This window comes from Enoplosus armatus, chromosome 14 (genome assembly GCF_043641665.1).
Source record: "Enoplosus armatus isolate fEnoArm2 chromosome 14, fEnoArm2.hap1, whole genome shotgun sequence".
Lineage (NCBI taxonomy): Eukaryota > Metazoa > Chordata > Actinopteri > Centrarchiformes > Enoplosidae > Enoplosus > Enoplosus armatus.
In genome coordinates, this window is record NC_092193.1 from 16454643 (window position 1) to 16582402 (window position 127760).

Consider the following 127760-nt stretch of genomic DNA (forward strand, 5'->3'; position numbering starts at 1 on the left):
ATAAGGAAAAACTCCACGCACAAAGACATTGTAGAAAAATAGGCACACAAGGTAATAACTTTGAGTCAGATTATGGATGACTCTTGTCTTTGTTGTTCTTAAATTAACTTTATTTCAAGCACCCCTATATTTAGCATTTGTCAGCACTATATGGTTTATAATACACTGTAGTGTTGTTGTCAACAGATACAAGGACATTTTTAAGTGTTTATTCATGCCTTTGTTAACAGCGATAAACTGTTCTATAAACAATTAATGCATACTTGATAACACAGTATTACACATTTGTAATAATATATAATGATATTCAGTAGTTTTAAATCACATACACAAATAGTTTTAAGCCTACATGTGTACAAACTGTTGATATATGATAATTATCAGATTATTATCAGAATGATAATTGAACATGCAGCACACAAGTTGTTTGAGACCCAAATCATCCACCCAATAATGGTCCAGGGGTTCCAGGGGGGAAATGAGCTGCTGTGCCCCTAAAAGCACCAGTTCCTCCCTGTTTATGCGCAATGTATATTTTGTCTGTGCTTTTACTGCTGGAATATTTCCTGGGGAAATGAGGAATACAGTAGAAGCCGAGCACAAGCTTCGCAAACACAGCGAACAGCAAGGCCAGTTGTGTGAAAGTTGAGGATTGACTTTGCTGAACAGTTGTCGCTGCAGTATAATTGGGAGGCCACTGCTTCAGATGGCATTTAATGGAGCTTTAAAAGACAAGCAAGTACAGATTAATGAGCAAAGAACTGATTTAACAGACAGAAGGCAGGTTGTGATGTGATGTGAGTTGAGAATGTGCACCACAGGAAGAAGAAACAAGAAAGTTGTGAAATGTAAACTGAGAATTAATCAGCATTCATTAGCCCACAGGGCCTTTCCTCCAAGTCTCTCCACCTCGCCATCTTTCTATCGCTTAATGTTCCCTCTCTCATCGCGGCATCATGGGTAGCCCGCTCACTGCTCACCCAAGCGTTGCCCATTCGCCTGCTGTCTCGCCAGCTCGCTCTCTAACCAAACTTTACCTCCTACCTGACTCTCTCCCCCTCCCTCCCTCCCTCCCTCTGCTCATTAGCATCACATTAGCATTTCATTTGCATGCCTCCAATCTGATTCAATTCAATCTGCTCTGTTTCTCACGTCCTTTTGTGGGGTTTTTTAATCACTTTTCGGGCCTCAGAAGACCTTGTGTTGTGGATTGTGTTTTTCAACTTGTACCTTTGTGAGTTTTGATTTGGGACATTGCGGATATATTCAGAGAGAATGACTCCTCTTCTGCTGGCATTCCTTCAAGCCAAAAGTTTAAAGGACCATATAAGTGACATGTCTTTTATCACCAGCATTTGTTAGCCAGACAGCGATGAAACTCTCGTAGTAAAATATCACTGGAAGGACAAACCTGCTGTACTATACTGTATTATGACAATGTCAGTAACCTCACTTTTCATGCCAATGAAGCTTGAATGGAGTCGATTTCATTTCAATCTCTTGGCTGGAAAGACACAGTAATTAGTCAGGTGAGCAGAGCAGGGCGGGGTCACGCTCAGGCAATTAAGAAAGTGACAGCCCATCCAGCACAGTGACAGGCTGAGGCCTCACACTCTCAGACACACACACACACACACACATGCATTCACAGAAATACAAATGTATGCACACAACCAACATGTAATAACCAGCTTTTATGAAAAGTCGCCCACGAGCAGACTAGTTAACATAAAGCACTGGATCTCTGTCATCCACTCTCGTCTTTGTCTTACGTCCTCATCCCGCTCAAAAGTGGAAACAAGAAATTCACCTGCACTTTTCCAAGTCATGAAAACTGCCTTAAGACTTTAACTGTGTCCACACTACATAATGATTCTGAACAGGTTTTGTAGTTTGTTCACACTGGAAAAGTGACTGACGTACACTCAAAACAGCATATTGTATTGTGCATATTAAATAACACAAATGTCAAATGTGCTCAAACCTTTCAACTGATTCCATGTCATAACTCTGTAAACCAATCAGAAGAGTTGTGCGCAAAGGAAATTGCAAAGCCAGAACTTTTGCTAATACCTAACAAAATAAAACTTTCACTTTTCACTTCAGACCAAATTTCAGCATTTTCTACCTTCGCCCTGTGCTCTGAATAAAAAATGTCCAACCTTGAAAGTAATCAATGTCTTTGAGATAACATATGAGGGCTTCCAGAGAACAGCAAGAAGTTTCTTTTGCCGCTGTCATACCGGTGAAACACACTCTTGGTTGAAACCACAATAAATTAAGCAAAGAATCATCATTTAAGAGTAGCACAGTTAGGAAACAAGGGATATTTTTGCATTTTTGCATAATTTTAACATTATATATATATATATATATATATATACCCATGCTTACTACTTTCCAAAACACAGAGACTTCATAATATTTATAATGTGGCAAGTGATGTCAATGTTTCTCAAGGAAAGTTAAATGTTATTCCAAACTTTAATCCAGTTAAATTAAACATTTAAAGGTATTGTACCCGTACTCCAAACTATTTATCTAAACTAAGTGTTAATTGTTTGAAATTAGATTTTATGTACTGAATGACTGAGTCATTAAATCTGCCATGGGAGATCATATGCATGGAGCAAAGTTATTATTATGTGATAAAGGCAAATAAAAAAATCTGTCTGTGTTGGACACACAGATGCGTGTGTGTGTGTGTGTGTGTGTGTGTGTGTGTGTGTGTGTCAAAGTGAGTCTGATGAGCTCACCTCACTCGTCACCGCTGAGCACCTTAATAAACTGCTGACATTTGAACAGTGACATGATATTTGTTTCCTGTTATCAAATCAAATCACTCCCTCATTCTGCGTACACACACATGCTCCTGCATGCTGTCACACAGACACACACACACACACACACACACACACACACACACACACCCCACAGTTTTCTAAGAAACACACCGTTTGGATGAAGTGCATCACTTTTGCACAGTGCTCGTCTGTGCGGTTAAGTGTTAATGTGTTTGTGACATTAGCCAGGAGAAGGGTGCGTTCTCCCTTTGTCTCCCATCTCTCCGTTGCCACCCCAGCACTAAACTCTCAGTGTGTGTGTGTGTGTGTGATAGTGTGAGGTGGTGGGATACGGCGTCAGGCAGTTATAAATGGCCATCATTTCCCAAACCACTCTGTTCTCCATTGTGGAGCGCATGTCGCCGCGGGGCGGGAGGGAGGTGATGTGCGTGTGAGTGTGTGTAGGAGGATGTAAAAGTGTGTGAGGGGGTAATAGAGGAAGTGAAGGGGCTGATAGTCCCAGAGGAAAACTGTGACGGTCGAGAGTAGCAGAGACGCACCACTAGATAGTCTGGAAAGCTGTACTGAAATCAGTGAGTGTAGAGGAGGAGACAATTGTCTGATTATAAAGACATAAGAAACATACACATATTGTACCGACTTGTGTGATTCATACCCTAGAAATGACATTAGAAATACTGAGGTCATGGGATCAGATGTCCCTATTGCAAACCCCACCCCACCTCTAAGAAATGATTTAAACTACTACCACTTGGCAGCAGTTGGACACATCAGCCTCACTTGCTAACTAGTTTTCATGTACTCTCAATCACAGTGTGGTGTTTAGGTGTTATCACTGACTCAGATTGGTGTTGTTATCTGATAGTTTAATGGTGATTGTGAAAATAGATAGACTCTAGATCAGCCTCACACCAATTATAATCAAATTTGTGTTTATTTTCCTCATTTTTTTTCCTCAAATATAAAGATTTTGTTTTACCAAATTATGGATTTTGTTGTTGTTTTTCAAATGAGCTGACTGCTACATTTTTCTCTATATCTGCTCGCTGTGCCGCAGTGTTGAGTGTTGATTTTCTCGACGAGTGTCAGGGGTTCATTTAAAGTGTTACTCTCATAATACTGTGGAGGCTATTTTTGGTGCCAGCTAAACCTTACATTAAAATTGTCTTTTGTTTTATTCTTATATCCCACTTTTCCATCTCGCATGGAACTCTCTCCTGGCACTTTATTCACTGTACATCTGCACTCAGTCTTATAACTTAAGAATCTTTTGTTAATGGTATTGTGTTTTCTTTTGGCAGTCATAAAGTTTGGGATTTAAAATTGTTAATGACGTCTGGCTGTGCTTGCCCACTATGAGCTTATATTATCCTCTTTTCTCTCAGGGTGTTAAAGCAGTTTGGTTACACTGCGAGTCCAACCATTGAGATTAAATTGGTCTATCAAAAGCAACTGTTTGAAAGATAAACACGCGTGGCCAGGTTCATCCAGTGATTTGGACTGACGTCAGTGGATATAATACAGCAGATTCCAAGAGTTATTGTCTTCTTCTGCGTAAAAAGAAATAAAGCAGTTCTATGAAATCTCTTGATTTCTTTTTCCTCGATGCTGCACTTTGCTTTTGTTCCATAAAACAGGACTTCCTAAGTAACAACTTTCCTCAGTGGTGCTGTATGTTGAATTCCATCATTAAAACACATTCACAAACATTGACAACACGCTGAGATTCCTGCTAATGATCTCATTCTCCGAGTGTGACTCTGACCCAGTGTCACTCAGCGTATAATGTGACCACTACACCTTTCCTCTTGTTCTCAGAAATGTTATAAACCACAAACACTCCATCTTTCCCTCTCCCCTCAAAAAGAGGTTAGAAATTAAATGGCAAAAAACAGCAGGGGACACTGTGAGTGTATGTGTGCCCCCACTTCAATATATTACAAATGTCTTCCACTTAGGCCTATTTCGACCAGGGGCCTGATATGGTTTTGATACAAGAGACAAGTGAGGAAAAAGAGAGGGCCAGTAAAGGAGGGGAAACGGCCGGTGTTTGACAGGAGGCCTTTCTAAATCCCACACTCATCCATCATAAGTGGCGTTTGTGCACTCTGAAGGCCTGATAATAGCCTTTTGCATTTTCACACTGCGCTTTGCCTTCTGGATTTGATCGGAGAGAGAGAACGATGGGGGGGGGGGCACACATATACTGTGGTTTCATTCATTCTCTCTTTTTTCCCAACTCCTCATCATCCCACCCTCGCTCCTTCAAGGCTGCTTCTCTTCTCTTCCCTATATTTTGGGAAAATCACTCTCTGAATTGGAAAAGGGACCCTGGGGCCACAGGCACAGGGTCCATGTTTCGTTTTTTTTTTTTTTTCCCTTTGGATAATTGACTCTCGTTGCCTGGTAATTCATCGCTTGCATATGCCAGCTAATTCATCAGGAGGAGAGAAGCTGCCGACCTCACAACCTTGCGTGCCCCGCCGTCCCAAACACACACACACACATTTCATATCTTAACACTTCCCACATCTCAACCTCGCATATATGCATGCACACATATACAAACACACACTCACACACACACACACCATTCAGGGTTGAGTTTAGCCCTCTCCATCACCACCATCACCACCACCACCCCCCACCCGCCCCAAAAGAGCCAGGAGCTTGGAATGAGAGGAGGGAGCAAGCGGCAAGTTAGCGGATGAAAAACCTGAGATGATAGATGGGGCGCATTGTGGCATTATGAATGAATTATACCTCCCAAATACCTTGAGCAGCGCAGACTGTCAGCCTGTATCTATACTAATCTGGGAGAAAATATAGCCGTTTCCACATTAAAGGGGGCCGGCAAAGAACGGGCCGCAGAATTAATTGAGCAATCAGGCCATTAGAGAGAAACATCATACTGAGCCTCGTTTCTGATGTAGCAACATTTATCACTGCTGACCAGGAATCTGCTTCCATTCCTGTATGTGTGGGGCTTTTTTTTCCTTCCTTTCTCTCCCGTTCTCTCTAATGTGGCCCCATCTTCAAACAGATTAGGATTATTGTGACAAGACAAAGGTATCTTTTGTCTTTCTCCATAGCCGTGTCAGTGCCTGCTGCATTTATCACGGTTGTCACACAGTCTTAAGGCTTTCAGCTTGCACACCTTGTCCCATTTTTCTCCCAGCGGTGGGTCCGTGTTACATTTACAAAGAAAAGTACATTATTGGAAAATGTCCCCTGATAAATTGTAGGCCCATCAGATACATGAGCATCTGTTTGCATTTTCTTTTCCCCCTGTCGAGTTCAGTTTTATGTTTATCAGGTGGATCTTGACAAAATATGATTCAGATTTTTCGTTCCTCAAAGTCATGGTGGCATTTTGGGAGACATCAGTACTGTAGGTGCGTAGTGATATTTGAAATATGACATCAAGGTCAACAAATGGACAAAGAAAATAAACAGTGTGTACTGCTTCAAATATTTTTAACAAATACAATAATATCAACTTTGTGTATTAAATGCCACAGATTCATTGATAGTGTCAGTGACTGAAAAAGACAAAAGTCAATGCAATTCTTTTTTTATGCCTAAATGAGAAATTCACATTTCAGATTAATGATACAGGATGACGCTGTATATTACCAAAATGTTTTCCCTTCATCATGAATAATTTGATTAATGGAAGCTAAATTTAGGTGAAATACATCAGTTGTTACTCTATTATTATTATTAGTAGTAGTAGTAGTATTAACCCATTACCTCTTATTCTCAAATAGCATTACTAAGTTGATCAATGCCAGATGTTGGCCATATGCGGTAGATGCAGGTATTTGAATCTGTACATAGCAACACTGGCTGAAGCAGGAGCCTCCTGGCAGCTGTTACTGACGACATGATATCATTATTGTTTCATGCATGCTGTGGTGCTTAAAAGTACTGAAAAGCCCTAGAATTTGTTTTTTAAATGCCGTTTCTTTTGTCCCTCTGGCACAGTGAAGGCAAAGCTCCAATAGTCTGTTAATGTCTGTATCTAGAGGTGATGCGTGTCACTCTGGGTGTCTCTCTGTGTATTTGTGTGCTACAGGTGCGTGTTCACAAAGTAGATCCTTCGAGAGGAATTAAATCAAAATATAAGCAAAGTGAGACGTTCCAGGGCTTTTGGCATTTTTCAGTAAGCACTATGTAAACACTAAGACACTGTATATCTTTCCACTGTTTACAGTAACATGGCCTTTGTTTTAACCCTCTAACATATCTAAATATTGCTCCGTGTGCCAGAAAAAGTCTGAGAACTACAGTCAATGAATCCAGCAGCATGTCTAGTCAGCATGCACCTTCCATCAAAATACTAATAAACACACTCGATAATAATGCACATAATAAGACGTGTCCCCTTACAGCTACTGACTGGACGGGACAGTTGCCTTGGTGATCTAATATCTAACATCTATCTCCCTCTGCTGGACAGATCAGAGAACTGTGCCAAGCTCAGTACAGGCTGCAGACCTGATTGTTCATAATGTTAAATAAAAAAGATCAAATGTTCACAAACGGCTCCACATTGTCTTGAGCACTATCTGTTAAACGAAGTACTCCTCAACTGATTTTCCTCTGTTAAAAGAGTATTTGATTATTATTATTATTATTATTTGTTACTATTTGATTATGTCAGTTGTCTCCCTTTTTTATCTCAGTGACAAATCAGTACACTCACACCCACAGTGAACATGAAGTTAATACGTTACTGACTTTAATTACTTTTTTTATTTATCCATTTATTTGCTAAAAGTTAAATAAAACACAGATTTCTATACAGACCTTCTCTTTCCTGCATATGTGTGATATTCAGAGTACCTGTCTCGATGTTCCTGAAGTTACAGCCAGACTGTAGAGAAACCACAGTGACGCCATGAGGACTGAAGAGAAAGCAAGAAATAGTCCGAGGGCATGGCCCCACCATGGGTACTGGTAGGTGTTGTTGTATCTCAGCAAGAGCAATATGCCCTGTTAAAAACATACACAACTGTTAAATAGAGCTGAAGCCGTGGGAATGGAAGTAACAAAGAAGCCAAATAGTTTACACCTTCATGTATTTATACATATAGATATACACTCTCAAAAAAAATAAATTTGACCAACTCAAAGAAATCAAATTATTTCAACTCAAAATTGAAATATTAAATTGAGTCAACTCAAACAATTTAGATTATATCAACTCAAGAAATTAAATTGAGTCTTTGTGAACGTGGTGACCTTTTGAGGACACCATATCTGCTAGTTAGATAAACAACACAGATAAACACACATATTCACTGTATTCCAAGCCTGTATTTCCTGTGGCTTAAGTACCACTCATCCGGCTGCACCCTAAACAGGATATGCATAGCATGTAGCTGACATTTTTTGCTTCTTCAACAGTGTCTTAACTGTTTAATCTGGAAAGTTTTGGGGTGTTTGTTTTAAAAGGCTCATCTAAAATGGCTGTCACAGTCATCTCAATTCAGTTATATTTCTCAGCAAGTGTAAATTGTGTTCACAGTTGTTTACAGTTCACAGGAAGAGGCTGACTTGATGTAATCTTCCATCTCCACATGTCCCGCCTATGTCTGGCATGACACTTAATATTCACTTTCCTGCACAACATGAGATGATCTTCACGCACTTGCCTTGACCAGTATCCAACCATATCTGCAATTTGGTTTTTGTTCGTAACAATCATAATGAGCAATGACCGCAGTCCGCAGCATCAGAAGAGAGGGCAGTGGGCCAACAAACGAGAGTTCATTTTAGCAGTTGCTGGACAAATCATTGGACTGAGCAATGTTTGGAGATTTCCCTATCTGTGCTTCAAAAATGGTGGAGGTAAGTGCGTGATGGAGATAGTATTCACAGGAAAACTATACTGGCTGATCTATTAATGACGTGTTGTATGAAATATTTCTCAATAGGGGTTTTCCTGGTCCCGTATATTATGTTCTTGTTTACCTGTGGGATCCCTCTCTTCTTTGCGGAGACGTCTTTGGGGCAGTTCAGTCGTGAGGGTGGAATCACATGTTGGAAGAATATATGTCTTCTTGCTAAAGGTTGTTATATTGAAAGTTATTTTTCAGATGTGTAACATTACAACTCAAATGCATTTATTCATGCAATATTTGTAAACCCATGCAGTTTCATGGGAAATCTAACTCAAAATATATTTTTACCATTAGGTTTGGGCTATGGCACCCAAGTGGCTGTTTTTTACTCTTTAGTTCATTACATTGTCATCCTGGCTTGGGCCTTCCTATACCTCTTCTCTTCCTTCAACGTTGAACTCCCATGGGGCAACTGTAACAACACCTGGAACACAGGTACACACAAACAATCTGCAGTAGTTTTCTTCCCACAGAACATAGACAGTCTACATAAAGTAATGGTACAACCTGTGTTTTCAATTACTTCTATAATGGATACATTTGAGATTTTTTTCCAAATATGAATATAGTAGGCTGCGTCGAGCAATACAGACATTTAAATGCAAATGATTTTTCTGTTGTGTTTTTCTCTTTTTAAGATGACTGTTTCGAATATGGGCAGAATTATACCTCAGCTGGCCATGTTGGTAATGCAACATCTTCAGTCAAAGAATTTTGGCAGTAAGTTATGACAAGTAGTCTACAAACAAATCAACACATTGACCAAAGAAAATGCATGTGCAATGTTTTGCAAAACACCACACTATGTTTAATGGCAATGTTTTAAGCCAAACTAGCTGCGTGGCTCGAGAGATGGCAATGTTTGGGTTCATCCATGCACCTTTCAGCCTGTCTGTCCGCCCAACACCTAACGCCCTCTTTTGTAAATAATCATTTGATGGATTGCGAAACACTCTGTTTCCCAGAGAGCACCAGCAAATAGGCAACTGTAAACATGCTGTGTTAACTTGATAATGCACCATGTTAGCAAGTTAATCATCATAGAACATTCCTAATCTTACCATCCTGTGTTCAGGAGAAGAATCTTGGGTTTGTCTAGAGGAATTGAGGAGGTGGGTAGTATCCGCTGGGACCTGGCAGGGTGTCTTCTGCTGAGCTGGATCATCTGTTACTTCTGTGTCTTCAAGGGAATCAAGTGTTCAGGAAAGGTTGGTCAGGCAGCCTGCACTGTAATTTGTTCTTATGCATACACTGTTTCAAGTATTTCAAGGCAAACCTACTTTCCTTCTTGTTGCCAGGTGGTGTATTTCACTGCCACTTTCCCCTACGTGATGATGACTGTGCTGCTGGTCCGAGGACTCACTTTGCCTGGAGCTTTAGATGGTATTATATTTTACCTCTACCCCGACCCAGCACGGCTCACTGATACTCAGGTACAACTGTATTGTCAGCATATACAGCAAATACATTCTTCAGAATAAACGGGAAAACAATATAGATGAACTAAACAAAAAGAGCACAAAATGAACAGCAAAACGGAAATAAAATATATCGGCTATTAACAATTATTTTGTGGATATTTTAGGTGTGGATGGATGCTGGCAGTCAGATTTTAGCCTCATATTCCCTTTGTGCAGGATGTTTACAAGTTTTAGGAAGCTACAACACATATAACAACAACTGCTACAAGTATGGACAACATTTTCTCTATTCTTTATTTGCCATATACATGCATATGTATCTTGTGTTTTCCGCATGGCTTTTAATACAGTGGCCATCCTTGTGTTCGCAGAGACACTTTCTTCCTATGTCTGTTGAACAGTTTAACCAGCTTCGTGGCCGGCTTTGCAGTCTTCTCTGTACTTGGCTTCATGGCAAACAAGCTGAGTGTGGATATTTCTGTAGTGGCTGAGTCAGGTATTGGATTTTTTATTAATCTTTTGGACTGAATTTGTCACTTTAAATTATGGATTTTATTATTTAAGGCATATTATTATTTCTTCAGAATTTTGAGGTGAGATGGTATAAGACAAAGACAGGATGTGGCAAAATGATAAAGGTTGAAGCTTGCCACGCAACAATATAACAAACCTATCATACCAAACAACTTAAATATGCTAAAGAACATGCAGTGGTTTTAAATTCAGTGCAAACACCTGCACATAGGTGAATCAGCTGCGACATAAGAGCCGATCCTATAAGAAGCAGCACAGCCTACAACCTCTATTGTCCAAATATTAAACCTGAGGATTTTACTGCCCTGTGAAATTGCAGGTCCAGGTCTGGCGTTCATTGCCTATCCTAGCGCCATAGCCTTGATGCCTATTCCCCAGCTGTGGGCTTCATTCTTCTTCATCATGATCATCTTGCTTGGAGTTGACAGTCAGGTCAGATTTAGCTCCAAAATTATCTTTAATAGATGGGACTTACAATCTAGGGGCAGAGTAAATATATATTATGTGTTCTGTATATTATATTTCATTTTATTATCCATTTACTAATGTATGTTTGATACAATAACTCTGATGAGTATATTACTTATACTACTTATACAACTACTATAGAACAACGTTTTCTGAAAATGTAATTAAGCTGCGATTTGAACATGACACCATCATGAGAGAAAATTATCTGTGTTATAGTTTGTGTATCTGGAGAGCCTGGTCACATCCATATCAGATATGTTTCCATTCTTCCACACTGGACATAGACGTAAAGTCCTTCTGCTTGCCATCTGTGTTGGATGTTTCCTTGTTGGCCTTCTGATGGTCACTAAGGTGAGGCATTTGTGTATTACTGTATTATTAGTGTGTATAATTAGGCCAGTAAACTAACACAGTGATTTTTCTCATTGTACAGACGATGCTTTTTGTACATCTTTCAATTAATATTTGTTTCCTCTCTCTGTAGGGTGGACTTTATGTATTTCTGCTATTTGACTATTATGCCTCCAACGGAATGCCCCTAATGTTTTTTGCCATTGTTGAGTCTGTCTGTATAGGATGGGTGTATGGTAAGGACATAAATTCTTTAAAATCAAGAATCCCATCAAAGGTTGACACAAAGTTAGTATTTGTTGCACGGCTTTGTACTGTATTGAATTAGATATATATATATATAGTTATTCATGATATTAATACCCAGTGTGGCACCTCTAAGAAGACAGGAAAGACATGACCTAAAACAAATGTCTGTGTCCAAGGTGCTGATCGTTACTATGACAACATTAAGGACATGATTGGCTACCGTCCTCCACCTTATATGAAATATTGCTGGAAATTCATCACACCGGCCGTCTGCACAGTGAGTAAACTATTTGAAATTCCATATTCCAGATAATACGTGAGGAGATGTTAAATGTTTTTTAATTCAAAAGATGTTTTTAACATAATATTTTTGTGGGAATAACACTTAACATACAGATATACTGTAGATAACATTGGTTGCATATTATGCCTCTTCACAGTCCATACTGCTCCTCTCTCTGATCAAGTTTACACCACTCAAGTACAACACCTACCAGTACCCCTGGTGGGGTTATGCGCTTGGGATATTCTTTGCTATCTCCTCAACTCTCTTCATTCCTCTGTGGGTGCTTTACATTGTGGCTGTAACACCCGGCACTCTGAGACAGGTAATGTCTTCGCAAACGTTTAGTCTTCCTCATTCCTGATATAGAATAGTCACATAGAATCGTCACAGTGTGCACGCTGTATTAATGCCTAAGAAAATATGAGTCTGATGAATAAATCACAATTTCTGTTTCCCTCCCCTCCTCACAGAGGCTGAGAGTGTTGTGTTCTCCAACAAACCAGATCAGTGCATCACCAAACAAGACTCACAGTCATGAAGCACACGCAGAGTTGTGTGCTTTGAAAGTGAATGACGGTCCAGCTTTGACGGAGCAGTGCCCGAATGAAAACACTGAGATGTGACGACACAGACGAGACCATGTGAGGCAGCGTGGCAGAAGCCAACAACTACATACAATTGGTGTTATATCTTTATATTTTGTACATATGTCTTTTGTTTGTGTTGCATGACTGTAACTGGAGAAAGGATCCCCTAAATCTACAGAGAGCCGTGTATGAATATAAGTGCACTTATGACATTTTGAGTAAATTGCTAAAATCTCCAGTGATTCATGGGAGGTGTGTATGTTCGTCATTTTTGCAATAAGAATACTTACTTACTTTCACAAAATATCTACACATAAAGGTTTTCATTTATCAAATGTAGATTTTTAAATGTCTAGGTAACATCTGATATTGGTAGAGATGCATACACAATCACCATGGTCTATTTTATAAAAAATGAAAGTGAAAGTGAAAGCATTTTTCAGCACATTCACACGCACTTATTGGCATCTGTATATTTTTGTAAAGGCCCACATATTTTTCATGGGAGTTCCCCACCGATGTCCGTGGCCTCAGTCATAGCCATGTTGACTTTGTCTTGGAATATAAATAAACTGTCCTTTCTGGTATAAATGTCAGGAGGTGTCTTAACTACATCAAACATTTGTCACATCGATGTTTTGTGTTTACTGTAGTTGGAGTTGTGATGATAAGTATTATCCACTGTATTAATTGTATTGTATATTGTATGGAAATGTACTGGTGGTGGCGCTTTAACGCATATGACAATAAATTACTTGAATCCTTGAATCATTACACTGTCCCCTGTTCTTGTTATTTTGTCTAGTCCCTGTACAGTACACGATTATTTGTTGCTCATATGCAGCCTCATGTACATTTGCATATACATATTTATCTATGTATGTGTGCATTAACCTCAATGTTTGTATTGATGGTTGTTCAGAGACTGAATGTGGGTTTACATGTGGTGAAGTAGCAAATGATGAGTTAATAATCAACAAGACTTTAAGGGTGCAATAAGTAGGCAGAGAGAGGAAATAGGTCTTGTGGTTCATGAGTGTGTGTGGACTAGTGCTGCCTCCTACTGGTGGGTCTTGGAACAGATGGGACAATCCTCTGCCACCATGAGGTAAATATATAAATTAAATCAGGTTTAAAAAGTATAAATAATTTACACAACCACAAAGTAAAAATCATATTAAAGTAGTTAATTATATGTAATGGGATAATATGTAATTAAAGTCATGTTAAGCGTCTGTAACAGTGAGTTTTGCAAAGTGATTTGAAGGATTACAAAGAGTCGACTTGGGCCGGTTGTATGTATGTATGAGTCCCAAACAGCAAACTAACAAAGTCTGTGCACAAACAGAGAGTTTTTGTCATGTTTGATGCTCCGTACAATACATTACTGTTACACTGTGTTTGAGTGTGCAGCCATGTCTTTTCTTAGTGAGTTCTGACTGCAGCCACCAAGTGGCAGCAAAACATCCCCTAACATCCACAGCATGGCGTCCTTTCCCTTCCCTGTGACATTTCTTTGTATGAGAGTGGTATGAATGGGACCCTGGAGGGGAAAAAGTGATGTACACATGAATGCATCAATAATTATAATCCAATAATATATACTATTCTGCATAATTAGTACTAAGTATATTTTGATGCTAATACTTATACAAGAATTTTACACTGTGGTATTGCTACTTTTACTTAAATAAAAGATCTAAAGAGTGCTTTATATATCATTTTAAACTGAGTATCTTTGAGCTGTTAAATCCTTGTGATTTCCTAAAAAAGAGCTGCAACAAAACTACCTGAAGAGAAATATAGACTTGTTCACCAGTTACTGAAAAAACAGAGTTCAAACTACTTTATAAATCTGCGATGCCACAATGCAAAATCGCATAAAACTGATTTAAATGTTAATTGTATAAGGGCTCTGTCCGTCATAATATGCTTGTCAGAAACTAGCTGTCTTGATACAGACAGGACAAATAAGTGTATTTAATCTGCTAACATGGCTTTGTCACAAGACACTTTAACCTCCCCCTGATTTCATTCCCTCAAGTGAAACTTGATTTGTGAAACTGTGTTTGTATTAAAGATTGTATTGAGTCCTTACTTTATTTGTGACTGTATTTGTCTCAACACACTTTATAGTTACTGTTTATGGTTGATTCTTCATGCTTATATACATTATAATATATATAGTATAGTATATAGTGTATATATAGTATCATATTTTAAGTTATTTAAAACGTATCTATGCATCTGTAAAGTTGACCCCATCCTATGTTATCTTATATTATTCATGTTCATCATTGTTATGATTAAGTGGTATTCAAATGTAAACCTGAATTAAAACAGCATAAAAAGGGGTGTTTAGTGGAAAAAGAGGCAGCCAGGAAAGATACTGACCTAGTGTTGAACAGAGCCAGCCAGCAGTAGGTGTGTTACAGCAGTTTGGTTACCTTGGATCCATGCTCCCTGTCTTACCCGCGCCAGTCCTTTGGATCTCGCGCGCGGTTTCGGTGGGCTTTCGCACGCTACACAGCGGACCAATCAGAGGGCAGTTCCCCCCAGAAGCGTCCCGTTGCCATGCAGTTGTCCTGAAACCTGCCCCGTCCTGTCCGGCAGCGAGGGTGAGTTCTGCAACAAGCTGTTCATTCATCACTTTATTTGACGCTCTGTGTAAACAGAGATTCATTCACTTGGAGCGACATATTTCAAATGTAGGTTCCTGTTTATTGTCAGGCTGTTTACATTGCCAGAAAACATTATGGCAGTCAAATTAGTTGTGTCTTTGTGCAAGGTTTGTGGATATTTAGATGTTCACTAGTAGAATCAACGTTACAGCTGAGCACAAGTTATTATAACATGGCATAACAAGGATACACTTATTTTAGTCTAAATGTTAGGGGCCAGCAGGCAGCTGCAGTTACGGTAGTAACCCGGTTGGAGACAGACACGCCTGTTGCTGTGTGTCTCTCCAATCCCACTTGAGAGCACACCCGAAAAATTAGCATACGACCAATGATCACAGCTATGCAAATATTCGCCTGACTTTCATTGTCCCGGACAGTTTTAATGTGAAGTTGCCAGATTTATCTCTCAGTTGCAGCATAGTGGACCGAAGATAAAGTGTGCGTGTAGTCGAGAAGATACCAGGATAACTCGCCACTACTATACTCTTTGCTCTAAAAGTGGATTTGGATTTTATGTACAACATGACATTTGAGGAACTAAGCGGGGATTATTCTCAAGAAAGGTAATTAATATGGATTATGACTACATTTATTCTAATGTAAAGTCGACGCATATGTAATGTTACCGGCGTCAACCTGCTACGCTGGTTATCGCCAGCATATAATTGTTTGTGTGCAGCAACATTACATGCAATAAATAGAGTAATGCACGTTAAAGGTCATTTCAAAAGCTATTCCTATTCTAACAACTAACTCACAGCTGGTGGCAGATGTTAATATACAATATTTGACCGGCTAACTGTTCGGCTGTTGAGACCATGTCGCGAGACGGTCTCCACTTTTCATAAACTAGCTAACACGACGCTGGTTAAAGGTGAACAAAGCTTATCAAAATAATTGACATGGCAGTCTTAAATATGCCGTTTCACTTTCTCGCAGCTGTCAAAACGATTTCAACCGCAAAATTGATAACAGTTAACTTTTTACGGGGCGAAAAACCAACTTGTGCACATCTGCTTGATACGACGCCGGGTGGTTAGCTAGCAGTCCAGCTAACGGTAGCCAGAAGAAGGACGTAACGTTAGGAAAGTTTTTGTGGTGCTGTTGTAACCATGTTAACGTCAAATGATTTGTCTCTGTGTTGCAGAATGGATTCAGTGGCGAAAGCTTTGGAAGAAGTCCTCACCTCTGCGTTACCACAGGGCTGCATTACAGTCGGAGTGTACGAGGCTGCCAAATCACTCAATGTGTAAGTACAAGGTTATGTGGCTGACACAAAGTCACTGACCTACTGACAGCAGTTGGAGAGCACTCACACATCCTCTAACACACATATACACTGCAGGACATACGCTTTGTTGAAATATAAATAGACTAAGAGCATGCATTTTCTCTTCCTCCCCTCCTCAGAGACCCTGATAATGTGGTTTTGTGCATCCTGGCCACGGATGACGAAGATGTGATAGATGTGGCCCTGCAGATCCACTTTACCCTCATTCAGGCTTTCTGCTGCGAGAATGACATCAACATCCTGCGAGTCAACAACACCCGGCGCCTGGCAGAAATACTGGGTGGAGGAGCAAGTGGGAAACAGAGCGGGGGTGAACCTATGGACCTACACTGTGTCCTGGTCACTGTAAGTATCATTTTATCGTCGGTCTACATGTTTTGTACCTATTGCATGAATCTTGTAATGTTGTGAGTTTATACCAGATGTTGTGACATGCGCATGAGTGAAACTCATATTCAAGGGAGAACTTGCCAGAACTTGTTCTTGTGCATTTGGTAAACATGCGTTATGACTCCTTCCTCATACGACTTCTTGGGAATTTCAGTAGAGGGAAATGCCTTGTTTTTGCACATACGCAGGGACTATTTGCAACTTACTGCAATGTAAATCATATATATGCATTAATGTCATTATTCTGTTTTTATTCATATTTTCAGAGCCCACATTCTACATCATGGAAGGACCCTGCTTTGAGCAAAGTGAACCGATTCTGCAGAGAGAGCCGCTGTATGGACCAGTGGGTACCCATCATCAACCTGCCTGAACGATGAACTTTTACCTGCAAAAACCTGTGAAAAGGACTCTTATCTGCACAGGAGGAGTGGTGTGAACCCTGATGGACACATTACCACCCGATCAAATTCCAAAGCACTGCTGACAGGGGGGAAAGAAAAATTCGGAGGAAAAAACCCCCCCTGCTGTCTACATGGGGTGTATTTAAAAGAGAATAAAAGAGCTGGGGAATGGATTTCCACTTTGGACAGGACTGTTTGGAGTTGCGTCTGTCAGCCTCGGCAGCCAAGAAGAGATGGCGAGGCACTTGTATCGTCATGGGGTGGAAATTCAAAAAAGCATGTGTGTGCTTTTTAATGTGAAGCCGGACACTGTACAGAAGGATTATATCATGTATGTTTGGTAAAGCCTCTGTGACGAGACAGAGAAGTGGGGAGGAACCAGAAAATGGAGCTGTTGAGTGGACCAAGGCCTCGGCCTCTCTCTGCAGAAACAAAGCACTTGTTGAAACACTGGACCTTTTTGCAATTTCACTTATTTGATTTAAATTGTTAATGTTGGCGTTGCTATTGTCAAAATTTAAAAAGGGAAGGGCTACACATCCAGTGAAGACATTCTGTGTATTTAGTGTTTCCTATGCCAGCTGGTTTTTTGCCACAAGTAAAATAATTCATTTGTTACAATTTAAGTTATTTCTAATGATATTTAAGTGTATTTATGTTTCATTTTTTACCTTAACTATTTGCAAAATCTGAATACATATGTATTGCTGTCAATAAAAAAAAAAAGTATTTTTTTGGAGCCAGAACTGCACGTGTTTTTCTTTTTTCATTTCTGGAAAATTTAGCAAAGCCGAGCTGAATTCTGACCTTTAGCGGTTGTAAAGAGGAGTCACGTGCAGATCACAGGGGTCATGTCGGCCTCTGTGGCCTCAGTGCCATCTCTGAGCTGAAGAGAACAATAATCCTCAGCGCTCTCTCTGCACAGGCTTCTGCCTCGGTCAGCAGGACCATGTTCATTCATCCAAACAGGTCCCCTTTTCACCGATTTCCCAGTGATTTGTTGGACGGTTTAGTTTTCGTTTTCACCAGGTGACTTCCTAGAGTCATGTGACAGCTTGGAGCATGTGACAACTGCACACATGCTGCACAGTTAAAGAGGGAATATGGATACAATACCTGTATTTAACATGTTGCATTAGACAAAATATTCATAATAGAAGTGTATCATCGAGGCAGCGAGGTTACATCAGGTGTTTTCATGCAATTTGCATCGCTGTCATACTACTCATATGTGGTGCAGCTCGCTGAAGAGCACATGAGTGGAGCTGCTTGGAAAATTTTGTAAAGGAGGCATTGGCATGCAATCTGTTGTGCAAGCCGGTCTGAGCTCCTCCCTCCACTCCCCCGCTCCTTTCCTTTTCCAACTGTGTCACACACACACACACACACGCAGGTGATCTCTCTGGAGCTGAATGTCGGTGATGTCACTGGGTTGATGTCAGGCGGGCAATCCCCTCTGAAAACTGCAGTGTCATGATCACGAGAAGACAGAAGACAGAGGCTGTCCTTGAGTTGCATAACCCAGTTCATCTTTTCATGTGAGAGATATCATGTGACGGTATCTAATATTGCTAAATTACATGCTTTATAAAATCTGGCAGATGACATCAGTAATAGAAGCAGTTGTACAACATAGCACCATTTATTTTTACTGTGCCCTCCGTCGTTATTTAATGTAGTTGTTTCATTGTCATCATTATCATTTTGTGTTACTCTAGCCACAGTACATTTGCATTTGGGGTTTCTTTAGGGGCTCAGGTTTCCTCCAAAGACATGCAGGTGAGGTGAAGCCGAAACTTAAAACCCTGAACAGTTAAAGCAAGACTAAAAAATGGATGGACGGAGGGTCACAGCAACGTGCTGGCTACAAAGCAGCACCCCAGGACCTGGTAAAGATTCGGTGTCTTACTCGGTGACACTTGAGCAGGCTGGTCTCCCTACTCACTACATTACCCAGACGCCTCAGACATTACTATTAATGAAAGTTAAAGTTAAAGTGAACTTAAAGGCAAACAAAATATATTTGCTGTCTATTTCTCTGCCATAACTATATTAAACATAGGTTTATTAGGTATACTGTATGAGGTCCACATGCATGCCTTCATGTAGCACACAGGCTGTACTAATGAAGTCTAATTAAGGATGCACAGTAGTTAAAACACATATGAATACATTATGATGTAAAAATGTTGAAACAGCTAATGCCTGGTACCTGAATCAAGGTGTTCCCCTGCCCTACAAAAAGCTTCCAGGCTCCGGTGGTTTCAGTTGGCACTGTGTGAAAGGTTGTCTGGCGCGTGACTGCAGGGAGTGACGCCGACTGATGTAATGTGGCATTGTTGTGATCACAGGGAAAAGGTTATTTTAAGATCGGAGCGGTGGATGGCTGATGTAAGTGTTATAATGCAACTTTGGCCTTCCAGAGAAGCCAGTCCACAAAAGGTTGAGGTTTGCACGCCGTCATTGGTGCCTGCTGTGTGGGCCAAAGTTCAGGGGCAGCTTTATCTATGTGTTTCTAAAATAGAGCAGGATTTTATGATCTGATAAGTCACGGTGCACTTTGAATTGTTATATACAGTGCAACCTGGGGAACATATTGAACAACATGAGCCTGTGGTATAATGTATCTACTATTGTATTATACTCACTCATTGTGCCAAAGATTAAGAACATACAGAAATCAATGCACTAATCTTGGTGTAAGGGAACAGGTAACGTCAGCTTAAGATAACAGTATTGGGGAATAAAGAGGAAATCCACCGTAAAATAGAAGTTATACTGTGCGTAACAATTTTGATATTCAACAAGGAGACATCTCTCTGACTAAGCTGCAAACCAAAGATAGACGATAGATAGATGATTTATTTTCCTCCATTAGAGGAAATTTGTTTCTACAACCTGTACACACATATGAACAATAACTAACAGCAGCCATACTACAACGTAAAAATACTCTATAAATGTTAAGTAAAAGTACATAAGTATTAGCACCTTTCACAGTGTTACACCACGGAGCGGCCAAGGCCACAAAAGTTGATATTTTATCGCTGATGCTAACATAAACTATAAGTTACTAACGTAAAATTCTTAAATCCCAGCATAGCTTTGCACAACTCTAACCTGAATACATCTAATCAGCCCAATCAAAAGCATAATCTTACTGCATACCTTAGTGGGTATGCAGCCGAGCCTTTCATGTAGACAGTAATGCATCATGTTTTATAAGTTGATCATGTCTTTTAAATGTAAAATCTAAGTAACTGGTCGCTATGGCCTTAAAATACATGTAGTGAAGTAAAGAGTGCAATATTTGCCTCTGAAATGTGAAGTAGACGTATAAAGTAGCATGAATGGGAAAGACAAGTACAGTATAAGTACAATACTTGAGTAAATTGTGTCCTGTTTGGATGATATAAATTAGATGTGCGATTGGGAATCTGTGGGATTGTCAAACAGAGTTAAAATGGGCTCACCAACCTACCAGAGGAAAAGAGGTGCCACTGCAGTCCGCTCTGTCAGCCCACACCCTCCACCCTCACCGTCACCCTCGCCCCCCCCTCCTCCCTCCCCTTCCTCTCCCCCACATCAGCACATTCCTACACACTGACACTGTAACTGCCAGGGCAGATTTTCACAGAGAGGCACATGGTCAGTGAGCCGGCCTGCCAGCCGCTGGCCATATGCCCCCCTGTGATTCTCACATTGCTGCACAATGACAAACTGGGATTACTGCAGAGGCTGTGCGCCGGTGGGGGGACATGCTTCAGGCCTTCAGGGGCATTCATGCTTACAGAGAATATCCAGGCAGTCTGTGTCATATTCGTGCATAACAGGAATACCTCTACAGGGTTCTTTTTGGTTATAAAGTCAGCTAAAAAGCATGCATTATAATTTATATTCACTGTGTGTTGTATATTTGGCACCCAATGAAGGTGTTCTTCAGTCTACACAATACTAATGCACCTGGCTTTCCCTGCAGTGACATTTTATCTCTCTGGGAAAACGACACAATCTGTGAGAAAACGACGAGAGGGAAACAAAGTCTATTCATCTTGTAGGCAGCCCCATAACAATAAATAATAGGTGACAATGTTATTTCTTCATTTGTCAGTTTTTAGTGTGAGAGCTGTCATATCCAACCCAGGTTTTTCAGCAGTTGTTACAATAGGTGACGATGAGTATTATTCCTGCGTGATCTTCCTATTGTGTGTAGGAGAAAATTAAACAAGCCGTTTATCCACCAGATGGCCAGAAACAAGGTCAGAGGACCCGAGTGGCCACCAACGGAGAAAGAAAGCAGACTCCCAGACTACGCAGACATTTTCCCAAAATAGTTACTCTACTCTCCAAGAGCGGAAATCAGGGTTTGGTACTTTCTATATTTAGCCCTCTTGTGTTCTCTGGTTTCTGACATCCACAGTGAGAGGCCCGAGGTCTCTCCTAGCCCGAGTAAGATATAAATAAAGTACTAATGAGAGGAAGTGGCCCCAGACACACTGTGGGCAGATCTCTCTGGCCAGGCTCCATCTGAACATTAAATAAAATAAATACTGTAAATGTGAGGATGGATAAAGACAGCAGTGGTCATCACAAGTTCTTCTGACAGTGCAGCACAACACATCTTTATTGAGATATTAGTACAGTACTGTACTGTAGGAATGCTTCACTTTATTAATTTTAGTTAAGTCTTCATACAAAGGTTGGTATATTAATAAAGACATTTATCAAAATGCAGATTTTGACAGTTAAATTAATCTATCAATGGTACAATAAGGCAGTTACGGAGTTGCTGAATGGACAGAAATCATGACATGGCAGTGGTAATCTGAAGTTTTCCATAAAGAGGCATACAGGAATGATTTATTGCAAGTAAGAAGAACTGATTGTTAGAGACAATCATAAAGAATAAAAAAAAATACAATTGGATAATAACACCAGATCTTGCTGATTTGAAGACCTGATGGTACCCTTTGGAGAAGGCAACAATACCAAAACTGCTGAAAAGCGGAGCACCAGGTAAGTGAAACACAATTGAACATGTTCTACTAGTGACGTGAAGACAAAAACAGATGGCACGATATTGTTACAAATCACTTTCATCCCACAGATATTTGATAGAAACATCTTTTCTAGAAACAAAGTACTCCCATCAGAGTGTTCTTCATGATACAAGGCAAACACAAGTAAGGCTTTAGAGTGTAAGAACATTTTCATTTACGCTATCTATTCTGTCTTTTTGTTAGATTTACCATAGCAGATATGTTCCCCCACAGAATCACATGTTAAGATTGAAGACCCCCCACCGACACAAATGTTATAACTGAAAAACATGAAAAATATGACAGCAGTGTGGGGAGAGTGGTTTTATCACCGATGCACACTACCACTTGCACCTGTACCTACAATACTTGTGCCAAAAACACTTTAAGACAACGAACGCTGTGCACATTCGCTCCACTAAGACACTTGTTGTGACGAGCAAGTAGGCGTGGCTCACAGTGTTGCGCAACACTCATCCTAAAAATAGCCTAGCACAGAAAGTTTTCAGAAGGAACGGCTAAAATAGCTTCGTTCAGATGCATATTTCGATGTTTTGAAATGCAGAATCATTGGTTTGGCTTGGTCCCAAGTTCTTCATCACACAGTGTTATACTTTCAGTAAAAAAAAAAAAAAAAAAATACAATTTCTGTACTGCATTAACTTGATAAAGCATTACAGCACTGGGGTCATGTTATCCCAAAGGCTTGAATCTGAGCGAAGATGATCTTGGATGTTTCTATGGAACTTATCTCAGCATGATGGGTCATTAAAAGACAACACTGTATTATGGTACTGGTATCATACTGCAAGTGCCAGACAGGAAATCTATGGATTAGATGGCATCAGATCAGAATCAGAAATACTTTATTGATCCCCGGGGGGAAACTGTACTGTGGATTGTCGTGGACCAGTCAGAGCTGTGACGTTACTGCCCCAATCAAAGACACATCATGGTAACATAGAAGTTCAAGGTAATCCCTGATCGCTGAATTCATTGATCTAAACTACACAAAACCTGTAAAATACTGGTGGGAACGACGTCTGCAGCCACATGATAACAGCCATTATTATCCATCTTAAGACTAATGTGCTTTTAAATGACTGAAGGGAAACTTTGGCTGCATGAATCCACTTAAGGCAAACCAGAGAGACAATAACAGTCACAGCCCAATGGAGATGAGACTGTTTACATAGGAAGGACCAAACCATCACTGAGGAGTACCAGAAAATAATATCCGCTGTTGATTATTATTTAAACAACATTATGTACCTGATGCCATCACAACTCATGCAGCCAAAGTCTTGTTAGTGGTACTGAACAGTGGCGCTGCCAGGGTCAATAGTTTCAGTGAAAAGTAAAGGCTAGTGGGGCTTTCTTTGACATAATGGGTGGTTGAGTTGCTGCATTGTTAACAGGTGAACACATGGTAATGATAACGATCACAGTCCACCCCTCACCTCCTTGCAACAAAAAGAATACAGCAACATTAATAAGCAAAAAAATAAACACATGAAGGCTAAGTGGCATCCACTACAATATAGTGCAGGGTTTTTTGTCCTTGAAGGGATTGTCTGAAGCGGGGATGCCCATAAGGAGAGGGTCGTTTCTGGCGTGTTCACTGCAGTAGTTCATAAGGTCAGCAGAGGCCTTGGAGACCTACAGAAACAATGGAAGACAAAGGCACAGTCCGATGGTGAACAGTTTGATGGTGTTTATCAAACGTCCAAGAATTTGATGCTCTAAAGAACCAACTTTAGTTATAAAGAAGTAAGAAGTAACTTTTTAAAGCAGGGCCGCAGGCAGCACTGACAAAGCACAGCAAAATGTTTACTTAGATGGAAACGGTCAGGTGTTGACCAACCTGCTGCAGCTATGGCAGCTAAGGCATGTCGCTGCTGATTGGCTAACACCTCTGACACACCCAGCAAACGAGGGAAAACGTACTTCAAAGTCTGTTGCACACCGTTTCGAGGAAACATGCCTTTCAACCTGGAAACTATAGCGAAATGGTGCACACCACTCTCAAGTGATCACATGATTAGTCACATGTACACTGTGCAGGAGCAGCCAATCAGACGCAAAGAAATCCTTATATTTTCTCAGTTATTCTGCAAAAGCATAAATTACTTTATCTCTTTCAAATGTTATTTTTATTTGTATGCTAATATCTCCAGTTGCATTTAACATGTGAAATTTACAACAATTTCATAAATATATACGATATCAGAAGGGATTAAATTGGCTCAAATGGAAACAAAAAACCTGGAGCAGGGATGAAACTCTGCTGCTGGTCGACGAGGTACGTCACAAAACAGATAAAATGTGGAATTTAGCGCCACAATGACAAGACAAGTTGATGAAGATGGAAAGTGGTTGCACCACATGGTTTATTGTTGCACTGTACCTTTATCCTCTCAATGCTCGCCTCTATTCTCAGCTGCTGCACCGTCCGCTGAGCATGGGCGATGCTATTGGAACTGTGAGCCTTCGAAGACATCCTGAGCGACACAACACTGCAAAGAAGACAGAACAAAGACAAATTGAGAATGACACAAATATAGTTTTTCTTAAGAACAGATAAAACATGGGTGTAAGGTTATTAACATCAAGAGCTTGGTTGTGATGATGACCGCTGCTTGGCAGATCACAGAGCAGATATGTGCAAACACCGTCTTGTGCAGGGAAGAGTGTCATATTAATGTTCAGTCAGTAAATTGTTTAACTACATGTGCGTCAGGGGAGGGTGTTGTAAACCATACAGCTGCTTGTTTAATAAGATTCAACGACTCCTCTTCCATACTTCCTCTTGCTCTGCAGGGTTGTTCCCAAAAGTGACATCACCAACAAGGTTTCATCAATAAGTACACTCAAAGCTGAGGCACACCCATGCACATGCAAATCATTTATTTCAGTTTTAATGCAAACATGTAGTGAAAAGATCCAATGGATATTGTTTTCTTTGGAGTCCCTTTTGCAGGCCTTTAGTGCAGCGCAGTGCCCCGGCTGCCAGACACGGCACAATGATGGCACATTGTTTCAGTGTGTACACTCTGAGCTCAGCTGATAGGTGCTCAACTACAACAATGACTGAAAATCTGACACTGCGGGATATCTAGATTTAAAGAAAAAGCTACAACAATGTAAAGATTTCAGTGTTGAAAAGTGTGTGTGACTGAGGGGCCGATGTGTGGGAGAGAAGAGTTTGAGCGCTGCAGTGGGTCGGAGTCGTGATTCCACTTCCTGTTAATCATTTACAGAGTGGATGGGAACAAGCCCGGACACATCCTTCAGTCCATGTGGGAGCTCGGCTCTAGCGCCTCTCGCCTGCGCTCTTACTTCCGTTTATTGCCACTTGTCTGTGTTTCTCATACAAACACACACACAGATTTCCTTTAACATTTTTGCAACACTCATGTGACTTCTTGTGAAACACCTCACTTTCACCAAAACTTTTCTCAGCAGGGAACAGGATGCTTCAAGTACAGCTTCTCAGAAGTTTATTGTGAAATTTACAAGAAAAAGCTCTTCCAGGCTCAAGGTTTATTTCTTTTAAAACATGAAAACAATTGAAGTTGTCTGTTACCTTAGCAATTAAATACACTTTTTGCTCCATCTGCATATTGTCATAATGTTTCCTGGGATTTTAAATATGTTTAACGTCAATATTTTGGTGCATAAATGCTCCAAATACTTTATCGAGTTATAAGTGTACAGTGTTGTGCAATCAGGCCTCAGTCATAGTAACCGTAGATAAAAAGGATAATGCCGGAAGGCGCAATAAACGCCACAGTTGAGAGTAACATACATTCACCTTGTATGGCAAACCACAACATATTCGACTTTATGTTTGTTTGTTTGCCCTGCAGGATGTAGTCCCTCCAGACAGCCACTGATGCTGCAGCTTTTCATTTGTTTCAGGAACAAAGAGGGAGGGAGGAATGAAGACAAAAATACGGGAAAGGGAAATGGGAAGGAAGTTTTTCCATTTTCTGACTTCTGCTATGGGAGTGCCTGATTAGAGAGTTTTATTTCCATCTACAAGATAAGTAATCACTCCAAAAGAAACACAGCCAGACGTGACTCAATGAGCTCAAATGTGAGACATGAAAGGGGGCATGCATTACAACTCAAAGTGAACAATCCTCCGAAGGAAGCATTCTCAGCTTAGTCATAAAGGCGAGGCACCTCAGATGAAGAGGGCAAAAAACTCCTTTTATCCATACATGATGAGTGAGGGCATTCACTTCTGCAGTCTGGAGGTCTTTAGATGGAACTAATGCAGGCTGAGCGCCTCATGTTTGCTTCTCTGACAAACACCAGGCATGACTACATTTTCATTACACTACAAGGGGAGTTTAAGATGTTGCTTTAGACATTTTCAACCATAAAAATGTCACTTCTGGTGTCTCTATAGGGAGTGATGTGAATCCAAGCTGATCACAGGCTCCTTTCTCTGTGAAGAAGCAAATAAACAACCACCTGTCAGGAGTTGTGTTTCAGGCTCAGGAGATAGATTTCTGATGGTGTCACTTCAAGTGATCATTTCAGTGGCAAGGTCAGTCATTTGTAACAATAATGAACTCAACTCAATTTCTTGGCAGCACAACAAATCTTTTGTGCCAATCCTTCAACTGCAGCACCGCTGCTCCGCTTCAAACACTTTTCTGAGCAGATAATTTACTGCTGCAAGGTAAAAACTTGGACCTCCTGGTGCTACCAAGCACCACGTAGTTTAAACATTGTGCTGTATGCAAACACAGTACAGAAGATGCTGATCGGGAGATAACAGGAGAAGTGCAAACAGCCGTCGCACAGCAGGGCTGCAGTGAAAATTACACTCCTTCCTCTTGGAAACCATCCCTGCTAATAATCCATAACACTGCTATCTCAGCTGACAGTGTAAACGTTTGGGAAGACTGGAGAAACTGAAGTGCCCTTGAGCAAGACATTGATTACAATGGATGCTCTTCTGTAGCCAACTGGGAGACTCTCCCACTACAACCTGCAAGACGAGAGTCACGACGGGAGTAGCCGAGCTACAGTAGCACTACTACTAGCGAGCAGTATTTTTACAGTACAGATCGACAAGCTAGTAGGCAGCAAAGTAGCCTTCTGATGCCTTTGGCCAACTACGTCTGTCCCGTGGTAGATTGTGACATGCAGGGGAAAAAAAGAGACCTCCACAGCTGCAATGTAAGACCGAATTAATAGTCTACTACTCTCTAGCACCAAAATATCAGTTGAACTGGCATGTGGAGTAGAAGGAAGAGGCAGGTAAATCAGGAAGGAAGAGGCACTGAAACCTCAAAGGCACTCAGAAGTGGATTTTGCAGGCGAACCATCCAAACTGAGTCACCTCGGTCAAACTGTGCAGCCCCTGTGATGTGATGCCAGCTACTACCAGCAGCACCAGTCTGACTGAAACTCCACGGGAGGGCACCGAGAGTGTGTGGCATGAAGTACCACCATGTACATATAGGAGCCTTAAAAAGTTACCTCCAAGGATCAGAGAAAGACCACCTCCTTCACAGCCCACCCTATCACAACACACACACACACAGAGCAGCCAGGACCACCCACTGCACAGAGCAGCCCCCCCCCCCACCCACCCTGCTCTGCTCTACCTTACACACAAAAAAATCCACCCACACACATGAGATTCATTAGCACGGTGTTCAAAGTGCCAAGAACAGGGAACCATTATGACTCAATGCCATTAACACCAACACTCAGAGATGAAAAAGTGTTTGTGTGTGTGTCTTACACGGCTACTTCACTGCAGCTCAGACCCAAAGAAAACTCTTAAATTTGCTGCTGATGAACACAAACGACATCCATCAAAGGCTGAGAGAAGAGTCAGTCCTGTCAGCTGTACAGTATGTGTGGTCCCTTCAGCGAGTATCTGGGGCTTTTCAGACCGGAGTAGCTTTTGTAATAAAGTTACACTGCTGGAAATAATCTGTTTTAGGGCTTATTGCGGGCTGCACTTAAGACTTGACGTGATGTGATGAGAAGTAGGCAAAGATTGTGCTTTTTCCACGTCCAAAGCCTTCCATTTAGTTCACCCCAAGTCAGTCATTTTCTACCGTCTCTTTTGTGGTTGTGACTACAAAATCACAGTAAGTTAGCACCCATATGTGACAAAAAATGATAATAGACATAGTATTTTGCTGCTGATGTAACAGCTGGGTTCATTAACTTAAATAACTCGGAGAGGTCTTGGGTAGAACGTATGTAGTAAAACTGGAATATGTACTTTCTGGCGCCTGTCTGATTTCATATACCAGCTGAGAAGTGAAGAACAGTGAGTTGTGGAAAGGCGATATTTGGAGTCTAGACAGATGTCTGCTGCTTTGAACAAAAGAGAGTTCAAAGACTTGGGCCCCAGCCACAAGCCAGTATATTGGTTGTTCTTCCTAGTGCACCCGCACACACACAACTCTGTAATTTCACCCCCCCCACCCCCCCACCACCCCCCCGCTCTCTGCAAGCAGGAGTTTCCTAGTCTGCAGGCGAAGCTATAAGTAGCCTTCTCATTCTCTCTGCCAGTCAGCACTTTTGCGGCTGAATGAAAAACCGTCTCTTGCTACACCTAAAACATGACCCCGCACTGGAGGTCGTCGCCGATCAGATCAGTGCTTGTGCGCAGCCCCCTCCTGCTTCACCATAACCACCGGCCTGTTCTCACTCGGTCACCGTGCTTATCAAACTCAATAACACTCAGTCATCAGTCCTGCTGCTGAGTTAAGTGGGATTGTGTTTATGAGCCGGAGGGAGAGACTCTGGCTGCTGAGTGTGTTGGTCTGTGAAAGAGAAAGGGTGAGGCAGGGAGGAGACGGTGTGGGCTCTCACTTCTTCACACTGTGAGAACCACCAGTGACATCACTACTTTCCCACCAGAAAAGAGTCGCTGCCCTGGTTTCTCTGGCAGCCACTGTCATGCAGTTGAAAAATATCATGATGTTGTTGTTTACCAGGATAAACAGAAACCATAGAGACTGGAGGACACCGGAGAAAAGGGATCACAAGCCACCTGCATCCTTAAAACAAACAAAGAAAAACACTACTCAATGTTTGCTAGACCTGATCCCCCAAAACACCTTTTTAACATCCATTAAGAAGGGCCGTGTTGTAACAGGCAAACAACTCTTTATTCTGACACGTCTCTAATCTCTCCACAAAACAAATGCAGTTTAAAGTGGAACTGAAACAACAATTTGTTTAATCAATGAGTCATTCAACAGAAAATTAACAACAACAACGGCAACTATTATGATAATCGATTAGTCATTCGTTTAGTTAGTTGTTTAATCAAGGTACAAAGTCAAATATTTGCTGGTTGCAGCTTCTCCAATGTGAGGATTTGTGAACTGAATATCTTTGGGTATTGGACTGTCGGCTGGACAAATCAAGACATTTGAAGATGTCACCTTGGACTCTCAGAACTTGTAAAGGGCATTTTCCACTATTTACACAGACTCAATGACTCAACAATTCATCAAAAGAAAAATCCACATAATCCGTTTACTGTAAGAGTAGTAAAGACAATATATACACAACATTAGGTTTATCAGCTGCATGCAAGTTCAGCCCACAGTGAAGAATATACAGCTGGGAGAAGCACAAAACTAGATTGTGTGCTTTAAAGGGGAACTATGACACAGAGCTGCAGCACCACCCCAGAGCTGCAGGTATGGCCGCTGAGATAAGTGAGGCTGACAGGACCCCACCCAGGCCACTGGCTGTACACTCAGTACAAAGGGAATACTGGGAAATTCAGTGCTCTCTGTGCCGGTCTGCAAGACATGCGTGATTGTGATTGGCTGAAGGGTATCCATTATTCCTGTGTAAGCAGATGTTTCCAGGAAAAGCTGCAGGACTGTGCAAAGGTCAATGGAAAGTTGTCTAGATTAAACATGTGGCGCTACAAACAACACACAATAACATTTACTGTATGGCCGTGAAAACATTTCAGTTAAACTTAAACCACCATACAGTAGCTCCTCAGAATCAGACAAACTGCACAATCCTGTAAATTCTGCAGCTTGACAGGATAAAAAAAAAAACAATCCAACATACTGTAACACAGTCACTCAGTGTCTAGACAGAAGACTAGACTGGACTCATTTCTGCAGGATTTCTAAATCCTAAATTCGTGCGCAATTACTTGAGGCTCATTCCTGTCCAAATAAACCATGAATGATTCCTTGTTTCAAGCACAGACTAGATGGCTGACAAGCTACGCTGCGGGAATTACAAGTCAACCCAGTTTATTATAAACTCAATTCAAAAACACTTAGCTACAAAACAAAAAGCTGTGCATGTCAAGTAAGATAAGGTGAGCACATCCAGGAGATAGCAAGCCACGGCAGCTAATCAGTGTCCTTAAACATGATGATATTAAGAACAGGATTGTGTGAACACAACTGACTGTACATACAGCGTTGCTGAAGAGGAGCAGCATGTGTGTCAGGGACGCTGGCTGCCTGACATAATGGCAGATAACAGTGATAACAGGGGCGGACAAGTAACACTCTGGTATGTAAGGATTAAGCAGAATTCACATGGTGGAAAAAGACAATCTCTAATCAGGCAACCTCTAATTAGACTCCACTGTACACAGGGCACAACTCACACACTCATCTACTTGACTAATGTTGTCTAATTTACACTTGCAGAGTAATGGTGCAGCAGAGATTCATCGCACTTCATAAAAAACATAATAATTTGTTTGATTTATGGATGAGCACACACACTTGCTTTTGCAGAGGAATGATGGGACGCATTTTCACGCCATTAAAACAATGGCCAAAATTCTGTCCTTGACTTATTTCACCTCTCTCTCTGCACACCAGCGAGTCAGGTGGTAAAATATGTCTCCTGAACTGCTGAGTAACGCATTTTAAGCTAGCAGGGTCAGCCATCCTGTTAGCCTACTGTTGAGATTGCAAATTATCAGTTGTGTAATCCTAAATGTGGGTGCAGTGCGGTTTAAATGTTATGGGGAATATAGTGTAAGTGTAGTGCAAGCCTAATGGATACCTGCAGCAGGTGTAGAGGGGGGTCGGTTTGGGAAGACCAGGATCGAACCCTGAATACCTTCAGCTATATATTTTCAAAAACATATGCGAGGCATCCACTTAATATTAAAAGCAGATTTACCTACATCCTTTTCTTCCAGGCGCTGAGGCCACATAACCGCCATGTCCCCAGTTCAAATCCAGCAGGTGACCTTTGCTGCATGTAATTCTCTCTCCTCATTTCCTGTCTGCCCTCTAATAAAGGCATTACACTTCACCAAAATGTAATTACATTGCATTACATTATACACTATGTCTTGGGAAGGGATTTCAGCATTATTAACAGTGTGAAGACATGGACAAAATGATTGAGAGGAATCCAGCTAAAAATGCACAACACCACAAGGGGCTAATTCACACTACTAACACAAAGAGACATCAAGAGAGAGAAGACAAGGAGAAACCACAAGAGGCACAAAGAAAGAATCACTGAAATTGAGAGCAAAGAGTAACAACAATGACGGTGAGATGTTCCTCCTTTCCGTTGAGGTAACTGTCAACTGATCTCCTTGCATTCCTTCCACATGAAGGTCCAGAGGTAATGAGTCTATTACGCTCAACAAGTATTCAGACAAACCTCCTGGCTTTACACACAGGACGCCAAACGTCTGGGAGCAGCACAAAAACAGACACAAAGGGCAGCCAGCGCCTCAGTGATATCATTAGCAGCTACAGTACACACTAAAAATAGCCAACATGTCTGTGTTGTTGCTGGCTACAGTGGAGCTGGTTTCAGCTAAAAACTACTCCAGCTGTAGCTAAGTATTACCAAGCTAAATGCCAGCTGGGTATCATCCAGATTAGCAAGGTCTCTGCAGTTTCCACTGAGGTGCCTATGAGCCTCTGGTTCCCCAGTAATGGGCCATTATCAGGTCCAGAGCAGCCCAAAACAAACAGAGGCCTATGGCAGATAATGCCCTTCAGACGTCACTGCAGACGCACAGAGGGTGACATGCAGGAGACACGGGCGACCTAGGCAGAGAGGCAGGGAGGCAGAGAGGCTGCCAGGCAGCGTCTCTCTGCTCTGCCCCTCGGAAAACAAACAGCATTGTTGTCAAAAAAAAAACTGCACAAAAGAAAGCTTAGTGCAAGCCGAGTGGAGTTTGCTGGAAATGGATGCAGGGAAGGAATGAATGGTGGGGCAGAGGGCTGTAGAAAGACGTGTGCTTGCGACTGAGAGAGAGAGATAAGAGTTTGTGTGTGAGAGGGAGAGAGAGAGTTCAGCTGGAGAAAGCAAGCTGTGCAGCTGTGTGTATGTTGCATTTGGTCGCATGCCAAAAATCTGCTGCCGGCGACAGGAACGCTATAAAACTTAAAGCTATTGTGAGTGCTTTGCCTTTCGTCTCAGCCCCTCTTGCCTCTGAAAGCTACTATTCATGACGAAGGCAGGGAGATACCACACAATGGATCTCCATCTCTCACCCAACACTGCCCTGCCTATATGGAACAATAAACAAACGTATTCAGTCTTTCCAGCCTCCACCCCCGAGCTGGTCCGACCACATGTACGTTACTGCTGCAGCGAAGGTGGAATACAGAAGGCCAAAGGTCTGTGATGTTGCTAGTTGGCCACCATACAACCCCTCCTCCTCCCTGCTGCAGCTGTAGTAGGAAGGGTTAAACGACAGTGTATGGATGGAATAATTGATAACGGCCTGGACGTCACACAGCTCATTAGAAAACAACGTAAAAGGTCGTAAAGGATAGTTTGTTTTTCAAGTAAAGAGGAAATGGGATTAGTCAGAGGGTGACATAAACGGGGATGGGGTGTGTGTGCATGTGTGAGACAAAGACTGCGTATGTGTGTGTGTGTCAGAGGGTGCAAAGTTCATTTTTGTGAGTGGATATTTGCATACGCCTTTTATGATATTTAGTTTTACACACATTGCTCAAAGCTAATGATGAAGATAATGACAACGTTTCACAAGCATTGTCTGAATTAGCTCATTGTGTTTAATGTTATGGAATCAATAGATACGATCTTGTCAGGCTTGCACTGCAACACTAGTGAGGTAAAGGACAATATTAGGATAAGACCTCTGAAATCAATAGCAGCTACCAACCCTGTTAAACAGGACAAAGGGATTAGTGGTGGAAAAATGCAGGCTGCATGATTTCCTCTGTCAGAAGGGGGGGGGGCAAACAGAGAGTCAGAAAAGTTCAACAAAAATTCCCTTTTAATTTCACGTAGTGGTGAAACTCCACATTGAATTCACTGAAATTCCTGCCTGGGACATCCACAGGAATGCAGATCTGAATAAGAAGGATCCCCGACACAAAGCTGTGGAGTCCCTTCGCTCATTGTGAGACAGACTCACGCCATCATAAAGCATTTCTATCAAAACAGCTGAATATTATGAACTACCCCGCAGCAGAATGCCCTTAAAATGGATTTATAGTTCTGCGTTAAGGGATTACAGCATAGCTTTGGAGCCTACGTGGAGCCACTGGAGCTGACGTGTGTCTCTAAATCTAAATACATGTCAGGCCTGCAGCGGCTACAGAGACACCATGTGGAAACCACAAGAACTGTGATTGGTCTGCTTGGCCTGCTTGTGTTTTCTCCTACGAGCCTCGGATGCCAGTGGAGACTGTTGAGAATGAAAACGACATTGGGCGCGCTGAAGAAAGGCTCAGTCGTTTTCTCCTTTTCAGCAGCACACGGTTCACGTATCGTTCATCCATTCAATGTCGCCTACACAAACCTACGTAGGTATGGATCTTCACCTGATTGGACAAAACAAGCATTTTGAAGATGTCTCTTTAGATGGGCTCTGGGGATTTTTCTGGGACATTTAAATGATTCATTAAGAAAATAATCAATAATGACTCAGAAGAAGTAGTCTGTTTCCTGCTAGGCGAAAACACAAAAACAGCCTAAATAAATTGAGACTACGTGCTCATCTGCCATCAGTTCAGGAAGAACACAGCTCTCTCATGACAGCCTTATAAAACCTTGTATGTAGAATAATAAAGGGAGCTGAATGTATAAGTGCAAGTGCACATATATTCTGTTTTATGACTGTGTTATGTTTACAGTTTGCCAGATGTTTGCTATTGCAGCAACTAATTCAACTAATTGAAACTGCATCCACATTCCAGAGCACTCATATCTCTCCGTTGTACGAGACGTTAGTCAGTGTTTTACATCAGGGGATATTTGAGAAGCTATGCTTACTCTAACGTGTCGCTCTGAGGCTGAAATGTATTTGCCTACAAACCGCTGACCTTCGTCCTCACAGGTCAGAGTTCAAACGGCCGGCTGGAACATATCGTTTTCTTCCCCAGGTCTGAGCAGTTTCCCTTACTCGTGAGACATCTCTGTGCTGAACTTAGATGAGATAGAGGGATCGCAGCACAGAGGATATGAGAGAGGTGAAACCCGAAACACCTTCCATTTAATTTAAACACAGTAATAAAAGAGCCATAAATTACCCGAGACAGAGACATTTAGAACAATAGGACACTCAACACAATGCTGAAAAGAAACTGTAAAACACCTGAACCTTCCTTCAGCCTACAGGAGACGCGTGACAACTTCAGGAGTGATGAACAATAAGTCACGTGGTCTCATAGTGCCTTTATCTATAGCAACGACTAGTTTAGTTCAGGACCCGACGACCAACATTATCTGCAAGCAAGAAGGGACATTTCTGAACAAACACGGACAGGAATGACAGGCATGAGATTACTGCATGTGACAACTCGGGACAAGTTGCACAAGCAGTCACCCAGACGTGCGCACGCACACACACACACACACAAACAAACAGGAACAAGTTGGTGTGAAGTGTCTATAGAAGAGAGTGAATAATGCTGATGCCTAATTCCTCGAGTTACAGACACAAAACAGCAACAGTCACGGTGACACATGCACATTCAGGACATCAATGAAGTACTGACTACTGATGAATTCCAGGATACCACTTAGCTGATTCCAGTTAGCACTATCAGGTCATGACTAGAATCTCGCAATAAACTCTGCAAGCATTTACTGTGCCACTGTTTTCAAGGCCAGGTGATGATTTATGAACACTTTATGAGAGCTGCAGGCCTTCAGTGCTGAGCGGGAAGAGGGACGAGGTCAGGACAAAGGGCTGAGACCAGAAAGACTTGAATGTGTTCAGAGACAAAAAAAAAGTTGTAAATAAGTCTTGAAATTGACTTTCCTGTTATTGTTAAAACTTTCAAGCACTCATTGTATTGTCCTGTGTGGAAAATCCCCACTACCTGACAGCTGTGTAAACTGGAGGAGGACTGATTTTCAGGTACTATTAGTCATTCATTGATTAATTTATATTTACACAATTAAAGGAGTGCTCAAGTGATTTAGTGTTAGACTTCCATATAGTTGGGAGACTCACAAGAGACACATTTCAAGGCAATCCATCCAGCGGCTGTAGAGATATTTCTTGACCGAAGCGGGGGACTGAACTTGATGTGTAAAATCACCTCTTTAAAAAAGGGGAAGTGCATAAAAGGTTGAATGCACGAAAGAATGTCCTCACTGCATAAACTCCCATGAAACGAAAAAACAACTCAATGACGTCATTCACGATGTTGCATGATGGGGAATTCAATGTGACAACAGGACAAAGAATTATCAGTCATGCTACTTATGGTGAAGAAAAAAGTACCTTTGGTTTTGTTTTTTGAACATGCAGAGAGGGAAAGTGGAGATGAACTGAAAACTAATTCAGTACAGCAAGTCCGATTCATTAAGTGGATTCAGTGTCACAAGACATTTAAGGCAGCAAGGCATGAAAGTTAAAATACATCAAGAATAGAGGCAGACTGACTCTCAGACAGACGCATTAACTTATAAACCCCCACCCCTACAGAGACACACACACACACACACACACACACACACACACACACACACACACACAAAGGGGTCTGAGTTACTATTAATCAGAAACCACATGAATGGCTGCTCCTCCCTCCAACCACTGCGACTCCGTTCATCTAGCAGTTTCAAAGACATGTCGGCTGGAGGAAGAGGCTCACACTGTGGGTCACACTGAGGCCACTTCCTCTGCAGCCCACCCCGAATCCCTTCAAAAACGACGTCTGCCTCCTCCTCATCCTCCCTTCCTCTCCCTTTACTTCCTCTCCCTTCATGCTCGATTCATTTCTCAGCACCAGCAGGTCAGCTGTGAGGTCACTAGGTCCACCTGTCTCATTCATGTCAAGTAGTTTTGTCTACTGTGGAAAAGTTCTCAACATATAGGGACGTGTGTACACAGAGATGTAATCATTTTGTCCAAAAGGAGTCAGTATGAAATGTCTGAACTGAAAAAAAGGTTCCACACAATCAGATAAATGTCTCGTTGTCCAATAAGACGGCCATGGAGAGGGGACATTGCCTATTTGTTACAGTTCAGAGAGGTAACTGCACAAGGAGCCACTGTAGGAGAACCACTCCTGGACAAAATGTGAGGCCTTGTTCCGCCCTGCACCCGAACAGAGTGACTCCATAAATCATAGTCAAACAAAGCCTTGGAGCTCTCTAAACTTGAGTGTGAATGAGGCACCTGATTTCAGCGACCGAGGAGACACTGCGACTGTGGACAACGAGACAGGCGGTGATTGTACGTCTCTCGGACACCTGCTTCTGCTTGTTTTAAAACAGAGAAACGTAGTGTGGCGTCGGACAAAAACTTTGGGGGGCCTCCCGAGGACTTTAAGGCAACAAAAAGGGGTGTAGTTTCTCCTCTCAAACACACGTGTGGATGCAAACCCCCTGTGCCACAGGTGTCGGGCTCCTATCCCGAGTCCCGACTGGGCCTCAGTGAGGAAGCACACACACTGGCCTTTGTTTGGGATGCCAACAAACTTCCCCATAGACTCATAAAGGGCGCTAAAGAAATGAAAGAATCCATTAAAGTGACAGCTTCTCCAGCCCGCTCTCACACACGCTGATTCCACTTTAAGCGTTATGAATGATTCATTTGTCATTGGAGCTTGAAATGCATGCGTCTGCTGCATCTTAAACTTTCCTCAAAGCACACGCTGCTGAAACATGTCAACATGTTCATATTCAGAACTTGTCGTTAACACACAAAGGGAGTCACATCCATTCTTATTCTTCCTTACCTGTCTGACAGGAAGCGTGTTCAAAGGACATGCCCATATTTGGGCTGAGGTCTTATGAAATGCCGTGTATGTCTGAGGAAACAACATAAGTGAGGAGAGCTTGTGTCCTCACAGAAAGGTGTGTCTTCCTGTGAGTGGGAGAACTTCAAAGCACTTTGAATTGGCTTTACATAACATTCCTACAAATGTGACTATTCAGGAAACGGTACAAACTTTAACATTATCACGTGCAACGATTACAATATTTGTTAAAGGGAGCAAAGTCTTTGATGGAAATTAGGTTTCATTTATTCTGAAGTGCATGCATGGAGAAAAGTGTACATGCAGAATGCATTATATCACAAAATTAAGAGGCCATTTGGAAGACAAAAATAATAATTTTGAGAAGTGTATTGATTTATTTAAATACTGTAACTACAGGCAGGTTACCAACAAACAGCAGCAACATGCGGCGAGTGAACCTCACCTGTCGGCCCCGTGTGTTAGTGACACTCTGCTTGTGTTGGTTACTATAGAGTCCTTACAGTAAATAATCCAGACGGTAACATGATCTACACACACACACACACACACACACACAATCACACATCTGAGGCGTATGACAGGACAAATAACTGACTCACATCACAGGTGCAACATACACAACACACACAACATGCTCTCTTTCTCTCTCTCTCTGCAGGAAAAGGCCTCTTTCACACACACACACACACACACACACACACACGCACACACACACACACACACACACACACACGTGTTCTATCTTGCTCATCAGAATAAACAGAAAGTGCAATGGGTAAGTTTAATAAAAGCTTACAGTATGTTTGGGGCACAAAGTGACAGATGGTGTGTGTATGTGTGAGAGAGAGAGAGAGAGAGAGAGACAGAGAGACAGAGAGACAGATGAAGGGGTTAATTGGTGGTCACTGGATCGTTGGCTTTAAAGTTGGCATCATGTGGGCACAGGAACTAATGCAAACACTTCCACTTGGCACATTTTTGCCGTTGTCAAAGCAGGACCACTGAACCTTTTCTAAGCAGCCAGCAACTAGAGGAAGAAAGAAGCAGTCAGAGTGCGCCACCATGTGGCAGGAATGAGGTACTGTAGATTTGTGGAATATAATTACCATGTCATTTAACTTCAAGATCCAAAGCAGCCTGAACCCAATGTGCTTTGTTTCAGAGTCGAAGGCGCTAGAACAGTATTCAGTATTTTGCTTTCGTCTACTTGAACCTTCCTTTTGAGCTCACTAACACCAAATAAGGTTTCAGGCTGAATATATTGAAAACGTATCACACAGAGTGTTTCCTCTTGTTCAACACTACTCAAGGGGCTGACTTCAAATTAAGTGAAGTATTTAACAACACACACACACACACACACACACACACACACACACACACAGAGCTCTCAAAGCAGAACCCACAAAATGTGCTTTGAGGCCTGATGTTCTGTGAGAGAGACACTATTCGTTTGTTCCTGTCAGCAGGAGATGTATCCTCCTGCTGATCACTGTTAGGACTTTCCAAAGTTTTGCATACTGGTGTTTTTGTTCTTGAGAAGTTGGCAACAATCCCGTTATGATTTGGTAGGAATGCGAGGCAACTTAGAAAAACATCTCTTTCCTTTAAATCCTAACCTGTCAGCAAATCCTCACATTTAAGCAGCTGGAACCAGCTAAGGTTTAGCACCTTGCCTGATAAACGACAAACAATCAGTTGATTATAGAAAATGTTGGAGATTCATCAGCATTTTTTTCTGTTTCTGAACTGATCAAGCCTGAAAATACGGGACTGTTTTACTGTTAACAAACCTTATTAATGTTGGATGATTCAATGTTGGGTTTAGATTTTTGTCGGCAGAGAAAACACAGATTGTGCCTTTAAAAAGCAGTTGGTTTCAAGTTGATGTTTCTTAAAATAAAATACGGACTAATACTTTTTGTTGTGTAAACGTTGCTGAGGACTGAGTCACCTGTAAAAGTTATTCTACATAAACATTATAAGTTAACAGTAAACATATAAATCAGATACTTGCATATTTGTAATTGTCTGAAACACATGTCACAGGTCTATAACTGAATACTAAGATACCCTTATTAACCAATTATTAATAAAGTCTACTTTATTTCCTCATCTCTGCTAAGTTTCACTCTTTTATTTTGCCTGGTCCCAGACGTCTGAATGTTCAGCGATTCATATGTTGAAACCAAATGACGATTGAGTCTAATTATCAGGCTTAGTTATCAAGTTATTAAACACTTCCTGATCCCGCCTGTAAATGTTGCACCGTTTAAGTTCTCCACTCAGCTCAGTTACTAACCTCAGATCAGTGTCTACGGGGACCGTCAACCTTGGACACAGTTTACACTCTAAACACACCTATCTTATCTGCTTCCTTCTCTCCGTCCAATCAGAGTTGAACAGCTGTGGCAGCAGACTGAGGCCCCCTGAACAACCATAGGATTCCATTGGGTTTGTAATTATGTAATTACGGTATCATTCTGCAATGAATGGGGTACTTTTACACCAATTACATTTTTCTTTACAATTAATGTTTGTTTGATATGTTTTGTAAAGACACTGCTAGACTCTTTTTATTCATTATTTCATGTGTTAAATGTAGTTATTTTATTAAAAAAAGGTCACTCAAATCATGCAATCTAATGGCTGAGAGTCATGGTATAATAAAGGTGTACAACAGCTAAAGTATATTATATAAATAATGTATAACGCTTGTGCACAGTCCAGTATCACTCCACACCTAAGAAAAAAAGCAACTTCAACCTAAAGACAAAAAACAGACAGACTCAAGATGGCGTCGTTGAGTAGACTTGTTAGCTCATTCCCACCATAATCTGTTGTTTTGTACATGCAAGATGCATGCTGGAAAAAAGCACCGGCTCAGAATCCACTCACTGGATTCATTCTGTAGAAATACTCCCGCAAAAGCATGTTTTCCTTTAGAGATGCATTTTGGATTTCTGTGTTAGATCCCAACATGCTATCACAGGCCCCCAGCGCCTGGTAGGCGACGGCAAGTCACAACATACCACAGGCTGTCATGAGTTACAACTTAAACAACTTAAATGTCCTTTTTTTCTCCAAAAAATCCAGTCAACACATCTCAACTGGAATTGATCTTCGATTGTTTCTATCCTGAGCCACAGTACATTGACTCGAGAATAAAATCATGAAACTTGAGTGAGCTTTAAGGTGAGCTCTGTAGCTGTGAGGAGGAAGCTGCTCCTGTTTCTCCTCCCACGTGGATCTTTGGTGCTCCTTGTTTGGGTGGAGACGCCAGTCCTACCTTTGTGTCTGTCTACTGCCTCCTCGACTGTAGAAGCTCTGCACAGTTACAGCTTCGGTGCAACGGCAGAGAGAAAAACTAAGAGCTATGACGTTGAATCACAATCAAAACATCTTGAAACATTTAGGGGAATTAGGGGAAATTAGGTCTGTTGCGCTACCTTTCTTACCTATCTGAGATGGTTGCTATGACAACACTTCCTGCTTGGCCTGACGAATGTGTGCATCTGAGTTTGATGTTGACCTGATTAGTACTTGAGCACTAACACCGCTTTACTTCCTGGAGCCAGCAGTGACAAAATATACCATCTATTCATACCTTCATGCTGTAACATTTCATCCCTTGTAGTTTCTAATTAATATGCAAATAAGAACAAATAATATCTTGGAAAATATTTCTGCTTTAAAGTAGATTTGGTCTATTTTGAGCCAATAAAATCAAGATCCAGTAACACTTGGTATTTCATGAAAGCAAGTAATTCTGCTGCCAAACCGACAGATGGGTGTGACTGTATATCCGCAATGTCACCACCACTCCTCTCAGTACATCTGCTCCTGGGTAGGGTGGAATTCAAGCAAACCACTGTAAGCTAGGCCTTGTGACTACCAACATGCACAATGCAGAGCATACACACACACACACACACCACAAATACCAACTCCAGTGAGCCCTAAGGGCTGCAGTACATCTTTACACACCTCTGAACTACAGAGGTGTGTAAAGATGTTCTGTTTATCGATAATAATAATGTCTGTTTTTGTCTAACACAGCAAATGAAGTGTCTGATAAAATACTAATAATAATCCCATGAAAGAATTCTGCAATAATCATAGGAAAAAAATCCAGTACAGTCATGATGCATTCCTGATTATTGACGGCCCAAAACGACCAGAGACATTAACCATCACACCACCGTCAATTCAGATGTCTTGCTTTGACCGAGCAACAGTTTACTAAATATATATAAAGCAGAGAAAAGATGAAAATATTCACAGTTGAGAAGCTGGAACCAGAGAATATTTGGCATTTTTTTCTTAATCTCTTCAGCTCTAAACATGTTTACAAATAGCTTGTTTTATCCAACCAACTGTCCAAACTTCTAAAATATTAATTTGACTATCATTTGTGACCAAACAAAAAAGCATCAAATTGTCTCCTTTAAGAAGCTGGAAGCTGCAAATGTTTTATAATTTTTGCTTTCTAAATTACTACAGAGATTCATTTATAAAGTTGCTGATAAACTTTCTGTTAATCCACTAACATGATTAATGAACTAATTGCTTCTGCTCTAAACAGATTCAAACAATAGCCAGCAATATACCTACAGAAAAATCTGTGTTTCACTGAGCATGTAGTTACAAGAGAGAGAAGAAAGAGTGTGAATGTGCTTTTTGATGAGGTAGAAATATATATTTTGGAACATATACTTCAGTTCTGTGTGTGTGTGTGTGTGTGTGTGTGTGTTTGTGTGTGTGTGTGTATGTATGTGTGTGTTCACATTTCGAGAAAATCTGTGAATCACTCAGCCCAGTAAGGAAGTACTAAGATACACGCACAGGCACGCACACACAGCGACTCCAACTTCAACAAACTCTGTACAATGAAAGACCTGCGGGGGAGTCCAGAGCCAGCACTATGAGGAAACAGATCCTGGCTGATGAGAGGCTCAGACGGCGGCCACCACTGCGTCTTCCTCCACCACCAGACTGGCCGTCTGTCAAGAAGAGTCTCCAACAGAGCTGCCGATCGAGTCGGGCAGCATTCTGTGTCAGAGGAGATGCACGCCGCTTCCAGAGCAGCCTGTTAGCCCGAAAAAAGGTTTTACAGCATTGGTTACAGCTGCGTGTGCCACTTCCCACATGATCCCAACAGTCCATCCATTGTTCTGCAAGTTAAACTCATATGGAGACAGAGGAAGAAGATTAAAATCGATCCTCTCCTCGATCCCAACATGTACAGGGAGTTCCCTTTTTTAATCTAATCCTTGCATTAGGCAAGACGTTGATCCCATCTCGACCACCTAGCCCCCCCCCCCTTCCTGTTACTGATCAATTTACATGCATCACACATCACGTTAAGTCCTGCCAGCAATCCGGACTAACCTACTCACACTCAACTCCAAATGCAGCCCACGCCACCAAAGCTGGTAGAGAGAGGTAATGAGTCTTTCGTGTCAAAGGTCACACACATCTCAATAAGCATTATTTGAGGAATTGGACTGGTTCTATCCATTCAAGTGAAGGAAGTGGCAAACTCTTGTGATTGTACATATTTTGCCAATACAGGGGGGCTCGTGTTTGTTCAGCCTTATGACCAGACCTGACAGCATTAGACAAGGCAGCTGTTCATGGACGTCACCATCTTCATTTCTAATAACAACAACACACAAGGCTGCATATTACTTGTGATACCAGCATATGTAGATCGTGAGCACACAAAATATAAATAACACAGCGAGTACCGGGAGATGTACAGATGTTGTTGAATGTGTTCATATCTGCATGTTTGTCACTTCATCTCTGAATTCTGAGGCACTTCCTGTCGGCTAGCGCCTGTCCCAAAGCTGTTCACGCCATCATAATTAAACAAAATGCATGTTACTCCGAAAACCAAACCCCTGTCATCAGCGTGAAGGCAGGAAGTGTGTGATCCTCAGCCTCCAGTGTGTGGTGCGACCCACTCATGTCGATGGGCGTTGAGAGGAGGCTTTGATGGCGGTGAATGGGGTACTAATGAGTTGGCCTTATCAATGGCCGGCCTGTATTCTGCCCTCCTAATGGCCAGGGGACATCAACAGAGCTGTTGATGCTCCATGTAAACATCTCGGCCACTTCCCCGTGTGGGGCCTCCACTTCAACCATCACACCCGGGTTCATAATCTAATTGGTCCATGTTAGACTGCACAGGCAATGTTGCAAGCCATTACCTATTGCATAATCGACCAATGTGAAGGAAGTGGCTGCTTCAGATGTCTAGAAAAAGTGCTTTTCTGTTCTGGAAGAATCTATTTGCTTTCCAAAATAAGTCATTATGTGGCAAACACAGTAGGTGGGGCCTGTGGGGAATAATCAGGGCAGAAGGCCCAGACAGCACAGTGCAGAGTAAACCTTGAGCTCAAGCTATCACCTGTTGAAGATTACATTCATGAAGCAGTGAATCCCGTATTTACGTGTGTGTGGTCACTGGAGTCACAGACAAGGAAAATGAAACACAGTTAGGTATAAATTCGCTGTTGTGCCACCTGAGTGTTGCATAAACGGATGAAGAAACTGTGAACGCTGGCAGCAATGACAGTAAATATGTAGCACAGAATGAGACCAACTGTTGCTTCAGGTAAAAAGCTGTTATGTGACACATTTATCGACACATGGCAGTCTTACCTGGCCGGGGTAATGTACAGTCAGGTCTAGCCGTGTCTCCTTTCACTGAAGCCAAACTGTATCCGTCAACAGACTGGGAGGAGACCTTTCCCTCTGCTCTGTCGCTCACGGCGCAATGTCACAACTACACTTGTGTGTGTTGACACCACAGACTGTGGAGAAGCAGCTCTACATGGACCTCACTGGCGACTTCCAGGCTGCCGATTCGTACCGCTTTCACTTTCCGCTGACGGTCGGTGTTAATATTTAAATGTCGTTTACTTTTTTTTTTCTCCTTCCCAGTACGACCGGTCTCCCCCCTCTCCTTTCCTTTTCCTCCGCCACTGGGACGCTTCGCGACGAGAACAGCCGAATTCAGTCGGGAGGAGAGAGGCGGACCAACCGAAACACTGGCGGATGTTCACCAGCGTCAAGCAGCCTGCTATTAATATACTACTTCCGGGGGAGATTTTCAAAATAACACCATTGTTGAGTTTCATTAAACTTCATTAAACTAGGGAAAAAGAAGCAGATGATCTACTGAAAAGAATCGAACTTTAAAGTTGTTGAAAGTCTATAAAAAGTACCAAATTATTAAGAATGCATCCTGCTAGCGTTTTGAATTTACATAGACCTCTACAAGTTGAGTAAACTAGCTTAAGGTCTTCAACATATAAGAATAATTTAGTATGCATTGTATTGTCAAACTGAAACATGTCAGAAAGAGACAAGGTGAAACAAGGAGAGTTTGTGAAAAGTTGACATTTGAGGGTTTTTTTACCTCACAACAGCAATACTACATGTATAATACTATCCGAATTAATTTCATATTTAAAAAAGTAAAAGCTTAATATGCAGATTAACTGGTAACTTGTCAGAAATATGCAGTGGAGTTAACATTTCCCTCTGCAATGTAGTAAAGTAAAAGCAAAGTCTTCCAAACAGGAAATACTAGTAACCAACACTACATGAAAACTGTATTAATACTTTCTACCTTTTGATGAAGCACTATAAGTGCCAACAAAAGTCAACTTTATCTCCCAAATATCCCTCATTCAGAACGTACATAAAATCTACAACACAAAAACACAACTTCCTGTTTCACACTAGCCCTTCGCTGGCTAACTTGACTGGTGAGAAAAGTGAAAGCAGGTTTGTTGTTCTGCTGTGAGCCTTGTGGAGGCGCACTCTCTCTACATGAATACATGTTCATATTCAGGCACCCCACAAATGTCAGTTTACTTCAAAAAGTTTCAACTGTGAATTATGCCAAAACACTCAAGTCCCGATTTTATGATTAGTATATTCAGTATGGTATAAAACAGAACTGTAATTTAGGCTCACTATAAAACATATACAGGACACAAGACACACTGAAGACTGAGATATTAGAGACATTCCCTTTTCATGGTTTAATTAGTCTTTAAATTACTGTCAAATAAGGACTTTTATATAAAACATATGACTAAATCATTCCAGGCAAACACTATGACAATACACAAGGGTGTTAAGTAAAATGGTTTTTTTATTTAAATTAGCATAAAAAGCAAAAACAAAACTAAGAACCATGTATTATAAGCTACAGTCAACTTCAAAAACATTGATAGAACTTGATGCATATATTTTGTGAAGTTGAAAATGAGCACTTTATAAAAAATAGATATCTACATTGTAACATAATGAACGTACAGTATGCATTTCCCAAAGTGGCTATGTGGTCTGTACATTTCCCCCAATGATATAAAAAAAGATTTCCACCACTTGAACAGACTGAACATTGACAGCAGTACTCAACATGATCTACTTTCTATGGAAGAATATGTATTTGTGAGAGGCTCTAAGGCCTTGACTGAGTATATAACAGGTAATTAAGCAGAAAAATCCAACAGAGTGGCTAAAATGTATCTACAAAACCTTGCTGTCCACCTTTGTTAAACGCTCGGGTCTTTACAAACGATTTAGTTTCACCACACTGAACTTTAAAATCAGGAGTGTGACGGCTGCCAAATGCAACTTCTGACCACCAAGAAATGGTTTTCTTTACACTTGAACCTCCTTTTTAGTGTCAAAAGTGTTGTGCAACATTTACAAACACAACATAGTTTACATAAAGTATGAAATGTAATAAAGAAAAAAGAAATTCCACCATGAAATGAAAAGGACTGATAGGAGTGTTGATAATATTCAGTCTTTAGAGATACAACTGGGAACAGTGGCACGTAAAAAGTCACACAGCTGAGGGTTTGGTGCTGGAAGAGGACAGTAACTGTGGGACTGGCAGGTACATGCAAGGTGGACTGTTGATGGTGTTTTAGGGCCAGGAGATTAAAGAGAAAAGCCCGTTTGATTAGAGATACGAGGGAGGGGGATCATTGGAGCAGTAGGTAGTAGAGGGGAGTCTTAAAGTCTTACAGTGTGAAATCTACTCGTGGGCCTCTTTGCCAGTCATCTTGTAGATCTCAGTGGGGCCATCAACATGGGTGATGGTAGTAGTCAGCTGGATGTCCTCTCCACTGTTTGCTCCGGCATCTCCTGCACACAGGACACATCAACACCAAAAGGACCAATAATATAAATACTTTGAAAATATATTTTGTTTGGGTTCTCGTTGTGCATATTTCTTCATATGAAATCCATTGCACTTCAGGTTGGTTTAGCTGAATTTCATTAACATAAATACTTTCAGCTTGTTTGAAACAGAAGTGAAACTCAAGAGCTGATGAAGTAAAAAGCAACACAGAGACTGAAACTTGGAGAGAGGCGCCCCTCCCATGAGACTGGTTGACGCATTTCAGGGAAAGCTTCCAGAATTTCAAACCCTCTTTTTCTCTCTCTGCGTCACTGACGTCAGGAGATGGATGGATGGTTTTCATTACTTCTCTGCTCTTCACCCCTCCCCATCCCCCATCCTCTCTTCACTGCTCCCTTCCTTTCTGTCTGGAAGGAAGCCTGGTGTCCATTAGAATCACCCTCTCGGGCCAAAGAGACCCTTCTTTCCCCTGGGAATCTGGGTCCTTCTGAATCACCCCCCCGTCCCTTCCTCCAAAAACAAACTTCGGATGAATAGGCAGCTTTACAGCAGAGGACAGACACTTGCTGGGACACTAATGAGGTTCAACCAATAATTTTAATACAATGAGAAGGTTTATGTATGCAGCACTTAGAAGAAAGTAATGCAAACTAACTGTAATAATTATCAAAATATTTATATAATAATTATAGCACCATTGATCCTATAGATGCAACCCCAAAATTTAAGTAAACAACAAACAAACAGGGTTAAACTTGACTGAATTGAACTGAGTGACCTATCTATGAACAGACCTATCTAACCAACTCATATAACTACTATAAAGCAACACAGGGCATCAACAACCAACACTGTATCCATCTTATTTCTTTAGAAGGAGAAAGCTGTAGTTACCGGTGATGCACTGGCCACTTGACTGCTCGTCTCCATAGCGTTTGTGAGACGGTGCGTAGAGGAACATGATGGCAAAGACATACAGGTTCCACATGCCGTAGATGCCGGTGAAGAAGGCGCTGTTCACCTGCACTGTGTGCTCTCCCCAGTGCCAGTGGCCCTCATTCACCTGGACACGGACAAAAGACATACACACTTGTTATGTTACTGTTTTTAGGACGAAGGGGTTGCATGGCAGGCTGTATGTATGTTTTGGGACAGGAGCAAAATAGCTTTGATAGTAACTGAAATAAAATACAAATTCACCAATTATCACCTAAATAGTACTAACTGTGGAGGGCATTACTTCTGATTTCATAACATTATGGCACTCACCTGACTGATGATGAAGAAGATGACAGTCATGGCAGCACAGGTCAGAGTGACCAGCATGAGGAACTTGAACCTGAAAATCAGACCCTACAGGGTGATAAAGAGGATGAGGTTAAAAACATCTGTACGGCAGAGAAATCACTTAATACCATCATGACCAAATTGTTTGGTTTTTATTGGTGACAAAGAACAATTACAATACCAGATGAAAACACACCTCATAGTGCAGGCGTCTGGCCTTGGACATGGCAGGCAGGGACGTCCTCTTACCGCTGATGTTGCGGAAGACTTGAAAAACCATGAAGCAGAGGAAGAGGAAGTAGAGACAGGCACAGATCCCTGCCACAATTATGAATGCCATCTGAGGCAACGGCAGTCAAGGAAATAACCAAATAACACTCGTCTGTCAGCAGAGTGGTGGTGCATACTGTAGATATATGGAAGATCTAATTATTTAAAAAATGTTTCTACACAAATACATACTCATCATTCTCAAGTAAGTAGACTTTATGTACTGGTTTGCAGGTTTAGCCTTATATGCACCTGAATGTAACATTACATATATATTGCAGACTGAAAAAAGGGCTAATAAGCGGAGAGACAATTTGCTTGTCTGCACACTTTAAAATCAATAACTATAAATCATGAAAAAATGGTTTTAAATTCTGGGAGGTTATGTGTCTCATTAATAAAACTTTAATAAACTGTACTGCATTAGAGGGCAAGCAGAAACATGTCAGCGGTGGGCCTTATAAAGATTTGATGACATTGGTTATAGACACTTTACCAAATGTCTTCAAACTGCTGAGAGTCAGGAACACTAAACAAGCTTTTACTTTTGATGGGGCTCAGAGAAAAAGAGGAGAAAAGACTGAAAAAAGCACAGGCGTTTGGCAGTTGTTTTTGAAGGTGTGCTGATGAATCCTGCAATGCTCAGAAACCACTACACACGTAAACACATCATCCCAAGACCCTGGGCAATGCTTTCACATATGGCATTACTGAATTATTTCTCTTCTTATTAGCCAAGAGATCAGTTTCCAGTCCATGCTAAAGCCAACTAGAAGAATTTCTCATACATGTACTGCAAGAACCAGAGGCAAGTCATGGTACCTTGAGCCTGAAGATAAGACTAACAACAGTACAGTGTTGGTAAACGTAAATAGAAGAAACCTTTACACCCTGGGGGGGTTTATTAGCATCCTACCTGTCAGACAAGCTGTTTGCAAGTATAAAAAAGGATACAGCAAGCTCAGTTCCTACATCAGACGCCCAGATGCTGTAGAAGGGGTTTGTCAGCTGGACCCCTCTGGTGACACAAAACAAAAACAACACCAACATTTATATGTTGCCTCTTTTGAGTGTGTCACAGCATTTCATTACAAAAAGCAGATGATATACATAGCATGTGGAGATTGAGCATAAAAATAGAAATGAAAAATACAACAGAATCTCAAGATTCCTTATCATAACGTATTTCATACTGATATTTACCACGTTTGTCAAACAAGTCTGTTGTTCTAAATAGAGAGGAAAATAAGACGTAGTCTCACCTCTCACACATGTCAAAGATAAAGAGGCAGAAGGAGCCGAACACGATGGGCCCGACCTGCTTCCAGTAGACTGAGAAACGGTTCCTCTCTGTCTGGTCCTGAGAGAAAAGGAAAAAACAGACTTAAAGATGGGATATACTGTATTACATTTCATAGATCATATATGGTACAAGAAGTCCATTATCACCAAAATTCTTCTTGATCAAGGTCACACTATAGATAACATCATTAGCCTACCCATGCTGAGATCCCAGGCCAGGCAGAGTCAGCTAAGCTAATAGGGCCGCCAACTGCACGGCTAACTGAGCTAACTAGCTAATGGCAGCTCCTGTTAGCGGTTACTTTAAAGCTATCTGTCCATCGGGAAACTCTGTAAATCACCTAGAGTTGAGGCAGAGCACCTGTAGGACATCAGAGAGAATACCGGAAAAATATTTTCCCCATAAAATGTCCCCAGTTTCACCAAAATCAGTGAATAAAGTTGTGTTTTTGTACAGTAATCAGTAAGGCCTGTCCCCCAGAAACATCTATAATTTTTACTACTACTTCTTGTCTTATTTGTGGTCTGATAAACATAAACATGTCTTATGACTGACAGCTTGCAAATTGATAAGTATTGAGATGCAAAGTGTATCTGCAGATGTACCCTCAAGCACCTGCTTGTCAAGCTGATAGTGCTCTACACTTTTTATATAAACCTGGATTCAGGAAGAGGACAAGATGCAGAAGCGCTGAAGCATTCCTCTAAGCAAGCACTCGGCCTTGTTTTTATCATCTTTTTTACAACACCATTAAGTAATCAGAGAATGGCTGTGATGGGACTTACCTCACACTAAATGGCTATAAGTGAGATTGCAGTTAGCAAGCAAGCAAGTCTGCAGGTCAGTCCAAAAAACATCAAACATTAAAAATTAAATGGTGTCATGCACAGTACCATGAGGTGCTCCCCACAGAAGATGATCCAGAAGGAGAGCAGCATGGAGTAGAAGATGCCCTGCCTGATGTCTCCGAAAAGCAGCATCCAGGTCCAGTTGAAACCCACAGAGAACCACTCCACTGGGATGTTGATGAATGTCATGGAGATGCCCAGAGCAAGGATTACCCTGAGGAGCAAATTTATAATTTTTCAACATCAAACATCTGAGGGTCGCAGGATTATACAATTTTTGTATAATCATAATCAAATTATCTATTGATGCTTGTTGATAATGAATGTTACATTTTAAATGAATATAGCAGTATAACTCCTGTAGCTACAGGTTCAAGGAAGATACATGAATGAGACCAAACAAGCTACAACCCTTGAGGAAAGAGAAAATGTAGAGTTAAACATTGTTGGCAGATGAAAATGTAGGGTCACTTTAATTGACACGCTTTACACCTGAATCTGGACTACATATTTTACACAGACACAATCAATGTTTTAGAGCAAGGCGTCTGCTGAAGCAGGCTCATTAGATCTTGGGACATTATTGATTATCCATTCAGCTACAAGCACAGTGTGTCCCCACTGACCTATCCAATTCTACATAATTCACTGCCTCTTCGAATAAGCCTCATCATTACAGCCAACCTCCCTCAACCTTGAAATCCAGACATTTAGAGAGAAACAAGGGTGGATTACTCAAGAACAACCAGCCTACAGACAGACAGCATAGAGCTAGTCTTCCAAGCGTCTGCAGCAGGTCCCTGCATGCCGCCAGCAGATGAAAGAATGATCGTAAATAGACAGTTAAAAGGGCAAAACAGAGCTACAGTGTTTGTGTGCGTGTGTGTGTGCCGAGGGGGGGCAGCAGATAAAGGTGACCTGAAAACATTTGGGTACAAACATTTTTTGCAAACGCTTTGGGTAATGTAACACAGGTTCTAAGCAATTCCACTCTAGACAGCTCGTCAGCGATGTTCTACGGAGCGTACAGAGTGAAACCACATTTGACTGGTATGCAGGGAATGTGTCCTGAGGACCACCAACACAGACAGGAGAGCTGAGGCCGGTATCTATCTGTGAATGTGTGTGTGTGTGGAAAAAGACAAAGGGCTTGGTATCCTACATAGGCTTTTTATACAAGACCTTTTGACATGTGATAGCAGGAAAGGCACAGGTGTAACTAATAACATTAATTATGTCTGCGTTCCATTTGGGTGAGCCACTTCCTGGGTGCTGATTCACCGTCACATTTAACTTAACAAGGCAATCCTTAATGTTATTAATCCCACCAGTGCTTTTCCTGCTTTGACAAGTCACAATGACAATTCACCGTCTCTGCTTTTGTTGAGCACAGAACATTTTTTAGTTTACAATTTTAAGTTTCTAAAGTCTCAAAATGAAGATGGTCATTTTATGAATTATATCATCCTAGGTTATTTTCCACATTGAGAGTTCCCACTCACATCTGTCCTCTACGTTTAGACGAAGTCTCGACACCTCTGTGGACTAGCATGACAGGAGACTCTGGTGAAGCTTTTACAGCATGAAAAAATCATCCGCCGTCCACAAATAGGGTACGAGTCGCACTTCCTGAGACCCTGCTGGTCATTTGGGAATAAGAGCCTTGAGCCGGAAAATACAGAGGGAAGGAGAGAGACACTGACTCTGTGTGTGTGTGTGTGTGTGTGTGTGTGTGTGTGTGTGTGTGTGTGTGTGTGTGTGTGTGTGAGCGAGCTGGTGTGTATGTCCTGTATGCTAGTGTCGGCTGAGTGCTAGCTTGCAGATTTTGTAACGCGTTTCACGCTTCGCCAGGCACTTCCTGTGGCGCAGAACGCTGCCTCTTACTGATCTGTCTTCCCAGCACAGCAGGGGGTTAGACAAACACTGGGCTCTGAGCATAGCTGCAACTTTCCACAGCATGGCAGTCAAACTGTCTGCTTCAGGCAGAACTACCTGTATTTGCTACTCTACACAAACCACCACCCCCCCTTTCTATTTCTATATATATATATATATTTTTTTTTTTTTTTTTTTTTTTTTTTTTTTTTTTCTAAATATATATTTTCTATATCTTCAGAGGAAATCCGGCAAGAGGAAGGTCTTTTTTTTTTTAAATGAGAAACCAAGTGGCCCAGTTTATCACATTCACAGATTTGTTTGCTTACAACACATTACAGACAGTTTAACATGAGTGACCTGCTCAAGGTCCTCGATAACATTCCTCCTCAGATGTTTGATGAACAATACCTTCTGACATCAGTGCCCTTCACTGCAGAGTCAGCATGCCCTACTTGTACATTTCATCCATAGTTAATATATGCCTTCACCCAGTAGACAGACTGAATCAGAGCCTCTGCTGCGTATAATGAAACCATTACTTTCTTCAAACAAGCTTCATTCACCTAAATGTAAAACTGAGTTCTTAATTGCAGGCGTTCCTCATCTTGGGATGATCATTTCAGCTGGAATTGTGATGCCAAAAAGGTATAATTCTCCAACAATATAAATACAGTGCTAACAATGCAGTGGTGAGATACAGATGAGGGAGCTGCCTTACTTCTCTAGTAGCACAGGAGGTCTGCTCATGAGAGTGATCCGTCTCCAGTACCAGATCATGATGATGAGGATGCTGGGTGTGAGGAATGTCTTCATGGCAAACCACACTTTGGTGAAGCCTCCGTTCTGATGGATGCTCTTGGGAGAAGAAAAAAAACATCATCAGTGTCAACCATTTGTGTTGTGTATGTTATTTCATTGGCAAACAAGTCCTAACGCCAATACCGTATCACTCAATGGCCACATTTGTCACTGCTGAAAAAAGGACCCTCGGCTGTGTGGGTCAACATTAAGCAGCCTACCAAAAAGCTTCACATACAGAGGTGCCAATCAAATGCAAACTTACAACAAGACGAATGTCTTTGATTTCGCCGATCCCCACATTGACCTTCTTGCGCTCGTTGACAGGCAGGCGAATGTTGAGAAGATAGTACTTGTGGGCCACGCTGCCGACCTCCATGAAGGGCAGCAGGTCACACTCATAGTAACGTCCCTCGTTCTCGTAGGTCTGGAAAACACACCGCAGCACACCATGTGTGGTTTAAAACACATTCATCTCAAGATAACCACTATCTACTGGAGGAACAGGTTTAAAATGTGCCAAAGTGCCCTTAAGCTACGTTGTGAATCACTCCCATACAAATCAGCCAACACTGAAAGAGGTGGAGCAAAATCCCCTAAGAAATATTTCTAGCTAAAAATAACTTTGTAATGACATAAAAATTGTCGTCAAAAAATAATTTTTGAGTTAAAAACTGATGACAAAATAAGCCAGTTACTTTGATTTGAACCTTGACAATTATTTATATGGATCATCTGCAACAGCAATAGCATCTGTGGAAGCTGATAATGAAGACAAACAGGACACATGGACAAATACCAGGTACTATTATTGTTGTAGTACACTAGAATAAGTTGTTTTTGGTATTCTAAAAGACACATAATGGTGAGCGTCATTTACACACCTTGGTAGTAGTGAAGTTGCAGGTGAGCTTCCTCTGTTCAAAAGAGTGAGCCATCTCTGTCCACTCACTGACCGTGTCATCTCTGTAGGCCAGGCCAACGTCAATGGTGGCCAACGCTCCGTCCTCTGGAGAGAATGACCACAGCAACAATTCACTTTCAGATCAGTGCAAACATTTAGTCGACATTTATTTTTTCAAAACTGTCACCAAATTCATTACACCCAAAGAATTACACAGTGATTGCCAAACAGAGAATGTATGTCTTCCAAACATGGAAAGAAAACATCTGTATTTCAATGCCTGTTCTACCTCCTCACTGCACAACTCAGCTGGGTGTTATTATCCCAGTGACGGGATACAATTAAGTCCTAATGACAGACAGCCATGGCCTTTTAACTATGAGACCAGCAAAGTGACAACACTGCTAGCACTGACATGGCGACACTCCCCTCTACAATCTGAAAAGGCACTGTTTTCAGGTAACGTGCTATTGTTTCACATGCTAATGTACTCCAGAGTGGTACAATGTAAAGAAGATGAGGTGATGGACATTTTAGTCATTTAAAGTCGTTGAGAATCTGAGCTTCTTGGCTGTAGTTCTTACTGATGTCTGTCATCGGGATCATTCTGTTCATGTAAGAAGGCTGTACTTTCAGCTAGACTGGTTTTGGTCAGTTTGCTCTAAAAACAAACATGTTTATACAAGGCCAAATCATTTGAGTGTTAATACGTGGTCCTGTCACCTGGAATGAGTCTGAAACTGTGATATTAATAGGATTATTTCTCAACATGTAAACATACTCAGTGATTCAGTCTGCTCTCCATGGTGGCCCAAATCTAGGTTACTTCCTACTTGACATAAACTCCAACAAGACCTTGAGCTGGCCTCCAACAGCCCAGCCCAACAAAAACATCCAAAGCCAAGCTATTAAAACTGCATCTTTAGATCACATTACAAAGCCAAATGTTCTCTCCTCCAGCCCTCCAGAGTGCCTCTTGTGCCGTTATGAAACAAGCTGGAATGAAGAGAAAGAAACCCAGTGGCCTGTGCTGTGAGAAAGGGAAAAAAAAGCAGAGGAAGGGGAGAGGGAACCAGATGAGAACTGGCAGCCGAGTGTCTCTGTAATGCCCTCCACTCTGCCATTGGTCGAGCCAGACACCCTCGAATGTCAGCTCACTTCATGCAAACATTCCACTCCAGTCCAGCGGCCATCGCCACGGAAACTAAGCCTCCTCAACAGCTGTGTTATTGCTGGACTTTGGCCAAGGGGTGCTTGGTGCTGGGGTGGAGTGGGCCAGGTGGGTGGAGTGGTTAATAAGGGCGAAGCTCTTCTCTGGGACGCACATTGTCACACAGATAAGGTAGTCAAGGAAGAGATGGCCTTATGTTCATTTGCCACACAGCTGTAGAACAGAGTCCGCCTACCTTTGGCACAGAGTGTTCTGGTCAGGATTTAGACAGACAAGCAGACACCATTTTGTTAATTATGGAAGACCTGGCTCCATTGTTTTTATTATAATTTTATTAAATCTGAATCCAGTATCTACTCACTTCAAGGAATCTGAATCCTATCAAATCTTTATCAAATATGTTTAGGTTTAGCTATCAACAAATTCAATTAAGTTATAATGACTTAGACTTTATTAATCCCACAGCGGGGAAATTTACAGTCACAGCAGCAAAGACAGAAAGGTGCAGAAACACACAGCAGACAAGCACTGTGTCAATAAGAATTAGAAGTAGTTTTTTTAAAAGAAAAACAATATACAAATAATAAATGTATATTTTTTTTAAGAACTGAAATGCAAAGACTACAAGTTTTACCTAAGATTAAGTTTTGCTATTTGGCAAAATGACTACCTGAATAGTTTGTACAATGCTATATCTGTATAATAATAATACAGCTTGCTACATATGGATGTTAATAGCTTTAAAAAAGGTAATTTAATGTACTGCTGGATTTTTTGCATTAAACAAATAAGTCACATTTGAAAATGAAATCCAAGAAAAACCCTGCTATCTTCTGAGGTATCCATCAGGACAGAGGAAGTAGCAGAAGTAGCAAAATTAGATGGCATGCGTGATACCTTGCACCAGCAATCTGCCTATTACTTATATATATTCTTACTACACAACAGCCTTAAGGCTTGGGTATGCTTGAAACAAGCTAGTTTGTACAGGCTTTCCTTCAAGCACACCTTGTCTCAGGAGAATACACAAAAAGCAAAGATGAAGGGGTTCAAAACAGTCAGAAAATCATGGGTTTTAGCTGGTTTCTACTACATGCAGCATCTACAGCACTCAGCTCCCTTTACATCCACTTGTTCTCACAGCACCTTATGTAGCTCAGAAACATCAAAATTAGTCTGTAGCATCTGGCAGAGAGACCTGTCTGTGGTCCAGGCTGATTCACTGACTCCTCTGTCTGGCAGCCAGGCAGTAAACAACCCACAGCCCCCTAACACATTTCCGTGGAGGCCAAAAATGTGAGCAAGCAAATGATGTCGATGACTAGGCCACCATCGCAACATGACTGTTTAGACAAGCCAGACCAGAAAAGGCTGGGCTGTATATACCACAAACCTTTTGTTCTCTACATTATTACAATTACCTCTTATCCTTTTCCGTTAATTACAAATTAAGGTGGATGTGTAGACATTTGTCAGTGTAGACATGACTGTGTACAAGGTCGTCATAAAGCTCCAGTTGAAAGAACATGCATAGATATACATTCCACGCCATGAGACGAAAGATGTAACTGAGAGTCAAAACTTCTTTCCCAGGCTCTCCTGGTGATCCAGTCACTTATTAGACTCTCATCATCCTCTCTAATCCCTGCTTTCAGGATCTCAAGCCCCCCACCAGGATACCAAACCCTGTCTTCGTTGAGATACCAGTTATCTCCCTCGTCCTCCCCCCTTTCCTCTCATTCAAGCACTGAGATGCTGTAGGTCTTTCTAACCACAGATACTCTTCACAACAGTGTTGTTTGACACTGGGTGGATACGCAAAATGTGGTACAGTAAAGTTGCTGCTAAATTCCCCTCATGACAATAGAAACTACATATTTGACAGAGCCTGGGGCCCAAAATCAGACTAAATTTATTAACCTAGTCACTGGCTAAACAGGCTGAAGAAAAACTATCTATGAGAGACTTAAAGCTTCAGTTTCTTTTTTTTCCTCTAAGCTTTAATCACTTAACTTTCACTTCCCTTTAAGACTGTTAGGATTGCAGGAAGTTCAGGACTATTACACAAAGGGGGAGAAATTAGTTAACCACTTTATGCCTCTGTCGTAAGAGATGAAAAAACACATGAATGTTGAAAACTGTGAAATCCACTATACTGAGATGACATCATATCTAAAGTATTAAAATCATTTGGTTGTGGGTCTCAGGATTGGACAATAAGACATGACATTGCTCAGAGGCAACCAAGGTCCAGATTACCTCCCTTTTCTCTCTTTTTATCTGTCTCAAAGGTGTCTGACATGCCTGTCTACAAAACCCCCAAGGGTCTATGCCGCTATAGAGAACAAACAGCAGGACATCCATCATTGTTTGCTGCCTTTCAGTGTAAAAGAAATCCAATCTACTGAAAAAGACCCATTTCTGTGGGTTCCTCGAGCATTCACCCTGATAGACTGAGATTAGACCACAAGACAACATCCGACCACGACGTCTTACTGGGAAGGTAATATAAGAAACATAACGACAAGTATTACTGGTAAAGTGGGAAGGACTATGCACTTGAATTTATTCTGCGAGAGATTAGAAGTGACAATAGATGTGAATATTTCAGAGGGTAGCTTGGCCACATTGAGCCACTGTAAATATTTGCCTTCAGATTGTGAAACTGAGAAATAACAGAGACAAAATATTGACACAACTGGGGGGGAAAAAAAACTCAAGACACTGAAACAATGTAGCACACGCAGAAGGAGAATTACCCTAACTTGAAATATAATTAACCAAGTAATTATTACTTGTTCATTACCACCTAAATGTCTTTCGTTTCTTAACACCAAGTCCCAAGTCCTACATCGTGAAAGCCATGTCCTAGAGGAGAAACATGAGCCATGTTGTCCTCAACCTTTTTTGAAAGCCATAAGAAAGCCTTGGTTCTCACCTATCTGGTTGTACATCTTAAATGCGATGTCAAACTGCAGGATGACCAGCATGAACTGGAACCAGGGGCTCATCTCCTTGTTTGGCAGAGGAATATGGACAGCAAACACAATGTTGTTGGCCTCAATCTTCTTGGCCATGGCCTCATCAAAGGTCCGGATCTTGTCGCATTGGTTAGGACCCCAAGGCATGAACCATTTGGTTTCCTGTCGGTGCTTGACTGTGTCCACACACTTGGTGGCCATGTAGTGGACTGCTGTGGTGGGGCTGGGAGCTGGTGAGACAAACACAAGTAGGGCAGACGTTAGACTAGGTGTCATATTGAAATACTGCAGCAAAGTGTTTCAAGGTCCTGCCAAGCCAAATTTCCCCTCAAACTAATAAATCATACAAAAGGTTTGAATACAAATCAATAAATAAAACTTGAGCACTCTGGATTTAACTGTGCATGGACAATATTAATATCTTAGCAACCATTAGGGACAATCAACAGGTTGGGTTTCAGCCAAACCCAGTCCAAACAGTCTGACAATTACTTTTAACACTGTTTAGAAGTAGCAAGGCTCTCTCTCTGTGAAGTGATGGGAGGGAAAATTCCAGAAAGCTCTCAGGCACCAATTACACTGTTTACGCATTGAGATTCATGAGCATGACAAGACTGGTGTTTGTAGTCTCTGTTCACAGGATTTTAGTAGTACTTGGGAAAAGATCTATCATGCACTCACTAAAACTTTGGTCTCCTGTTGTGAAAGCTGGAGGTCTGACGTGAACGACATCCGAGAGGTTTGAAAGTCAGAGGTGTAGCCTCAAGGCAAAAAGCTAAACTCACAGGCTTATATTAAACATCATGTAGCAGAGCAGACAATTTGATGACCAGCATTTTCAGTGAGCCCCTTATTTTCTGATATCAGGTAAAATAAATATAATATATAAAACAAATAATGGGGTCAAGTCATAAAGCCATCCATATATTAAACAACCTACACTGCCTTCAAAGAATATTCAAGCCACTTAACTTTCTTTGAATTGTGTGGTATTACAGCCACAATTCACATGCAGCTGACATTGTCAGTTACATTTTTTAAATGTATTGACATATATTATTATAAATGATATATGACTGATTGATATATGACAGTAAAGAAAGTATATGTAAAGTAAATAGAGTGTTGGACTGTTGGTTGAACAAAAAAAAGCCCCTTCAAGACATCACGTTGGACTCCGGGAAATTTAAATTGTAAGTTTCCCTTCTTTTGTACATTTTATAGACTAAACAATTAACAAAATAATCATCAGATTGTTCATGAAAATAAATAAATGGTTACTTTCAGTATAAAGGAAAATGTATTGGTATTGATAATTTGAATAAATAAAAAAAGAAGGAAAAGAAGGAACCACCCAGATGCTTAACAGAAGTGGTCACCTCACCAAACTGAGCAAGCAGATACAACATATCTGGGACTGTAAGAATACAGATCTAATCTGACTGAATCTCAGAGGAATTACTTACTGCAGAAGTTAGTGCAGCATTTTAAAGTCTGAACTGTACACCACGACAAACAGGTACCTGGGAGTCAAAAACATAGCTCCCTTGTCTGTCACCGCAACTCACAGCTCACCCTCATGAACCCCGTCCCTTCTGTATGTGAATGAACATCTACTGGAACAACAAGCAGCAAATTTGTTCTGCAAAGGGTCTATCACAGAGTGCCAAAGTCCTATGATTTGAATGATGATTTATGTTTCAACAGGGCAGTGAACATAATCATACAGGCAAAACAACGCTGAAATACCTTAAAAACAACTTTATGAAAGTCCTTATGCAACCTGCCTTGAATCCCACTGAAGCTCGGGGGAATGGCTTGAAGATAAACATGCAGGTGTTTCCAATTTGTTTGAGCAGAACAGGAGAAATGCTCCACTACTGAATGCGCCAAGCCATTTGTGACGCATCTAGGAAGACTGCATAAGCTGTAATTACTGTTGAGGGTGCTTGTGGGACATACTGACTCATGGGGGCGAACATGAAAGCCCAGAGGTTTCAGATTCAGCTCATGAAAAAGATTAGTGACATATCTAAGCAGATTCAAAGCTGTCACTGTCGAAAGGACCTTCTAGCAGGCACCAACTCGTGAGGAGTAATACGTTTAGATTGGATATCATATGGTATTTCCTGGTTTCCAAAAGGTCCTACATATAACTATAACTGCAAAAAAAACAACTGTAAAAGTAATCCAAAAAAAAACATATAAATCAGAATAGTGTGCCAGTACAGAGGGACCCTGTTACTTATCTGAACATCTAATCATATCTGTTCACTCTTACCAGAGAGCTGAACAGCAGACACCACAAACAGTTTACACACCCTTTAACACGTACTCCACACAGTCATAAAACTCAACCATGGTTATCTTCATGGAACTTTCAACTAAGTGTGTTAACAGCCATGTAAAAATAAAATAAAAGACACACAGAGCGACCAAGGAGACACACCAAACTGAATTAAACCCAGTTATCTGGAAACCCCTTGGAGTTTAATTATCTAGTGACCCCGAGAGTCCAGCAGCACACCAGCTCCTCCAGCCTCCATCGCAGAGTGTCCAGAATAAAGGCCGTCCCCTCAGCCTGCTGACCCCATGCCGTGTTCCTGGGTTTGTCGGGAAACAAGGGGAGAAAAACCCCTTTCTACTCAATTACCCCTGCCGCCCTCAGCCACGGAGCACACACAAAAGGAATCTGGCTTCATTAAAACCATCTCAGCCAGGAACGAACCGAACAAGCTAATTTATATCACCAGCCATGCAGCGAGTGAGAGGGACTGCAGGGACGCAGAGAGAGACTGGCTGGTGTTGGGGGGCTGTGGATGGCTTCCAGACTCAGCCCATAAGGAAGATGGGCATCTTTCACATGGACTCAATTTCTATCAAGTGTGTGTGTGTGTGTGTGTGTGTGTGTGTGTGTGTGTGTGTAGCTGTTGTGCCTGTGTGTGTGAGTGGGTGGGTGGATTTGAAGAAACTTGACAGCAACTCCAATACAGTCCTCAAGGCAAAATGCAACTTTGACAGCTGTGTGCACTTGTGTGTGTTGTTTTTTTTAATGCACCACTGTCTGTCTCAATGCAAATGAAACCAGAGGAAGACGGAAGAGGAGGAAACATGAATGTTCTGCCTGCGAGGCGATAGGGATTTGGGGAGAAGGGGAGGCTTCACACAGGGGGGAGAGGAAGGAGTGAAAGGAAGGTAGAGATGCTGCCTGGGGCCCCACACAGCAGACAGACATTATATATGAGAGGTGGGGGGAGAGGAGGAAGAGGAGGAGGAGGGGGAGGAGGTATGAGGAGAGAAAGGGGGGGGGGACATTCGAGTTTGGATCAAAGAAACACAAAAGCTTGGATGTATTTCAGAGCATTCCTGTGCTGAAAATCAGAAATTAACCCACAAACTGTGGTATCCTGTGTTATTTTTAGCCGAAAAAATGAAGCCAGCGGTTGTGGCATGCAGGCAGCAAAACACCTTGATACAAAGCAGTGATTTAGCGGAGGTGCACTTCGGCAGCTTTGGTGTCACAGTGACTGTTTCAAAGCGCCGCATTGTTTGTGCACGACTCGGTCAAGCTCAGGTGGGTAAAATACAGCTAAAAGTTAGCGCTTACCGTCTCTTCTTTCTTGTGAAAACATGGTATGGAGGCATGTAACGAACAGCTCAACTTAAAACTTTGCGCTTTGACCGTTTAGAGACGTTAACGTTTAAATTTCAACAGGCACGCGCGCACAGACACAAGCGTTAGCTAAAGAAATGATAAAAGTCAGGGATAAAGAAGCGGAAAACTTACCAATTAAACCGCCGACCATGAAGGCAAACGCCTGAAACAAAAGCAGAATAACTCCCACTATCACCAACTTTTTGGTGCTCATATTTTCAATAATAGCCCCCGCCATCGCGATGGAAAGGTTGGAGTAAAAATATCACACCGAGCGAGAAACAAACAACAATGTGGTGGAAAAGGGACGAAAACGTTGCATCAACGGCCAGTAGGAAGGCAAGCTGGGCCCCCTCCACCGCTCTGCTCCTGCCTTTCAACTTCGAAGGAGGAAAAAAACAGGAATCACATGACCGAATAGCACTCAGCTTTATTCCCGACCAGCCAACACTAGACCGGGGAAAGATCTGTGGGCGCCACCGCATTGCAATAGAGGCTGGTAATGCAGGTTACCGTGTCATTGAATGCCTGTGATAGCGCCCCTGTTGTGGGGGTATTGCCTGCAGGGCTATTTAAAGGAAGGTTTTAGAGGCCCCATCCCATGTTTTGTGCTCAGTACCGTCAACACATTGTCCTTCAAAATGTATTCTTGGTTCACATCAATAATAGATACAGCATTTGATGTTTGTGCCATTTGCTAAATAAGTTAACTACATTTTTACCAATATTCTGCAGTTTTGGTTCGAGATAATAAACGTGTAAAAAAGTGTTGTTTTAAAAGGGACTTTCAATCCTACACTGTGAACAACAGCACGTCCACCTGTCCTTTGAGATAAGTATTTTCTTCACTTTTCTTGGATTTTGACAAAACAGTCTCACCACAAGGTCCATTTAGTAACTTTCCTGGAGCTTTCTCTCACATCTTCATCAGCAAATGGGGATTGCGAAGTTGGACTTGTAGATGTTCCATTTTTTATTTTTCTGAGCATTTTAAAGACTACTTGGTTCAAAAGTTGAGGATCAGTTCAGTTCAGTTAACTCTTGGAACAGCAGACAAAACAACCTCTCCTCAACGTCCATTTTGCAGTTGTTTTGGAGCTTTCAGTCATGTGACCTGATCTTCATCTGCAGATTGAGTTCATCTGCATCTCCAATTGTCATGGAGGTTCACAGTTGGTCATTTTTTTCTTTTATTGATCTGCTTATCACATATTTTCCAAAAATCCTAAAAACACTGAAACTCATCTCGCCCCAACGGATTTTTGAACTTTCCCTGGTCTGTATGTGGTAAATCTGTCTCTTTAGGGTGCTTTTGGTTTTCACACAGGGCCGTAGACGTCCTGTTGAAGTATTAATTAATTCTCTCACAGGATGGGTTGGGTTAATGGGCTTTCACTGAGTTTGTGCTACATCCATATACATATTCATATACTGTATTTAAGAAATCACACAATGCTCGATGACTCGATTCTCAATATCATTGCAGGATATAGAAATTTCCAGGTTGTAACACTGGCTGCTGTGTCTTCTGTAAGAAACCTGTGCGTCTGTGCATCCTGAAGGACAGCCCAGCTGTGAACTGAGCTTTCATGTTTTCTTCCTGCTAAGACAGATGCTGCGAGCTGCAACAAGATCCCATTCTCTCTTCCCGAGAGAGGAGAGAGAAACTCAGTGAGAGCTGGCTGATAAACCTTGTGACAGTTTCTGTAGGTTTGATTCAAATTATAAATGCGGGTGCTGGCAGAATGTGCATGAATGTGCATATTTGGGATTAACCTTCTTCCTTTATTCATTAGCCTTGAAAATGTTCAAATACAAAATGAAAGGTTTGAAATACTGGGAGTTTTATTTAAAAGCCATCCGTGTGAGCATTTAAGGGTCAAGTAATAAAGAGTTGACACAACTGACACGCTTACATACCACTGTACACCTTTTAAAATTCACAAGCACAGACTATGATTTAAAACAGAAATGCAGCATGCAACTTAGTAAGTGTACAGCATTCCAGTACCAATGATGAAACACAACACATGTAGACAAAGCGGAGCAATGGGGTAAACTGTTTCTGTCTGACAGACTGTTTCAGTATGAAAAGAAGACTGTGAAGCCCGACAGAAAGGAAAGCATGACGGTGTCTTCTCAACACAAGTGTCCTGCAGTGAAAGAGCGCAGAGAGAATCAGGGGATACATCCAGCTGTCTAAAATGGCTTCCTTTCCTATATTTCCTATTCATATTAGGGTCTTAGATAAATATGTGAAGGCGACAAGCTGTTGGATGCAACAGATCAATAAACCACTTCTATCAATTAAAGATAATGTTGCTACAGGAAGTCATTTGACTACTGATATGATGAATTCCTGTTTATGAAGTCCGATGCACTGCACCGTGACCAAGGCATAGAGGCAGCCATTCAGCCTGATAACAGTGATAACATGGGTTTTGGCACTTAGGGATTGGAGTTATAAGATAAAAAAAATGGCAATAGGAAGCGTTGGACAGGTAGGAGCCTGGGTCTCGTGTTCAGAAACGGGCACGGATTCTGTCCAACGGATCCGTCTCCCACATCTTAGGATCCCAAGCCTGGAACCAGCCAGTGAAAGTTGGAGGCTCTGCTCCCTGTTTGATGGTGGTGATGGGCAGTCCTCTGCGACCAGAGGGGTCTGAGTCCACATAGTCTTTTGCTGCATGACAAGAAGTAGATAGAGGAAGGGATAGATAGAACACAGGAGACAAAGTGTAAAAACAGTCTTTGAATAAATAAATTTTTTTACCACTTGGTTGTAAATGAAACATTTAAACATATCACCATCTTGTAAGCTCATACGTGCAAACAGTTAACATTAACACATTAACACATGCAGAGCAACATGATCATTCATTTGGAGTTGTGTTTAAGGCCACTTAGCAAATGCAAGTGTCACTCTCTTTTTAGCTCTAAAGTTGGATGACTTAGGAAAACTTACAATGAGCATTTTCTTAACAAAATCTGAAAATACTTGCACCTTTCAGTATTGAAGGCTAGTGGTAGTGCATGTTAATGGTGACAGTGGATCATCAGAGCAGGAAATGGTGAAGTGTGAGATTTTTAAGAAAATCTGTTTTTACTGTCAAGTGAATTTGTGAGTGATTGTTTTGGAACGTAACAACACACAAAGTTTATTGTCATCCTGCTTAGGATGCAGGATGCCTTTAAAATCTTTGACTTTAATTAAACCCAACGGCTACGACTCCATAGTGCTTTCTGGCAGAAAATATCCGAAGCAAGACTGTGTGATGTGAGTGGTACATTTGTTTCTTCCTGTAGGGTTTTCGTGCAACAAACCTATTTTGGGAGCTCCGGTCCTTTCCTCTGCATTAGCCTCATTGCCAACCCAAAGGAAGATCTACAGGGAAGAGAAACACACTCAGTCACTCAGTCTCCAGTTATGCAGAGTTTAAGAGTATGTATGCCTCCATCTAGTCTGTGGAGTCTCTGAACTCTAAAAAAGGACATTTCAGACACACAAATCTTTTTATTTCAAGCCCTAATGGCGATGACAGAGAGCTCATCTTACCTGGTCCCAGGTATCTAGGAGCATGACATCATCAGTGGCCAGGTCTGACTGAGTGAAGTCCCCTGGAACTTCTTCAACCTGATAAACAGTGCAGAAGAAAACTCAGACTGACTGTGTGTCGATATGTGAGAGAAATATTGTATATTACAGCATATTAACATAACTGTGTTGACTTGATGAAGCCAATTAAAATCACATCTGCAGCAAATGAGTCTTTACTTCCTACTCTCATCATTTCACTTTTTGACTTACAATAAGTCTTCCAGTTTTGTTGGAGCAGCCAAACAGACGTGGGGGATTGATGGTGTTCTGCAGACTCTTGGAGGTCTGGTACTCCTTCTTGCCGCCAAGAGCAGACCAGAAATCACCTGGGAGGGATGAAAATACGACAGCCATCAGCTCCAAGTAGTTTGTCCCATATTTGGTGCTTTGTTTGTCTGAACAGGAAGTGAACCACGTCCTCCACCAGGAATGATGCAGCCACTATTTGGGCCAGTCACTAACAAGATGCATCATCTTTTCAAGTTTAATCGAAATCGGCTATGTCTCATCAGGCCAATCACTGTAACTTAGAAAAGACCTAGACCTGCATGGCACAATACAGCATATAGCAATGACTCTGTAGCAGTTAGGACCTTTCATGTTTAGCTAGTCTAGTATCTTCTTAAAAGATGTAACAGATCAATGACTTAGATAAAGTATAACTCATTTACATACAACGTTTGGCTTAAAGTTATTCCACAGCCATTGGAGGGTCAAATAATAGTCAAAATCAGACCAGCCTTGTCTACGATGTCCCCTAAAATATCACTTTTGGCAAATATATAAAGGAACTTGTATATTTAGTCCCCCAGTTTATTTTCATGGGGGATAAGTATAAAGTAGCAACCCTTCTATCCTAATAATTTGTAGTATATTGGTCCTCAGGGGACACCCACCTGGCTCTTTGCCCTCCGACACGTGGCTGGGACTGCCACCCAGGAAGCCCACCACATGCTTGGCAGCCTCCATCTCCTCATCACTGGCACCAACGCCCCTCCACACAAACAGGGCGCCCGGGGATTTCAGCACAAACACATCGTTGGTGTTCAGGCTGGAAGCAGAGGCGTCGGCCTGAGGAAACACGTGTATACAGGTGAGAGGCGGACATCAGAAATCTCTGCACAGTGTCCTGTGAGGAGGTGACAACAACAACAAGTCCTTGTGCAGGCGGACAGCTCACCTCCACGGCCCGGGTAGCGCGGGAAGAGCTCTGTCGGATGTGGAAGAGGCGAGTGCTCCCGGCCTGTGACTGGCCACCTTTGCGTGACGTTCCCCCGCTGTGGATGATCATGGGTTTGCCCTGGAACAGACTCATCAGGTGTGGAGGCTCCTGGCCCTGAGTAACTCTCACCTATGGATGAAGTCATTAAAAAACGTCACCATGTAGGTTGGTGGCTCTTATAACTATCCTAGTTCAGCTTACATGTAAGAAAAAAATATATTAACATCTACATGTAAATGATGTAGCAACAGAGTAAGTGTTTGGACTATATCCTGATTTTTGGGCTTAGCAACAGTAAGCTTTTGAAGGACCATGCAAATAAGTTTTATCTCTTTAACCACAAATTTTGTATAGGCTGCTAATTGATTTTCATATAGTTCCATTCAGAATTGAACAGAAACCAGTGGATGCCTGAAATCAGAGAACAAGTACAATCAAATTCCTCAAACACAGCAGCATGGATCACAAATGCTACCTGTGATTTAAAGTGCATGTAATTTGTGGTAAATGGACATGTGAATGGGTTTGTTTGATGCCTACTATCACTGGGATAGAGAAATAAATAAATAGATGAAACTCTTTTTTAAGTAACTGATCCAGTTTTGAATTGAAGCTTCACATTTCAACTCAACGAAGATGTTGTAAATCCTGAAATGATGATACACATGGAAGTGCAGTAGTTTGAGTAGAGCATATCGAAATGAACATTACAGTGGCACTGCCCTCTGCTGGTTGTCTGAGGTTAGTTGTTTTTTTATGGCAAGTCTTGAGATTTTGGGTCCTGCTCAGCTGTCCTTAATCCTCTGTAATAATTAGGTTTAATAGATTTGAGGAGCTGAACTCTCATAAACACTAAAAGGGCAGCTCCACTTTGTTTTTCCACAGTGCTGATATCGAGACATTATGCTCTCCTGTTTCGGTGAGATATTAAAGTCATCATTTATACCTAAGAAAACAACTTTGTACAACTTATGTACAAAGTTTAATGAGCTAATTAATAAGAAGGTAAACATTACATGTTATTGTAAAAGTTTCATGTAAGTTCTCAATTTGGACACCTTAGCCGCAACTTCCTACTCAACTTCCACAATACTCTTCTCGTATTCAGAGAACTTGAGCAACTGCATCTTTGTCTATTCATGTCAGCTTCTCGGAAAAATAACTCATCCAAAACCAGCCAGGTCTGGTTTTCATTTAATCAAATATTGGGGATTACGATGGGACTGTACAGAATCTGAACTTGTTTTCATACGTGATGTAAAGGTGAGCAGTGCGTCGGCGTCGAGCTCTGACCTGAACCGGGGATCCTCCCATTGAGTCATCGAGCTTCACTGTGAGGAACGCAGAGGCTGCCAACTCGTCCTGTGTGCACTTCAGCCCCTGCCTGACACAGAAACACACACACACACACACACACACACGTCATTTACTGGTGTGTATGTGGTCTTAGACTGGTTAATGTGAGCGCATGCTTTACTAGAGCTACACTGAACATGCACATTTGTATGGATCTTTCTTTTTACCCACCAGGTGTATATGATGTGTTGCTCGCGGCCCCCCAGTCTGTAGCTATAGAGGATGAGGTAACAGTCACCACCGTAGAAGTGACCGTAGGAGGAGGGATCCACAGGGACCTTTGCGCCGTTCTCAACGCGCCAAATCTGAAAGCCAGACCACAAGCCGTTTTTACCCAACCTTACCACACCACCTTTTATCTGGGCCTTTTGTTATTCAAACTTTTAGCGCACTCGTACCTGGACCTTGCCCTTGCCGTCATCCACCATGCCGTGCTGGGCTGCCATGGCCTTGTTGGAGTGCAGGGTGGAGGCATCAAAGGGCACCTGTTCCACTTTGGCTATGCTGCCGATGGTGTAGGCCTTGCTGGGGCCCGTGGTCTCGTCTTTGTCCCTCCAGTCGCTGAAGAACTGTTTGAACAGAGTCGTCTCAGCTCCGGCAGGAAGCACTTGGATCTGCAAGGGGTTTTAAGCATTATTTGGATGAATTTTACATTAATCAGACTAATGATGTGGAAACAAGAGGCTGTGATGAGTGATTATGCACATGTCAGCTTTACCTGTGTCTTAGCGGAGTATCCCTTGTCTTTGATGAACTGCTGACCTGCTGACATGGCTGCTTTACGCTCTGCCATGTTGGCCTTGGGACCTGGTTGGAGTCAGATAAGACGTGACACGATGAGATGGCCATTCATTCTCAAAAACATGCTGCAATTTGTCTCTCCCTCATGCCACTTGGAGAGAGAATCTTTGTAATAAACTGCGTGGAGCTTGGAGAAGGCAGGTATGTAGTGGGATAATCAACTGGGCTTCTTCCATTGCACATGTTTCATTGAATATATCCACTTCCAGGAGGTTTCAAATCACCTCAGACTGATCTCTGACCAGATTTACTGTAAATGCGGCCTCTCAGTGCCAAAACTAAATTGTGTGTAAATAAATGCTGCGTTATTGTGTCGGCACCTTTCCAAACAAAGATGTTCTTGTCCACCCCGTTGTCCAGGATGTAGCACTCCTCAGGAGACAACATGGCCTGTTTGAAGGGACTGGACGGAGCCACGGAGGACAACTTCATCGGACCAGCTGCATCGGAGATCTACGAAGCAGAGGGACAGCGTAGCAAGTGTACAGTTGAGTGGGGACGTAATTCTTCAGCATTTTTATTTGTTATGTAATAACATAACATTGTAATGACGTTGTTCTTCAAATTCAAATCAGTGCCACAAGAATGCAGCACAATCTTTTTCACAATGATCAGGCTAAATTTCCAATCCTGCTTAGTGAAATATCCCTTTGTAGTCTGAGTTATGAAATCTTATTTTCCACCCAGAAATCAAAGTCACATTTATTTAAATTCAGTTTAATTGTCAATTGTATTACTCACCATGTAGAGGGCACCCTTTTTCCTGTTGGAGGAGTCCACCTTGTCATCATCCGGAGTACTGGGGGCAATGGTGGTTTTGGGCCCCAGAGCCTACACAACCAGAGGAATGAATAATTTTATTCTGTTCCTCTTTTTGTCATAACCCCCCCCTCCTTTGTCTCTCACTAGGCCTCTCTCTCTGGAGTTTACCCTCCTCTACTGTTGTAAAGGAAGTATTTACAATGCCGCCTTGGCACTGAGTTGGCACATGAGCAGCGCTTTACAAAGGACAGCATTGTGTCCACTCGTTCCCACGCTGACTAACTCAGCGGCCGTGAAATGCATCAATAACACTTATAGCTTCTGCTCACAAGTGATCACCTTTGGGGTGAAAACTCCAGTGCATGACTGAGATTCACCAGGAGAGGGAAATAAAATAAGGGGTGTGTGTGTGTGTAATTGTGTGTCACCTCTATGATTGCTGCCGGCTCTTCACCCTCCTCCACTACGTGCAGTTTGGCTCTGCCGTTTCTCTCATTATCTCTGATGTCGATTGTGACCCCAGCAGCCTTCAGCTTCTCAAAACGATTACACTCACTGCCACACCACTGGTAGACGTCCTGCAGGAGAGAGGAGGCAGGAAATGGATATCAAAGTTAGAATATTTAAGATTTAAGTTATACTACAGTTCCCTGAATCCTGGACATATAACAGAGGAGCAACTGGCGTATCTGTTTACAGTGCAGCCAAACAAACTCATTATATGTCCTCTTTACATCACGTCATGAGCAACCGTGATCTGGAACTAGCACCAGTAGGTGGGTTTTAATTATCACCAGCTGCATCAGTTCCTGTGAATCAAGTCGCAAGTCTTAACTTTCACAGTAAATAACTTATTACAGTGCAGATGTATGAGAGTATAGTATATGAGCTATGTCATTACCATTATGACAGACACAGTGTGGAATGTAATCCAGCTAGATAGATACTCTTACACACACATACTAAAACCCAGATAAAACCCAGCTCACCTTGCCCAGATCAATAATGAAGCAGTCTCCCTTGTTGAAGCTGGACCAGGACATGTCCACCTCTGTTGCTCTGATGGCCCTCCGACCCTTGATGTGCAGCAGGCGCTTCACGTTCATGTCATTGGTCACCACATGCTGAAAACCTGAGGCCACGCCTCCTTTCTGTGACAAAAAATAATAATTGAAGTGAGGTCATATACCAGGAAAGCTCACAGTTAAAGGGAGAAAAAGGCCCACATTTTACATGATGTGCACAGTTTTAGTTAATAAACACTACATGTTAGCCAAATAAACGGTCACAAATGCACTACTGAAAGGTCTGCGGCAGGATGTGTGGAGTCAGATGAATTCATGAGACACACAGCTCAACATTTGCTGCACAGTGAGGGTGAAATGAGTTTTACACAACAACGAAAAACCTCAGAGGACAAAAGGCTGTAAATTGCGCTGCCAAATAATGAGATTAACATGTATTATAAATCTCAGCTCACAAAGCCAATAAACCTTATGAAATGGGAAACACCAAACTAACACGATGCCTGCTTCTGAAAAGGAGGATCATGTCTGTTCTGTGCAACAGTGGTGTACCTGGGAGGCAGGGTTGTCTCGTAATGTGCCGTCCTTGGTGAAGCCATTAAACAAAACAGGTATTTACAAGGCATGCAAATTAAACGCTGCAAACAGAAGTTTCTGCTGGAGAAAAAGCAATGTGACTGCATTTCATAGATGATGTTTGATGGGCTTTTCAGCATGTAGAAACTAAAGCTGAGATCAAGCCCTGTCACTTCGTGAGAACAAAAACAAAGAGGGACTTTCTTGTTCTTAAAATGTCCACTGAGGGCTTAGCATTTACCCACAAAGTCACAGAGTCTTGTTAGCATCTGGAGGAGTGGCTATTTAGGCCTCAAAATGGAAACCACATTCGTGCTGTTCATCTTTGTGCCTTTCTCAAGAGAGAGGCAGTCAAATTTTCCATGGCAACAATGCAGGCTCTGTTTATTCTAATGGAAAGATTGTTTCCCAACAGTGGAGTTACCCAAACTATGAAGAGATAATGAGGTTTAGTTCTGTTTCTCGCTCTTTTTCTGAAGAACACTGTGTAAGCGTGTGTGTATGTGAACTGTGTTTCTGCACATGTGCAGAGCAGAGTTTCCATCCTCCAACTTTGCAAAAGTAGTAAACAAGACTCTGGACTAATTACATCCAGCTAGAGCCAGAAGCGGGTTTGGATGGTGTTCATGGTAACAAGAAACAGATGGCGGGTAAAAAAAAAGGGGCCTAACTTTTGACTTTCAAAATGCCCTCCTATGAACAGGCTGGTTGCCTCGGTTACAGTCAGTCAGACACACCCTGGGACGCATACAGCGAAAAAGGAATATTGTGTTTCCTCTGAACTTCAGACTCATCAGCTTAACACCGTGGCAAAGTTCATGAGATGCTGACAATCATTAAACCATGGAGATATATTTAGGTCAAAGAATGTTCTGAGACACATTGTTGCTCCATTTGTATGTTTTTTTGTCATCATAACCTTTTTACTGCTCACTTTATATTTTATAGTGTATATTTTTGATCTGCAGACAGAAAACACAATAGAAGAATAGTCCCCAACCCTTTTTTCTTGTAAACACTTAATGTACAGCAATGCACGACCACATCTGTCTATATATACTGTTTAAAGAGGATGAAACTGTTCAGTATTTAAAAAGAAACGAGACTCGCGCCATGCTAGAGGCTCTGTGAGGCTGTACTTAAGCACAGCAGAGCTTTGAGCTAAATGCTAACATCAGCATGCTAATATACCCACAATGACAATGCTAACATGCTGATGTTTACCCGACCCCCAGCTTGGGAACCACTGATCTGACACCACCTGTCCGAAGTTGTCTCTGCCGAACAGTGGAGCTCACCTGGTACTTGATCCCTGACTTGAAGTACCCCAGCAAGGTGTTGGATTCGCAGTTCTGCAGCTCCCTGTACTGCACCGGCCCACCGCCCAGGAAGTCATCCAGCTGCGTGGCAAAGATGGCCGCCGCTCCACTCTCATCCTGTGAACACTCGTCCCCTGCAGGAAAGGGACATTTGTAGTCAAACTGTCTTATTTTTCCCCTAGTATCGAGTTTCTCACAAACGCATGAATTTATTTTACATTAGCAGAGCAAACTGCAGCACTTAAGTTCCTGCAGTGACCTTATGGGACCTCTGAGTCAGGACTGGAGGCTTTGAATCACATCAACCACATCTGCAGCAGAGCCGCTTTCTTTGTATCCTGCAATTACTGTCTGATGGCTAAAACTATTCCATACTTTTACATGACTAACATCGGTCCCAGACAGAGGGATTAATTACGACCTTGTGTTATTTCTACTTCAACATCTTAGAGATCGTTGCAATGGCAGCTGAGAACTAACAGGACTGTCTGTGTCCTGGCACTGGAGGAGGACTGGCTGGGAACGCAACAAACATACAGAGACTGGTGCCTTCAGGGGTGTTCCAGATGTGACTCATGCAGCGGGTTCTTTTAGGTCTCTGTTCTTGTTACGTAACTGAAAATTTACCAAGCATGAGAAGACTTTGCCTTCAATTTAGGACTTGAAGTAGCTTAAAGTTATGTGTCACTGTTCGTTCTGCACAGGCCTGAACAGAGCCGACGATGACAGCAGGCAACACAGAGAGGGGGCCGTGTGGCAGAGAGGAATTTCACAAACTGGTGTGAATTTGAGAGCGGAGATCTTCAGTGATTCATACAGCAGAGGATGTTTAAGCACTGAGATCAGATGCGATCTAGTGAGTTCAAAACCACAGCTTTAGTGTAGCAACCCCATTAGGAAGTTTGAATCGCTCCTTTAGTCTCATATTACCTGAAACTTTTTAGTGTGTTTGTTTCTGTGTTTCTATGGGTGTAAGTATCAGAATGCATGGATGTTCAGCCTTGTGCCATGTATGTGGCTCAGCTTTGGAGGAAGTTACTTTGTAGACATGTAGATATTTTACTTCTCTTTGTCACCTCGGGGCATCATATAACCACTCAAACTGTCAATTGTCAAACAGAAAACAAACAAACAAGCGATAACATTTAGGGAGCACGCTGCAGTAAAATGGCTTCTGCTTCCAAGTGTGTTGGTTATTTCTCAGAAATGCAGTGCTTCCTGTTTTGAAAACAGCATTACAACATACTTTTTATAAAGCAAGACGAACAGTAAGATGTCCATTAGCAGCATGTTGTTCAAAAAGTAATCAAATTTAAAATTTTAAGTAGCCAAACATGTGATTATTACCATGTTGTTCCGATACTGAGGGGCACAGTGTGTGTCCATGTCTTACCCAGCCACATGTGTATGTTGTATGAGGGGGCTGAGGTGGTGAAGAGCAGCAGGTAGGCGTCCCCGGTGTAGAAGCTGCCATGCAGGGCCTTAGGAACCGGCTTCAGGTCCAAGTTCTCGATACGCCACACCTGCAGCCCCGGCTGCTTTCCTGCACCCACGAACTCCTTATGGGAAACCATGATGGCTCTGAGAGAAAGACAGAGATGAGAGACGATGAAGAAAGAAGGAGACGGAGAGTAAATATGGAGGAGGCCCGAGGGAGACAGGAGACAGACAGGGAGTGAATTTAATGGTTTTGCCTTTCAAAACTTTGCAAATGGAACCTTGTGAATGCAAACCTAAAGACACAGAGGAAGACAGAGAGATGCAGCATGCGTTTGTAGAGTTGTGGCTAACAGTTGAGAGAGACTATAAATACATGTCATAACCTGATAGGAGGCCTCTCACCATATTTGGACTTTCAGTGTATCAACAAAACCAGACAAACTACTTCTTACAGCTATAATTATAAGTCATCTACAGCTGCTGCCGTCACATCTGTAAATTGTTCAGCTGCATTAGTTGTTGGGGTGATTCTCTTACATGAATTGTATCTGACATTTATTTGACGTTTGTCACTGACAAAACACACCTCTCCTTATTTGAGGAAACATTTAAATTTTCACATAATCTTTAGGATTCAATTCTCTTTGATGGGTTGGGAAAGTTCTCCTATTTCTTGGTGCACTGAAACCCAAAATGTAGTGTTGAGGTATTCTCAAAAATGCATTGTCACAAGACTGATTGTCATGAAAAACTTAGAGATGCATGGTTTTAAAGTTACTTTGAGCGTATGTTCATGTCAAAGTCCTGTATAAATTGTCACACAAGAAAATAATTCTGAAAATAAAGCTTATAAAAGCCACATTGTCTGAAATAAAGTATGTTTTTAACTGAAACCAGATTGGTGCAGGAACTTTTAACCATTATCAGTAGATCAATAACAATCACAATAAGTAAATAATACTCCTGCCAACATAAGAGAGATAACCACTACTGTACACACAGCAACGACGCGCATTATCTAATTTTTCAATTCTAGTATTTTATGTTTTTATAGCTGACAGAGACTGAAAACAAAGCCAAATATTACTGTACTACTACTGCAGACGGCTTCAATAAACTGATCTTGTGAAATAACTGTGGCACAGTTTAACTCTTCAGTGTCACCGAACCTGGCATCCAAAGTAAAAGAAAGTTAGATTAACAAATCATCAAAGCGAGAGTGGAGCCTTTGCACCACTAAAGTTGAGAGATTATGAAGATTTACGTTTGAAACGATTACACAAGAGCCAGATTACAGATCGGTGTGGCAGGATTATTGCTGCAGTGAGGCTGACGTCAACTGGCAACGTCCACTGCCCACTTCCTCGTGTCTGTTGCAGCTTACACTCCATACTTTGCCCTGTGGTCCACATACATCCTGCACCTGCTCATTGTGTATTCTTATTTTCAGTCAGACAAGAATACATCAAACGTGCCAGCCAGAGATAATCCAAACAATCACACATCACCACCACCTGAAGGAGGAATATTGCTGTGGAGTTTGTTCAGCTGTGTGTTCAATGAGCAGCTCGGGTTTCAGTGCAGAGAGGAAAACACCCAGTGGACTTCCTGTAACGGGCTGATCAATAAATAAATCTTCAGACCACTCAAGAGTAATGGACGGCCACATTAAAGAGCCAGACGCACTGTCAATAACACTGCTGGGACGTAATGCTGATCCTAATGCTGCAGGTCTGTGGGGATGAATGCAGATGTGTCTGCTGGGAAGAGCATCTCTAATGAGTGACTTCATCTGATGTGCTGCTTCCACCAGCTCTGCTTTCCCTCTGCTGACTGGGCAGAGTGGAGGCCAGGCTGTCAGGATGCTCCTCTTGTTTATTCAACTGGATTGAAGTGTAAATAACAAAATAGAACAGAAGCCACTATTCATCCATGTGGCCTTCATATGAAGTCATATTTACAATTTGCACAGCTCCGTCTTTTTTTTCCTTTTTTTGAATATTACATAACATCCAAACTACTACTTCCTGCACTTCTATCGCAGGTACTGGCGCTCCATTTCACTCACAGCATAATAACAGAAAATAACTAAGTATTTTCCCTTTGACAAGCAATGCAATAGCCTGTTTCCATAATAAATCGAGACGTTTTTGTTCCTCTGTTTTCGGCGCTTTCCCTGTCTGCTGCTGTGACTCATGACGGAGAAATGAACGGAGACTTTCCACATCTGGAAATCCAATCGCTCCAAACTTCACAGTCGTGAACTGAACTTGTGAGGCCACATCAGAGCCAGAAAAAAACCCCACAAAAACACAGCGAGTATCAAGTCAGTTTGACTACGCGAGCTGCGCAGGCTTGATCTTGTGAAGTCCTGCACGATCTAAAAAAGGGCTTGTCAGATAAATCAAAGTCCGTAAAATCACAGAAGGTGCATGCATGTCCACAGGAAGAAGACAACTCACAGTTTGCAGGATGAATCACACAGGAGAGAGGAGCAGAACCGCTGATGGAGGGTGTAGATGTGGGAGTGAGCCGAGTGTGGAGCGTCTTTATGTTTTAATGTGTATTAGAGGAGGAGGAGGAGGAGGAGGAGGAGGAGGGAGTGTTCAGGCTGTCCATGGGTCTGGCTGAAGAGGATACAGAGCAGCGATTGGTCGACAGCAGGAGCAAAGATAAAGATGTTTCTGTCAGCCTGTGTGAGATAGGATTTCCTCAAAGATGCATTTAAACTCTCTCTTGTGATCATTCAGGAACTCACTTTCAAAGTTGTTTCCCTCTCAGCGTCGCGTGAACTTGACTGTGTGCTCTCTGTTTGCTGTGAAGATTATGGAGTGTTCAGATAGACTGGGAACAAAGTTCATGACAAGTAATAGTTTATTCATGAAGCAGCAGTTGAATCAACAGTGTGTGTGTTTGTCTTTAGCTTTAAGGAATCTTGTGACTGAAAGAAAAAATTAGCAGTGAGGAAAAGGTGCCACCCTTTGATTTCCTGGAATGCAGAGCCAACAGGATTCATGTGGAAAAGAATACAGGAAACGGTGGCACTAGTTACATGGAATAGTCAACAGGAAAGTGTTTTCATTTTAAGGGTGATTTTTTAAACCCGTCCAGCTTCAAAAAGCACCTCTGCAGACAGCAGACACCACCAATACCACTAAGAGAGGAGGCAAAATATTGACTTGGACGAGTGCTGTCTCATTACACACCGACCAAACACATTATTTACCACAGCTCTTTGTTACCACTCTGCAGAACCTGCTGCGCCGCAAATCCCAGTTCAAACCAGAAGGCATGCTCACACAGGTCACACCCAGCCTCTACCTACAGCTCTCCTCCTCTGTCTGCAGACAGTGGGTTTGTTTACTTAATGTTTCCTCGCCTCTGGGGTGATGAGCAATATGGCTGTTTATGCATGAATGTTGCGCACACAAGGATGACAATGTGTATACATCCTGCAGAAACAAAGCCATGTCCAAGCAGAAGCTTCAGCACAAAGCCACTGCTCAATGCCACAGCTGGTAATTAAATGCACTCATGTGAGAGGACACTGCACTCTGGTGTGGCCGTCAACACAACTTCACGTTACACTTCACTTGAATTCAGGATGTCTTCTTGAGAATTGGCTCATGGGGAGCAAATAGCTCTTTCTCTCTCTCTCTCAGATTTGGCGTACTGACTTATAAACCTTCCGCTGCCCACTTCTGCTTTAACATGATGGAGGCAGCGATACAGTACAATACAGTACTGCTTTTGTACATCTCGCAGTTCAAAAGTAAGTGGGTTGGGATGATAAACCGTTTTCACATACCATTTCACAATGACAGTTTTGCGAAACATCAGTTAAAAAAAAAACCTTCCTGAAGTTATTATTGACCTGTATGCAGAACACATGAGTGTAAAGGTCCCACTGTTTGTACTTCATTAGATATAGATGACTCCAGCAGCTGGTGATCACACATCACAACCAAAAACATGTGACATTCATTTCCTCATTTGTCTGGTGTTTGTGTTGAAGAGCGTGCTATACAAATTTGACTGAAGCACCTGTGTCTCTGTCTTTCTGGTTTCTGTCCCCTGTGATCGAGTTCACTTTCCTCCATCTGTCTCTGTACGTAAATGGTTCGATTTTACGGGGACCACACCTTCACTCTGAACTCATTTGTTTATATGCGGGCAGTGGGACAACGCTGGTGCCAGACTGGGGGTCGGGTGAGTCTTATCATCAAACAGGATGCGACATGTAGGCCCAGTGGCTGGCTGCCGGAGCCCCATTGTGCCACACACTGACAGCTGACTGATGCACATCCTCAGTGACAATACCACCAACCCAAAATGGATTAGAGTCTTATAATCAGAGGCTTAGACTGCGAGAATGATGCTAATTCACTGAGGCAAATGAAGCAGAAATGTCCCCCCACAATGGCCCAAACAATATGTTGTATTTAAGTTTTTCTGCCACAGACTATAGTGTTTGTGTGCTTATGACAAACTTATATAAATAGTTCATCATCTTGGGAAGATACGCTTACTCACATTCGTCCCGACAGTTAGATGAGAAGATCGATACTACTCTCATATATGTCTGGTGCATGTGTAGGTGGAGCCAGCAGCCAGTTAGCTTATAGCTTAGCATAAAGACTGGACATAGGGGGAAACAGCTGGACTGGCTCTGTCCAAACTCATGTGATGAAAAGACTCCAGGAAGTTACAGCACTATGAAATCGTCTGGCACATAACCTTCAGTAAAACCATAAATTCTCATGTTTACACTTTGGTTTTTGTATGATTTAAACAAACTAGTTCATCAGTGAGCTTCAGAGGTGCTGTTAGATAGAGCCAGGCTAGCTGTCTCGCCGTTCTCAGTCTTTGTGCCATGCTAAGCTAACCGACTGGAGCTTCATTTATTCGTACAGAAACGAGAGTGGTATTGATCGTCTCAAAAATTTGAATGAAGAAGAATGAATATTAAAAAATCTATCAAATTTTAACTCGGTGAAGTTGGAGCAGCAAAATCACTGACACATTTCAGCTTTCAAGCGTTGAGTCCATAAAAAAACTAGGGCTTAGTAGCAAAATATCTGGTCAGATGTGTTATTTCTTTCAGGTCTTGTTTAGTTATTCCTATAGGTCTTGATTTCAAATGAAAATTTTGCCAATTTTAGTTAGACAAAGTCCTTGAACGACATTTGTTTTTAGACTATATTTTACTTTTTAGATTTTTTTTTAATTGTGTTAAATGAAAAACATTCCTCAAGGTTTGGTATCAGTACTGAAACTCAGGTATCACATTGGCAATATTATGAAAAACATTTCAAACTATTACCCAGCCCTCTAATAAACACATTGCTGTCAGACAGAAATGTGGCTCCAGCAGGTTTGCCCACCCTCACTGTTATCTTTGTAAGTTTTCGCAGTAAAGACGTGATAACTGGTTTGGGTCACACATGACACACTGAACAGGAACAGTGGGGGTCAACAAACCATTAACCACAAGTGTCAGTCACACCAAACCCAGTACAAAAGCAAATGCCTCAGACCTTGGGTTGTCATAAAAACAATAACTAGTGTACACACTCCCCCTCCTTCTGTAAAAAGGTTCAGTTTAATGAGGGAAAGGTCAAAACCAGTGAGCTGCAGCGTGGTGATTGTGGAGTGCTGTGGGAGGAGATAGCAATGACCTTTCATCAATGTCAGCCATCAATGGTTGTTTTGTGCTGAGTCAAACTGTGCAGCCCCTCCTGGTGAAACAACTGTGGGCCAACTCCTATACTCCATGAATATGTGCATGAAACTGACCAGACTGTGCTTTTGATTTTACCGCAGATCTCTGCTTCTTCTCTCGAGGAGGAGTCGGCCTCTGGATCGTGGAGCATCACAAAGCTTTCATCTTATCTTAAATGACTTCCAGTAAAATGGAAAAACTGTCTATGCGTCGCTGCGACAGGTTAACCCTGGTGGTACAGGTTGCCACTGTACTGTGAAAAGACAAGGCCAGACTTCTACATTTCTTCCAGGCAGTCCGTGTTAAAATTACCTTTAGCTCTCCTGAGTGTGTGGGCAGTCCGATAAGGATTGCACAGCTCCTTAGTGACTGATACGGAAAGGCATTTGTCACTTTGAATGCTATGAAGGAAGCTGTCAGGGGCACAAACACAGATAACCTGTGTTATAACCCCCCCCCCCATCTATTGCAGTAGATGGAGCGTGATGAGTTTAGTTGGTGAGCAACCAAGGCACAGAATAAACAGGTAATCAAACTCTGTCATGCCTGAACCTCATGTGATTCTTGCGTTCTTGCGGCACAACCCACAGAGCCAACATCCTGAAGTTACAACAAGCAAACAAGGACCTTGTTGCTTTAATCATAGCATTATTACTTTATTGTACAGTACATCAGCCGTGTCTTATGCTTGACAAACACTGCTAGCCAATGTACTGGCAACTGTGGTTAACTTGTGTGCCAGGCAGCCCGTCTCCACCACCCAGCTCTAGTGTATGTGCACCAGTGTGGTTAACATCTACCTGAGATAACCCCAGAACACACGCCTGGCTCTGGTTTCAAGCATTGCAACTGTCCTCAGTGCTCTGTTTTGCGCAAACCATCTTCTACATTCAAATTCCCGCACATGAAACTGGTAGTTCTTCTAAATCAACTGGCAGTCGGGTGTCGTTGAAGTGTTGGCAGATGTAATCAGATCCTTGACTTAAGACATAGTAGTAACAAGTAAAAGTCCTGCAGTCCAAATTTTACTTAAAGGAATAGTTTGAAATCTGAAATCTGTCTGTACAATATGAAGCTCCAGCCAAGTGCTACTAATGGAGGCTGACCGTAATTGTTGGCTGATGATTCAGTCTTCCTGGAAACCTGCAATAATGAAGGTTAGCTTCTAAGACGAATCATTTTATTGATTCTTATGAGTATTAACTTGTTATTTTACAGTCATTTCTTCCTTTGCACAGTGGTGTTTGGTGTCCTTCCATGTGAGTATGTGCAGGCACCTGGACTGAAGCCTGACCAGTTAATAACTACACAGGTTACATACATTCATTGAATTATTTTATACAAACATTTGAATATAAGACTCCTCAACGTGAATATGGGCTTTTTGTTTTTATTAGGAAAAGAGCCACTTGGCGTTAAACACTCTTTTTCTACACTTACTTGTGCACTCTGTTGAGTCTATATTGTTTTTGAACACTGCCGAGTTTGCGTATTGTTTGTACTCTAATTTTAAGGTCATCTTAAGCAATGCAAAGTCACTGATTTGGAGAGGTGCGAGAATTCAAAGAGAATCTTCTACCGTTTTAAGCAACAAGTGTTGTATGTTGTAGGCTACTGAGGAAGTTCCATGGAGGAACTAGAGCACAGCTACTTGGCACGCAATATACCGCTGAACCACATCCTCTTAAGAGAAAAAAAAAAACTCAGCAAAAGAACAAAAAACTCAGCAAAAAAAAAAGAGAGCAGAAAGACAGAAAAGGTCCTAAAACTGTATGTAATCTATCTCTGTGATCTCAATGAAAAAGCCTAAAAACTAAAATGATCAGTCACAGCAGCTTGGACTGATGGCTACATGGAAGTGTAGGACCCGCAGGTTGGTTTGCTGACAGAAATGATTGCAGTCTTTGTATCCAGTGGCCACACACACACACACACACACACACACACACACACACACACACACACACACACACACACTCGCCCATAAACCTTCTATCGCACACAAACACACACACAAAGAGAAAACGACCATTGAGGCCTGTTGTGAGTAAATACAAATACGGACAGCCCCCCTTGTATGTAGGCAGGAAATCACTCAGCATGACATTTATAGCGCTCAGCCTACTGATAGTCTGCCTGCCAAACCAAATACTTTATATGATGTGCGACAAATGATTAAAGCTCAGGGCTGGACAGGTTATTGGAATAAGCAAACATTATTTTGGTTATTTTGCTATTGTCATATGTGATCGAAGTAATGTTGCAGGCTCTAATCTTGAGGGGGCATAGACTGATTATGAGACAGGGGGGGCCCCACTCCTCCTACTTAGCAGCAAGGTCGGAGGAAGAAAGTATGTTGGAAAACATAAACAAAAATACTCAATATTAAAGGAACAGTTTACTAAATATGCTCATTTTCTTTCAGCAGCCTGTTCGCTGGGGCTAAGCCAACTGTCTCCTGGCTGTAGCTTCATGTTAGTGGTATCGATCTTCTCATCTAACTCTGGGCAAGAATGTGAATAAGCCCAAATTGTGAAACGATTGCTTTATAAAGGACCTAGATTGGGATCAGGGGCAACAAACAGGACTGGAGCCCCCTGCCCTTGACTGAATTCTTTGACTTTCCAAAGAGAAATGTTAATAACATTCACTTAAAACAGAGATCCTGGCTTTGGGGCCTCCTGACCCCTTGGACCTCTGGGTAATCCATCACTGTCCTTGTGCAGAGACACACGGTTGTTCAGAGTCACAGTTAGCAATAGGAAAGTTCAAACAGGTTTACTTTCTTACATCTATAAACCTTTGTTTACTCATGCAAATAGTCATACCAGCACTTAATGTGCCGAGTAAAAACAGCCTAAAAAGGAGTAAAACTCATCCTAAAACTCTCCACCAGAAACCAAACATTTCTGATGATCTCGTTACGTAACCAACATGAGAGTGCCAAGTCCAATTTTAACCAGCGTGAGTCTGTATTGGATTCAGCATGACCCCCTCCACGGTGCTGAGCCAAAAAGGATTCTCGTGGACAGGAAGCTGCCAGTTGTTCTGGTAACACGACCCTGCAGTTACCAACAGCATGGGAACATCCAAACAGATGTTAGTTACTCTCCACAGAGATGTAAAGCATTCACTAAGAATCACAGTGGCAGACAAACAAAACACAACATAAGCAAGGACAGGCAAAATCAGTATATATAAAAACATATTTTATTCACTTAGCTTATTTTAAATTGTGTAAAAAAAATATAAATAACAGTTAGGAAAAGACAATATAAAATGCACAACATCATTTACAGACTGGAGAGTAGTGTAGACATCTAAAACGATCATTTATCTTGACATACGATGTTGCAGCTGGATTTCAATAACACACAGACTCAATGAGAGATGTTAATGAATGTAGGACTATATTACATGTACTCTGACACCAATGTAAACAAGTCTTCTCCGCTCTGACGTCTCCATGGCAACATAGCTTCAGGTCTCCCTGACGTCCCTCTAAGAAAGAGAGACGGATCAGTGACACACAAAAGCTACAACCTCTAGAAGAAACCCTAAAAATATAATCCATATATATTGATTTCTACATGAAAGAACCTGAACTCTATTTCCTCAATCAGCTTCTTAATTTGAGCGATGAACACAACATTTTCTGCTTAAGCTGGAAGTTAGTTTGACTCTGGTTGGAAGTGGGTGGAGCCAAGTTGGAAAAAAATTCTGTGCACCAATAGTCCAGCCAAACCCACACAGTCCAGATAAAGTTAAGAGTTAAACTCTTAATAAATAATTACTAAATGTGTTTTAACTTGAACTTTGATTGCTGCTTATTTAGTAATAAATATTTAATGTTACAGACAATACTTCAAGTTTGACACCAAGTTTTTAAGGGCTTTAAATTCAACTGATACAATCTAGTGAATCATCTCTCCCCTAAAAACACGCAGCTGGGATGTCCCGAGCCAATCTCAGGGATCGGTCAAACATAATGTGGTACTTCAGCTGCTGTGCAACAAAGTTCATTTATCTCATAGTAACATTAACAGAGAAATGTGTTTAAAGAACTGGGATCTGAAGTCCATTTCATGCTAAAAGTTGTCAGGATGGAACCAAATTAGAGGCTGAACCAGTAAAAGTATGTAAAATAAATGCATTTTTTAAGACGCTGGATCTCTCACATATCAGTTTAGCTGACTGTAAACACACTTCATGGTACTGACTTTTTTATGTTCATTATAGGTTTGCAACTAACTTTCACTTTCATCATTGATTAATCTGCCAATCATCCTCTCACATTTAGTCTATAAATACCAGAAAAAACAAACGTTATACTTTAGTCTAAAACCCAACGATTTTCAATTTACATACATGATATAAAACAGAGAAAAGCAGCAAATGCTCACATTGGAGAAGCTAGAATCAAAATGTTTGCCATTTTTGCTTAACATTATTGAAATAATCATATAATAATTATCAAAATAGTTGCATTGGCTAATTGAGTAACTGACTACTCATTGTGTATATCAGATGGGAGGGTGGGGGGGGGGGGTGTTACCTGGAGTGTGAGGCTGCGTCCAGTCTCTGAGGGCCCTGTGGAGCTCCATAAAGACGGGTCCTCCTGCATGGCTAACGTCTGATTAACAAACCTCAGCATCCCTGTGAGTGAACTCATATCCACCTCCTCCTCCTGACCCACCAGAGTGCACACTGACTCCCTCCTCGACTCACTCCTCTGCTCGTCGTCTCCCTCCTGCATCGAGGTAGCTCCGGCGTCAAGGTTTCTGTCATCTTGCTTGTCTGCCATGTATGTGAGGGGGTTGAAGGAGAGGTCTGAGGTCACTGTGGTCTCCATGGCGGTGAGGCCTTGCCAGCTGTGGTCCACTGCGTCTGGGAAAGAGGACACTGAGGGGGAGGAGGACTCCCATGGCTGCTTGCTCAAAGCCTCCCTCAGCGTGGCCTTCAGGCTCAGTGGGAGATCCAGGGAGGAGTTGATGCTGCTGCTCTGCAGCCAGTCGCATGTTTGCTGGCTCTCACTTTGGTTGGACAGATGAGGGGCTGAGGTGGGCCGCAGGTACGAGCGAGGAGGGGGTGATGAGCAAGTTCGTGTGTGTGCTGGGGAGAGGAGGCGAGTTGAGGGAGCGTGTTTAGAAAAGGGGACAACTGTCTGAGGATTTTTGGGTGAGGAAGGAGGGGAGTGAGCGTAGGAGGAGCGCTCTGGGGAGTGTGTGAATTGGGAGAGTGTGTGATCGTACAGGTGTTGGCGGTCAGCAGCCCGCTCCAGACTGGAGATCCTGGCTTGGAGACGGGTCACTTCCGACTCCTGCAGGATAGACAAGAGGAAATTCACAGATACACTCCCATAATGCAGAGTTCATTACACTCACACTTAAAAGAACTCTACCTTGATGAGCAGGGACTCGCTGGAGGTCTCCATGGACTTCTCAGAGGCCTGGAGCTGAGTCTGGAGCTGGGCAGCCTGGACTTTGGCTTGATTTAGCTGAGCACTGAGCTGCTCCAGCTGGGCATGGAGGTGTCTGTTCTGAGCTCTGGTCTGCTCATACAGAATCCTGCTTTGCTCCAGCTGGGCTTTACTCTGAAGGAGCTGGGTCTGAGTCTGGTCCCTCTGTGTTTGGAGGAGACTGGCTTGGTTCCGGGTGCGATCCAACTCTGTCTGAGTTCGGTCCAGCTGAGTTTGGGTCTGATCACACTGGACCTTGGCTTGCTCCAGCTGGTTCTGGCTCTGCTGAAGTTTAGCGGCGAGCTGCTCCTGGGAGGAACGCATGGTGGAGGAGATCTGCTCAGAGACTTTGAGGAGCTGGCCTCGAGTCTGCTGCAGGGACTCCAGCTGAGGAGGGAGGGATAACATACAGATAAGACTGGTTCTACAAGCTGATATGATAAGCTCTGATAAGAATATGATCCACTGCCTTGTGATGGGGTCTGGAAAGCCCAAAGGTTGGTGCAGGGAGAGAGTTAACTAACAGCACCGTCAGAAACATCAGCAGGAATAAACATGCTGTCAGCTGTGTGTGGGAGAAATGAGGTAATGAGAAGAGAAACTCAGGATAGAAATTAAGGAACTCACATGGTATGTGAAGAAAAAGGAGACAAGAAATCAGACAGAAACAGAATCAAAGAGGGAAGGACAATGACGATCAGAGAAGCTGACCCAAAACCACAAGACAAACAGAAAGCATACTGACAGATGGAGCAACCTGCAGAACACACATTACTGTGATAACAGCATGATGCTACAGAGTCAAATTACAGGCATAGCACAAAGATCATAAATTGGATCAATCAATCAGGCAAGAGCCACGTCTTGCAGAACCACTGAAACTACAGCATCCTGGTTTCCCTCTCAACAGTCACCTTTGATAACATTTTATAGTAAAACAAGAAATCTACTTTAAAGACTTGTCTCAGCACACTTGTTCAGGTGTCTATAGATTGATTTGAGGAATGACAGCAGCGTTGAAGCCTCAGTAGCTACTGTACCTCCTTGCTGTGCTGCTCCCTCTCCAGCTCCAGCTCCTGCTCTAAAGAGGCGACCGTGCTCTGCAGCCCGGCCTCCACCTGCAGCCAGCGTGCCTCCTTCAGTGCCAGCTCCTCCTCCACGCCACACAGCTGGACCTCCTGCAAAGACACACACACACACACACACACACACACACACACACACACACACACACACACACACACACACACACACACACACACACACACACACACACACACACACACACACACACACACACACACAAATTACTGGTAGTAGTAGAGCAGCAGATGTGCAGAGCAAAAATGGCCACTCAACCAGTCATTTTTTCTTTTATTCACCCTCAACACCCAAGAATTCTGCCACAGAGCGATTAAATAATAATGAATTGTGCTTTGACTTTACCTTCTCTTTGGCCTGCAGCTTGGTGGCGTCCAGCTCTCTGGTCAAAGCCTCACACTGACGTTGAGTCTCTTCAAGTTCTCGCAGTAAAGTCTGAAGTTTCTGTTGACACACTCGCAGCTGCTGGCCGAGCTCCTGGGACTCCTATAGACATTATAACACAACCGAATTCATTTATTCATTCTACAAACTGCTCTGAACCAAATCAGTCACAATTTGCTGCGCTGGTTTGAAAATAGAATATTTTAAACTACTTATATGACACCAGATAGTGATTTCTATTAGACTCACGTGAGAAAATGTGATCATTTTAAATCATATCATTTATAGTTTTATGAAGTTACAACACAAAATAAATGCAAAAATAAGGTGTGCAAACATTTACACACCTTTTCTATAATTAGGGCTTAACTGTGACAGTGTTTGATTAACATTTCATATTGTGCTCCTCAGACCTCATATTACAGCTGAGAGTAAACACGGGTTGTATTCACAAAACATCCTAAGGCTAAAAGTTCCTCCTAACTGGTCTAACTGGAGTTATAAACTTTCTTTCTATTTGTGATACAATTTATAAATCATGTAAAACATTTGTTCATTAAATCTATCTTTCTATATCTATTACTTTGATATTTTATTGAATTTAATTTCCTATTTCATTTTTCATTTAATAAAATGGATCAAATTGGATGTTAATTAAAAAATTAAATGTAATATATAGTCTAATTCAATTTTAAATGTGATTTAATTTTAAATTCAAAGTTATTTTCTAATTTGAATTTAATTAATTAAGTTTTGTTTTTTTTATCCATCTCATTTAATTTTTTTAATTCATTCACTGACACAGACCGGTCACCTGTCAACCAATCCCTGTAGACACAGTGAGTAAATTAATTCAGAAACATGTCACCCATAGCAACGGGGGGGCAACCCTGCTCTTCGCTCAGTCCCTCAGTAAAAGTTGCTCTCAGCTTTGTGAAAAGCTCTAAGAAGAAACTCTTTAGCACCATTTAAGAGTTTGCCTTCATCAAGTCATCGCACATGCAGTTGTGGGTTTTGGCTTTAAAACCTTCAGTAAGAAAGTCCAACCCAAAAGAAAGAAATGTTTCTCTCTTGACTCACAGTGACGCGTGAAAACATTTTCTCACATGTTCTGCTCTCTTACTCTGAGAGTCCTGACCTTCATGTTTCTGTCTGTGAGCTCCCTCTGTGCGTCTCTCAGCTCTCCCTCTCGGGCCTCCAGGCTTCGCTGCAGACACTCCACCTTCCTCTCCATCTCCTGCTTGTGCTCTCTGATGGCCACTTCCAGCTGGCCCAGCTGAGGCCGATGACGGGAAAGAAAAAAGAAGATTAAAAACACAAAAAAATGAGGAGAGAAACGGCAGCAAAACACATTCTGCAAATGAAATTAAATATATGTTTGTTGTACCAGCTGTGCTCTCTGTTGGAGCTCCCCCTGTCTTTCCTTCAGTGCATTGTCCATGTCTAAGACCTCGTGAGTTCTCTCCTCCAACTCCCTCTGGGTCTCACTGTGAAGCCACACACACAGTTTATCAGATACTTACCTATTTAATATTAGTAAAACAAAAACAAACAACTCACTGGGCTCTGATATAACTGTGTGTGATTCTTACAGGGCCAAATACAGGGAACATTGATTTGAGGACTTTCTATTTGTTTATTGTTGAACATTTTTAGGTTGACCTTTGGTTTGAGTACTTCCAATGTGACATTTCAGTGCCCTTTTGTGTCTAAGGGGGCTTTAACCTACATCTAGGCTATGTTCTTCTTTAAAGGGCCTTTTCTGTCTCCCTGCTAATCCCTGTGCTCTGAAAGACAATAACACCGAAGAAAATCTAGCAGGAACGGATGGAGTGACTAATGAACTGAAACATGTAGCATCCTGTTTTTTTCGGTTTCTTTTACTTTATCATTCATTCGTCCAGTTGAGTGCTTTATGTACAGTAGCTGCAAAACAGTGTGTTACACAACGTATGTGAGTCAAATGAACGCACGTTTGATCTGTGTCAGGGTTTATGATTTAAATAGAAAAGTTATCACATCACAAAAGGAGCATCTTGATGTAAAATCAGTAACAACAAATTACATGACACGTTACACATGTTCCACCTTGGATAATGAGGAAAATAACTTAAAAATAATAATCAAAAATTCATATTATTACATCTTAAACAGCCTCAGTACACAATGTCATTATTTCACCTGAGAGCAAAGATTATCCACGACTTTATCTAGAACACATTCAGTCAAAGTGTGAGACTTTAAGTGGGACACTGGAACAGTAACAGGCTCCATGACTGTGTGTGTGACTGTTGCCGTGTTTGTGATACACAATGCGGATACTGTTTCAAAACACAGATGAGGATCTTATCTGAGCAGCAGCATATGGACTTTCTCTCCATCCGGGGCTTGTCCTTCGTCCCTGTGTGCAGAAGGATATTTCACATGAGGGCATGTCCTCACCTAAGCTGGACAGTCAATTTGTCCACCGAGGCTTGCCGCTCATCTGCGACGGTTTGGGTTCTTTGCAGAACGTCTCTGAGTTCTTGCAGTTGCTTCAGAGTGTCGGCCAACTCTCCCTGCACCATCTGAAGCTGTCCCTCCAGGACCTGGACCCGTCGGGCACAGTTGAGCTTGTCGGCCTCACAGCGATGGAGCGTCTCCTCCAGATCCACCACTGGGTGGGACACGCAAAAAGGAAAAGAAAAAGTTAAGAGAAAGAGAGCGAGTGAAGGAGCACATAGAGAGTGGACATTCAGATGCTGAAATCTTAGTTTGATGTATGTGTTGTTCCAGCTTCAATGGCCTCTTCTCTGCAAAAAAAACTGAAAATCTAAAACTGAAAACTGAAATCTCCTAGTGTAACACACCCATGTCGCTCTTGCTCTCGAGCTGGCTCATCATGTGCTGCAGGCTTTCCTCCATGCGGCTGATCTGAGAGGTCTTGGCAGCGATGTCTCTCCTCAGACGCTGCAGCTCAGACTCTTTAGACACCAGCTCCCCTCGACACTTTGTCATCTCTGATGTCAGATGGCTGCACAAGCAGAAAAACACACAAAACAATAGTCAGACTCAGTACATTTGTACAGCAATTAAAAGCCTTAAATGAACCAAGCAAATATGTTTTTAGACAATGTGCGGCAAAAAAAAAAGCATTAAGCAGTGTTCACATTGCATTCTTTACCATTTGACTGGGTACAACTGCAATATGTCCATTTCCTCACCTCAATGTGAGCACAGCTCCCATCGTAGACTTCAGAAGTGTTAGAGTAGCTAAACTGAGCTAAGCAAACACGCCCTTCTATGGCACATTTAAAACAACCATGCTTTTGCTTTGGAGCTTTTAAAAAAACGTCACAAAAATTAAACTAACCAGCAGCCCTGCAGAATGAAAGGACTCCAAATAACATCAGGCTTCTATCTCCCAGTCGAGATAGCGAGTAAGATCCCCATTTATATATACATATTTATGGGTCATAAGGGCGGGGAGAGGAGGGCTGCTTCATGCCTACAGACAAATGTGATGCGGTATAATCATGAGACTGTCTCACAGTCTGTTGAGGCATTTGATCAAGAAGAACAGCATACTTGCAAGAATGTTCTATCAGAAAACAGTCACTAACAAAAGCCCCAAACAAACTGCATTTAATAGTAGCAAGTTTGGGGAAAATAATGCACTGCCATAAAACAGAAAACTGCAGAGACAGTGTGAACCAAACTATTGAATGTGATATTCTAAATGATCCTGTTACAGCACTGGTGACACAGTGTTTTGTCTTAAAACTGTGATAGGTCAACAATTACAGTCCTAATACATAAAACAGTGCACAGGTGTTCTTACCTGACAGACTCGGAGAGTTGTGTGTTCTGCTGGTTCAGCTCCTGCAGCTCCTGGGCGCCCTGCTCTCTGTTCCTTACCTCATCCTGCAGAGAGGTCCGGGCTCGTTCCAGCTGCTGCTCCAGACTGGACACCTGCGGACAGACAAGACGTCAGCATCCATCTTTATTTTTCCTCATGAATGGAAATAAAAATCCATTCCATTCGTATTTTTCTGTTCTATAGTACAAAACTGGAGACATGTCCTACTACTCAAAACAATAAAAAAAAACACATCTTCTTGACAGTCTGTACCTACAGGCTGTCTGATCTCTTGTCAGTAACCCAGATCAGACCTTCATGGACAGAGAGGCTCCAGGTTGCTGTCCCTGTTTGGCTCTGCTCGCTGAATGGAGACCATTGTGCTCCGTTTGTTGTGAAGGACAGAACGTTCGACCAGCTGCTAAAATGTGCTGAACTATAAATGAAATCACAAGCTCAAACCCTCAAGCAATGTGGCAGATTTACCACAAGTTTATGTTTTATGCACGGGTTTATCAGTACGTTATCTATGTTAAAGAGTTCTGCCACACTTTTACACACAGCCTATCTTGCTTCTGTTTGCTAATGCATTTTAAAGCTTCAATAAAAACGTTCTTTGCTAATAAGAAGCTACCCCCCCCCTCCCAGTTTTACTTTGATACACAAAAACGTTTCTACATTTTATTCTGCCAAGATTAGAAATTCAGCAATTGTTTTACACTGATATCAAAGAGAAGATAAATTGTGACCTCGACAAAGAAATGAAAACCCTCCTGATATGGATTTCCTCTCATCCCATAAAGATGGCTTACTGGAAGCCTTGGACACATCACAAAAGCATGTCAGATGTGGGCTCTGGCTGTAAACCTAAAGAAAACTAAATAATGATGTTCCAAACCACAGGAAAATATGTTTATAATTAGTGGACAGGATAACTAAACAGACCAAACACTAATTATCTTAAATCAGTTCAACAGAAATTGTATGCCGGGCTGTGACTGAGCTGAAAGACAGGGTTTAAGGGCATTCTGTGAGATTTAAAGTACAATCGATTTGCAGACTTATTGGTCAGAATCAAGAAATTCTCTCCTTGTTAACCTGGTATTTGAGAAAGTTTTTCTTTACTGACTCTATCTTACCTGTGTCTGCAGCTGGCTCTGACTCTCCTCCAGCTCAGAGATGTGAGCAGCGCTCTCCGTCAGCATGGTCTGCTGCTGCTGGAGAGAAAGCTGCAGCTGCAAATTCTGCTCACTGGAGCTCTGACAAACCAGACCGGCGCTGTGGAGCTTCTCCTGCAGAAAGGACACCTTGGGAAGGAGGGACAGAGGACAAGGTCAGCCTGAGAAGTGAGCTTTGCATAAACAATAGAGGATAGATCAAAGGTTGAAGTGCGTTCAAACAGAGACATTGGATGTAACACTGTACCTTGTCATTGTTCTTCTGCAGCTCACTCTCATAGTTCTTCTTCACCTCCTCCATCTGCCGCAGGCATACGTTCAGCTCCTCTCTACACGCCGACAGAGACGACTGCAGCTCACACACCTGATGCACAAACAGAAGTCGTGGATGGTGCATACTAGTGGTTACGGTGGAATACATGAATTCTGCCAGATGTTTCTGTAGAGTTAAATCTAGGTTGTTTGTGTTTGTCTATGGTAACCAGGTCTTTGTACAAACCTTGGTGGCAGATTGGGCCGCCTGCTCTTTGAAACTCTGCAGCAGCTCCTCGCTGTGTCTTATTTCAACCTGCTTCTGCTGTAATTACATCAAAATTGTCCATATATTAACAGTACAGTATATACCCGGGTTAGATTATAGTTGTTGAGCCTGAAATGGTTCCTGTGCTTTACCCAGAGAAAGTAAAAAGATGCACCCATATGGTCCCACATACTGTAAAAAGTGTCCTGACCTGTGTGAGTTGGTCCACAGAGTTCTGCAGCAGGAGAGCTGCTGTCTGAGCGTCATCTCGCTCCCTCTGGAGTGAGCTCAGCTCCTGTTCCATCTCCAACACCCGAGACTGAGCCTCCTCCACAGACAACTGCAACTGCAGAAGAGAGGAAATACTGTTACCTTCAACAGGTAATATATTTTTGGTCACAGCCGGTTGTTTTGGTAATCGAGAGCACAAGTTCTCTCCAGCTCCTTCTACAAAAGTTTCTAGGTGAAAATTAACTTCAATAAATCATACTTGACACAAATTACTTCTGCAGCTGATGAACTGAACAGCAACAGAGGGGGTGGTAGAATTACACTGTGGAGGTTCACCATTTCTATCCTGTGCTGTTGCTCTGTGAATTGTTGGGACTGAGATTTTTTACACTTCTCCAAAGACTGCTGGTACTCTCTTTGTTTTTTGGTCATCAGTGACTGGTAATGCTGAAGGGTGCTGGCTTTCTCCTGCAATTAGAAAAAGGAAAAGATAAAATAAGTAAATTCTATAAAAAGGAGTGGAAATGGTGGAATGGCAGAAGCAACAGCAACAGAGAATACATTCAGAATGTACAATTCATGAAAGGGTTGTGAATCATGATCAAACCTCTAGCAGTGGCTTGATGGAGCCATCAGGGAAAAAATAAGAAACACGACAAAAATGTGAAAAAACATGTGGGTGTGTGTTGTACCAGTAGCTGATTCTCCAGCTCAGTGTTCCTAAGGGCAGCCTGACCGTAGGCCGAGGTTTTCTCCTGTAACTGTTTCTCCAGCGAAGCCACACGTGCACCTTTTCTTTTCAACTGAAGTGAAACAAAAAAACAGCTTATAAGTGCAACAATCTGTAAACACCACCAATTAGCTCTCAAGCTTGGTAAAATATAATTTATACTGCACCAAGAATATTTGTAAAAATGACAGTATGTATCCTCACTTTTGATGGCTGAGAAAGTTGTTGTGAAATACATGAAAATAACATACTCACGGCCATGACAGTGCTATATAAGTAAGACAGTTAAGTACAAAGAGGGAATGTTAATCTACTTCAAGCAGAAACCAGGTTATGGGCAAAAGTTTAAAAAATGACAAAAAAAGAGAGAAATTTAGAATGGGGACGACAGAAGAGAAGATCAGAAAAATGACCTCTTTCTCGGTGTCAGTGGCTTGGCTGACTTTGTCCAGCAGCTCCGTGTGGAGGCTCTGGTAGTGGGAGGCTCTCTGAGCCATGGAGCTCTGCAGGGAGGAGATCTCCTCCTGGGCTCGGCTCAGACGCTCCTGAAGCCGCTCGACCAGGCTGCTCTGTTTGGTCCGCTCCGTCTCCATCGGCTGCAGCACCCGCAGCAGCTGCTGGTAGCCCTCACCTGCAAAAAGGACAGGAATGCTTCTATTTTCATATCACATAATAGGGAAAAGTATGGATGGTACCTGCTCTCTCATGCCATTTTTCTACTTTGCTGTGTAATTAACTAAATTACCATGTTGCATAAAGTTTCTTTTAAGATTTAAATAATTTCTTTGAAGGGAAGGTCCCAAACTCAGTTTAGCCTATTGGACCAAAATATCTATGAACACACCTCTAACGCAAAAAAAGGATGCAGAACGAGTCTCTCGTTCTAAACGTATTCATTTTAAATTATCTTAAATAAAAGAGGTAGAATCTTTAGATGTATAAAAACGAGGGCAAACCCTAAAAAATAAAACTTAACATGTCTGTTACTAGGCAGATAACACAGGATGTAATGAAGTAAACAAAAGGTTTTTCAGCATACCTGGCTTTAGCTTCAGTAGGTGTGCTGTTCCTGAATAGTCCACTGGGGGCAACATGCAGGGCCTGACGCACAGCGGCCCCACACCACCCTGAAACATATGACAACAGTAAACACATCATCCCCTGTGCAAGAGCAGTGATAAGTACGGCAACTTGTTTTGGACAGTCACTGTGGTACAAACAAATAAACTGATAATGTAACAATGCCTTAGGTCAAACAAACTGTGGGAGACTTAACAAAATCATGTGACATGAGAACAAAAACAACAACGTGATTGCGTGTATATGTTCCTGTCCACCTCTTGTAGATGCAGCAGGGCCAGTATGGCCTCCAGGCTGGCCAGCTCCACCTGGCACTGCTGAGTCTCTCTGTGGCTCTGGGCCACCCTCTGCTCCTGGCTCTGGGTCAGACTCCGCAGGTCTTCCAGCTCCTTGCGCAGAGAGGCCTGCACCATGCACTCCGCTCCCTGCTCCATAAGCTGTCGTTCCAGATGTACGGCCTTCCTTCCGGCCTCCTCCAGCTGAGCCTGGAGGCCAGTAGCCGCAGACTTGGCCTGCCTCGCCTCCTCTTTCAGCTGGCTGGGAGGTAGATGAGGGGGAAGATCGGGGATACAACGTGTTAACCAGCAAATCAAAGCTATTGCTTCTCAAAGATACGATTGATAATGATAAATCAAAAATCCCCCAATTCATTTGTTATTTGTAAGAAAACCATGTACAGAAACAATGATATAAGACAATCAATCTCTCGTGGGTACCTAATGGTTTGGCTCTGTTCGACCTTTCCTCTCTCCAACACAGTGCACTTCATTTCCAACTCTTCTTTTTCTCTGTCACACTCAATAAGACTCTCTTTCAGTTTGCTCTCACTCTCCATCACCTTAAAAACACAAATAAAAACACATTTTTTGGCATCAACATGCAACTAAAAAGGAGTTAATAAAAAAACATATATGCTTTGATAATTAAATTATTCAAATTTAATTTACCCTCTTAAATTTAATGGAAATGGTAGCCTTATAGTCTTTGAAGGCGTCTTTGAGCTTCTCTGCATTTTGAAGTGCTTGGTTCCTTTGTTGCTCCGCCCTGTAGGGGACGAGGTAGAACATAAATACAAACACAATAACATCATCATGTTTTGAAAGTAAATTAGACATGGAATATCTGCTTGTGTTTCAACTTGAGGCTCAAAAAATTTTATAAAAATATTGAAATATGACAAATGACATTGTAGTTGAATTTAATATGGTGTTCATGCTGTTACCCAAAATGTTTGAAAAACTGTAATGAACTGTAAACGGTACTCTAATGAAATTAAATTGTGTGCTGAAGCCAAACTCAGATAAAGGCATCACCGTTTCCCCAGCGCTGTCTTGTTGTCCAGCTCTTCTCTGAGCGCGCTCAGCTCCTCTGTGAGAGTCGCCACCACAATGTCACTGTGAGCTGCTGCTTCCTGGCTACACTCTGCCCTCAGCTCTGCTGCCCTGGGAAACACAGACAGCAGGTAGTTAGGATATTAATGCTAGGTGCAGCTGAAGGTTAGTGTGACAGTTTCAAAAAAAAGGGTAAAGGTAAAAGGGAAATCATTAAAAGCCCCAGCAGAAGGACTGACAACAGGGCAATTCTAGTATTATGAATGACTGACCCTGGAGAACATTACATAATCTTTACACCAGTTCATTATTTACTGTATATAAATAGGCATTCAGTTGCCATATTACATAATTACATAAATAAAGACATCTGCAGAAGTATAAGTTGAGGTCATGAGGTTACCTTAGTTCTTTGGCTTGAGCCTCCAGCTCTGCTTGAAGTTGACGCATCTGCACAGTCATGACTGCCACATTGTTTTTAACTCCAACCCTGGGGCCTCTGAGGCCGACCTAAAAAAGACAACACATACAGCATCCAATACAGTTTCTGTTAGTTTATATCACAGATTTTTTATATTTATTATAATTTTACTGATGTGGCTTGGCATTTCATTCATTCATTTGAAGCACATAAAGATGAAGCACAAGATATAATGCTTAAAGATTATGGCACCTTTATTCACACAAATCATCTGTGTAAGGATGATTGTCATACCTGGGCCAATTCATACTGCATAGCATCAAGGTCACTGATGAGCTGCTCATCCTGCATGGTCAGACAGGCGTTCTCCTGACGCACACAGCCCGCCTTCTTCCTTGAAGAAACAGACTCCATCTCTACTGACCTGGCCTTGACTGAGGAAGACTAAACAGGAAGGTAGAACACAGGTGTGGATGAGAGGTGTATTCTACTGTTCACCTTTTAGTTAAGGTGTTACCCTGGCCCTGTTGGTCATCTATACATTTATGGCTTACTGTAAAATGGATCAGAGGTGGAAACATTAAATCTTATTTCCTTTTCCCTAACAAACACAGATTGCTGTACAGACCACATTTGCATCATTTAAAAGTGACTGTAATCACATCACCTCATTTATGGCTAATTAACGTATGTAAATACACTCTGGGGTTAATCTGTTACCTACAGAGGTGGTTTGAGTGAACACAAATTGAATTCATCTATCCACCAATATTTTGGGAGATGGAGCAAATATTTGCATGCTGCATGTCACAAGGTGATGTACAGTATATCTGACTGGTTGTCTCTTAAATTTTTAGACACAATTGTCTCTCACCCAAGAGTTGGAGGAGGGTGGGCTAAGACTACCAGCAACAGCACGTCTCTCAGCTGTCCCACTGAGAGGCCTCTCCTGACAAACACAGCCTGACCTGGATGGAGGAACATCAGGTGCCTGCAGTTTTTGTGAGGTCAGGCTGTCAGGACTCTTCTGCTCACGCTCAACCCTGTCATCATGTCCATCTGACTGACTGTAGAAGGTGTACATAGAAAAATCGGTGAATCTAGAGAGGAGGATGAGGCCAAATACAGCATTTTACTAACTCTTTGTAATGTCCTCAACTCTGTAGTGTCTGTTAAAAGTGGTGCTGTAGCTATTTGTTGACTGTGTGTTCGTGTCATGCGGTTAGCTCACCTCAGTTTCTGTCCCACAATTTGCAGACTGAGATCCGTCAATCGAAGCAGCTTCCTCAAACTGAGCACATCTTCGATCAGACCCTCGTTCTCAAACATTAGACTAATGATGAGTACATGTTAACTTCAGCTAATCAACAACGTGTCTTCACTTGCTGATGTTAGCTTGAAGTTGCTCAAGCAACATTTCCAACTGTGTGAATGTTGGGAAAGGTACAAAACACCGAAAAGTGACTCATCCATACACCGTTATGTTTTAAACATCTGTGTAGATCATGGCAAACTAGCTAGCATAGCTACGCTCGCTAAATGTAAACAAAGATGCTCGCTGTATCAACAGGTGGCTAGCTAGTTAACGTTAACGTTGTTTTAGAGCAAAAACTATCAAACGACCGGACAGACAACGTTTACATGTTCAACGAAATATTAATGTTGTAGTCCTGGTGCTATGAAAGCATACAAATATGTATTTGGTACTTCTAGTTGAACAAAACTTTCCAGGTTACCCGGTGTAGATGTAGTAAAAGGCAAGATAACCAGAATTTGTATTTTTAGTCTCCGCCCACATCCTAACAACGCGTATTGTGATTGGATAAGAGGAAGCTGTCTGTTAAGTGACTGGTGGAGAGGGTTGTCAATGACACTGGCCGCGAACACTGGCGCGTGCACTAGCACTGTCAAGTGTTCAACGGTAGCTATGGCTGAGGAAGCTTTGTTGAGACTTTAATTCATTACAGGCAATTAAACAGCGAATACGCAACACAACTGTTCAAAATATCGGCTTTTATTTATCCTTTAACTAAACAGGTTCAGAAGTAACACATCAACCTATATAATGATGTATAAAAATGTAATAAGAAGAATCTCAAGAGACAAAGCAGACGTTACATGTATGTTCTTTGGCTACAGAAGCCTGCTGGAAGCCAGTGGCAGCAACATGTTGGCTGAGACACTGGCTGAACAGAGGAGAGAAGCTTCAAATGCACTGACTACATCTGCACAATGAAGAGGTATCAATGTCAAAAAGGTCTGTCCATTTTAACTAAAAACATCTCAAAAAAGAGATAGCCGTACTAATTTAATATTTACCTCTTGCAATGACATACAGCATATTAGTTTTCCAGTGATTGTTTTCTGACTCAGTTTAAACAAGCAAGTGTAGCAGTAAAAATAGACTACGAATTATTTTGCTCATAGAAAAAAAGCTTACATGCATACATATGGTCAAAAGTAATGTGACAAATGGATCACCTGATATCAAAATACTGACCAACAACACTGAATGAATAACTTACATCATATCCTGTCAAGCTGCAAATGCTGGCCTATACAATACAGTGAAGTGTTTGGGCATATCCTGAGTGTGTAGACTACAAGGTGAACTTGCCTGTAAAAGCAAAAATCCAAGTGCATTTTTTGGCACCTGACACATGAAAAAAATTGAACGGAGTCAAATCATCACAATAATAATGGTGAAGCTCCCCTTTGTCAAGCCATATGGTCCAATTATATGACTGAACAACACCTTTATCCAGGACTAACTTGCATAGGCAGCACAAAAAATAAAGCAGAACAATCCTGAACGCTTGGTATGAGAACTGGGTATACAACATTCACCTTATGAAGCACTTTATTTTTTTTATTTGAATAACTATCAAACAAAGTAAAAACTAAATAGGTCCTTATAGATTTCAAAGTTAAGTAATTTTATCAATTTCAAATCAAAACATTTTAAAAAGGTTACTAGGATTTTCCCACTACAGGAGTCCTCTTGGGTTTGGCCTTCTGAACATTTATACGATATAACTTTGTTTGGGGATGTTATTTTTCAGAATCTCACCTTTAAATTTAAACTGAGGGTTATCTCCGAAAAAAGGTATTTAAAGAACGTTACCATGGATGAAAATGCAGCCATGTATGAGATGAAAAACTCACATTATATGTTAAAAGTGAGATGACGGCCTAACGGATATAATTTGATATGTGTAATCCATAATTTAAACAAAAAGAAGAAAATCAGAGAAATCTGCCCTGCTGAACAGGCATAGGAGAAAGTACAAGTGGAAAAGGTAATAATAAATGTAGTAGAATTCTATATAAAATAATAAACATTTGCAGCAGCACATCTCTTTTGTTTCGAGTTCCTCCTGAACTGCTCACAAATGAGCACACTTTCCAAAACACAACTGAAGGATATGTCGGCCCAAGGCAACAAGAGGTACTCATAGCTGGGACTAGAGGAGGGGACATCGTTGTAAAAAAGGGACATGTATTTATTTACCAAAATTTGCTAAGAAAATATATGTTAACCAAACATGTTATTGTTCACTGCATGATTGCAATAGTGAAATTAATTCAATGTATTTGAACATAACTTCCCCTCGTTCTCCTATCCTCCAAGATTCACCAACTACATTCTGTCAAAAAAAAAAAAACACCATACAGTTTCATACTTAACTGGTCTGGAAATGAAAAGCATATAACTGGATTAAACATAAATCAAGCACAATAACGATTCACTGAAAGCCTACAGGTGCAGTGCACTGATCAATTATTTGTTCCTGAATAAATGGGGATTCTGTAAACATTCAAAGCAGATAACGAAAGTTAATAGCAGAATAACACAAATGTGGTATAATGACAATGCCTCGTCTGTATCAATCAACTGTAATCTTTAAACACATGAGGAAAAGACATGTTTAAACGTGCTGTAATCACCCTCCACTGCACTGAACCAGTAGGCTTTACAGTAAGCTTAACAGGCAAAACTTGCTCCTGTCTAAACTAAACAAAGGCATATATCAATTAATGCTCTGAATACAGGCTGTGTACATATGTCCATAGCACAGCCATAAACCTCTTGTAGGTGCTGGTTAGAAGTTAGATGTGATGTTGTCAATGACAAGTCTAGGAGGCAGTGACTCCTTCCCACTCCACCAGGTACTGCACCTTGCCGTCGAGAGTGACCCGTCGTGCCAAGACTTTGTACTTTTCCCCGCAAGCCAGCCGCCCCGCTGCTCCGAAATAGCTGCTGATGGAGCTCTTGAGGTGGGAGAGCTGGCTGTTGGGGTCCATGCCGTGAACTATGTCTGTGGAGTGAAGCCCTGGGAGTGGGCTCATCACCTCTGTAGCTGAGGGGTTTGGGTCTGCATGGCCGGGAGGGGGGATCTCTGGGTTGGGGGGCTGCAGGGCCCGTCGTGGCCGCCCACGTTTCCTTTTTAAGGGTGGAGAGGAAACAGGCATGATGCAGGCTGTCGTGCGCGTCTTGCTGGCGCTACAGAGGCTGGAGGGTGTTTGATAGGAAAAGAGGAAGTCAAAAAACTGATTTTAGTTCAGAGGCTAATAACAAAAACAAAGCATACAGAGGGGAATTACAAAAAACAAGACCAAGAGTCTACAGCCATGCTAGTAGCTCTGTGAGACTGTACTTAGGCACAGAGGTGCTTTGAGCTACATGCTAACTTCAGCATATTAACATTCTCACAGTGACAAAGCTAACATACTGATGTCAACCAGGTGTAATGTTCACTAGGTTCAGAATCTTAGTTTAGCATGCTAACATTTGCTAATTAGCACAAAACGCAAAGTACAGTTGAGGCTGATGGGAATGTAGTCTTGCTGGTGTGTAATAATAAATATTGGACCACAATTGAAATTATGCCTTGATGGTGGCAGCTGAGAAAAACCAACAGGCAATCAACAGCTGTTGAGATATTTCAGACCTACAGACAGAAAGACCAACACTGCTATCCATAGAGTCATAGATGTAAAAGTGAGAAAGGGATACAAAGGTATTGTTGCATAGCAGGCATACCTAGACTGTCTTGAAATGCTAGTTGAGGTAGTTTCTGTGGTGCTCAGGGCTCCTATTGATTCCACATCTGATGACAGCAGAGACCTGTCACTCCTGGTGTTGTGGGGACAGTAAAATGAAAAAAAAATAAATAAATCATACACAGGCAAAGAAAAATGCTGCTGAAACAATTAGTCAATTAACCAATCAGTTAATCGAGAGAAAATGTACCTGCAAAAACTTGATGATCAATTTTAGACAATAATCAAGCAAAAAAAGTTCAAACAATTATCTGGTTCCAGATTCTCAAATGTGAGGATTTGGTGCTTCTCGTTCTCTCTGTCTCTTATATCATTGTAGATTACAAATCTTTGGGTTTTAGACTGTTGGGTGGACAAAACAAGAACTTTGAAGACTTCACCCTGGGCTCACTCTGTTTTCTACTCTATAGATTCATTACAAAATGAAAATAGCCCCAAAAGTACAGTAGCTTCTGCATCACAATTGCTCACTTACTTGATGGAGGTTAAGTGATCCAATGTGTGGGGCTCTAGTGGTAGAGGCTTTCTTACTTCCTGTCAAAAGACAAGACAAAAATGTTAGCATTTCTCCTTTTAAGAGTTTCTCAGTATCCCCAGCAAACGTTACAGTTTGAGAGTTTGTGTGTGTGACCTGAGACCTATACAGAATATGAAAATATACCCACCCCTCTCAGTAAGTATGTACACACCCAGCTCACGCCCTCTAAGACAGACACACACACACACACACACACACACCTGGGATAAGAGTTCACTTGAGCGTTGTGGTTTAGCCAGAGTCTCCAAAGAATGTGCTCCTTGCTTCTTCTTTTTCTTCTTCTTCTTTTTCTTCTTCTTCTCTGTCCCATTGGTTAAAGCACTGCACGTTCTAGAGCAACAGCAACAACATTTCACAAGTAATGACAGTTGTAGTTTAATAACACCATAACCGTTAAGTAGTCACGCATTATGAAACAAAAACACTGCGTTTTTGCATGTTGCATCTCTTTTTATAGGAATAGTGTACCGGGTATAGCATCATCAATATCAACAAATGCTCTATTCATATGATGAGCTGATGAGAGCCTTAGTTGACTTGATGTCAACTCTTTTTCTGGATGGCATCCCACCCAGACATTTCAAAACATTTAACTTCAGAACTTCACATGCAAGTTTCACATCTTACCTCATGCCAGATAAGGCTTTGGTGGACTTGCATCCCTTGATGGTGATCTCATGTGAAGCTCTCTCCATCACTCTGCTGGTTGGCTCATCAGAGTTGGGGGGAGCAGGAGGGAAACGGATCCTCAGCCCAAACAAGTGCTTCTTTTTCTTCACCTCTTTCCCTGACATGAACCTGGAAGAGATAGGAGAAGGAGAGCAGGTAAAGACAGTTAGGAAGACAGAAAGAATGAAAGTCTGTACAAAAACTGGGACAGAGGGGAATTTATTGAAAACTGTCAGGTTATCATAAACATAAATGATTAACCAGTAAAAATAATAACTTACATGCTGCTGTTGCTGTTTAAAGCCTCCAGAACACTTTCATATCGCTCTGATCTCGGAGTGTTGGCAAGCTGCAGACACATGGGGGTGGGAGGTCACCAAACAGAAGGGGGAAAAAAAGGTAAATATTTTAGAAAATCAACACCATTTGGTTTCAAAACCCAATTTCGCAGCTAAGGATCATTTAAAAATAATAGGGCAGGCTAACAATGCAGCTCTCTGGTCTCCACTCAACTGGAGATGTGTTGGTGCATTGAGCAGCTATAGAACATACATGAGTGTGTCCAGAATTGGCCACTGGTGCATTACAAATGAAAGTTAGTGAATAATCAAATGTAAGTTGGTAAGCAGTGTGTCCTCACCTCCCCCAGCTGCAGCAGCTGCCAGTTATCATTGATGTAAGTCATCAGGTCCATCTCAGAGTCAAAGTACTTCTTCTTGTGGATCACACTCAAGTTGTACAGGCTTAGGTGTGTGACATCCCCCCTGAAACATTTTAGTAACAGTTGTGTTTTCTTTACTTAGTCTGGTTCCAAAAGAAAATCTTAAGAAAAACAGAGAACATTAATTATTACAGGAATTGTGAGAGTTGGTAGGGCACAATGGCTCTGCTAAAGTGTAAAAATAAACAAAGAAGATACAAGAAAGTAAGACTGGAATTTCATTTTTTGTTTCTAGCATTAGTAAGGGGGGGCACTACCACTTTGGAACGAAGGGAAATCACAGGCCTGTGTATTTTATTAAATCATAGACTGTTTTAAAGGAAGGTTATCTGTGATGAAGTTGAACATACATCTTGAGATTCACTCACCATCTAAGAGGCAGTCGGCTGAGGTACTCTGGTCCACCATTGCAAACGGAACAAATAAACAGATAAAACCTAAAGTCAAACAAACAAAACTACGTCAGCTTATTACACTGTAAAATGATTTGGTGACCAAAGGGCTTATTTTAAGGCCTAGTGCTTTATGGTTTACAAAAGGAAATGTTATGCAAGCAATAATGCAAGATAATGTGTCCTGATATATGAAAACACAAAGTAGACATGAAGAACACAAAAAACACCAAGCGTAGGATCATTTCCTCTAGTGGGACAGCTCTGAGTGAACACAGAAAACAGAGAAGGAAAAAAAACATTGTCTGAACCATCTTTTTTTTTTTTTTAAGTTGTTTGTGGTCATTTTAAGCTTAAGCACTGTTGCTACTGTTTGCTTTGGTTCAATATACTTAGGACACTAATGTAGAAACATGGTTAAACTGTTGACTGGATGTTTAAGGTGCCTGAACAATTATACCATACCCCTGCCAGCCAGTCTTGTCCACAACCATGGTATAAATATGTATATAAGTATATGAAATATATATAGTGGTATTTGCACCTATCTCCGTAGAGCATGGGCATCTGTAGGCAATGGAGGCACGCCTCATGGAACCACTGCTGACACCTGTTACACTGCAGCATCTTCAGGTACCAACTACAAGGAAAAAGGAAAACGAGATGGTGCTTTGCTGTACCAGGAAATGCGATATTATAGTTTTTTAAACATGTAGGACATTGTTTACCCAGATTGTTTAGTATGTAATGTGTTACTCACTCTCCTGGACCTCCACAGTAGCAATAGCACTGCTGGATGTTAGTCTTGTGGCCCTGGTCCCACACCAGAGCATCCAGAGTGTAAGGGAAGGACAGGTGCAGCTCCATGTGTTGCTGCTGCTGCTCGTGCTGCAGAAAGCCTTTAGCAGACGCTCCCCTCCTGTGTGCACCCCCCCTCTGTAAACCACAGACAAAAAGCAAGTTTACCCCAACATAAAACTGCATACACACAGTTACTCCATAGATTATCTTGTGGCTACTCTACAGAGACTCTTATCTCCCTTTTGCTTTACGGCTAAAGGGTCTCACATGCTCATCTAATCAAACAACGTATACATTCAACTAAAGGTTTTATGTATTTATACTCAAAAACAAAAGCTGTACCTTAGGTATAGAAGTGAGCTCACACTCTGAGCAGAGCCACTTGTCATCTGAGTCAATGACAGAGGCATCAATAATGGGGGAGTGGCACAACTGATGGTACCCTAAAAGACAATGAACACATTTACATGCAGCTGCCATCTACTGGATCACTCTTTGAAGAAGTACAAATGCCCTTGACGACCAGAGATTAAAGCCCAATAGTTAGATGTTCCATGTTAGGTGTAAGACCATCAGAGACGATGAACGGTACCTTGTCCACACTTGTCACAAATGACAATCTCGTTGGGTTCATCTGAAGTTTCATCCTGGCATATGGAGCACACAATGTCATCGTCCTCATCATCCTCATCATCTTCATCCCCTGAAACGGACAAAAGAAGTCGGGGCAAATAATTACAACTCTTTCACCAGCAGCCACTATGCAGGCTAGCTGTGAAAGAGTAAAGACTAATCAAGCACCTCAAGTAGTGTTTTAAATCAGCAACAAAAGGGCGACTATAGGGACTATTTCTTTGATTGGAAGTAGTTCCAACAAAAAAAACGTTCACCGTGAGGTCTGTGGACTATCCTGATTAATCAGAACACATTCAATTTCAATTTTTATTTAAATAGTTTAAACAAAATACCATTATCCCCAATGGTATTGGGGCAGCAGCAGAAATTTTAAGAGATGGATACTCAAAAGTAACCTAAAACCAGGCTGATGGTCTGTTGCACCTGTAACCACAGTGATGTTGTGGTCAAGTGAAACACTGCAAGTACATTTCTACATCACTGCAGCAAAGTGAGAACTTCAACCACTGGAGGTCAGCAGAAAACAACTGTTAGCCGTTAACTTTTTTCAAAGGGCTCCTGATGGGTGAGTTGTTGCAGGAAGACGACAGAGTTATTCTTACTCTTTACTCTGTTGTCAGACACTTAGAATAACAATCCGAGTCTGTCAGTGGCAAAAACAAGCACTTTTAGTGGAAGTATTTTTCACGGACACAGTTGCCTGCAAGGATTACATTGCAGCCACTGTTCATGGCTGCCAGAGGAGGCGATCTACTGGACCAATTCCAAACTTTAGGTAACTATTATTCATTCAAATTCAAACTGCCTCTAAATTTAAAATTTGTAAAAAATAAATAAATAAATAAATAGGACCCAGGTTTAAAGATAAAAGAATGACCCTTTAAGTCACGTTACAGTTTGAGAGTTTAAGCACTACAACACTGTGTACGTACAGCTGTGCAGCAACATGTGGATCTGCTCAATTTGGAATTAGTCAAGATTAAAAAATAAATATACAATTAAATCAGAATCAGAAATACTATGGTGGATTTGTCACTATGATTTGTCAAAATGTTTTATTTTTTAATCCATCACAAATCATGTTAAGTTTTATTACAAAGCAAATCTTGGAAATATTTGCATTTTAACTGACAGATCTGGAAGTGGATAGACCCCAGCCTCGCTGTGTATCTTCCCTATGCTCATCTTCACATGTGGTCAGTGCACTGGTGCTGTACTGATGCCAGACACTGGACAGTTAACTGTCAGCAACAAGAGAAGGGAGATAGATAAGGCAGAAGGGGTGTGGACAGCACAATACTAATCCAAGCAAAATCACTATTGAACTGTACAGAATCTAAATTGCAGATGCTATATTTATTTCACAACATGTAAATCTTTAAAGAACTTACCTGTCTGAATATCCTTCCACAGAACCCAAGACTTTGACCGATCTTCAAAAACCACAAAGCATCGCTGCTTGTCCCGATCTATCTGAAGGAGAAAACAAAAGTAAAGTTATGTCTTCCCACTGTAACACCCCACTGTTTTTAAAGAGTAAATACACTGCACTGGCACCTCACATCTTCAAACACAAGCAAAAATATAGCTGCAGGAAACAATTACCGGAAGGAGCCCACAAATCCAGTAAGTTATGAGATCAAATGTTTCATGTCACATCCACCTACTTTAGAAAAAAATTGCCATAAGAATAATCCAAGTTAGGTTTTGGAAAAATGGGTGAAATAAAATGGCCCAAAAAAGTTTAAACTGTAAACTTTATGTACCTGAAGGCCCACTAAGGGTGCTATTCCACTTGGCTGTGTGTGGTGGTACTGTGATAGAAAACTCATTATAGTACAAAAAGGAGTGTTTCCCTCACACCAACCTTGGTGATTGTCCCCAAGTAGAACAAGCCATCTGACCACCGGGCCAAGACGTCCTGTCCCTCTGTAAACCTGTCAGACATGCCGTCTTCCCCATACTCCCCCCTAGCAGACAGGCTTGTGGGGGACAAGGACACAGCCTGCTGCTGCTGGGGGTGAGCTCTGTGGTGGACAGACAGGTGATCCAAAACCCCTGAGTCTCTGGGGGGAAAAAAGGGACGGGGGGTTAACAAGTATAGATGCAACAACGTATAATAATGAGAATTTCATTGAGAGTAAGGGTAAATGCCTGAAATTCCTTTGTAACAGATAACAGCCAATAGGAACTATATGCAGCTATATCTGTGCATCTCTACTGAAATACTGTCCTGTTTGTGTAATGGCAATGAAAAATACAAGGATATATATCGTGTGGTTACAGAATATCTCACAAAGCAATGGCTGAAAATGAAACATGCCATTTCTCCTCCAGTGGCTCCAAACAACAGGTGATTGTACTCATAATTAGTGCTAATTGGTAATTAACCACGCAGTCAGTAAGATGGCTGCAGGGCAATGCTGAATATTTCTATAACTTATCCCACATCAAACACAAAAATAAACTAAAAGGTTATTATCAATTTTGAGAACACATATAAACTGACAATTGAATATCAGTGACAGTTGTCATTTGTAATTATACAATTTTCGCACTTGATAGATTTATCTTCTGCTGCAAAACATTATTAAGTTATGTTAGAGACTGCAGATTAATTTTTTTCTATTTCCCTTTAGCCACTGTCCGTCAGTCCCACATTCCCTTTGTTCGGATACTGTGTGAACACGGTCCACATTAGCCACTAGAGAGGATAAAGGGCCAGCTCGAGATAATGTTGCATACTGAAATGTCTTCTATATGAAAGATGCTAACAATCAGGCCTGATTGTTAGCATGTATAACCGACATGCAAAGCTGTAACCTCGGACAGGTCGCTGACCGTCGGACCCACACCCCCCCACAGGAGGAAAACATGATGACAACAATACCTCATTCGGTCACCTCCGCTTCTACAAATGACTCGTACGACAAAATAACTAGATATGAGTGACCGTTTTTGTCCCGCTACTTCTTCTGTTGAATCTATTTTTAAAGTATATCGCGAAAACTTGCGGGGCTTGTGCCTTCTTCAGAAAATAACAAACGGTTCATTTTCCCCCAACACGTTCGCCATTTTGGTTTCCCGCTGATGATCGGGGAGTGCATTATGGGAAGCGCTGCTGCTTGTGGCTGCTACGTTCACCTTTTTTTCAAACATTTGAAATTGTAGGCAGGGCATTTACTAAGCAGAACATATCCGCCCCTTTAAGAAGTAATATAAGATTTACTCTGTTTTAGGGAAAACAGCATATTGTCTGTTAGCGTTAAGTTTCCTCTGTTGGTGTGGATAAAAATACGTCAAACTAACGTTGTCCAGATTGTTAATTAACGGTCAGGCATTTTCGCAGAAGAAACATAGGTTTACTCAAAACGTTCAAAAGTTCAAGGAGTTGTTGTTTGATAAACGTGTGCCTGTTGTGGCCACTCAGTGGCGCTACAACATCATGTGGTGCCGACAGGTCATTTTTAATTTGGATATTGTAACCGGAAGTCGTGTTTGGCGTTTTAATTGTAAAAGACGTAGCGGAAGTTTATGTTACTCATGCTTGCTAGCTTGACCAGGTCATGGCTTCAGAGTTGTGTCGCCATACAATACTCGTAATGACAAGATTATATCAGCGCAGCAGTGAACGCACTTTGACACACATTCGTCAGTTTGCTTGACGACCTGAAAACTCGAGCGTTTTATCTGTAGATGAACACATTGCGCCTGCGCCGTGAGCCTACGTTTTTTTTTTTCAGCTTGAGGTATGTTTCTTTGCTTGAACATAAGCAGCTGCTGCAAAGAGCAGAGGCGCAGGCAAAGTGCAATATCAGAGCGACTTACACGGACGAGACAAAACGACGGTCCGGGGCCGTGGATCATAGTGGGGCTGCAATCGGGTGATATGGAGTCATTTGTGGCTGCTGTGTAAACGACACGAGTCGTTTTATGTGGAAGACGCTTTTTCTCGTGTATTTTGGATCATCTCCCACAGCCAGGTCCACGTATTGAGATGATCTATTTTTGTGATGGCGAAGGGTCTGTTTCCACGGGCCTGGGTGAAAAAGTCTTTCTACTTCCAGGTAATCACTGGTTGATAATTGTTACGCAAAGCGGATTGCCGTTATATACTGCCTCTTGTGTTTACATTGACTGAGCCTGTGTATAACGAGGTCGTCGTGGTGTCACATCAGACTGACAGCTGGCAGTGAATATGTACCTGAATGCATCAGCCTACCTGCTGATCCATTATGGTTAGTGCAGAGCAGACTACAGGCCTGTCACTATCAGAGTGTGTATAACATGTGAGGAGAAACCGGTAATCCATGCCATGACTTATTACCCAGGCCGGGGAGCAATCTGTGTTTAGATCATTTCATCTCACTTCATGTTAAGTTTTCTTCTGCTCACATTTGACTGAAAAGATGACAAGACCTTCGCTCACAGCTCACAGTTGTTTCATCACCCCCAATAGTGCCAGAGCAGCAGTAATCCTTTTGGTTGGATAACAAGGTTGAACCTTCTGATTCGGGTACCAGTGGCCTGCTGGCAGCAGCTACCCCCAGTACAGTAAAGAGCTTATGCAAGAGGAAGAAAATACAGGGTTGCATTTGCTCTAGGGAAGAGTAAACATATTGTTCCATACGTTAGGCTACAGTGTACGTTGTAACGTTAAGTCATCGCAACTTTGGATGGACTACAGTCTGATGGCTGAAGTCCTCTGACAGCTGAGGCATGTGGGCTTCAGGAAGTGCAACATGTTGGCAGAGCTGATTTCGTCTGGCTTTAGCCAATATTTAACTACACTAGTGTTTCCTGTGGCCTCATGGGCTGGTTTGTTTAATAAGATCAGCCACAATTAGGCTACATTTCATCCTTCACACCACAGCCGCGCCTACACACAGAAGTGGTTTCTTTTAGTCCTGAGGTCCTTCTACATAGATAGTTTACTACTAACTTACAACACTGGTCTTGCATGTGTTCGTATTCTGTTCCTCTTTTGTATGTGCAAGCAGAGGGACAATTTTGGCGAAGTACATTCGGTGTGTGATATTTTAGACATTATTTTTTGTGAGCTTACTTCCAAACCAATTAGTACCTTTTTATATTTTGGCAAATGGTCAACACACCAACTTAATGCAAACTCACACTCATGCACTAATACCAAATCTAAAAAGAGATCTTGTTAGGGGACCTGCTGGTTTATAGCGACACACCAAAATGTGTTGGCAGAGGCAGGGTATCCAGGTCTGTTACAGGACATGGTGTCTGGTGTGCATCAAGGTCTACAGTGCTGCAAGTTTACAAGCAAGAGTAAAACCCAGGACATTTTTTATTCTTCATGAGTCCATGTTCCAGATTTGAGGGGGTTTCAGTTACTTTAATCTTAAAAGTTAAAGTTAGTTACTTTGAGCAGACCCAACATGTATCACACAACTACTGCACTATGCAGCCACATAACCTCTGAACATCTAATTGACTAAAGGAGGATGATTGGCTTTTGAATTTCAAAGCTTCTTCGATGTAACCAAGTTCAAAAAGCCACATGAAAGCCAGTTTCGGATTTTGTGAATTTCTGTCTTTCCTGTTGGGTCTCTTTGAATATTGCAATTCTTAAGAACTGTACCCTTTGCCCTGTTTAGGGGGACTTACATATAACGAAGGAATTAGTGAGTCTGTAAAGATATTTTTTCACTCTGGGATGGCATCAACCATCTGTGCATCATAGGCAACGCCTCCCAGTCCCTACATGAAACCTTGAGGACAGCTCCAGGCTGATCTATCTACAGTATACGGAGATGTGATACCGCAGGTCTTTTGTCCCTGCAGTAGTGACTGGACTGTAAGAGGTCAATACTGCATGGGGGTAAATGCTCCATAACTGAATGTAACCGCTGACAGCAGGTAACTCTATAGTTTGCACCACTTTTTGTGCTATGTGACTTTGCATACACTGCCACACTAATCACTACCATCTCCAATCATCATCTTATCAGTAACTGCTTCCACGTCAACTGTTATACTACTACACATTTTAAGGACATGTTATACCTTTTCATTTAGGTGGAATTGGTTTCTTTATTTTACTTTATTCCACTCTTCTTTAGTTTTACAGTTTTTACAGCACACGTACCACAGTACATATACTACATGTACATTATATATAGTGCCTCTACGTCATGCTTTGTATTGTACATAGTATTCAACTGCTTTTTTGACACTTGCATTGCCTGTGTGGAATCAGTGAAATTTATCTAATGTTAACTCGGCTAAGACAAACGCACTACATATTAAGTTCCAAGGAAGCAGAGACACTGGGACCACAGGGAGGATGAAACTCTCTGATGCTCCGGTTTCATCATGTGTTTGCACAGACACGCTGAAACAAACCACCAGACAGACAGCGTGCACACATGACTCTTTAATCCCACCATATTGTCTGTGTGTGTTTCGTGCACGCACAGTTTTTACATACAGCACCTATATACATGCCAAAGGAGTCGGATCAGATAGTGGTGTGTAGTTTCTTTGTGATCCCTTAGTACCTCCTGTTCCCCTCCCTGGAGGCTCACTATCTGTTTGTTCATCTCTTCTGAACATAGAGCGTTCAAAAGCCAGGCAGCTCTGCAGAGGAGACGTCTCTACAGCTCTAACATGAAGCTCTAACAGCCTGCTGCTGCCGATGGACAATTTGGTGAAATGCACCAAAGGGAATAGAAGGCAGGAAGATTATGGTTTTCATGTATCCTCCCTTTTGCTTTTCTGTGAAGTCTGTAGTTCACAGTGGGGATGTATTGCATATTTTGTGTGAACAAATTCCATGAAAAGGCCCTGGACCTCATTAGGGTTTTGGTCAAAACCCACAAAGAAGTCATATGCCTTAATCTTAAAAGAACCCGAATTTCTGACAATAATGAGACCGTTTAGTTTCTGCTGCAGTTTGTAGGGACACAAAACCGAAAGATCTTCTGCCCAGACCAGAGCTGTTTACCAAGTACAGTAAACACAGCACATCAAAGACACAAAGGCGTTTGCTTGGTCCCTGCCTCACTAGGTGCACATTTTGTTGGGATTTGGAAACTGTGCTGGAGCTGAATTGAGAGGAACAGCATGCTGCCAAAATACACACAACATAAGCTGTTCCTGCCATGTGATCAGAGTGAGAATCAAAATCACTTTATCCCCTCCAAGTGCAGATACAGTGCTTGGAGAAAGACTAACTGCAGAAGTCACACACTGTGACACAAGCAATTTGACCCAAATTCTTTTTCACTGCTCCACTGCGCCTTCCAACAACTTACTTTTCTTACTTTTCTTTTTTACAATATTGCATTGCAGTAGTCACTCACTGCTAAAATGATCATGAATACCGATTCCAATAAAAACAGACACATTTGTTGTGTAGTTTCATAATTTGAAGAGGTGCTTGCTTTTCAATTTTGTAACATAAATTGAAGGCTTAAATCTTCAACTGTTCAGAAGCAATTTTAGCAGTTTTACATTGGTCTCTTACTTTTGATAGGAATTTACTTTTTGGCTTTTCAGAGCAAATGCCTGTTAAGTTCACTAAAAAGTATAATAAATCCGTAGCTGCAGCTCTTGTATGTGTATATCTTAGGCAGTCTTGCCTTTACATTCTGGTGTCCAGTTAGGTTTTCTTTTGAGTTTTGGTGTTCTGTAAATCTTACGATGTTTAATGTCACCTATACAAAGTTTCTGCTTTAGGAGTGAAGAGTTCTGTGTTTATATCACTGCCTTTCTGTGTGTTATCACTGTGGATAGTAAGTTACTGACGGCAATAAGTTTCACAACGTCACAGAAAACAACAGGACCTCTGTCCAAAGGGGCATTGTGAGACATGTGATGTGTGGATCCTGTGACAAGAAGGCAGTAATTCGATTTTTTTTTCACAAGCCTTAACCAGAATGGCACAACTGAATCTGCACCTTCAAACCAGTTTCCAGCTTAATGAGCTATTGTTGCACATGGCGACTAATCAGCCAGCCAGTACCTTGTTATAGTATGGGACACCCCCATGCTGTCACCATGGTAACCTGTTATGTGATCAGGTTTGATTAATTAAGACATTTGGGCACAAATGTCTTGCTTGGATCGACACCCTTTCGGCGTACTGTGCCTGTATAACATGCAGGCAATACATCTCAGTCAGGATGCACAGATTAATAACTTCATGAACATTTTCACGATTGCACAGTAGGGTGAACAAATTCTATACAGATTGTTGGACTAATTTGGTAGGACTGTAAACCAGGTATATTTTCAGGATCTGGATCAATCTCAAGCGTTTATGTTTCTGCTCGCCCTTTCGTAGGCTCGGATCTCCTTTGTGCGGGTGAAGTACCTGTTCCTGACATGGCTGACGGTGCTGGTGGGGAGCTGGGTGCTCTATGTGCAATACTCCGCCTACACAGAGCTGTGCAGAGGACATGAGTGCAAGAACGCTATTGTGAGTGACGGCTTTGTTCCTTCATCTCATTTATTTGTTCAGACCCTGTAATTATAAATGTTTTTTGTAACAGACTTTTATTTTGTAATTACCGCCGTGTGAGGAACACCTGACCTACAGTCGCTTCAGTTGTTGTTTGAAAATTACACGAGTCAACCTTATGATACAATCTGATTCCTGTGTGTTCTCTGTTCAAGACCTAGAGAGTAATATTCCTGCTTTGTTCTGACTATCAGACACGCAGGACCTGATGTAATGGATGAATACAATGACAAAGAGGCTTAACGTTAAATCACACTTCTCTGCATTTTCTTCAAGTGTGACAAATACAGCAGGGGAATCATCGATGGATCTGCCTGCAGCAGTCTGTGTGACAAAGAGACTCTCTACATGAGCAGATGTCTGTCAACACTGCCAAATAATCAGGTAGGAAACAAACGTTACTTTCTGTTAAACTTATGACTCTCGTTAATGTCCCGCGTGTTAAATGGATGTGTGGCTTCCTGTTTGCCAGGTGTACACAGGAAGCTGGGGAGACCATGATGGCATCATCCGCTGTAGGTTGGGGGAGGTCGCGCACTACGAGCTGGGCGAGGAGCCCGAGCCACGGAGAGAAGCCCCCGTGTTCGACAAGCCCACCAGAGGCACATCAGTGGAGAAGTTCAGAGAGATGGTCTTCAATCACCTCAAGGTAAAGGGAAATATTTGACAGACTTTTTGACGGACTAAAGCTTGAAACGACCCTCTTGAAGTGTCTGTCCCTCTCTTTCCACCAGTCTAAGCTTGGAGAGCAGGCTAACCTCGCCAGCCTGGTCAGCCAGGTCCTCTCTGTCGCCGATGGCAACAAAGATGGACGTGTGTCACTGCCAGAAGCCCGCTCCACATGGGCCCTCCTGCAGATGGATGAGGTATAATAACAAGCCACTAAATAAAAAATGAACAACTGTTCTGAGCAGTTGTCTGTGCCACAAGATGTCTGTCTTATCTTTCAGCTCTTTGGTGAGACAGGTTTGTGCTTTGTCTGTTGAGGTGCTACTGGGCCTGCTGCTCCAGGACCGTGGACACACTCCTCGCCTCCTCGGCTACTGCGGGGACCTGTACATGACGGAGCGAGTCCCCTACGGGCCCCTGTATGGTTTGTCTCTTCCCTGGCCGCTGGTGTCCTGGGTGCCCAGCGGCTTGCAGCGCACCATGGACCAGTGGTTCACACCGTCATGGCCTCGCAAAGCTAAAATCTCCATGGGCCTGCTGGAGCTGGTGGAGGACATCTTCCACGGCACCTACGGCAGCTTTCTGATCTGCGACCTCGCCGCGGCGCACTTTGGTTACACCGACCGCTATGAGCTCCGCCTGACTAACGCCCGAGCGGTGGTTCCCGAGGACGAGTTCAAACGCAAAATGCGGGTGCTGAAGTGTGAGACGGATGCCGACTGTGTCTACGGGGTGGACTGCCAGACGTCATGTGATGTGTCAGAGAAACGGTGCAGGGAGGAGCCACTTCAGCCAAACTTGGCAAAGGCATGCAGTGCACTGAAGGACTACCTCCTGCGTGGGGCGCCGTCAGGCCTGAGAGAGGAGCTCGAGAGGCAGTTGTACGCCTGCATGGCTCTGAAGGGTAATGCTGGACAGATGAACATGGAGCACTCGCTGATCCTCAACAACCTGAAAGCTCTGCTGTGGAGACAGATCTCACACACAAAGGACTCGTGACGAGGAGAGGAAGTGCTTCTGAAATCATGCCAGTCAGTTCCTCATTCGGAGCTGACTATTAAAGATGCTGTGATTTAGGAATAGCAAATTTAATGAAGTAATTTTTATCAACTCTTAACACTTACGAACGGTCAGACTGAAGGAGACTCTACCTCCACTATCTCAGCGTCAGAAGTCGGGAGGCCTGGAAAACACGTCAGAGTACTAGTATCTGAGACTAAACTGAAGGATTTGCATGTTGCCATCAGTCACACTTAAAGCAGGTCATGCAGCCACGTTATATTGTATTGTATTGTTCACCACAGTGGAATGTACAGGGGCACTTCTTGAAAAGAAGAAGATTTTACTGTTGTAAGTCTCAAGAGCTGAGAGACCAAATCGCTGTTTTTGCCACAAAATCATGCCGACACACATGAGCTAACAAGGTTCATCAGAGACTTATTCTGTTTGGGAAAACAAGGATTCAAAAATCAGAGTTGTACGAAGCTCCAGTTTAAAGTGCAAGTGAAGTTGCACTATTTTAAGATCGGCTCCTTCATTTTGTTATGTTAAGGTTGCTACTGAACACCATAACTTGAAATGATAAGGCTTGTGATATTCTATACTTTACTCTATACAAATCAAATGAAAAGACCAAAACCAACAGTGTGTTTGGTCTTTTCATTTGTCTCTCAATATCGACTTTACTACTCTGTGGCACTCAGCCCCAAGCCCATCGGTGCCTACTGAAGGTATAAATCTTAAAAAACAGGCCACAAAATGATACTTTAACTTTCAAAAAGGCTTGTTGGGAGACTACTTTCAGCTGCTAGTTTGTATTTACAGCAGCAGGACAGTGTATGTGGGATCGACTCAAAACTACCACTACTGTGCCAGTGGTTATCACAATGAAGGAACATGCCGCCCCATGCAACAGTATGCAACTTTTTATAGTTTTTGGACAAAAATTGCACAAAGAAATAAACTATTTTAGGCTTGTGCGACACAGGTAGTACAGCAAGATGAATCTATTGGTAGTTTTAAGAAAAATATAGAATATCACCAGACTTAAGTACAGATTAGTGGCATATTAAAGGAAAAACTAAAAAAAAAAAAATTGGGTTGAGAAATGTAGTAATTGACGATGCCTCTCTCCAGAGACTGAAGAATCTATGCCAAGGAGCATTGAAGCTGCTCTGCTGGCTTTTCCTTTAATTGTCACTCGTCTGCATGATAAAGTGAGGCTGTTCTTTAGCTTCAAGGTGGACAACGTGTTGATGTTTGTCTGTCAGTATTCCACAGAGGTCATACTGTGTGCCAGCGTACTTCGCTCTGCTGTACGTTTTCCACCTGTAACACTAGTGGCATCGTCGATGCTGCCTCAATGACACAAAGAGAAATATTAATGTATTTCATTTGGTTTGTGAATGTTATCTACTTGTATTTGTCACTGAAAAGAGCATCCGTGGTAATGTGCTGTATCACAATATTTTTATTCTCTCAGTGCCATAGAGATCATGCTGAAATCATTTATGAATGTTTACCACCGGTGAAGGTGGAGATCTTGTTGTTACATTTGAATGCTGTATAAGAGTATTTTCCATGATCCCTCCCAGACATAGCTGTTGTGAAGTTACTGTGACAGAGTTGACAAACTGACTTGTTTTACCACTTTTCAGAACAGACCTGTAAAGCATGTCAAGCTTGTCGTCAATGCTGCGGGTTTGAATTTTGAAAATGTAAAAAAATGTTTACTTATTGAGAAGACCAGCATGATTTTGCACAATTAAACTACATACCACTTCACTGTAACTTGTCAAATCTGTTCAGGTCTGAGTTACACCACACTGTCAGCCACTATCATACTTCAAAAGGTCCCATATTGTTGAAAGTAAGATTTCCATGTCTTTTCTGATTATAAAGCAGCTCTAGGTGCTGTATAAATACTGTGAAAGTATCAAAACACTCAGTCCACGGAGAAATGCTCACAGACCATATTCAGAGACCGTGCCTTTAAATGAGCCGTCGGGACTCCCGCAAGGTTGCGATGTCACAACCATACAGTCACCACACTCAGCCACGCACCCAGCAGGTCATTTGCTCCAGACACAGCAGAGTTATTATTCAGGAGTCAGGACTACTCTTCCAGTTTTTGGAGGTTGTTCAGTCTGTCTAAAACGGCTTGTTTCAGGTTTCAGACAAACTGTGAACTGAGGGGCTGCATGAAGGGCCAGTATAAGATAAATAAAAAGATAAAATAAAGAGATTAAAGATAATTGCTGGAAATATTAGTCATAGGAGTAATTTAAACAATCCAAATAAGGCCATAATGTTCCTTTAAAATAGTTCATACAACCACTCAACACATAAAACTCATTCAGAAGTATACATAGAGAGACAAAAGCTTGAGTTTGAAATAAATTTATTTGTCTGTGATGTGTGTTGTATTTTCGCAGCAGAGCGCTGTGGCGAGCCGCTAACCGTCCCCTGCTTCTTGTTCTTGTGCTCGTAAGAAGCTGGCCTTTTTCTGGGCGACGCGGTCCTTCCTCTGTGCCAGAGATAACTTGGCGCGATTCCACCTGCCCGGAAAGAGGGGAACAACAACGGCTTCGTTAACATTCAGCTCAATGTTTGTCCGCTCAGCACTGGGATCTTCCCAGAACAGCTCTTCGACACTTAGACGGGGGGGCTCGCGTTAAATAAGGACAGTTATTCCCCCTGGTATCAATAATGTGACGTGGGTAATTTAAGGCCTACCATGTTACCATCTGACCCAGAGAAGTATGACAAAAATTCACCTCCCAATTTTGTCTCATGTACTGGCATCACCAATACTGGCTTAGAAAAAAAAGCAATTAAGATACGAAAATTAGGAACCCACCTCTTCTTCTTGACGTCTTTTTTGGGTTTCTTTTCGTGTATGGGGTTTGCTCTGATGGTGGCGTGTGCTTTTTTGTACATTTCTTCTACCTGAAAAGAACAAAAACATAATTTTAATGCACCACACCTCACCATTTCCTGCATGATGATTCGTCTTGAAACTGACATAATCTTGTAATTCATGTTCATTCTTCTGCTAAACTATGACCCTGTAGTACAATGACAGACGTTTGCTTTGGTTAATCTCGCTTCTCTCAGCCCCGTCTTGAAAAGGACAGTAAACATCAGCTATTGCAAATGAAGGACCAACTACATTTTGCTCAGCATGCTTTCTATCATCATCAAGAAGCAGAGAAGAACCAGCAAACCGTAGTCAAAGTATTTGAGTTGTGTCTCCATTTCACAGTTCAACATGTGCACTGATCAAACCCCAGTTTGAAAGTAATATTTGAAACAAACTATTTTGGAAAACTGCACTCAGCATTTCCCTTTGTTTTGTAGTCGTGGTAAGGCCCATGTAAACGCAGAGCAGTGTGGGTCCACAGATGTCACTGCTCTCTGGTGGACAAATTGTGTAATGGAGACTCCCCGGGCTCCATTTAACATGACGTCAAAGATTACAACTGGTCAGTTCTAAATGAAGCTTTCAGGAGAGAAACATTTCGAAATGTAACTGTTGAAATATTTTCCCTGTTATGTACATCTATGTCCTGATTATAAGCAACTCTGAACCAATCACTTTTTTTTGATTAAATCAATGACTTGATGACGTGTGAGAAATATCTGATGTGCATCAAACAATTAAAACAAAAATGACAGCTGTCGTTTTTCATGACTTCCTGTCACTGAACGCTCTGCCACTTACAGGCTACTTTATCGAGCTAGAAAAGAGGATGTGTCTCTGAAGCATGTGTAACCACGGCCAGAGATGCTTTACTGTGTTAACTGTGTTCGCTGTGGGGCGAGGAGCCTTCATCTTACTGCGTCTGGCGTGACTCCGTTCTTGATGAAGCGAGAGAACTGTTTCTTGTAGGCGTCCTCGTCCTCCTCCATCAGGTAAGACATGTAGTCGGCCACGTTCATGCCCATGATGTGTCTTCGGTGCACCTCTGCGTTGAACTCTTTGCTCTCTGGGTCGTAACCAGGGAAGCGTTTAAGACTGGAAACAAGTAAGAGCAGAGATCACATTCTGGTCTGGTAAAGTGAAGGAGTCGGACGATCCAGCATTTCCAAACACTTCAAACTCACTCGACTAACATTCATTTTTACACTTGATACCAAATATTCTTTTAAGAAATTCTGGTTTCTTACAATTATGTTAAATCGTTCCACAAAACAACCACTCTACGTTACACAATGATGAACGTTTGCTTTGGTTAATCTCGCTTCTCTCAGCCCCGTCTTGAAAAGGACAGTAAACATCAGCTATTGCAAATGAAGGACCAACTACATTTTGCTCAGCATGCTTTCTATCATCATCAAGAAGCAGAGAAGAACCAGCAAACACAAAACTGGACTTGTTTGACTGACTGGAAACCAGTCACTGACCCACTGGGCCAAAATTAGGATTGGGTCTACGCAAGAGGAGAAACGTCTGGGAAATGTAATGTCCTCTCTCTCAATAGTGATACTTCTGTGAGATAAGTGAGTTGTACTAGCTTTAACGCTGTGTCAGAGGACTGAGTAATTAAAGTACCACTTGTGAAAACCTGAAATCATTTCAGACTTTGTTTGGAGCACACATGTGGTGCGGAGGTGAAGTTGCAATAACTGACTAAACACCCTAAAATAAAGGCTCCAGTGTGAATAAATAACCAGTTGGTGGTGTTCTCATACTGACCTGTGAGGAATGGCCAGGCCTCCGTCGACCGCCCCCTTCAGGGCTCCAAACACCTTGTTCCCTGTGGTAGTTCTGGCCAGGCCTGCATCCAGGAAACAGGTGAAGGCGCCCGGCTGTCCATCAATGCTCTCTACGTTGAACTCATCTCCTGTCACCTCCACCTGGCCCTCGTACACCTGGTCCATGCCAAACTTGTGAAGCAGCTAAGAGGATGAGGAGGAAGGTACAAAAGAGGATGTGAGAAAACACTTGACAACTCTGTTAAATGATTTTGAAATATGATACAATAAATCTGACCTCTGAAATTGTTATTTCAGCACAAATCTCTGATATCTGCTACTTTGTGTGTGTTCTTACCCGGCGAGCCAGCAGCAGCCCTGTGCAGTAGGCCGCAGCGTAGTTAGTAAGGCCGACAGTGATGCCATATTTGGGCAGCTCGTGAGAGTAAGCAGCACACACAATCTGGTCTCCTTCGATCTTTGCATAGGCGATCTGGATAAGACAGACAGTGATGAGTGAGTCAGGTCATTTTCAACATGTGATCACATGAGTTTCACTCAGTCTCTCTGCCACTGACCTGGCAGCAGATGTCCCTGTTGGAGAACCTGACTATCATTCGGTACTTGGGCGTGTTGTACTTGTTCTTGTCCTGCACAACCAGACGCTTGCGGGCGTAGAAGTCAGTTTTCCCCTCTGTGGAGTTAACAAGAGCAAATGACTACTGAAGCTGTTTTAACACGTTTAATAAGAGGCGTAGCTTAAAGGCGAACGTGCAGTATCAAAGATGGGAAACTGGGGTGCAGAGAATAAGTTTGTCGTACCCCTTCTTCTCCTGAATTTGACTTCATATCTCTTGAAGTAGGCCTTGTTCTTCACCACTTTGACGAAACCCTGAGAGGAAGAGCAGAGTCAAGATGTTGCCATGCAAGATACAACCAGAAAAGTAGCACACAAATCGTAACGTCACATGCGCAACAAAAAATGTCAGCTGTTTTGCGCTTCACTGTGTTGACAGTGTGACACGGAGGTGCTTTAATAAGTTATTAAACGCCTTGTAAGAGTGTTCTGCAATGCTGGTCAGCTGAGGTTTCGTCGGCCATGGAGGCGCCACGCTGGAGCTCAGCGGCTCAGCGGCTCACCGGCACAGTACGACATCCACCAACATCTGACCCGCAAACTGCTGAAGACACTTTTCTAACGTCAAACGCATCTCTACACACACAGACCGTCTACACTGGATGTATATCGATATATATTTTAGTCACCATTTTGGGGGATTTTGCTCCTCTTCCTCCGGAACTCAGACGCTGTATCTAGGCAGCGGAAGGCTGACTTTGCAACTCTTCCATAGCGGGACGTCTGATGAGCAGCAGCGCCCCCTGCTGCCCCGGAGGACAGCACGACACCAGCCAACAGGGGGCAGCAGCGACACAGCAGGGCCTCACTCGTCTTCTGCAACAGTGATTTAGTATTTTCTTTTTAAGTAATATAACAATATAATACAAAAACAAATGTTATTTAGCTTAAGTAAATGTACATACCAATGGAAAGCAAAACTATGTGGAATCAGCTGTTCAAAAATAGAAAATGTTGACAGAAAATGTGTGTTGTTCTGTAGAGTTGCTGTATTTGTAGAGCTGAGTTCTCTATTAAGAGTGCCAGCTGTTATTAGGTCTTCCCTGTTCAATAATGATAACAATGTTCATAAGCATAATAGCACATTTTAAATGAGAAATGCAGCTCAAAGTGCTTTACAAAACAAAACAAAAGATAAGAGCAGACAATTTAACAACAGTTGATTTGAAGATTTGAAAACAAGGATGGAGGTAAAATAACAAAAGCTAACAGTAAATTATCATTACTATAACCCCTTCCATTATCATCATAATCCAAAAAAAAAGATTTTAAACCCAACTATTTGTGTCACATCAACCAGTTTGTTTGGGGCAAGTTCATATACACATGAAGAATATTAAATATGAGAATTAAAATTTAACTTAAAACTAACTGGAAGCCATTGCAGGGGCTGAAGAGAATAATTTAGCAAGACTCAAGTGCACAGTGATGACAACCTGACAATCTCTGTGATAGTTTGTGAGGCCAGCTCTGTTGATGTATCATCCATTGTGTTGTGAAATCAAGCCACTGTGATGAGGATGATTTTCCCGGGAAAGGTCTAGCTGATGAAATCCCGGGTGATTGTTGGGAGGAATTGAAATCCAGAGAGAGGTCACAATATTTGACCCCTGAATCAGAATTTCTGTCTGACCTTACAGCCCACCCACAGCAAAGGTCCTGGACATCATCTCATACTTGCACCTTGCTTAACATTGTAACTTAGGCAACTGTGGAAAAGATCACTCAGGATCTTCACAGTCCAACATAGAGGTTATACTGCGCCCCCCAGACTCAGCTCCTCTGGCCTCTGCTGGAATGATTATGGACAAGTGGGAACTTTAATCTTGTGACATTACTGCAGTGAAGTCCTTCTGGACAGAAGTGATTGATGCAGTATCAGTACTTATTGATATAAATCTCTCATGTTTAATCTGGGGATTCGAGAATGGCTTTGTTGAATTGCAAGCATCATAAGCCACATTGTTTTTCAATAGACAACTGGTTTATAACTGGAATTGCCTTTCAGTGTTAGAAATGTGCAGCCATAACTTGTGTATAGATACACAAATGTATAGATAGAATAAAACAAGAGGAAATGTATAATATGGTACAACAATAACAATAGCAGCTATAAACTCCACATTGGGTCACACATCTCTATTTATAACGCAATCATAATACACAGCCATAGCCATGATTTACCAATATGACTAATACACTGACGGCACATCCCAAGTGAGCTGGCGTTAAGCAGCAGTTAATAAGAGTGACACAAGAAACAAAAAACTAAAAGTAAGATGCCTCTCTACCTATTCCCAAACCAGACTGCTGCTGCTGACCCACCCATGAAGCTCTGCTGTGATTCATAAGAGCGCCGGGCGTCATACTGGTGGTGTCATTCAGAGGGCTCAGCATTACTCCACAGGTCCCAGAGTTAATGGACATGGACACATAAGACTCCCGATATCAGGAACTGACTGTCAGAGGATTTTCCAGAAACTCAACACCTGACACTAAGATCAACGTGACACATGCCACAAATCAGAGTAAAGCAACTTGATTTTTTGCCTTCATCATCTGTGATTATATCTCAAAACTGATATCTCAAAAACATGTTTCTATAGTTCAGTTTTTACTGTTTTATTCTCAGTTCTACTCTTGTTTTGTCTGGTCTTGTGTTATTATCTTAGCCTATTTTATTGTTTTACTTTCATAGTAAAACACCTTGTAACTTATATAAATAAAGTTATTATTTTTATATTAGTACTAACAATGTTGAATAGAGGCTACACTACATTAATACAGTAGTAAATAGATGGTGTTATCTAAGTTTAAATAGTCTAAATATGAACCTACAGCCAGGACATGATTAGCTTAGCTTAGCATAAGGCCCGGAAACAGGGGGAAACCAGCGCCTCAAAGCTCACTAATTAACATGTTACAGAGAGTAAGAGTAAGAACGGCAAGTTGTGGTTTTCTGGGATTTATGTGCCAGACAATTTCTTGGCCAGGCACGGTGACTAAGCTAAGCTAACTGGCTGCTGGCTTCATATTTACCGCACAAACATGAGTGTGGTATCAATCATCTAATTCTCGGTTAGAAGGCGAATAAGCGCATTTCCAAAAATGTGTTTAAAGTAGCATAAAATTTAAGTACACAGGTATGTAAAAATGTACTTAAGTGCAGTACTTGAGTAAATGTACTTAGATACATCTCACCACTGATTTTAACAGGACTGCATTTCATTGACAAGTGTACGATTCAGTGTCTTCAGTGTGTGATATAAAATGGTCATCGGTCCATTTGACATGTTTTGTCGAGTTCAAACAAAAATCGATCACTTTTGTTAAATGACGAACCAGTAGTTCAGCGTTCAGCTATCAGTTAGCTCTATTGACAACGACAGAAAAAAAGGAACAAGGATCTTCTGCTTTTGCGTCCAAGCGAGACAGATAATATCCCTCACCGTCACTCTCCGTGCAGATGTTCTCAGTGTTAGATAAGAAAAAGTCACTCTTGTGGACAGCTTTTTTCTTTTCTTTTTTGCAGTCGCTCAAGCTCTGTTTCTGCAGAACTGATTTCACAACGAAGAGAAGCAACTGTCCTGTCATCCCTTGGCGGCAGTGGTCAGCACTTAATAAGGGTTCACACTGGGGGCAGAGGGTGTGGTGGGTAATACTGGTAGTACATGTGTCCACTCTAGATGGTCATTTCCTGAGCTAATTTTGGACTTGACTTTCTTATCCTACATTTTTTGAGATATTTTGCCTTTTGCCTCCCGTACTGACGTGGTTTTGACTGTTTTGCGTCACGTTCCCATCCTAAAAGTCACAAAAGAGAATTGACAGAAAATGACGTCGAGGTCACTGTGGATTAGAAATGACTTGCAGAAAGTCACACATCAACAAGTGTTCACAGGCACACCACAGATAAGAAGACTGTTGACAAGCAACACACTCTTGTCTTTCCTGCCTCTTTTTCTCACTGCTGATTGCATTTATTTTCATTTGCATACAGAGACATTTTAAAGGTCAAAAGCGTTTTGCTTGTAAAATGCCATTTTCTTCCCTTAAAGTCAATAAAGATAAAGGGGAACAGGTGTAATTACATCTGCAACATACATATACCACATTAACCTGTGATTGTGGTGAAGCCAAGACAATTTTCCACAAAGTGAACAATAAAGACACTTTTCCGACTCCCTACACATTTTTTCAGTGTTGGAATGATACAGATGTTCAGTAAAGTTGAAGTTCTTTGTCCTCGATGACATACAGTGAAACCAAATCAGTTCTGTTGAAGCTAAATTGAGTTCTGCTAACTTTAACAGGAGACAGAATATTTCAGGAACAGCAGAGATGCTGCTGAGATAAAAACATTTCTGTGTGAAAGCCCAGCCTGCATTTGTCTCCGCCTGCCATGTGACCAGTGTTTTACACCCCATGCAGAAACTGACAGAGTGGTGTTTTCTGTGTGAAAGTACGTCCAGATTCAGAATGAGAAATACTTTATTGATCCCCGGGGGGAAATTGTTCAAGAGAGAGACTGCAGATTTTGGAGCATCAGCTAAAGCTAGGTACACTTACAATGAAATAAGGACATATTTTCACATAAATAAACAATGACTCCATAACCAAGATTGGGAACGTTTCTCCAGTTGAAAGCAGCATAAAAAACTACCAACACAGGAAGTTAATAAAAGCATGAACCGCAGGCTTATTTAGGCTTGACTATGCCTGTTGAACTCTGACCTTTCAAACGGCCGCCTCACCCCCCCTTCCAGACATGCACAGAGACACAATGACCAGGAAGCACCGAGCAGGTTTCTTCACATCCACGCACCAACGTCCCCGATGAGATTCTCAGAATTTGAGAGGGAAATTTACAACCAGAAACGGGCTGTTTGCAAACAAGGGGAGCTGCTGATCACAGTGATGGATGAGGGAGGTGATTTGTGGAGTGTTTATAGCATAAATCCAAGCATCTGTTTAGTGTAACGTGAGAGTTTCTTTTCAGTGTTTCTTCCCTTTTTCACACTTTCAAGAATAGTTTTTTCTTTTAGAAATTGTTGCCATGTTGACCCTGGGCCAAAGTTTTAAGATCTTCAAGGTACATGATCATGCAGCAATAGTCAGAGTTACGTCAGTCTAATCATCCTAACGAGTAAACCATTTACGTAAATCAAATCAACGTCCAGTAACACAGACACAAGCTCCCCCACTGCTGCAGATTTGAAGTGAAAGTAGGCGAGAAAAGAAACAAGACGTTTATGGACCCGTGTGTGAAAGAAGAACTGTCTTGCGGTCAGCAGCGTCCAGTAAATCATTCATTGTGTTCACACTCTGTCCCTATCTGGTGGCTGCAGTTGGGGCCAGTGGGGCCAGCTGAGAACTCCATGAGATCCCGACGACCACTCCGGGGGGGGGGGGGGGGGGTGCTGCTGCATGCAGTTGAACCCAAGTAAAAGGACTAAAATCAGATTGTAGCTGGAGGGAAAGGGACGGAGATAGTTTAAAAGAGAGAGGGAGGGGGTTGTTACTCTGTGGTTACAGTTCTGGAGCCAAAGGAACCTGTGAGGGGATGAGATAGCGTGATGTGGTTTTCATTGAGATGCCACAGCAGAGTGAAGGTGCAGAGGTGAACGCTCACACCGAGTGCCCGGGACTAAACAGAGACATGAACCAGGGAAAGTCAGTTTAGCCACAATAACCTATTAATGGCATGAATCCATTGCATGCAGTATATTTAGTAAAAAATCAAGTTCTTTATGATTATGTACGTCAAAAACAGATCACTTGTTTAAATCTGTTCTCTTAGGTCTGAATTATGTAACCTTTTACACACATCAGATGTTTATATTTTCGCCTGTTTCAGACTCACTCTTTTGACTTAAAGCTAGACTATAACACATCACACAAATGCAAATAACACATTCCTTCTCTTACAAATGAAAAGTTGACTGCATGAGAAATAAAACGCACCTTTGCTCAATTCAATACACTTGTGTATTTGGGTTTTGCTGCTACAGCCCTCTTTGGTCTGGTATGACCAGTAGCCTCTGGAGGCTAACGTTAGCCTCCGTTAGCTTACATTAGCTTGTTTTTGCTATGTAACAGACGTTAGTGAGCCGGTTCACTGACCTCACTTGTGCCTTTACTTGTGCTACTTTTGCCACAGTGTCCACTGTTGGGCTGAAGTCACAGTCTCGCTTGAATCTGAACTGCAGTGAGTCAAAATCAAGACATCATACAGACAAGCTGCCGTGCTCTCTGAGCCTCTTGTCAACATTCACATGCATGTGGTGTGAAAGCTGCAGCCTCAGGTATATATTTAAACTACTCTATCCTCGCGAGGCCCGACAAGGCCCCGAGGCTGAGCTTGAGAAAATAACCTCATGGCTCACCAGCACAAGTCTTTATTTAACCCCGCCACTGTGATCCGCACCTTTGACAAGGTAGACAACTGCTGCTGCGAAAAGCAAAGCAAAAGTACGAGAACACCCCCCCCCCCCCCCCTCTCTCTCTGATCACTGCCATTGGGCTTCTATTTCAATCACATACTTGCTGTAAGACGTAAAGAGCGAGAATCAAGGCCTGTGGGCGAGGAGGTGGTGCAGTGCGGGGGGGGGGTGTGGGGGGGTACAGAGTGACAAAAGAGGAGGCTGTGGCAACACTGATAGCGTCTTCTTGACTCTGCGCTCGGTTTCCTGTTCTGAGTCAGTGTGCAACTCTGAGTTTGATCGTTGTCACATCGACCCTGTCCCTCTCTGCGTCTCTCTTCATGAGAATAAGCAGAATTCTGTCAGTGTCCGCAGCCGAACATCAGTAACACTAATAACAACTGAAAGCATTCATTTCAAGATCTGGGTGAATACCTTTCATGAGATGTGACCGAGCAACCACCCTCCAGAGGGAAAATGTTGAATTTGGTATAGGTTGCCATATGTTGAAGAGATTTCGACAATTCTGTTAATTTTACAGGAAAACTGATGTGTGATGTTTTGTATCGGCTCATTCTTCCTCTGTGTGAGGAATCGTTGCGGTCTGCCAAAAAAATTTCAGCTGAAAATTCCAGCACTGTCAAATTTTATGGACTGATTTCCTATTCTGGAGCCTTTTCAGCAGGTGAAACATTCAAAAATCGGACAAGAAAGAAATGCAAGTAAAGTGTTGGCCTGATGGGAGTCATCAAAAAAGTGCTAAGATACAGATATGAGATGTGGTCTAAAGTTCAATGAGTCACAGAAATTGAACATGTTATATTCATAATTCCACATAGAAAGAGTCGGTGTAGAGAATTTGTCTCTGGGTGAATATTAAAGGCTGTAATAATAAAAGGAAATCAAGTCTACACAGCAGCTTAAGTGGTCTATTTTTGCACAATGCAAATGTCCAAAGATTATAGAAACTTTTTATTTTATCAAAACATGAATCAGTGTTTTTGTTTGACTTTCATGGCTGACTAACATGA

General features: G+C 42.0%; 9 protein-coding genes across 13 annotated transcripts; 3 read left to right on the forward strand and 6 right to left on the reverse strand.

Annotated features, from left to right (window-relative positions):
- Positions 1–8503: 8503 nt before the first annotated feature.
- Positions 8504–13386, forward strand: LOC139297119 (sodium- and chloride-dependent GABA transporter 2-like). The gene is made up of 14 exons (XM_070919710.1): positions 8504–8660; positions 8747–8881; positions 9008–9148; positions 9352–9433; positions 9789–9921; positions 10012–10146; positions 10299–10402; positions 10506–10630; positions 10988–11100; positions 11356–11490; positions 11624–11726; positions 11916–12016; positions 12180–12347; positions 12496–13386. The coding sequence occupies exons 1-14, from the start codon at positions 8519–8521 to the stop codon at positions 12646–12648; spliced, it is 1770 nt and encodes a 589-aa protein (XP_070775811.1). The 5' UTR covers positions 8504–8518; the 3' UTR covers positions 12649–13386.
- Positions 13387–15714: 2328 nt separating this feature from the next.
- Positions 15715–18117, forward strand: gadd45aa (growth arrest and DNA-damage-inducible, alpha, a). Its single transcript, XM_070918261.1, has 4 exons — positions 15715–15856; positions 16441–16542; positions 16704–16929; positions 17241–18117. Exons 1-4 carry the CDS (start codon positions 15807–15809, stop codon positions 17352–17354), a joined length of 492 nt encoding a protein of 163 aa, XP_070774362.1. The 5' UTR covers positions 15715–15806; the 3' UTR covers positions 17355–18117.
- A 3855-nt stretch (positions 18118–21972) lies between these two features.
- On the reverse strand, positions 21973–44602 carry gng12a (guanine nucleotide binding protein (G protein), gamma 12a). The gene is made up of 3 exons (XM_070919013.1): positions 44293–44602; positions 24825–24933; positions 21973–24076 (listed from the first exon to the last, which is right to left on the reverse strand). The coding sequence occupies exons 2-3, from the start codon at positions 24915–24917 to the stop codon at positions 23951–23953; spliced, it is 219 nt and encodes a 72-aa protein (XP_070775114.1). The 5' UTR covers positions 24918–24933; positions 44293–44602; the 3' UTR covers positions 21973–23950.
- Positions 44603–45835: 1233 nt separating this feature from the next.
- Positions 45836–62222, reverse strand: wls (Wnt ligand secretion mediator). Of its 2 annotated transcripts, XM_070919082.1 has the most exons (12): positions 62029–62222; positions 58199–58471; positions 54070–54194; positions 53451–53612; positions 53106–53242; positions 50555–50723; positions 49621–49718; positions 49313–49376; positions 48285–48428; positions 48071–48154; positions 47711–47864; positions 45836–46803 (listed from the first exon to the last, which is right to left on the reverse strand). In XM_070919082.1, exons 1-12 carry the CDS (start codon positions 62132–62134, stop codon positions 46694–46696), a joined length of 1626 nt encoding a protein of 541 aa, XP_070775183.1. In that variant the 5' UTR covers positions 62135–62222; the 3' UTR covers positions 45836–46693. The 2 variants fall into 2 exon arrangements, with proteins under 2 accessions (XP_070775183.1, XP_070775185.1); XM_070919084.1 differs by lacking the exon at positions 58199–58471.
- A 1496-nt stretch (positions 62223–63718) lies between these two features.
- scinlb (scinderin like b) lies at positions 63719–76538 on the reverse strand. The gene is made up of 17 exons (XM_070918272.1): positions 76458–76538; positions 73949–74136; positions 72535–72689; positions 70625–70786; positions 70064–70213; positions 69615–69704; positions 69194–69326; positions 68791–68879; positions 68471–68686; positions 68244–68377; positions 68010–68100; positions 66675–66845; positions 66391–66565; positions 65705–65820; positions 65453–65530; positions 65221–65281; positions 63719–64579 (listed from the first exon to the last, which is right to left on the reverse strand). The coding sequence occupies exons 2-17, from the start codon at positions 74127–74129 to the stop codon at positions 64419–64421; spliced, it is 2163 nt and encodes a 720-aa protein (XP_070774373.1). The 5' UTR covers positions 74130–74136; positions 76458–76538; the 3' UTR covers positions 63719–64418.
- Positions 76539–83023: 6485 nt separating this feature from the next.
- Positions 83024–97318, reverse strand: ccdc18 (coiled-coil domain containing 18). The gene is made up of 26 exons (XM_070919516.1): positions 97221–97318; positions 96864–97056; positions 96284–96433; positions 95972–96078; positions 95551–95679; positions 95185–95281; positions 94954–95075; positions 94495–94774; positions 94197–94284; positions 93571–93788; positions 93120–93230; positions 92764–92895; positions 92408–92542; positions 92176–92253; positions 91924–92040; positions 91638–91805; positions 90481–90611; positions 89510–89673; positions 89103–89316; positions 88048–88147; positions 87799–87936; positions 86622–86762; positions 86216–86353; positions 85119–85562; positions 84273–85037; positions 83024–83218 (listed from the first exon to the last, which is right to left on the reverse strand). Exons 1-26 carry the CDS (start codon positions 97316–97318, stop codon positions 83198–83200), a joined length of 4479 nt encoding a protein of 1492 aa, XP_070775617.1. The 3' UTR covers positions 83024–83197.
- Positions 97319–99097: 1779 nt separating this feature from the next.
- On the reverse strand, positions 99098–107793 carry mtf2 (metal response element binding transcription factor 2). Its single transcript, XM_070919288.1, has 15 exons — positions 107701–107793; positions 106678–106876; positions 106202–106283; positions 104767–104877; positions 104517–104617; positions 104134–104309; positions 103918–104013; positions 103350–103418; positions 102901–103024; positions 102542–102609; positions 102219–102389; positions 101792–101921; positions 101529–101587; positions 101034–101126; positions 99098–100502 (listed from the first exon to the last, which is right to left on the reverse strand). Exons 1-15 carry the CDS (start codon positions 107703–107705, stop codon positions 100127–100129), a joined length of 1860 nt encoding a protein of 619 aa, XP_070775389.1. The 5' UTR covers positions 107706–107793; the 3' UTR covers positions 99098–100126.
- Positions 107794–108823: 1030 nt separating this feature from the next.
- On the forward strand, positions 108824–114972 carry dipk1aa (divergent protein kinase domain 1Aa). Of its 4 annotated transcripts, none has more exons than XM_070919314.1 (6): positions 108824–108877; positions 113128–113262; positions 113581–113688; positions 113777–113953; positions 114039–114172; positions 114207–114972. In XM_070919314.1, exons 1-6 carry the CDS (start codon positions 108824–108826, stop codon positions 114970–114972), a joined length of 1374 nt encoding a protein of 457 aa, XP_070775415.1. The 4 variants fall into 4 exon arrangements, with proteins under 4 accessions (XP_070775415.1, XP_070775416.1, XP_070775419.1 ...); XM_070919315.1 differs by having other exon boundaries at positions 114039–114170; positions 114292–114972; XM_070919318.1 differs by lacking the exon at positions 113777–113953 and having other exon boundaries at positions 114039–114170; positions 114292–114972.
- A 2384-nt stretch (positions 114973–117356) lies between these two features.
- rpl5a (ribosomal protein L5a) lies at positions 117357–121024 on the reverse strand. Its single transcript, XM_070918382.1, has 8 exons — positions 120937–121024; positions 120493–120562; positions 120249–120364; positions 120029–120163; positions 119672–119874; positions 118813–118990; positions 117833–117921; positions 117357–117530 (listed from the first exon to the last, which is right to left on the reverse strand). Exons 1-8 carry the CDS (start codon positions 120937–120939, stop codon positions 117428–117430), a joined length of 897 nt encoding a protein of 298 aa, XP_070774483.1. The 5' UTR covers positions 120940–121024; the 3' UTR covers positions 117357–117427.
- Positions 121025–127760: the final 6736 nt, after the last annotated feature.

Excerpts from the sequence above, each read along its gene's own strand:
- LOC139297119 (XM_070919710.1), top strand. The coding sequence starts at position 8,519 with ATGAGCAATGACCGCAGTCCGCAGCATCAGAAGAGAGGGCAGTGGGCC. Across the intron at positions 8,882-9,007 it reads TATATGTCTTCTTGCTAAAG|GTTTGGGCTATGGCACCCAA; the intron begins GTTGTTATATTG and ends TTTTACCATTAG. Across the intron at positions 12,348-12,495 it reads CACCCGGCACTCTGAGACAG|AGGCTGAGAGTGTTGTGTTC; the intron begins GTAATGTCTTCG and ends CCCTCCTCACAG.
- gng12a (XM_070919013.1), bottom strand. The coding sequence starts at position 24,917 with ATGTCTTCGAAGGCTCACAGTTCCAATAGCATCGCCCATGCTCAGCGG. Across the intron at positions 24,077-24,824 it reads CGAGCATTGAGAGGATAAAG|GTCTCCAAGGCCTCTGCTGA; the intron begins GTACAGTGCAAC and ends TTGTTTCTGTAG.
- mtf2 (XM_070919288.1), bottom strand. Across the intron at positions 102,390-102,541 it reads TTAAACAGCAACAGCAGCAT|GTTCATGTCAGGGAAAGAGG; the intron begins GTAAGTTATTAT and ends TATCTCTTCCAG. Across the intron at positions 101,922-102,218 it reads AAAGCCTTATCTGGCATGAG|AACGTGCAGTGCTTTAACCA; the intron begins GTAAGATGTGAA and ends CTGTTGCTCTAG.
- dipk1aa (XM_070919314.1), top strand. The coding sequence starts at position 108,824 with ATGGCGAAGGGTCTGTTTCCACGGGCCTGGGTGAAAAAGTCTTTCTAC. Across the intron at positions 113,954-114,038 it reads TGGTCTTCAATCACCTCAAG|TCTAAGCTTGGAGAGCAGGC; the intron begins GTAAAGGGAAAT and ends TCTTTCCACCAG. Across the intron at positions 114,173-114,206 it reads CTCCTGCAGATGGATGAGGT|TGTTCTGAGCAGTTGTCTGT; the intron begins ATAATAACAAGC and ends AAAATGAACAAC.
- ccdc18 (XM_070919516.1), bottom strand. The coding sequence starts at position 97,318 with ATGTTTGAGAACGAGGGTCTGATCGAAGATGTGCTCAGTTTGAGGAAG. Across the intron at positions 92,254-92,407 it reads CTGTGGACCAACTCACACAG|CAGAAGCAGGTTGAAATAAG; the intron begins GTCAGGACACTT and ends ATGTAATTACAG. Across the intron at positions 85,563-86,215 it reads GGGAGCAGCACAGCAAGGAG|CTGGAGTCCCTGCAGCAGAC; the intron begins GTACAGTAGCTA and ends CTCCCTCCTCAG.
- rpl5a (XM_070918382.1), bottom strand. Across the intron at positions 120,164-120,248 it reads ACAGGGACATCTGCTGCCAG|ATCGCCTATGCAAAGATCGA; the intron begins GTCAGTGGCAGA and ends TGTCTTATCCAG. Across the intron at positions 117,531-117,832 it reads AAAGACGTCAAGAAGAAGAG|GTGGAATCGCGCCAAGTTAT; the intron begins GTGGGTTCCTAA and ends CTTTCCGGGCAG.
- scinlb (XM_070918272.1), bottom strand. The coding sequence starts at position 74,129 with ATGGTTTCCCATAAGGAGTTCGTGGGTGCAGGAAAGCAGCCGGGGCTG. Across the intron at positions 66,846-68,009 it reads TGGGAGGATCCCCGGTTCAG|GTGAGAGTTACTCAGGGCCA; the intron begins GTCAGAGCTCGA and ends CTTCATCCATAG. Across the intron at positions 64,580-65,220 it reads GACCGGAGCTCCCAAAATAG|CAAAAGACTATGTGGACTCA; the intron begins GTTTGTTGCACG and ends CTTGTCATGCAG.
- gadd45aa (XM_070918261.1), top strand. The coding sequence starts at position 15,807 with ATGTACAACATGACATTTGAGGAACTAAGCGGGGATTATTCTCAAGAA. Across the intron at positions 15,857-16,440 it reads GGGGATTATTCTCAAGAAAG|AATGGATTCAGTGGCGAAAG; the intron begins GTAATTAATATG and ends TCTGTGTTGCAG. Across the intron at positions 16,543-16,703 it reads GCTGCCAAATCACTCAATGT|AGACCCTGATAATGTGGTTT; the intron begins GTAAGTACAAGG and ends TCCCCTCCTCAG.
- wls (XM_070919082.1), bottom strand. The coding sequence starts at position 62,134 with ATGGCGGGGGCTATTATTGAAAATATGAGCACCAAAAAGTTGGTGATA. Across the intron at positions 53,243-53,450 it reads TCAAAGACATTCGTCTTGTT|AGCATCCATCAGAACGGAGG; the intron begins GTAAGTTTGCAT and ends TCTTCTCCCAAG. Across the intron at positions 50,724-53,105 it reads CCTCCTGTGCTACTAGAGAA|GGTAATCCTTGCTCTGGGCA; the intron begins GTAAGGCAGCTC and ends TTTGCTCCTCAG.